Source organism: Biomphalaria glabrata, chromosome 2, assembly GCF_947242115.1.
Source record: "Biomphalaria glabrata chromosome 2, xgBioGlab47.1, whole genome shotgun sequence".
NCBI classification, from domain to species: domain Eukaryota; kingdom Metazoa; phylum Mollusca; class Gastropoda; family Planorbidae; genus Biomphalaria; species Biomphalaria glabrata.
The window spans coordinates 60144150-60263355 of NC_074712.1; the positions used below are offsets into that span (position 1 = coordinate 60144150).

The window sequence follows — 119206 nt, forward strand, 5'->3', positions numbered from 1 at the left end:
TAAAAATCCACTTTTTAAAACTTATCAATATATATTGTATATATCAGCCTCCATCAGTCGTAGAACGACTATGGTTCATCTCGAACACTTTTTCAGATGGCTGTGAAGCCCTATTTTGGATATGATAAATATACTGATATCTAATTAGACAAAGACTTCTTTATTGATCCTTATGGAAATTTGATTTGTTGTGATTACATAAGGACGCTTTTTTCACATAAAGACAACACAACAGAAACATACACACACATATAGAGAGCAATATTTTAGAAGAAAGAAATACAACTATTTAATATGCAATTTTTGTGAAAGAAAATGTATTTTTTGTTTTTTGTTAGTTTAAGTAGAGTAAGACCATGAATGAATTTTAAAATCTCTTATGTGGCGACCTCACGGCTGTAACCTCGCTTTAAATTCAGACCTGGTTACCATAGATGAAATATCATTGATAGGGAAAATATTTCTACAAAAAGTTATGCAAAATGTAAATAAAATTGAGAAATATTTAATATTTTTTGTAACTCATCAGTACCACAGAAATTGACATTTTGAAAATATTTGCACTGCTTTGACAGAATCAGAGAAAAAAAATGTTCTAACTGGACACAACAGAATGCACCACAATATGTTCCAGACTCTGAACAATTGGATCTAGCAAAGCATGCACACATGGATGTCTCCAGAGAATGCCGACCAAGTCTTTCAAAGCTGCTTTCTTTATCATGAGCCCTGAACAAGATATGGCTCCAAAACAACTCTTTGAAAAAATCTATATGGAGAGCTTCAAAAAAAACTGGAAAAGTCCAGCTGAGATGTAGGATTGCAGTACTCCAGCTTGATGTCAGCACAAAGGAAGAAGTTCTGAATTCCTAATATTTATGTTTTTTAAAGGTTTCTACATTTCAATCACTAAAATTGTAAAAGGTAATTTAGTTTACCAACAAGCTTGTTGTATTTAATGTTGTCATTAGTTTTGGTTTGTGATCCTGTCAGTTTATTTCTCAAAATGGGCATTTATGAAAAATCTGACATAACTTTTATTATACCTTGTACTATAGGCCTATAATAAAACTATATAATAAAATGCTCAAAGCACACAAAGTTTAAGACACTTTTCTTATTCCATATGCTAGGACAAATTAATATATGTGCTCCATCTTCCCAAATGCTATTAGAGCTTGGGAAATGGGTTGCCTGAATCAGCCAGGAAAACCAACAACTTAGCAGATTTGGACTCACTAACATGTATGACTAGATTGACACATGGATATGTACTTATCTTTTGAACTAATGTCTGTAATTAATAAGATCAGTTATAGTAGTCCTGAAGACTATATATATAAATAAAAAAGTTTCCCTTTCGATCAGACCTTGTATATATAGAGCAGATGATGTAAAGATCATCTGTTTCCCAGTCTTCACCAGGATTCCAACCAAAGACCCCAGAAACCAAGCGCTTTACCACTCAGCCACAGTGCCTCCAAATATATATATAAAAGTAATACAAATTTCAATACATGATAAAACATTTGTATGTAAAAATAAGTATGAACTGTAAAATAAATTGCTCATATTTATGACAAGACAAAATATTAGTCACTACATTGGGTACACAACACTAAACATAAGATTAGATACAACACTCATAGGGTCTTTGAAATTATAGTTTGTTTATTAATTCACTCCATTGTTTGTCGATGAGTTATACAAATGACTTGCATAGATTTAATTTCTTGTAAAGTATTTAAAGTCAATATTCAGTACAAGGAAATAAATAAACATTATCACTGAGTTTAATATACAGCAACATTTGTATTTTGTGACACCAGTATCTTATAACAACAGAGTCTAATAATACCAGCATCTTACAACCCCAGTATTTTGCATTAATAGTGTTTGTTTGTAAAATGTTTTACATGTTTTGGATGTTCCTTCAGAGTTGAAGATAATTACTTCCTAGTCCAAACCTCCCGCAGGATGACGGGGGATGGGAGCGGGCAGGGTTTGAACCCGGGACCATTGATAAATCTAAACGACAGTCCAGCGCGCAAACCGCATGACCAGGCAGCCATCCTAGTGTCTTGCATAACATGTAGGAGGAAAAAAGTAGAAATGTAGACACTTATCCTTATAATACATCTTAAGTCTTATCTTCTTATCTTATAAAATACAGACATGGCTTCAAAAAAGAAGATGATTATGTCTTATGCATCATGCATCTAGTCATGCGTGTCAACAAATGATGTAAATTCTGCCAAGTCATTGGTTTTCCTGGCTGGCTCAAGTTTGTCTAAAGTCTGTCTAAAGTCTGTCAGAGTTTGGTGAATAATGCAAGTATGTGACTATGTTTGGTGTATTATAATTACATTTTATGCTTTTTTTATCGAGAACCTACAGATATAATTTCATGAACATTAATATTCAGTGATAAACAAATGAAAAACTAACAGGAGTAGGTTCATAAATATTTTGTTTTAAATCTTTTATACTGGTACATATAAAGCGAAACTGACTCTAGAGTATAATAATAAACACCTTTTTTGCTACTTTTACCTTCAAAGGAACTAAACAAAGTTTGTGTGTGTTTTTTACTCAATTTCTATTTTAAAATCTGATGGCGATTTTTCATTCTATTTATTTCTTGCAATGCTTCATGATATCGAGGAATCTTTCCAACGAGCCTCATACAATTATTAATACAAAATTGAGATCTAGTCTAATATTTCACATTTGTATATTTCAAAACATTCAAAACATCAGTAATCAAATAAACTAATATCAAATAGATACTGGTACAAAACTTGGAATCTACATAATTGCTCATGTACATCTAGTTCTTTCAACTCCTTGTTGAATACAAAGAAACATTTGAGTCAACAGCGGTAATTCTTGCTGAAGCTCTTAATATGAAAGGTGTAAAAAAAAAAAAAAAAAAAAACTTTTCATTGATAAAATTTAATTTAAAAATATAAGTTTATTCTTGGCCCAATTTATTTACTTTTGACCACTGCTTGGTTTCTTTAACAATTATCTCCCCCTTTCAAAAAAACAAAAAAGGTCCAAACAATCAAAACATAAACTATAGAACTTATCCAGCCCATGATGCCATGCTATCATCCCATGATGCCATGCTATCCAGCCCATGATGCCATGCTATCCAGCCCATTATGCCATGCTATCCAGCCCATGATGCCATGCTTTCATCCCATGATGCTGTGCTATCAAGTCGAAGATGCTATGCTATCCAGCCCTTGAAATGTCTGCCAAATGAGCATGAGAAAGCAGAGGGCCTATTCCATAGCACTTGATATTTTTGCAGAGATGAAGCCTGCCACAAGTGGTTGGGAAATATAAATGTCATCACTGCATAGACAATGTCACTACAATATTACAATGTTTGGATATAGTAATAGTGTAACTTCCTTGATTCATTGGGGAAGATATATATAAGAATATGACAGTATAAAAAAAAGATTGTTTATGTTAATCAGCTCACTTAATATTTTAAGTAATGATTTAGTCATCTTAATCATCAATTTACATTTTCTAAAATAATTAGTACAATTTGTAAAAAAAAATTATCCACTGGTAAAAATTTAGTAAAAAAAACTTATTCCAAAAGCTTTTTTTTAACACATGCTGTGTGATCTCAGAAGATTTTATGTAACATATATTTAAGAACTGCTGTTCTATCTCAGAAGTTCTATTCATCATGTTTTTAAGAACCGACGTCTGATCTCAGAATAGTTTAATGTAACGTGTTTAAAAATCACTCTGTCAGTTCTTAGATAAGTTTCTGTAAATTATCTTTGAGAACTTTTGCTTTCTGATATTTATTCCCTATCAGAAATATATTTTTGTAATTTTATCAGTACAGACCAGCTGTATGTAATGGACAGGAAGCTTCTAGATGTCTGTATAATCCACATGACCTCTACCTGATGTAGAGTAGTTGATATTTTGATAGCCAGTGTCATAAGATAAAAAGTTTTCTGAGAATTTTGTAATGCCTTCTGGTGCCTCGGGTATTTTGGGTCTATTGTGACTGTGACTAGCTGGCCTGAGTCGATCACTCCTTCCTGATTGACCTAACCTGGAGTCAGGCTCGTCATTATCCTCAAAACCTTTATTTTGATAAGCTTCAAGAACCTCGTCCAGATGAGGGTTGTGGTTGAGGTCCTTCTTGTGGCCAGGACTAGCTGCAGGAGACTCACTGATCTGTAGGACAACTTCCTGCTCTTCTGGTTCATTTGGTGCTTCTGGTATTTGTGTATTAGAGTCCACAACATTATCATCCAAAGAACTGTTGCTGTGTAATAAAAAGATATGGAATAAATTAATTAGAAGATTTTATCCATTTTAAAAAAAAAAAATTGTATGAAAAATATAATGTAAAAAAATTAAAGATCAGGGATATTTTATTTCTTTGTTGAACACACAAGTTGATCCAGTTCTGTTCTACTCAGTTATATGATTGGTTATCTTAACTATACAGTATTGATTTTAAAAAAGAAATAAAATGGGAATGGTCCTATCAGAAGAAAACAGATCTTTGCAGCTCCTTGATAGTTACAAATTAATGTAAGAGAACTTTAAAATAATTCTACAATTATTAGAATAGTTGAAAGTGTTTGTTTTTTTCTAGTGCTCCATTAACACATGCTATTTAGACAGTTTTTCACATACATTATTGGCTTTTTGAATATTTCATAGGCTTAACATGTCTGACAAGTTTATGCTACATAAAATTTAGATTGGCAAATCATTTAAATATATAGATACCGGTAACAAAAATATTATTTATAAGAAATAGCTAATGTCAAATTTCATATTTTACGAAACCACCTTATTTTTTAACTTATGGTGTGATGGTGTGTAAATTTAAGAATTTACTTAAGAGTAAGAATACCACTAAATCTTTCTTAAATTTGTAAGTGAAAAAAGAGATACATTACATTTTCCCATACTTGCAATTTATTGTTTAAAAAAAATATTCACAATGCACTATTCGAACCATAGATCACTAATACATAAATATATGACATTTGGTTTATCAAAATGTATTCATATTTTAGATAGTTTAGTCAAAAGAGGTTTCACACAATTGAGTAAAAAAAAAAAATTATTTAAAAAAAATCTTGGAAAACTGTGTTTACAGTAGCCATCCATAATCATTAATATTAGAACTAAAAAATATATTCTGTAGTACCTGACTTTGTCATCTTCCAATAGTGCTGGCTTGATTTCTTTCCCAAACAGAGGGTTCTCACTACAATTAGATATGATAAGCTTAACGTCAATTATCTTTTAATTACATACTATAAATGATGTTAATATTTGCTTTATCACTAATCACAATGACTTACGCAGAATAATATTTGTTGGTCCCTGGGGGTTCAAATAATTCTTGCTCTTTTGGTGTTGAAGCTGGAATTGTATTTTACAAATAAAAACACTTTGGTATTAAATTAAGAAGAATAACTGCTACTTGATGAGAAATTTGGATGTTATATGGATTTAATCCCCTTCTTACCTTTAGACACTTTTTTCACCCAACTTTTTGCATAATAATTCATAGTCGATAACAATATGGGAATTAATCCAGGATTAACCACTTAGCTAATCAATTAATACTAATTACTAATTAGTTAATTTTGTCTTACATAGCAGAAAAGGAACTAAACCCTAATATTTTAAGATAAATGGCAGTAATTTGCAGTTCTTTTCCTTAAATAAGCTTTTATTATTAAAGGGTAATCTTTTTTCTTTTGCTTGTTTAAATTTCATGTCATGAAAATTTTGTTTTTGGACTTGAATTAATGTTTTTTATATCAATAAAATATTAAAATGGCAGCCTGGTCATAGGACAGCTACATTGTTTTGAACTGATGATTGTTTAGTAGTTATGATCTTAAATTCTAAAGGAATTTCTAAAACAAATGAAACAAGCAAAACAAGCAAAAGAAGTGAAACAAGTATTTGAGTCAACTTACAATAAACCATTGTTGTTGCAGCTCTTAGTCGATGGCGATACCTGTAGATGATACCAGAAACATCAATATTGATGTCTATTGTACGAGATCCAATCTTTAAGATAAATCAATTCTTTAGAATCTAGTTGCATTCATTTAGAGATGAACCTAATTTAAACTTTGACAAGTGACTTACATTCTAACCAAATGAATAAGAACCAGAAGTAATGAGACCATTGCAATAGCCAACACTGCAGCCACAATAGCAAAAGTCCTCTTTAAATCTTCATTGGATGTATCCGTGGAATCAGTTGTTAGGGCCTGTAACAAACAAAAATAGAAGTTAGTATTAAACTATTTTACACTGAAATTGACTGGATACAGACCACATGATATGCATCTGATTGTCAAAATGACTTTTAAGTTATAACATTAGCCATCGTCATCTATGCTGAACCACAAGACACTTAGCGTTGGACATAATAATATTTAGTGCTAAAAGTGCATTAAAAAAATTTACACAGTTAAATAAAAACTACTAAAAGTTATAATTATTTTTATGATAGTCTACCCTCGCTTCCCCTACTCCATACTTGTACAGCACAGTTCTGGCATTCTGATCATAGTCAAATCGTCTGAAGAAGAAAAAAAAGCATGCATAACTTTTTACAAATTTAATTAATAAAAATTCTTAAAATAATTATAATATTATAAATAATGAGCTTGCACTAGACTTAACCATTGGCCAAAGAAACAGATGACCTTAACATTGTCTGCCCTAAATATCGCAAGGTGTGAAAGGAGAACTTTACCTTATATTACTAGACACTACAAATGTTGATAGAATGGAGAAAGATAGATAGTGCCCCAAAGGCTTAACAGGCTAAGGGATAAATGAATATGATAGAAATTAAACGTAGGACCAGTTCTCATTCTAAAATGTTTGTTTGTAAAATGTTTTACATGTTTCGGATGTTCCTTCAGAGTTGAAGATAGTTTACTTCCTAGTCCAAACCTCCAGCAGGATGACGGGGGATGGGAGCGAGCAGGATTTGAACCCTCGACCATCGATAAATCTGAACGACAGTCCAGCGCGCAAACCTCACGACCAGGCAGCCATCCATTCTGTTAGTTTTCATTATACATACCTACTTAACTCTGAAGCAGAGACAACATTCAAAGTACTGAGCTCTCGGCCATGTATAAAGGCGTCAGTTCTAGAAAATTGGTAAAAAGAGGAGAGAGTGAAAAGTAACTAAAATATAAAGTCTTTAAAAGATATATAACATCTGCCATGAGCATTGGAAACAAGTTTCATTGTTTATTTTTAGCACTCTCAATTGACACATTGGGCAATGGAAGACTGCTACCAAAGGAAGCTTATTGTACACTTCATTGCTGCTGGTGCCTTACCCAAGCTGGCTGTTTCTCTATGTGGCCTTTTGGATCTTCCCCATTGTTAACTTCAATTATAAAAGTCTACTTTTGTCTTTACATAATTGCTGAATATTGGTTTGCCATTCTAGCCCTTTGACTATAGAGAATTCATATTTGTCTTGTCTTAGGAATTTTGGCTTTGGACTCTGTGTTAGATCAGGGTGTAGGCCCAGGTGAAGAATTAATTAATTGCTAATCATTAGACATAATCTCATTTAATATTGTTTTCATTATGATTGTTGTTCAGTGCTGTACATTACTTTATTTGAATTATCCGACTTACAAGTCTTAACAAGCAAAATATACAAATCTTATCTAAGAGAAATAACTTTGCGATTACAATTACACCTCTCAATGGTATAGAAGTTATTTCCTTTATTCAATATCAAACAAAAATTACCAATAATTAATTGACAAATTGGTTAATTTTGTAATTGATTCATGTTTTGTTAGGTAAAATAAATAATTGTTTAAAGTTTCAATTTGATCTGAGAATGGGTGAGGGAGAAATAACGTGTTCAATTATCTGGGGGATAAAACCTACATATTTAGCCATATTTGTGAATACTGAAGGATTATTTTTTTACATTGTTGGTATCAAACAAAATAATTAATTACCAGTACTTAATCGACTAATTGATTAATTATTTTATTGAGTCATGTCTTGTCTATGCCAATGAATAATTGTGCAAAGTTTCAACTTGATCTGAGAATGGGTTTGTGGAGTGAGTTGATATAAGCTTTGCAAAAAAAAAAAAACCCAACAGCATCTTTGCAAACAGCTAAAACCAATGTACTACAGATATATACAATTGCAATGAAGCTCACTTAGTTGGGTCTTGAACTCCATCAATTGATGTATGTGTCACTACTTTGTCCATCACCAAATCAAGTTTTAAAACATCAGAAAGCTCTCTAAAGTTTAAAAAAACATTTTTGAACATTTTAAAAATGTATCACAACCTACCTTAACTGTGAAATATTTTAGATATTTATAATAGTAACTATTAGAATATTGTAATAATTAAAATAATAATACAATTAAATTAAATAGTTAAAACAATGAATTTACTTGATAAACATATTCTTTGTTTCTTCCACCTGGTTTGGGAGTCTATTAAAAACAAGCCGCACTCTTTGGAGATTGGAAATTACAAATATCTGTCATTGAAAATGTTCAATTATATTTTATCAAAAAAATTAATTTTGAAATGTTTTATCATTAGCAGTTATGTTTTAGAAAACAATTTTTAACAATTATGCCAGCAATATTTAATGAAATTTTATTAACATTATAAGTTCCCCTTTCAGACCTTGCTATCTATAGGGCAGATGATGATCAAATCATCTGTTTCTGTGGCTAACAGTTAACAAGCAGGGTGTCATAAAGTCAGATTCCCACTAGAGTTGGGTGGACTTAGGGTCACCCTAAAATATTTAAAATTCAAAATCCAGTTTTTACCTAGAATCGAACCCTGAACCCACTCAGCCACCATGTCTCCAATATATAATAATATTATAGTCTGCTTTTTTTAATATACTACTATAATTCTAATAGTCGGATTTTAAGATCCAATCACATGATAAGTTGTCAATTTATTACTAGTACATTTATCACTAAGAAATTGAAATTACTAGACAAGCCATTTCAGTAATAACTGACTACAACAAAGTAAAATATGTCTGTGCCTTTGTAAGACTTTTTATGTGCTTTTTATATTTGTAGAACTCTTAAAACACAAAGTTTACATGAAGTGAAGCACTTGCCCTTATTTCCGCAACATCTTTTTGATTTCTTTCATCATAAGCTTCAACAAACAATGAGAAATAGCCAACTATGTCCGAACGATATCTGATGTTTGTTACAATGGAGCCATTCACAGTAACTACAAAGGCCTGCTTGTTTGTGTCCAGCACAGTGTCGTCATTCTTGAGTGTTATGTTCAAAAGTTGAAACTTATTGTGGCTATTCTCTGGTGTATCAGCATCTGTAACACTGCCCTATATTGAATAGAATATGATAATTTTAACTTTTTGCATTCCATATGGACTCCAGCACAAGACATCACTTTTGCACCTCAGCACCACATATAATCATAAATGAGGTGAATGTACCTCTAAACCTATAGATAATTTCTAGATAAGTTCTATGACCCATTATTAAGTAAAATGTTAAATGGCTATAACAATAATACTCTCTAGCAAATGTCACATATCTAAGTTGAAATCCAGAATAAAAAAAACAAGATTACACCTGAATATGAACTTCTAACCCAGGGGTTCTCAACCTGTGGGTCGCGACCCCCTTGGGGGTCGATTAACAATTTGCCAGGTGTCGCCTAAGACCTTCGAAAATTATTAATTGTTAAAATTGTTATTATCAATTCCTCTAGTGCTGTATGTGTGTGTGTGTGTGGGGGGGGGGCGGGTCACTGAAGAGTGGGGGATTGTAAAAAGGGGTCGCCAAGCATAAAAGATTGAGAACCGCTGTTATAACCCTTGTTTTGATAGCTAAGTGATATACCCCTTAGATGTCATTGACTATATGAAAGCAGTTAATACTTGGTCCTGAGGTATGAGCAGCACAATTATCCCAAGTTTAAAACCAGCCCATAGCTATCCTCTGCCATCTTGTAGCGAGTCTGATCCAGGACGTAATGAATCTTCATTTCTGAAGTCAGAAACTTGGAAGCGAAATAAATGCTTAACATCTGCATGTGGGAAAGGGGAATGAACAGAAAAAAAGATAAAGACAGAAAACTGAAATCCAAAAGATTAAAATTGCCCACCTGGTAACATAAAATGACAACATTTTTGTTTCCAATGCATTAACTTTTTATTGTAAATGAGTAAAACATACAAATTTACGTGTCAGTGTGTAGATTAAATACAAAGGATACTCACTGCCAATGTCATTACTTCTGTGCCAAGGTCAATGTCATTTATGACAGCCGTTGACAACAACGTTGAAACAAATTTTGGAGGGTTGTCATTGATGTCAATCACCTTAACCCTGACGTACAGTAGAGAAGAGTCAGAGGAGTTGTAATTAAATGATGGATACATGGAGTCAACGGATGTCATAGACGATTCGTTGCAGTTTTCAGAAGCTTGAATCACTATATCCATAAACTGTATTTTTTCTCTATCCACTTTGTGTATCAAAGTTAGATTACCAGTGGTTTTGTTAAGGGTAAAACTTGTTAAATTATCTCCTCCTGATAATAAATAATAGAAAATAAATGAAATGTATTAGAATAATGGTTCTTTCCTATTGTAAGACATTACTCAGTGTCAAAAGGCAGCCTTCAAGGTACGGTGAAGGGAACAAGGCCCCGAGTTCCAACCATTCTGCAACAGGTTTGTGCAAGAACAAAATAATCGTTTAAAAAAAAAGCTTATGAATTTTTACTATATTTTATGAAAATTAGAAAATATATAAAAGAAAAGAAAAATATATTATAAACAAAAATAACTCACAGTGTTGTCTAAAGAAAAAAACAACAACAATATTTTAAAAAGCATACACTAAAGTGACAGCCAATACACAACACACAGTTTTTAAAAAAATGAAAACAAAGAAAATACAATATACTGTATATTACAAATACTCTATATTAAAAAATATAATCAGATAACAATATGATGATAGAGTTAGAAAGCTGAAATAAAATCCCAGCATATACAAGAAAACAAGGACAGTTAAGACAAAAGGACGGAGAAAAGGGCAAAATAAAACTCATGAAAATTTACATAAAATTACAAACATTGACTTGTTAATAAATAAATCTACTATGAATTATCTGTATAAAAGATTCATCTATTGAAGTAATTGTTACTGTTCATGTCTTTTTTTTATATATGCCAATAAAACAAACTATTAAAAAAAAAAACAGCAAAAGAGCGCAAGATGATGAATGAAAAAAAAAAAGCTTTAAAAACAATAATGAGATTAGTAACTCACAAAACAAAACATAGCAAGGTATTAATGAAGCAGATGATTTGTATTATCTTACAAGGAAGAAATGAACTAAGGTTAAAGTAAAAATATAGTGAGAAAAACTAACCCCCACCCCGTCCCATGGTCTTAACCCCAGCATTGAGGAAGGAGAGGTGCTGGAACAAATGAGCTAATCTTTTCCGTCCTGCTGTATGTTAATGTAACTTTAAAGATAGGAGCCTAGCTCCTAATGAAGGTGAAGAGTTACCGGACCATCAAGCTTTCCGAGGTGTAAAACAATGATCTGATTCTGATGTGTTTTTACAAGAAGTAGGAGGCTGGATGTTAGTGTCTGGCTTCCAAATTGGGGGTCCCATGTTCGAATCCTGATGAAGACTGGGATTTTTAATTTCGGGATCTTTAGGGCACCTCTGAGTCCCTAATGGGTACCTGAAACTAGTTGGGGAAAAGTAAATGCGGTTAGTCATTATGCTGGCCACATGACACCCACGTTAACCGTAGGACACAGAGTACAGATGACCTTTACATCACTTGCCTTATAGATCACAAGGTCTAAAAGGATAACTTTACTTTTTTATTAGTGAAGTAGGCTCAGTTAAAAAGTTGATGTATCTATTTCATCTCATTTGAAATGAAATTCTTATACACCAATGTGTACATGTATTGTGTAGCCATCATAATCCTTCAACTTTATTCAGTTGATGCAGAGAAACCATTTCAAACAGGGCTTCTATCTGTGGACACAATCTGGTAACAATGACTCAATAAATAGTCATTTATTCTCAAGGGAAAAAATGGACATGCCGATACTAAATTTATTTTTTAAAGTAACTATATATGAAAAGAAAAAGATGGTCATGTGGTATCCACTTCAGACTTGTTATGATGGTACTCATTTCATTACCACTTCCATCCTGCAAAATGTTGGGACTAGAACTAAATCTTTTTTTTTTTCTTTGAACGTCCAAAACTTTAAAACAAAAAACAAGCAAAAGAAACAAAACAATGCCAGCACTCACCATAGAGATAATAACAATTGATATTGTTTGGATAATGGTCTATATCTGTAGCTGGAGTTATATTTCCCATGCTGACTGGGGACATCTCCTCTGTGACCAACATTGTCTGAGGCATGGTGACCTTGTCGTAGGTAGGAGAGTTATCATCAATATCCAGCAGACGCACTCGAATGGGAAGGGATGTTGATAGGGATGCTGGCTGGCCATTGTCTTCAGCTTTAACTCGAATCTAGACAATGAGAAGATATTGTTCTTTGACACAAGTTCCAATTGGATCAATGTAACTTTATAAAATTAAGGTAAGTTCTATTGATAGTTAGTTGCTCATATGAACATCACAATAAGATTTATATTTTTTAATAAAATTTTCTAGACTTAATTTTTAAATAAGAACTTCAATATTTATCATAGAAATATAAATACTATGACTGTATTAATTGCAATCCTTGAAATTATTTTCAAAAAAAGGGATCACTAACCAAGAAATAAATAAATATATAAACAAAATGTGCAATGAATTTTTCTTTAAAAAATAACACATTTTAGCTATGTTAATAAATCTTATTATTGAATAGAGCTTTGATTGTATTGAAAATAAAAGTTTTAAAATCAGTAACTATGATGACAAGAAACAAAATAAATAAATTATTGGAAATATTGAAATCTACTGGATGGTATCTTATTTACAAAGAAAACTTAATGGAGTTTATTTTGTAATGCAATTAGCCCAACTACATATTTCTCTTTAGCAACAATATTTCAGATAAATTACAGATACATTTAGTTTTTAAATGAGTATTCACCCTTACTTTAGAATTTAATTAATGTCTCTGTTTCAATGTTATGCAAAGTGTATTTACAATATATCAATCAAAATTCTTTCGTTTTTTTTTTAGGCAATAATTCATATCTTGTTGACTGACTCTAAAGAGACAAAGTTTTAATAACCTCATAAATTTCCTGGTATTCCCTGTCCAATCTTTTAACAGATGTCATGTTCCCTGAGACTCTGTCCACTCTAAAATATTCACTGTCTTCTCCTAATGTAAAGTCCAAGTAATAAAAGACCAATCCATTCAAGCCTTGATCAGCATCTGTTGCACTCAATTGATAAAGGAAAGATCCTGGAGGTATTTCCTGGGAAATAAATCAATACTTATAATTACATTACTATACTAATAAACTGAATACATTGTAATTAAATAATAATTAAACTTCGAAATACTTTATAAAGTTGTTTGAACATCTCATAAAGTGAGCAAATAAAAATAAAACAACATAAAAAAAAAATATTTTTTAAATCAGTTTCTCTTTTATAATGCAGAAGGTGGTCTCAAAGTTCTCATTCTATTTATTTCTTTGTAATTCTTCATTATTGTAAGGGGTCTTTCTTGTGAGATTTGCAGAATCAACAGTCCAGCTAATGACTTCCTCATAAGATGGTATGTAAAAAGTTCATATAATTGATTCATTTATTCATTCAACTTTTTAATGAATAGAAAGAAATGACTCAAGTGCAGTAATTCCCCCATAAACAAAATTTAATTTGAAGTTGATAATGTTTTCAACAATTATAATGGGGTTTAACCAGAATTTTCATTGTATGGTTTAGCTAGTGATTTTTTTTTCCCAAAGATATACAAAATCTCACATTTCTGATTTCTGGAAACTTTTTTAGAGCCATTTTCAAAATACCCATCAAGCATTAACCTAACCATGAAGAATTAATAAGATGATCGGAGGAATTGTTATAAAAGTGACATTTCTAATTGTAAACAAATTATTTCAGCAATTAAATAAGCAAGTGGAATTGAATTGAAAAAAAAAAACAACTAACTTCATAAATAACTATTTCAGGAATTTTTCCAGTACTTTCATTAAATGCACTTTGATTAGGTTGAACAAAAACTGGTTTGTTCTGGTTTTCATCAACTACTAAAATTGATATGGTAACATTAGAGCTCAGAGGTGGACTGCCCCTGTCCATTGCTACTACAATCACAGTTCGAAGTCCAACATTGTTCACCAATGAATTCTTGACTGAGATAAAAGCCTTGCCATTGTCTCCCAAAACATTAAATAAAGTAGAACCATTGGTATTGGGAGCTATAGAGAAAACTATCTGTGGAGAAGAGTGAAACAGGGAGATTAAAGTTATGCCTACAAAAACAAAGAGATTAAAGTTATGTCTACAAAACAGAAAGATTAAATTTATGTCTACAAAACAGAGAGATTAAAGTTATGTCCACAAAACAGAAAGATTAAAGTTATGTCTACAAAAACAAAGAGATTAAAGTTATGTCCACAAAACAGAAAGATTAAAGTTATGTCTACAAAAACAAAGAGATTAAAGTTATGTCCACAAAACAGAAAGATTAAAGTTATGTCCACAAAAAAGAAAGATTAAAGTTATGTCTACAAAAACAAAGAGATTAAAGTTATGTCTACAAAAACAAAGAGATTAAAGTTATGTCTAAAAAACAGAAAGATTAAAGTTATGTCCACAAAACAGAAAAATTAAAGTTATGTCTACAAAAACAAAGAGATTAAAGTTATGTCCACAAAACAGAAAGATTAAAGTTATGTCTACAAAAACAAAAAGATTAAAGTTATGTCTACAAAAACAAAAAAATTAAAGTTATGTCTACAAAAACAGAGAGATTAAAGTAATGTCTACAAATACAATAAATCTGGTTAATAGAACCACATCAGGATGCAAGTGCTTTGGTTCTAATAACTGGTGGGTCTGATTTAACAGATTTGACTATAATATGATTTGTTTCATTACTTTAGATTTTGGTCCAAATGTGTGGCTGGTTTAATTGATCAGGGGTTGGATTAACCAGATTCAACTGTTTTTCATTTAAAAACTTTAGGTCATGGGTAAGAGCATTACAGTGACATTAAAAATAGTGACAGAAACTAAAGAAATATATCAAAATAAACATTCTTATTGCTTAATTAGCTTAAAATAGTTTAGTTTTCATTTCGTTATTAACTTTGTTAATACATTTTTTTAGTACATAAAAATGCATAGAACTTCTTTATAAATGATGATAAAGTGACTACAATCAATTTTGTTTCTCTTTTACAAAACTGGACCCTGGCAATGCCAGAGAATGAATTCTCATTCGTTTCTAACATAATAATAATCTTTGTTATCCATGACGAAATTTGTTTTACAATTGTGCATAACTAAAAATATTTGTACAATAGCAAACAAGAGTGACAATCTGAAGCCTTGAGCTTCAACATTAAGCTCCTAAAGAAACCATAGTGCATGATGGGAAGAGTGTTTAGATTACTGTTTGACAAAAAAATTAAATTTAAAATGTATGATCTTAGCAGGTTACTGCACCTGTCCATTGAGTCCTTCATCTCTGTCAGTTGCCAGTAGCTGTGTGATATTAGTACCAACTGGGGTACTTTCCAACACAGTCACATATGGCACAGACTGGGTCCACTCTGGTGCATTATCATTAACATCTGTCACATTTATGTTGATTTGTAGTCTTGATCTTCTCCGCTCTGCCTCCGGATGGAGAGGACTGTCAGTGGCTAAGATGGCCAGATTGTACACTGCTCTTGTTTCTCTGTCCAGTAAAGAATTCACTAAAAGCTTCCCCTGAAACGAAATGAAAATATATTTTTTGTCTAAAAGAGTTTTTACACATTAAAGGGTAGCAGTAATAGGATGCTACAAGGAAAATGCTAATAAGGATGTCCTCATAAAAACTGGCATCATGATCTGTGACTTGGCAATGAGCTATTGTTTTAAACTGCCCACAGGTTGCGAAATCCTAGGTCAGTGTTCATGCCTACAATAACGATTGATCTCGAGCGAACATCAGCAGGGAAGAGACTGTATGTATTGCAGGAGACTAAATTCTATAGAGATAACTAGCCACCCAATGAACATGGGAGGATCTAAATATAAAGCTAAGTATGTCAAATTAAGTTTTTCTAATTAAAACTGAATTTTCAAACAAGAATTGTATCCTTTAAATTATATTAAATGTTAACCCCTTTTAATTTATATTGTTAACAGTTGTTAAAAGATAGATATGTGAGGATGCAATGACCAACAGACATTACTCAGTCCAACAAATGATAGGCATATAATAGAGCTTTATTAACCAAGGAAATAAATAAAGTTTAGGGGATTCTCCACTAGGACATAAGAAGCTTTGGTTGCCAGCTAACATGAATAGTGTTTACCTTATGTCTCTTTCTGATTAAATAATTAAAAAAATATAAGCTAACATTTTAACTAAAGAGTGTCACTAGTATATGCAAGCCATTTTCAATTTAAAATAAAATAATAATCACAGGCAAGATGGATGTTATATAACTAGTAATCATAATGTCACAAGATGAAAGTGGTAGATAATGGATTGTGAGGGGTTAAATAAATAGGTCACTGCTTGGTCTGTACTCTCCTTTATACTTTGGACTCAAAAGACAAGCAGTATTATGATTGTTACAATAATGTGGTTGATTTTTAAATAATTTCAACAATAATATCCACCTCTGACCCTTGCCCATTTTTCTGATTCACCATTACTTTTCTTGTGCATTGGCATAAAATTCATTTCCATAATGAACAAACCACCTAAGAAACAACTTCATTAACAAGGTTACAAAGACAGTTTATGTGGAAACACAAACTCAAAATCGGCCCCCGAAGTGATCCAGGTTTTAATATTTTCAGAAAGAACATCAGAATGAAATTCTATCAAAGGAAAATGACAGAGAAGAATGGAGAAAGAAGGTTGACAGATCTTGTGTGGTGCCCCAGCGGTCCAGAAGACCAAAGGATAGGTGAAAGTGAATGTGAATTTAAATGTGAACCTGGCCTAATGTCTTAATAATAATAATAATCTTTATTGTCCTTATGAAAATTTGACTTACAATTTGTGCATTACACCAAACAAAAAACATTATAACTATAAGAAACCAAAGTGTACATTCACACCAGACTCACTCATAATTTACATGTGACAAAGTACAAAATATAATGAGTATCTAATTGATCTAATTGTTTTGAAAAAGGGTCAATCTTTTTCCTTTAGTTAAGTGTTCTATGGATGCGGTACCTCACTGCAGTTCATGCGATAATATGAAAAACTACTTATTAATTGTTATTTTAAATTATGTCAAACTTATATGCATACTAAATAGAATTTTTCTCTTTAAAAAAATAGTAAACATTTTTTGTGTGTAAATGTAGTAATTAGTGTGACAGAACTTACATAACTTAGTAATACATTTGTAAAAACAAATTGTTTTGACACAAAGTCTGAAACCATTTGCATAAATGAGTTAAAAATATGGTAAATTGTCATCTCCCCTACTAAAGAGCCTCTAGTGTTTGTTACAATTAATAGTGAATAGTTGTAAAAGTGTATATTTATGCATAAGTGATTTAAAAAATTCGATTTTTCACTTTTAGAATAGAAAAAAGTAGCCGTTGCATCAGAACTATAAATGGACTAAAATATTATAAAGTCGGATTTTCACTATCTTTTCTAGTTTACAAGATCTAAACGGGACGGACAGACTGACATTTCACACATAACAAATAGCGTCTTTTCCCCTTTCGGGGGCTGCTAAAAACATGGTATCAAATTCACTACACTTACTGTTTGGTTATTTATTGAGAATGCAGTTTCCGAATCCTCCAGACTGAATGTTATTGTTCCATAATCTCCAGAATCTAAATCACTGGCATTGACTTGAGTCACAAAGGTGCCAACTGTAGCATTTTCTGGCACATTGAAATGTGTAGCTTGACTTGGAAAATAAGGACTATTGTCATTAACATCAGTAATCTGTAGTGACACAGTCACTGACGTTAAGTTAGTGATAAATCCTGTCCCATTTAGTGCCTCAGCTACAAGCTGTTTTAGCAATAAACATAATTAGGCATTGGCTCTTTAAAATTTGTGCAGTAGCATTCTTATCATCAATAAAAAAAATGAAAATTAACATTATTTTTATATCAATATAATTATTTTATTAACAGAAGCGAAAAACTTTAAAATATGTCATTTTAAAAAAAAATTGCAAATAAAACCTTAAAATGATAAGCCTAAAGATGAAAACTAAAGCTAAAACAATAATTAGAGGAAAAATAGACTAAAGTTGAAATAGAATTTTTGTTTAAAAAGTAAATAGCAAAAATAATCGATAAAAATTAAGTTTCCATCAACTATAACTTTAATTTTTTTTTTTTAAATTTCACTACACTAATATAGCTAGGCTACTATTATTGCAAATGAAATTATTATATATTAAATAACATAACTAAAATTTCTATAACCATGAATTCCAAAACGACTGAATATTAGGAAATCCAATTTACCTGAAATGTGATATTCTTTCTAACTTCATAGTCCAACACTGAAGAGTTAACTACTATTATAGTGATGCTTGATCTCCCAATGATTGTTTGGTTTTCATTTGGTAGAGTGGTAAAGTCAGTGTAGGCAGCGCCATCTTTTTTTATCACCACTCTAAACATGTTGTTTCCAGTCTAATAAAAAAAAATAGAAAACAATTTTAAGAATGTAAACTTTTTAGTTTTCTATTTAGTTTGAAAAGTTAAATGCCATTGCTTATGGATTTACTCAGGTATTTTATCTTGAAATGCTTTATTTCATAATTATTTTTAATAGACCTGATAAATGCCTTTTAATTAACAAATTTCAGTACATATTTACAAAATTATACTATAGTAATTTACATTATACGTAAGACGGCAATACCTGTGGGTAGTAACCTTATGACCTAGTGACATTAGGGGTAAATAGCGCACTGCCAACAGTGTGTTACATGTTTCGGATGTTAAAGATAATTTACTTCCTAGTCCAAACTTCCCGCACGACAATGGGGGATGGCAGTGGGCAGGGTATGAACCCAGGACCATTAAGAAGTCCAACCGACAGTCCAGCACACATACTGCATGACCAGGCAATGTAACATTCTTCAAAGGGGTCCCAAGCAAAAAAAAGATATTACATCTAGCCCATGCCAAAATATTTTAAAAAGAGATTCTAAAGCTGTCAGCATGACAGCGAAATTCACCTAAAGCACTTTTCATTTATTCTAATCCCTGACCTGATCAATATCCTCTACTTCAATTGTAGTGCTCATTAGCAGTGGAGCTCCTTTGGGCGTATTCTCTTGTACTGTGGCACTATATGTCCCTTGTTTGAACTCTGGCAGATTATCATTGACATCCAATACAGTTATAGACACCTGCGTACTGCTGACTGATACACTTGGGTCAAATTGACCTGTACCATTCACTTCTGTTGCCTAAAAAATAATAATTCTTTACTATAGCTTCTAAAGAGGACAAAAAAAATAGTAAGGCTTAGATATTTTTCTAAAATATTCTACTTTCTATATACTCTACAATTTTTACTTTTTAACAGAGGTAGGTTCAGAGTAAACAAATGTGATGATGTCAGATATTTATAATATAAATTATTTTGCCCTCTCACTGATTAATTCTAAACTTTAAGATATGAAAATTTAACCTGCTATAACTTTCCAAGTACATAGAACAACTATGCCATTTAATGATAAAAATAGCACTGAATTAATTTATAGAAAATAATTTTATATTCACAATGGCAACCCAAAATGTTATTTAAAACTGACATTTCAATGACTAAAATTATAAAGTTATCCTTTTTTACTTAACAGGCTGGATATATATCTATATATCTATATCTATATATCTATATCTATCTATCTATATTATAAATATGTATAACTCTTAATGTATAGACTATCTATCTATATTATAAATATATATAACTCTTAATGTTTAAAAAATGTTTTAAAGTTGCTTACAGTAACAGTAAAAAGATACAGTCCTCCACGACTTCTTACTAGTGGATTATCAGCGTCCAGAATTTTACTGACTTCAATGGTACCATCCATTAAGCCAATAGAAAATGGAAAATCAGTATCTGTATTTCCTGTCATGTGCAAACAATCATATAGCATTAAAGTTTTTTAGTTAAGATATTTAAAAAAAAGATATTTAAAAAACAAAACAAAAAAATCTTAATTACTCAGTTGTCATAAATTCAGAATGTATTACAGGAATTACTCTTATTCCAAATTATGGTGATTTTGTTATATTGGTTATGTTATGATTATAGCATTATGATTATGCAACTAAATTATGGTGCTATGAATTGCCCTCATGCTGCCCTTAGAGAAATGATCAGTACAAATTAAAAACTCCCCTTTCAGAACTTGTGATCTATAATAGGGCAGATGGTGTAAAAGTAATCTGTTTCTGTGATTAATGATGGTGTATTCTCAATTATGGTGCTATGAATTGCCCTCATGCTGCCCTTAGAGAAATGACCAGTACAAATTAAAAATTCCCCTTTCAGAACTTGTGATCTATAATAGGGCAGATGGTGTAAAAGTAATCTGTTTCTGTGATTAATGATGGTGTGACCAGAACAACCATCCACCTGTAAACTTTAAAAAACATTTTACAACTCACAGTGAAATTTAAAAATATCTAATTACTTTTTTTTACCTCAAGATGCCTTAATTGTTTCACTTACCACCTGTGATGTTATACTGAACTTTGTTAGGAACAGCTACTCCTCTATCTCCATCTGTAGCCTTCAGTTTTATCACAGATGTGCCCTTAAAAAAAAAAGAAATCTCAAAATAAAAATATCATTTTAGACATTTTAGTATTAAAGTTCTACTTGGAACCAATACTGAAAGGAAATGTTCATGTATTCATAAAACTTAAATGAATTTTTTTTTCTAGTTTAATATAACAATGAGCAAATAATATTTTTAAAAGTTTTTTTTTTTTAAATCAATTCATACTTTATGAAGCGGATGGAAGACTTGGATCTGATCAGAATGGATCAGCAAATTAGATTGGGTCAGTTTGAATCAGATCTAACCAGATCCAAAGCAGATCTGAATAGGATCTGATCAGTTCAGATTGATTAATTGAATCAGATCAGATTGTAACTGAGAAAATATTGGACAATATGGGGACCACAGCCACAACATTTATGTTTTAGCCCAACACTCTAGCAACATCACTGCCAGTTTCATAAAGAAAATGTAAGCTAAAGCAGGAAGTGAAAAAATCAAGTAAAAAAAACAACTTCAGAAGGATATGGGTATTTTTTTGTACAGACTTCTAAGTATAAGAAGAGAGATGAACACTTACAAGGAGCTGGTTTTCATATATGGTTTTGATATAAGGCAGCCCATCAAATACAGGTGGTGTATCTTCCACATCAATGATGGTGATAAATAAATCAACTGGATCCCCTCTACAAACATCTGGTGAAGCAGTGCATATACAGGCAACACTTGGACACATTGGATTGCCATTGTCCTGAATAGTATTCATATGTGTTGAAATAGATTTTAAAAATACTTTGTAAACAATCTTGTAAAAATACAGATGTTCCTTCGAAAAAGAAGATAATTAGGCATATATATTTGTTAATTTAGTCATGCATGTATATAAAAGATTTTTCTACTAGATCAATGATTTTCCTGGCTGAATCAGGATGGCTGCCTGGTCATGTGATATGCAGTCTGGATATTTGTCATGATGATCCTAGAATTCAAACACTACCCCAAATCCCCAAGCATCATATGAGAGGTTTGGGTTAGGATGTAATGATAATAATTCAGAAAGAAAGGTCTGAAACATTTAAAACAAACCCGCTCTATGGGAAAAAAAGAGCACTCATTAGAGGTATGACTAGAAATGTGCCTTTTACGTCTTTTTGAGTAATGTTTGTATAATGTTTTAAATAAAACTATAGCTTAAAAAATATAATTAATAAGGTAACGTCTATTTAAGAAATTTTCAAGTATCCAATGGAAAAAAAATGCCTTTGAAAAGGGAAACAACTAAAGCAAAGCTAAAAAAAATCTATGGCATACATTTAACTTATATATTGTAAATAGCCATAAGAATTCTCAAAATAAACCATTTATTTGTAAGTAAACTTTAAAGTACACTTAGCAATTAAAAGTTGATACATACCCTGGAATACACTTTGAAATGGTAAAAGGACTTGGTTTCATAATCAAGTTTTCTTTTCAGATGAATGATACCAGTGTTAGAGGTTAGGGAAAACGTCTCATTGTAGTCAGCATCGTCTTGCTGTTGTCAAATAAATGTCAGGATATAATTAACAATTAATATCAGTCAATGATTCAGTATTTGAAAATAATACAGCAAAATCCTGTAGAATCTTTGGCTGTTTGGTATAAACCTGTTGGCTACTTGTTCAAATTTCAGACTAACATTTCTGTAAAGACTTGAGTTGTTTTTCTTAAGAGTCTCAAGGTAAAGAGGAAAAATTCTCCACAATACACCCACCTCACCATTTCCACAAAATAGATTGGACCAGATTCCACTGATACTACTATAGGAACATGGAAGACTGACTATACAAAAGCAATATTTATAAAAATAATTAAATCCTTATTTAATTTCTATAAAATAGAAATTTTCATTTCTATAATGAAAAATACTTAAACTCTATTATAATAGTAGAATCAAGACTTATTAATTATGTACTATAATAAAATAAGATACTAGAATTTAGACAATAGAATGAGGCAGGCTTTTATAGATAGATAAAAACAAGTTAAAATATGTCAATTAATTATAGTCCTAACATTGTTGTGATTGCTGACATTGCAAGTGTTAAAAGTTTTCAAAAGATGTTGGACATTGTTTTTGAATTTTTGTTTCTAATGTAATGTTGAGTAATTTACTTCTGTGTTTGAAATTGTTTAATAATTTAATTGTTATTTGAATGACTTTTTAATGTGTTAGGTTTTTTTTATCCATACAGTCAGTAAAGAATCCTAATAAGGTACTTTTTCTATTTCTTTTTACATAGATATTTATAACCAATGATTCAATACAATGTACAATTAATTCATATAGAGAGTCATCAGTTATTTCTTTTCAACATTTCAAAGACTAAAATCACTGAAATATAAATCTGTAATAATTTCCGAATTTATATCATTTCCTGGGAATTGTCAAAATTTAATATTTAAGTCACCAGCTAATTGATGTAAAATATAATGAAAGTTATCATATAGGCCAGTGTTTCCCAAACTTTTTCCTAAATGGAATACTTTGCACATTCTGAGTATTTAGCGGAACAGTTTGCTTATTCTTTTAGAAATATTAATTACCATGGTGGCCTACTAATTAATTATTCCAGTAGTTTGTGGAACACCTAATCAAACCTGGCACAGCACTTGGGTTTAGCAGAGCACAGTTTGGGACACACTGATATAGACAAACTGAGGCTATTATCCAACCAATAGTTTACATTAGGCTAACAAACACAAAATTGAACTTACAGAGCTGCTGGCCTGACAAGAAAAACAAGAAAGAGATGTTTGAAACAAAAAATTTTGTTTTCATTCAAATATTGAATGGTAATAACATTGTTTAATGCATCTAGGAATAAAATCATCATTTTTGTACTTCTAGATCTGCAAATTTCACATTACTTCCCTTGCTTTAAAAATAAAATAGTTGTCTGCAACTTAATGCTTTAAAATACAGCCAATTCAGGTTGAGTTACCACAGAATCATTTTAATCCTTAAACTGGCTTATTTGATTATATGAAAATTTTCTGTGTTACAAGAAATTTTTTCCGTAGTTCAGGTTGTATTCTGAATAAGTTGTAGGTCTAATAAAACAGTTTGATTAATCAGCTTTGACCGTAATACCTTCATCATTCTTTCTGAACACCAAATACTCTACCCTTAGTGATGTCACATATATGCGTAGTCCAATGTCATTAAGACAAAAAGTAAAGAGAAAGGCTTAAGATTAATATATTGCTCAACTAACTCAAACCTTGTCTACTATCTTATTTTCAGTGTAACCTTCTCTGGCTACTGGGTATTTATTTACAGGTCAAACACCTAAAACACATTGGACTCAGCCAGGGGCGGACTGGCAATATGGGCATTTGGGCAAATGCCCAGTGGGCCGGTACCCAAATGGGCCGGTAGGACTACTGAAATAGCCGCATCGATGCCACTATGGCACACACCAAATTGGTTAAGGTTTTATAATATTCTCTTATAAAAAAGCCATCTGAGCATCGTGTTTAAATACAAATCTTTTACAGACTCTACAGTGTAATACTATTTTAAGTTAACATATTTCCAGTAATAATGTAATAGCCTTCATTCGTATACAGTGCTACTAGTAGGCTTCATCCTTTTAGGGTCTACATACTTAGCGATTAAAAACAACATAAGGCCTATATTTCATATAAACATATAGAGTTCACTGTATGCATTCATATCATTACAATATCAAACGTAACATAATGATTTTGAAGACAGGTAGACCTAGAAATGGATGTCCATCATATGATATAGAATTTGTGGGCCGCATTATTTAGAAAAGCCCGGGCTGATTTTGACATTCAGTCCGCCCCTGGACTCTGCCATAAAAAATAACAATAAATCTGTCTTGTTTGTTTTTATCTTTGTCAGATTTAGGATTTACAGAGAAAGTTTTTTTTAAGTTATCTTCTAATTTGCAGACAAGCTTAAGTATGTATTTCTATTTTTTTACTGACTTAGTTAACTGTTCTTATCTGTTCATTTACTAAATTACAAATGATACTGAAAATAAAATCCCTGCAAGCTTCAAGCTACCATAATCACATCTCCAGAAAATCTACGACAGTTTTAACAATTATGAAAAATGTGATAACTACAATATATAAAATGATATTAATATTACAAATTTTCACTTACATTCATGGAGTAAAAGATTTGACCCCCAGACCCTGTGTCTGGATCTGTAGCTGATACAGTAAACACTGGTGTAAGTAGAGCAGTATCCTGGGAAGCATTGTTTAAAAAAGCTTTATAAAAAACAAAATTACAAATTAAAGACAAAAAAAGGTTTATTTTTATTTTTAAATGAATATTTGATAACAAACAAATTTAAGCAACAATTTCAATCCTCAAAAATAAATTGGTCACGAAATCAGGGCATAATGGAAAAGAGGTTGTTTCATATAAAATATTTAATATAGTTAAGTCAAATTAGTCAAACCAAGTATATCTATAAACCTTAAATGTTAAAAAAATATTCATTAAATCAATACAAAGGTGATAGTATGATTATATCACACTATTATTTATTTATTTTCACGTAGGCTACCTCCAAAAGAGAAAATCTGTAAGGCAGTCCAGTGAAAGTTGGTGGGTTGTCATTGACATCATTAATGATCATGAAAATTTTATAAGTGATCTGAAAGCAAATGTAGAAAATAAAAATTTTAATATAGGTACTTTTCATTCAATATATATAAATATATATATATATATATATATATATATATATATATACAAAGCTCCACTGATACTAATATAAATATATACATACATACACGTATATACACATATGTTATGCTATGGATGGCAAAAAGGAAGAACTCCTCAATACTGTGAAAAGACAATAGCTGACCTGGTTTTGTCATATTGTAATACATGACTCACTATCAAAAGTCCTTATTCAAGGTACAGTAGAGGGATCGCAAAGAAAGGGTCGTTAAAGATATACTGGATGGAAAACATAAAAGAATGATATCCTGCTAAGAACAGCTGCTGACTGGGAAAAGTGGAGGGATTTGGTGACATGAACTGTCACAGCAGCACTAGGACAAAAGTTAAGGGACAGATGAGATGAGATATGTATATTTATTGAAAGAGAGAAAGAGAGAAAAAGAAAACACCTATACTCCTGACAATCTAAACATAACAAATTCTCAAAAATATGGCCTGGTCATGTAATATACATGCTATTTTTAAAACATCTGACTACCCACCCAGTTTCCACCTAAGAAAAGTTAGGAAGCTAACAGCGCCTCATAAATGTATATAGCTGTCAAATCCTAGCATACACAGCTGCTTTGTATAAACCTATATATATTAGTTTAACCCAAACCTTTACAACTAAGTATTCCTAAAACTTTCCAACTTAAGCTCTTTATTAAGTGTGTTTTAGACAAGTTCTGAAACTTAAAAAGAAAAAGTGAACAAATGTTCAAAGAAATGCATATTTTAAACTAAAGAATTTGTTGCAAATATTATTGATAAAAGTTATCCATTAGCTAATTATATACTTTGGTATAATCAAAACTCCACAAATCCTACCTCAAATAACAAATCCTTTATCTTAACATGTAGCTGCCTTACACTAGGGCTCTGAGAAATACAGTTAAAGAATCATTGCAAAGTAAAGTATTATCAGCATTAGCTAAATGATTATTTTATTAAATTCAATCCTTTGTAAAGTTTATTAATCTAAATTTGAAGTAATATAAATTTATGTCTAGGCTAACCCTACACTTTACTTAATGCAAATTATGTCAACATACTAACATTATCTCTGTCAAGCTGAGTTTTGAGAACTAAGCCACAAGTGTAGATGTTACCACTGGATGAAAGTTGTGTTACATTGACAAGTGAGTCTGTCTCAGAACATATAAATTTATGTCTAGGCTTACCCTACACTTTACTTAATGCCAACTATGTCAACATACTAACATTATCTCTGTCAAGCTGAGTTTTGAGAACTAAGCCACAAGTGTAGATGTTACCACTGGATGAAAGTTGTGTTACATTGACAAGTGAATCTGTGTCAGAACATATAAATGTATGTCTAGGCTTACCCTACACTTTACTTAATACCAACTATGTCAACATACTAACATTATCTCTGTCAAGCTGAGTTTTGAGAACTAAGCCACAAGTGTAGATGTTACCACTGGATGAAAGTTGTGTAACATTGACAAGTGAGTCTGTCTCAGAACATATAAATGTATGTCTAGGCTTACCCTACGCTTTACTTAATGCCAACTATGTCAACATACTAACATTATCTCTGTCAAGCTGAGTTTTGAGAACTAAGCCATAAGTGTAGATGTTACCACTGGATGAAAGTTGTGTTACATTGACAAGTGAGTCTGTGTCAGAACATATAAATGTATGTCTAGGCTTACCCTACACTTTACTTAATGCCAACTATGTCAACATACTAACATTATCTCTGTCAAGCTGAGTTTTGAGAACTAAGCCACAAGTGTAAATGTTACCACTGGATGAAAGTTGTGTTACATTGACAAGTGAGTCTGTGTCAGAACATATAAATGTATGTCTAGGCTTACCCTACACTTTACTTAATGCCATGAAAGTTGTGTTACATTGACAAGTGAGTCTGTGTCAGAACATATAAATGTATGTCTAGGCTTACCCTACACTTTACTTAATGCCAACTATGTCAACATACTAACATTATCTCTGTCAAGCTGAGTTTTGAGAAATAAGCCACAAGTGTAGATGTTACCACTGGATGAAAGTTGTGTTACATTGACAAGTGAATCTGTGTCAGAACTTCCAAAGCTGTAATAAAACAAAAATGACAATTTTACAAAAACCATAAAAAATGTAACTCATCCAAATTTAATGAAAGCTACTAGTAAAATAATTCAAAAGGTATGATTATATAAAAGAAGAAAGACATTTTTCCTAAAGCAGCCAATAACCGCTTAGCTTGAGATCTATAACTGTTCTTTTTTTCCTAACATTTAAACCTTTTGATTTATGAAGCCTAACTGAAAAAGGACAACGGTTAGGCATAGGCTTAGCTATTCTGTTGCAAAAACAACAGAAACACCAAACAGCCAAATAATCAACACATTTCACGGATCTAGGAGAAGATGGACCTGGAGATGGAAGGTTAAGGGCGTATTGTGAAAGCCAGAGTTATCTGGAAGCTTACAGATATAAACCTTTCATCTCCATCAGAACATTCACCACCATAAGTAAATGGAATATCCGGACCACATACGAGACAGGGAAGACAGCGCAAATGACAGAGGAGATGATTAAGTTCAACCTCACCATCTTAGAAATCACCAAGTCAAGATAGATTGGCTTAGGGCAGAAGCGATTGACTTCCGTCTAACAACACACCCATTACAGTTCAAGGTAAGGTGCTGGAAGAGGCGAAAAGCTTCACCTATCTTGGCAGTATCCTAGACAACTATTGTTATGGCACGATTCACGATTAGGAATTAGTTATTTGTTTTGGAAATATGGGAAGTTTTGACTTAGTGACAATGACGTGACTAGTAAAAACAATATTAGGTTTTAGCAGAATCAGCCGATGTAAACAGACTACTTTCATGCTTATTGCATGCTCAGAGCGATAAGGTCCAATCTCATTTGTGGACCAGTTGGGGGGTATCTGGGAGGTTTTCCGTGCTGCCTTTAGGCGCTCAGCAGTAAACACAACTCTGCTCGAGTCGGGTGTCGTTCATAGGTAGCCAAACTTAGTTCAAGCGTACCGGTACTTAGCCTCTCAACCACGCTTCCCACGACTACTACTACTTGATGAAAAAAACAAACAAGCATCGTGAAGATGCTTAGAGCAAAGCAGCAACCTATTGAAGGAGATATCCTTTAGAAACATTCGCAAGCCTGCATCCAACATCACAAGACAAGCCCTCACCTGGAACCTCCAACGAAAGAAGAAGAGGATACATCGCAGAAGCAGAAATAGGTCTACATGGCGCCTAAATTTGGTAGCCCAGCAGATGTGCAAGACGTGTGAACAGTTGGTGAGACTGAATGGTGTCGTATGCCCCAGACGAGCTCATAGTGAGAGATGAAATGATGGTAAATGTACCAATGATGGCTTTAAATAGGAAGTTTGGGTTTATTAATTTAAGGTACAATTACGAGTCTGACTAATTAGCCTTAAGTTCAGTAGTCACATTGAAAATTTTTTGTTTTTCATATTCGGAGAAGAAACGGATTAAAAAAAAAACACATTTAGAGTCTAGACCTTTAATAGTATGCCTATGTTTTATATTCCTTAAAAAAATAATGACCTCTTTCTTAGCATTATGATTCCCGAGAAGTCTCATAAAATTTAATACACTACAAAAGAAAGTAAAAATTATTTAAGGGATTTTTTTTTCTCCTCACCTGAAAGTCAGCACATCATTATCAGGGTCAGTAGCATTGAACTGATAAATTAGGGAACCTGTACATGAAATGAGTTACATTTATGTTGTATTAGAAATAATAGAAACGGTTATATGTTTCTAAAGCTAGTTAGTAATAAGTTAGGTATCTAGCATAAATATAACAACACAGTGATTAGAATTGTTACATCGTGAGTAACCCTTGGGCTAGTTATTGTCTGATAGCAAATTGGAATTGGCAAATTAATTTTCTCAATCATTGCTCTTTTTTTTTTATTCTAATCTCTCCCACCACTCTTAGCTTGCTAAGCTACAACTGCCTACAACTATATCATATTAGCAAGCACTGCAATATATTATAATATATATATAGAAGAAAAAAATTAATCAATAATTATCTAGATCTTGTTTTATAAAACAAAAATATTGTCCATAGAAGTGGAATTTATGTGATACAAGTTTCTCAATTCTTGCAACACGACAGTCTGTTCTTTTGTACAGAATTGTCTGTAATGAATGTCAAACAATAAGTTCAATAAGATCAAGATCTAGATTCCACTTCTTTTTCTCTTTAGTGGAGATTTCCACAATAAACTAAGCAATGTCAAGGACGCTAAGTAGAGCTCAAAAGCTGCCAACTAAATAAAAGTTATAAACTTAAAAGAGCTTTATAATTAGATTCTGTTCTGCTACAAAGTACACATGTTTTTATTTGGGTTTTTAAACACGTATCATCAAGTCCTTTAGTTTGCACACCGGATACGCCAAAAAGCTTGCTATTTATAGGCATTCTGCCATGTTTGAAAATCTACGATAAAACAATACACTGATAAGCTCTTCACTTTTTCCTTGGTTTTGTTTTGTCTTACATGTTTGGGATCTAGATGTAAATAAGCAATACCGATGGGTAGCTCTATTTGATATTAATGATTTTAGAACTTACCTGTGGATGCATTCTCAAATACAGTAAAGTAATTATTTAAGCTGTTCACAGTTGGTGGCCTGTTGGATTGTGACTCCACTGATGACGATAGAAAATAGAAATACATTTAAACATTAGTTTAGATTTCAGTCATTGGTACATATCAACATCTTTAGCAAATGTCAGAAGTGAAGGAACGACTAGCGTCAGGCAACACAGCTTTCTATAACACACAACACATAGTTAAAAGGAAACTTAGACCAAAAGAGACAAAAACATTTCCAAAACCATCATCAGGCCTGTAGTCACATATGCAAGTGAAATCTGGACGCTGACAAAAAAAAAAACCCACAGAAAATCTATTAAAAACTTGGAAAAGAGATATCCTCAGAAAAATGTATGGTGCCATAAACCGGATGGAGGAATCGCATCAACCAAGAAATATACCAGCTCTATGAAGACCCTTCCGTAGGGACTGAAATAAAACGGAACAGGTGACGTTGGGCAGGTCACCTCGAAAGAATGCCGAGAACAGAGGAGCAAAGATTGCTCACCGGCAAAAACCAAAAGGCAGGCGCCCCAGAGACAGACCACGAGTACACTGACTTGATGACGTAGACGCAGCTAAAAGTCCGGGCACAGGATAGATGAGAATGGAGAAATGTGCTAAAGGAGACCAGGGCCTTCCATGGGCTGTAGCGCCACTGGGATGGATGGTCTCAGTCATTGTAAATCAGTTGAGCAGATTTCAAATTCAAATGTAATTGACGATATAATTAAGTAATCCTACAAAACTCTTTTGTTTATGAAAAGAAAGTATTTTTACAACTGGACAACAAAAATAATATTGTAATAACTTAAGTGAGGCAACTCAACGAGACATAGACGTTTATTTACACGACATCACAGTTACACAAAACAACATCTATCTTAGACACAATCTCTCCATATTGGCTCACTACTTGGGCGGAAATCGTTCTCTTTCTGATGTTGACATCCTTTTAGGTCTATCACAGTGCGCACCTTCTAGCACTAGTCTGGATGGCGGTGCGCATTGCAGAGTTATAACAGTATTTATAATTTAACCTTGTTAAGACGAATATTAGAATATGGAAATCGGGATCCCTCAACTCAGAAGAACATTAAGAAGTACAGAGGACAAACAAAGCCGTGAGCTTTTCAACAGATGAGCACTCATTTCACTTGAGTAACACCATTATTAAAATCAGTAAATTTAGATACTCCAAGACAGATAACTTAAAAAGGAGGGTAGCAATACCACAAAAAACACCGAACCATAAATGTAACTCAGCTGTTGGGTTTTATGACTGTGTAGTTTCTCAACATTATATTGTATTCATGGACGTGGTCTCTCTTCTCATTGTAGGCCTACTTGTTCACTTCTGCTAGCGCGAAGAACTTACTACTTGCACATTAGACATGACTCACTAAATACACTGAATCAAGACAGATGGTAGCAGACGACAAATGTATTGAGTAGAAATAACTTGGCTAATCTAGCCACAAAGGCAAGGGTACAACATACAATCGAATAATATCACAACCATAGTTACGATTTCATGTTCAGGATAAGCTTGACAATCTACATACTCCCACTAAAAAATATATCCATGTCCACAGTGGCGTAGCAAGGTACCCGTGGGCCCAGGTTCAAGAACATCTTGGTGGGCCCCCTCCAGCCAATAAGACAAATTTAGTGTGTGACAAAAATGAGTAATCTAAATGTAAAGACATTCCAATGTAAAGATCGTACCTTTTTTAAAAGAAATAAGTAATTCGAACGGATGGTTTTAAGGTCATACGATATGAATGGGTGGGTATTGTATCGTATTTGTTTCAAAATCAACCACCGCTAGAAAAGAAAACCAACAAACAAACTTCGAATGGATGGTTTTAAGGTCATGCGATGTGAATGTGTGGGCATTGGCACCGTATTGGTTTCAAAATCAACCACCGCTTGAATCCGCTGTCAGAATAATTTAAATCGGCACTCGCTGAACCTCCAAGAAAACATTAACATTTATATTTCATTTGTCCTTGACAAAAATTGTTTAGTATGGGGACTTGCGTGTCAACAACCAGTCATTCTAATATGTGCAGCATTTTGTTTTTGAAATAAATGATTCCGTCTTTTACACTACCTAGATCTGCATGTGTCTAACGTGTTGGTTCTATAATCTATGTTAGTTCTTTTCTGTTCTGAAACATATTGTTAAATCTGAGTTAGTGCTTTTGGAGATTTTGGAGAGTATGGCCTCATGACCAATCTCCCCGCTGTCTCGCGCCCCCAGCCCCACCTCCGAGGTGCTGTCGGTGATAACGTTTAGAAGCTTAACGTGTAGGACAAAAGGTTGGTTGCCACCTAAAGCTAACGAGCTCCTCCAGCCCGAGGGAGAAGGTAAACTCAGGATTCAAATCTCTGCTGCCTCCAGATAAATATGAGTTTTAGATCAAGGCATATTTGATATGAGATACAGTTTCTTTTTTTTTTTTTGTCGGCGCTATTTTAAAGACATCATTTTGTCAGCGCTACTTTGTTGTACGAAATTTTGGCATGTAACCAAATTTCAGTTATGTGTGCATCTTAAAACAAGATTAATTCTAGGCAGTGATATTTATCATTCAAGTCTTATCTTTGTTCGTCCATCCTCGGTATGAGCGTGAAAAGAAACACATAATGTTGTTGTCTCTTTGTTTAAAGCCTAAAACTATAAAATCATATATATAGGTCATGTTCACGTCGGATCTATCCAGACAAGAGTTAGCAGGCAGGATCTTTTGCTTTGATTGTAAGCTATCGCAGCAGTGCCGGATTTAAGGGAGGGCAGAATAGAGACTCTTTGAGTAGAAGACTTGAAGACCATTTTCCCTGTAAATAAACGTTTTAACGGTTTACTAAAGCGACATCCAAATCTTTCAAGGGCGTCTCAAAAGCTGTGCAGACTCGCATGTGTGTTATAACTCTTGATTGGAGCATAACAATTTATCAAATGTGAAAGCAGCCTGGGTGAAAGCATAAACAGCAGAGACTGAATTAGACATCGCTTAAGGAACTATAAAGACAGGCTTGAGCTAAATGGGGGATGGCATAAACACGGCTTGGTGTTGGACCAAATTGATGTTGGAAATCAAGTGCCAGTGCTTCTTGTGAATGAATTAGAGACAGTATTATAAGCGCACATTCTTAAAAGCATGGGATAAAACGATATTGTTAATTAATATCTATTCGTTTTAAGACACATTAGGAAGTAATATGTAAGCATGTAGTTTAAATATTGAATTATTAGTGTTAAGTTAAATTTTAATTTAGGTGATGGCCAGAGACGGTAGATCTATACGACGTAACCACTGCCTGCTACACAAGTAAATATCACACCATTACTGTGAGGACTATAGGACGTAACCACTGCCTGCTACACAAGTAAATATCACACCATTACTGTGAGGACTATAGGACGTAACCACTGCCTGCTACACAAGTAAATATCACACCATTATTGTGAGGACTATAGGACGTAACCACTGCCTGCTACACAAGTAAATATCACACCATTACTGTGAGGACTATAGGACGTAACCACTGCCTGCTACACAAGTAAATATCACACCATTACTGTGAGGACTATAGGACGTAACCACTGCCTGCTACACAAGTAAATATCACACCATTACTGTGAGGACTATAGGACGTAACCACTGCCTGCTACACAAGTAAATATCACACCATTACTGTGAGGACTATAGGACGTAACCACTGCCTGCTACACAAGTAAATATCACACCATTATTGTGAGGACTATAGGACGTAACCACTGCCTGCTACACAAGTAAATATCACACCATTACTGTGAGGACTATAGGACGTAACCACTGCCTGCTACACAAGTAAATATCACACCATTACTGTGAGGACTATAGGACGTAACCACTGCCTGCTACACAAGTAAATATCACACCATTATTGTGAGGACTATAGGACGTAACCACTGCCTGCTACACAAGTAAATATCACACCATTACTGTGAGGACTATAGGACGTAACCACTGCCTGCTACACAAGTAAATATCACACCATTACTGTGAGGACTATAGGACGTAACCACTGCCTGCTACACAAGTAAATATCACACTAGTACTCCGGGTTCAAGAACATCTTGATGGGCTCCTCTCCAGCCACTATGACAAATTTAGTATGTGCCAAAAAATGAGTAATCTAAATGTAAAGACATTCCAATGTAAAGATCGTACCTTTTTCTTAAAAAGTAATTACGCCATAACGTTTGATTCAGTTAGGACTGCATATAGGTAATAGCGTCTTAAAAGTCAATATTTTTTAAAACTTCTTAACAGAGTTAAACGACTTAAAAGTGTTTCAAATGAAATGTTCTTCCTAAGTTCTAATGTGGGCCCCAACTGGCCTTGAACCATGGGCCCAAGCGTAATGAGCTCCTTCGCGCCATGGTTGCTACGCCACAGCTGTGGGCCCCTATACTTGTGGGCCCGGGTTCATTGAACCCCTTCGCGCCATGGTTGCTACGCCACAGCTGTGGGCCCCTATACTTGTGGGCCCGGGTTCATTGAACCCCTTCGCGCCATGGATGCTACGCCACTGCATGTCCATACTCTACAAGGTCCGAGTAACAACTGAGGTTTTCACTTCATCAGTCTCAGACCGTTAGCTTTTTACTGTGCAAAAGGCGCGAGATGATCATGTGACTACAAAATCACTTCATGTCACAGTGAGTCTCAAACGAGGCTGTGGCAATAAATTGCAAATTACAATAATATAATTTACTAATTTTTTTTTATCAATATCTTTTTAAACCAATTTAGCCATATCTGTTAATACTGAAGGATTATTTTCCATTATTGGTATCTGACGTTGAATGCAGAGCTAGAGAGGAGGATCCTAGCAATGGAATTGAGATGCTACAGAAGGATCCTAGGCACCACATTCAAAGACCGCATCACAGACCAAGAAATCAGAGACAGGGTTACTGCAGCGATCGGAGCCAATGATGACCTGCTAACTATTGTAAAAAGACGAAAGCTTAAAACCTATGGCCACATTACAAGATCTACGGGGCTCGCAAAGACCTTCCTTCAGGGAACAGTGCCAGGGAAAAAGAAGAAGAGGCAGACAGAAAAAGCGATGGGAGGACAACATTAAAAAATGAACGGGCCTGCCATTGAGAGAGGTTCTAAACAAGGCAAAAAAGGGAGGAATGGAGAAAGACGGTCGAAAAGTCTTGCATGGTGCTCCAACGGTCCAACAGACTAAGGGATAGGTAAAGGTAAAAAAAAAAAAGGTATCTGACAAAATAATTAAATACCAGTAATTAATTGACTAATCGGTTCCTTTTCTGTTTCATTGATTCATGACTTGTCTGTGCCAATGAATAATTGTGCGAAGTTTCAATTTGTGGGAAAAATAAAGCGTACACACTTTTTACCAGACAGACAGATAGACAGACAGACAGGAAGACAGAGTGGGTTGATATAAGCTTTGTAAAAATACTTAGAAAGACACAAAGATAAAGCACAATTCTATGCTAGGACAAAGTAGAAATAACAATTCTTTCTTCCCTACTGTCATTAGAATATGGAATGGTTTGCCGGAATAAGACAGAAGAGCTAATGATTTATAATATAAACCTTATCTTATCGTATAAAATACAGACGTGTTGCTAGATAAATCTTGTTATGCATGTTAACCAATGACTTAAACTCTGCCATTTCATTGGCTTTCCTGGCTGGCTCAGGCAACCCATTCCACGCTCCAATAGGGCAAGGAAAGAAAATAGCATTTGTACAAATTTGTCCTAGCATATGGAACGAGGAATGAGCCTTTATCTTTGTGTCTTTTATAAGATTTCGTTATTATATTTGAAAAAAAAAGTCTATAATTAATATGTACCTAACAAGATAAATTAAAGATTGCACTTACCGCTGATGAAGAGACAGTAGCTAATCAGGAGATGTTTAGTTATGATGGCCATCGTTTCTACGAAAATTGTCTAAATAATCCAACCAAATTCGTAAAAACGCTTCGACAAGGAAGTTTTCTAACTAGGTTTAACTTGGTACAAATTTGTTATCTTTCTGTTATCCAATCAACAGCTGGCCTGATAACAATTAGATCTTAACGGTCTCATGTCCTCATTATCACATGTCGAAAGAAGTCCACAGCCTCTTCTTGAAAAACTTGGTCTGAAACAAACAGAAAAAGTGTAATACGCTGTTTACTACATTTAACGTTATAATCTGTCCGTCCGTCCGTCTGTCTGTCTGTCTGGTACAAATCTTGTACACGTTATTTCTCCAACTTCCCATTCTCGAATCAAATTGAAACTTTTCACAATTATTTATTGCACCAAGCAAAACATGATTCAATAAAAAAACATTAACGAGTTATCTAATTAAATAGTGATAATTAATTAAATTTTGTTTGATATCAAAACGGGAAATATATCTTACATTATTAAGATATATGGCTGTAAATGTGGAGCTCTTTTTTTTTAAAGTATTTTGATATTTTCATTGTTTTAAACTTTTCTATTGCGTGTTCTTCATGCCATACCATGCTCAGGGCGTAGTTGGGGTCTGGGAGAAGGTTTCCGTACTTTTATTAGTCACTCAGAAAAACCGACTCAGCTCTAGTAAGGAATCGAACTCTGGCTGAGCTGTCTTAGCAAATCGTTTGACCTGTTGTCAGCCTGTTATCTGACTGTCATACCACGGATGCTTGGATTACAGAGTATTATTTGCTTTACAATTAGGTCAGAATAATTAAATATGTATGTATTCACTCTATAAGCTATTATAATTTACACATACCTAATGTACATTTGACCTTAGTTATAACTCCAATACAGGACAATAGAAGTATAAAATATATAGTTAAAAAAAAAAAAAAAAAAAGCTTATTCTAGGTTGCATCAATTAGTTTGGATCAGTCATGTCATTAAGTTTATAATAGATCTAGACCAACAGCAATAAATCTGTGCAATTAGAAATATTTTTACAAATTGTTTTTGTTTAGCGCGATTTCATGCTTTTAGCTTTCTCGTTGCGCTATGATGCTATCGCGTATCTCTAGATCCCAACCAAACGTACAGAGTGAGTTAATAAGGTAATATAAAGTAGAAAAAAAAAAGCAAAGTTCCCTTTCAGATCTTACGATCTAAAGGGCAGATGATGTAAAGGTTATCTGTTTCTATGGCCCACTTTAACGAAGGTGTCATGAGGCCAGCACAACGACCAACAGTAATTTCGTTTCCCCAACGCCAGGTACCCATTAGAGCTGGGCGACTCAGAGGCGCCCTAAAGTTCCCGAAATTAAAAATCATTTTCCGCCAGGATTCGAACCCGGGACTCCAGGTTCGGAAGCCTAGAGATTTCGTTTTGATATAAGCTTTGTTAAATAAAAAAAAGGACACATTGACCTACATTCAGGTTTTTGTTACAGTGTACAACCGTTTCATGACGTCAGTTCGTCATCTGATTAAGCTTCTACTCAGGACAAGCTAATTCGTGAACATTATATAGAGGTCAGTGAACAATTTTTTTAAAGAAGTAGCACAAACAATTAAAGCAAAAACAAAATGAAGTCGTTTTTTTTTTTAAACAGCAAACACTATACCCCTAGAACATTCGTTTGAAAAGAATAAATGAAAAGCAGCTAATGCATTTTCGCGACATGTACATATTACATATGTACGCCGTACCGGTGCGTACCGTCACAAAAAAGCACTGTTGTATTGTTATTGTTACAGCGTTAGAGACTGATTAGGCCCGTTAGCTTGATGTGGTAAGGTATATATAATCTACTCTTACGGCTAAGGGCCCCTCACATGACGCTCGCCCAGGGCCGCCCCTGATTACTGCTAACCACGTGACATGTTTCTGTTATTTGCTTCCAGTTAGCTTGTCTTTCCAAGATTCCGAGCGGCAGATGGCAGTCACCTGCTTGTAATCAGAGTCTTTGTCTTGACCAGCCAGCAATGATTAGCATGTGAGCTGTTTGATCACTGGAGCTGGTCATCTTGTGTTGTCAACTCTGCACCAGGGGAACATCAAAAGAAAACAATTCGTTTTGGTGTCGAGCCTTGATCTGCATTATTCTGTGGCAAGGGGAGGACACTGGGGAATGGTATGCTGAGTAAGAATTCACTGCATTACCGTTACTGCTTTCCTTTTCAACAGCCGTTGTCAATTACAACAAAGAATACTTTTTCAAAAATATCAAAGAGTAATAACTTCACATTTACAGCTATATATCTCAGTACTGTAAGATTTATTTACTCTGAACCATAATCTTCAAATACAAAAACAAAATTTAATAAAATACTGAGAAAGACACAATGATAAAGGCACATGCCTCGTCCCATATGCTAGGACAAATTTGTACAAAAGCTCCTTCTTCCCTAGCGTTATTAGAGCATGGAATGGGTTGGCCTGAGCTAGCCAGGAAAACCAGTGACTTGGCGGAGTTTAGGTCATTGGTTAATAGGCATGACTAAATGCATAAATCTTAGGACGTAATCATCTTCTTTTTTTGAAGTAATAAATGTACCATATAAGATAAGAAGAAGCCAAATGTAATTAATTAACTAATTTTATACGTTTGTATTGGTTCATGCTTTCTTGAATACTTGTGCAAAGCTTGACTTTGATCCGAGAATGGGAATAGGGAGAAAACACATGTTCAAAGTTTGTACCAAAGTGACAGACTTGATATAAGCTTGGTCAAATAAAATTTGGAGAAATGTGCAAAGATTTGATTATTTTTTTAAACAGCTTTTTTTTTCATAACCTAAAACGCAACTCTTATTTATGTACAGTAAAAATAAATTATATATTTACATATTATTATTATGTTTGATCGCTAATGAATCTAACTTCCATTAGTGTCAGAAAATTGTTAAGAGTCTCGCACTAAAAACCAACCCGGGAAAAAAAAGTCTTATCTTCAGCGCCCTGAAAATATTGCACTTTGCTGATTGACGATCCCTGACGTTGTTATTGATAACATACTAAATGTGGGTTATGGTACATTAGTCACATACCTGGGCCTGACTATCTCAATATGTAAAAACAATAGACCTATGACCCGGCACGTTTGACAACAGAGATAATTCTAAGAACTTTATCTTTACAAACCAAGATGTGCAAGTAATGGTTAAAGTAGCAACACTAAAGCTGACAAGAGACTAACGCTAATACAGAGGCAGCAACGAGGTCACCAGAAGATGGAGATTTTATTAGATTCATATTGATGAAACTATCAATAAATCAAACAATGCATTAGAATTTATTTATTTTTAATTCTATAAAGAACATTAAAATAAAATGTTATTTAACCTTTTGACCCCCTTTGGGGGTCGATTGACGATTTGCCAGGGGTCACCTAAGACCCTCGAAAATATGGATTGTTTTTGTCTTTTCTTCTACTGCTGTGTGTGTTTGAGGGTGGGGGTCGCGGCAAAGTGAGGGATTGTAAAAAGGGGTCGCTGAGCTTAAAAGGTTGAGAACCGCTGGATTAGGTGAACACAGCACCTCTTTGACGGAAGTCAAGTGACGATGATAAAGGTGATGATGATACTATTGCAGGGTGATACTATTTAAGGAGGTCAAATAACAAGGAGCGTCGGGGTATTGAAGAACGGAATTCGTTTTTGAGAAAGAGGATTACAATTTGAAAACAACATTGTGCCAAGAATGAGCTACAATGACTTATTAGGGATGCTTCCTTCCAACTGATGTTGAGAAGTAAGTTATGTTTCCCTTTCAGACCTTGCGATCTATAGGGCAGATGATGACCTTCTAACTAATGATCCATGACGAAAAAAAAAAAAAAAAAAAAGGTTTTAACAGAAAGTGTACTTAAAAGTTTGTTTTGGGTCTCATCGTATAATATACTATAAATTCTTAACTCGTATCTAGATCTAGATTCTATTGACTTTGTATAGACTAGGAGAAAGGTAAATGGATTGAAACAAGGTGTGTGGAAGTAGGTTGAAGTCTTGATCTTAAAATATATAAGAGGGAAGTTATTTATCGGAAACCTTCAAACGTCATCAACATTGTTCCTCTACAAGAGACCAGCAGGCCTAGGGTCCTGTTGGTAATTATAGATATGTAAGATAAATTTACAGAATGCGTGTGTATGTGTTTCGTCAACTACCTTACATAGTTTAAGAAAATGTAGGCCTACCTAAGAAATCCATAGAGAACTGTTTACTGAGTACTTAGTCACCACCAAAGATAAAACTTTTGAATGCACTGTTGTTCTAACAAGTCAATGACTTCATTTTCTGAGTCTGAAAAGTAGAAGACGTGGAATCCCAAACGGAATTCACCAAAGACGCAGAATCAGAATCGATCGAACATATAAAATTAATTATGATCGAGCATCGATTTCTCAAGGCACAATTGTAGCTGGTGAAGTTACTACATGAATTGAGGGCGAAAGGATTGTTTACTGATGAGGAACATTCGTTGGGCTCCATTTTAAAGTATTGATATTAGCTTTGATTTAAGTTAGATTTGAAGTAGCGATAGCAAATTTTGATTTGAGTTAGATTTGGATTTATATAGGTGGGTGCTTTGACTGCATTGGAAGTGGACAAATATGAAGGCCGCTACTGGGTTTGTGTAGTCACGTGAGACTGAAACACTGCACTCATCCTTAAACTTCTGAATCGAAGGCGTTGGCATTATTAATATATAGGATTTCATTTGAATTGGATTTTGAAGTAATGATATAGAATTTGATTTGAGTTCGATTTTGAATCAAATGTACTTGTTCTACTGCCCCGAATATCTGTCAGATTAGTATCACCCACTAACATTCACCCATTCTTAAATATTAACTGGATTAGACCTGCACTCTCTTCTAGTGAGTTGTAGACATCAAGCCAATGATATGTTTTTTTTTACAAAGCTAATGTCAACTCACTGTCTGTCTGGTACAAAGTTTGAACATGTTTTTTTCCCATTTCCCATTCTCAGATCAAGTTAAAACTTTGCACAGTTACTCATTGAACCTGACAAGATATGAATCAATAAAAAAATCATACAATTAGCAAATTAATTGTTGGTGATTAATTATTTTGTTTGATATCGAAATAAGGGAATAAATACTACTTAATAAGAGATGTGGATGTATATATGGATTTAATCCCATTATTACGTTATGGCACTTTTTTTCTCCCACTTCCCAGTCTCGGACCAAGTTGAAATTTTTATAATTATTTATAGTAGATGACATACAGGAATCAATCCAAAAATCAACCAATAAGTTAATCATTTAGTACTAGTTAATTATTTTTGTCTAAGATTACAGAAAGGCAGCTAAACCCTGTCATTTTCAGATAAATGGCAGTAATTAGCGGTTCTTTCGCTTAGAATAGCTTTGATTTTCAAATGTATTCTTTTTTTCTATTGCTTGTTTTAAAGCTCAAAATTGCAGGAAAATACTTAGTGATCTCTGCAAAGGGAGCTAACAGCTTTCCCCAAAGTGGCCTAAACCCTCAGGTCGGACAAGAGTAGTAGGACCTATTATTAGTAACAATTTATTACTATATTATTATTACAATACTACTAGTAGCCTGTTTGTTACTAAACTGTTGTATAGAGCGAAACTCTGATTCAGTCTCAAAATATATCAATGACAAAAATGTTTGAGTCAAACCGAGGACTCGCCTTTAGGCATCAAACAATAAAAAATTGTTTCGTTAAAGTCGATGGTGTTTACATTTTTAATAAAGGCAGGATGTCGTTAGGGGCTAGCAAAAGATAACCCCACGAGATTGCGTGCAAGGAAAGAAAGAAGGGGAGATAAAGAGTGAGGCGGAGGAGAGTGAGTGAACTTAGTAGGATTGATTTTATTGACTTAAGGCTAGCTGTTACATGCTATTCACACACAAATACACACACACACACACACCATAATATATTTAAACAATGGAGGGAGTTGATATCATGTTTTCCCACAGAACCTAATCTCCAGACACAGTATATTGACGTTATTCAAACATGCACACAATATATCGGCAGTGTAGAAACAAGGCTAACATATGTAGAGTCATGAAAGCAAGTGTGTCTAATAGTAGGGGAAGGTGGGGTGAAATGTCACAAGGGTAAGTTGTCACAAACACTATATCGATATAATGTGATGCGCTATCAAAAATGTGAAACTACAGCTGAGATGTTTACGGAAACATTTACAAATAGTTATAAAATGAAGTCGATACCTTTTCGCATTTTAAAATTATCACGATTCATTGTTTTTGACTGTTCGGAAAGTGGAATTTTATTTTTGTGTAATTTTGTTGAAAAACACTTATAATTTTGAGATGATTGTCTAACATTACACTGTTTCATATCTCTGTGTATTAGTTACACATTGAAATTAGTTTTTTTCAAAAAGCTCGACCCAATAAAATGTTATTAAAATAAATGTTCTGAAAATTGTTGTGGGGCAAGTTGTCACACAGGTTGGGGTAATTTGTCACAGTTGTGACAACTTGCCCCAATGAAGATTAAGCATTTTAAAAACAAATTTTAATATTAATATTTCTTTATTAATAATTATTTGTTTTATTGATTCCTTTTTATGGTGATACCTAATAGATACCTAAATAGTATTAAGCGACTTTCTCTTTAAATAATGCTATTTACAAAGGTTATGCCAGCATCAACATACAGAAAAGATGTTCTCCTAGCGCAACATTTATTTTAGGAAAGAAGTTACCTAGTCCTACTATTTAGATAGGTTGGAAGTGGGTGCATTGCTGGAAGAAGTGAACAGATATTTTACAAATATTATATAGAAAAAAATAAACATTATTTTGAAGAAAAACCTACAGCTTTTCTTGTTAGGTCCAAAACTTTTTAGAACCTTCACATATATATCATTATTTCACGACGGCCAGTCAAGGAAACTACTACAAGAACAAAGTCTTGACTTAATATGCTATTTCTTTTAGACATAGCAAGATATGGTGATTTTTTAAATGTGTGACATTTAACCCCATGCCTGTGTCAACTTACCCCGGTGTGGGGCAAATTGTCACAACCTCAACCCAGCCACTTTTTTGTTGTATAACTTTGATAAATAAAGAGATAAAGTTTATTTCTTTTACTCTAATTGTTGTCTGAATGTTTAAGTTACAGCATGTTAAGTTTGGTGAGAATCAATGAATTCTAAATATGTTTAAAACATCAAAATCTGAAAACTGTGACAACTAGCCCCACCTTCCCCTAAATAAAGGAATGTCTTTATCCATAGATTAAAGTAAAGTTCAGTATTTCACGTACTGTCGTACATACGCTGACCCATATAGTTTGCCACACCTAACGCAGATAGTTGGTCGATTTGTTTTTTTATTTAGCTACTATAATTTATAAAATGTAGACAATTATATTATGACAAGCAGTGTTAGGGGTCGGCAAGTGGGTAACTGCCCAAGGCCCCGCCCCAAAGCGAACCCGCAAAAGCAGAAATTATCTTGTTTGTTGATTTTTACAAGCGAATTGTTTCTGAATTCTTTAGTTAGTTGATTGCAGGCCAGTAAATAAATATTAGAGGAATCGGTACAAAATCATTCAAGCAAAATCCTATTTGCAGAACAAGTACATAGTCAAACGGCCAATAGTAAAGTAGCAACGAAAGGTATTATATTTTGTAGCAGTAATGGCTACAGCAAGTACATAGTCAAACGGCCAATAGTAAAGTAGCAACGAAAAAGTATCATGTTTTGTAGCAGTAATGGCTACAGCAAGTACATAGTCAAACGGCCATTAGTAAAGTACCAACGAAAGGTATCATGTTTTGTAGCAGTAATGGCTACAGCAAGTACATAGTCAAACGGCCATTAGTAAAGTACCAACGAAAGGTATCATGTTTTGTAGCAGTAATGGCTACAGCAAGTACATAGTCAAACGGCCAATAGTAAAGTAGCAACGAAAAAGTATTATGTTTTGTAGCAGTAATGGCTACATCAGTGGAGGCGGGCGTTAACGTTTACGGCTCATAGGGCCGCGTATGACCGTGAAGGTCATAGAAGGCCTGAACACTGACCTGCAACGTCGCAACCTGTGGGCAGCAGAGACCAATAGGTTTAGAGTTGGCTGGACTCAAAAATTAAAATGTAAATCTTCACCCAGGTTTGGAAGCCAAACGCTTAACCACTCAGATATCGGCTTACCAATACATTCAATTGGAAGTTGTTACTCTACATTCCCATGTCAAATGTCAAAGTTCGGCTTACCAATAAATTCAATTGGAAGTTGTTACTCTACATTCCCATGTCAAAGGTCAAAGTTCGGCTTACAAATAAATTCAATTGGAAGTTGTTACTCTACATTCCCGTGTCAAGGGTCAAAGTTCGGCTTACAAATAAATTCAATTGGAAGTTGTTACTCTACATTCCCATGTCAAAGGTCAAAGTCTTCGAGTCCATTGGTTAAGCGTCACGACGCTGTGTACATCCCAACAGTGACTTATACATTTCGCAAACAAAAGAGAGGAATTGTAGCTGGTGTTTAATGGTTCAATTCTATACTTGCCTCTAAATTTCTAGTTTTCCTATAATTATAAAGAATAGGGAGTATAATGAAGTAGGATGCGCGGTGGCTGAGTGGTTAAGCGCTTGGCTTCCGAACCGGGAGTCCAGGGCTCGAATCCTGGCGAAGACTGGGATTGTTACTTTCGGTATCTTTAGGGTGTCTCTGAGTCCACCCAACTCTAATGGATACCTGACTTTGGTTGTGGAAAATAAAGTCGTTGTGCTGGTCACATGACACCCTAGTTAACCGTGGGCCACAGAAACAGATGACCTATACATCATCTGCCCCATAGATCACAAGGTCTGAAAGAGGAACTTTAGTTTTAAGAAAATTCTAAACAATGTTCCTTGATTGTATCATCTGAATGTTCCAAATACTTCTACTTCTCGTCTTATTCTTTTTTTAAACTTAAAACCATGAAGAGGGAGTAATCGTTTGAATCAATTTCAGTAATATATGGCAGATACCTGAATATAGTTAATTACTTTAAATAATTTATAATGTACATTAACTAATGAACATCTAATGTGGACAGATAAAATTGTCGGAATCTTTTTTTTTCTAAAGAGATCCAGTTTAGCCTAGGCTTCATGTAGTATTGTATCCTGTAAATGTATTAGGTCCGTTGTAGATAAAAGACAAATATGTAGACCTGTGTTCTAACAGTGAAAGATACATAAAGTAAAAGTATTCACCAGATACTCAGCATACATCAATAGATACTCAGAATACATCAGCAGTTATTCGTTATTCACCACCAGTGTCTCAGCATTCACCACCAGATACTCAGTATTCACAAACAGATACTCAGCTACACCAGCAGACATTCAGTATTCACCACCAGATTCTCAGCACCACCAGGTATTCAGTTATTCAGTATTCACCTAATGATACTCAGTATTCACCACTCGATTCTCAGTATTCACCACCAAAGTCTTAGCATTAACATTAACCACCATATACTCAGTATTCACCACCATTTACTCAGTATTCACCACCAGATATCCAACATGCACCTCCGCATACTCTGGAAACAAGAAAAGCAAAAGTTGGATTGAAAGCAAAACTTACCCAAAGACCAAATAAAAAGGCCTCAACGTAAACTTGTAGACTAGATCTAGAAGAAAACTAAGAGAAAAAGAAAACAAAAGTTGACACACTAAAAGGTCAGCATAAGTCCGATATGGAATAGGAAGAAAACAAAATATTTGAAGAGTTTCTTATTTGAATTCAAGTCCAGGTGCGCGGAGACACACAGTCGAGTACACACATACGCCGCAGTTCATTAGCGGCCCGGGTCACTAAACGGATCTGATAGCAGACGGGAGAAATTTCGGATTGAAGAATCGAATGCTGGCCTTTGTTTCAGATAATTTGATACTCGATTCCGACGATGTTGTCCCAGCAAATGGCTGCCGATTCAGCGAATTTCTGTACAAAAAAAAAAAGTCACTTTTTTAAGTTGTTGGAATTTAAATAATTACAATTATTAAATAGTACTATCTGAAAAACAGAAGAAACTATTCGTAGATACATTCAATACATTAATAATGTGTTAATGGGCATAGATAGTCTTTTAAAACTCATCACGTTTTGCATAGTGCATCTGAAGTAGATTTAAATACGTGGAATGTTTGGCTATGTTGCAAAAACCACTTGGCTGGATCGAAATAATGTCAAAAAATTAAAGTCCTAACATATCATTTCCTTTTAAATAATTGTTATAACATTTAAATTTACTATACCTATCGTCCTACGGGTTTTCCAATTTAGGGTTGACTCGCGCACATGAAAGCATAATTTTCTTGTTAGTAATTTATTGTAGTTGGCAACTCTTTTAATTTCTGTCAATTTCCTAGCGTCAGCTAAACACAATTATGCAGTCAGTAATGACCGTTAACCAGTAGATCCAAAAAAAAAAAAAACGTTGGATGACCTCAAATAGTCTTAATATTTCATTGAAGTGCTGAATTTTATTGTAGGTTGAATGATTTAAAACTCATATTTGTTTGTTGGTAATCAATATCATATCATAGAGGTACACGTATCGCTTATCTAGTAGGACCTATTATTGCACTAGACTACGATCTATCTGGAGCATTTGTTGTTGCTAATTGAAAAAAGTAAGCTTAGTTCGACTGAAGTCAAACATTAAATGAACTAACACTAGCGAGGTTAATGAACTAGTCAAGACAAATATTTTCACAACGTTACGCCTTGTTCCCAGGGATGGTTCTACCTATAGGCAACATGGGCTATAGCCCAGGACCCCCACTTGTTTTGGGGGGGGGGGGGCACAAATATTGCTTTGAAGAAAAAGCTAATAAACAAGGGATTGAAAAGTTTAGAGCCTTATCATGTCTAAATCCGGTCCTACTTTTTCCCTAATCCATCGTTTTAAAGGACATAAAGTTCCTTCCAATTTCACTGTTTCCAAAACATCCTCCCTCCCTCCCTCCCCCCCCCCTTTCCCTAACGTTGTCGTCTGGTCTGTTATACGTAACAAGGGCTTTTCCAAAAGTCCAAAAATAGAGGAGAAGGGTGTGCCCAGGCCAAGCCTTTCCTCTTCTGCATATGTATAAAGGAGCGTATTAAATGTTTTATTAATTTTGCTTTCTGTTTATTTCACTTGACCGTGCGAACGCAGTTTCGACCTACATATTTTGCTTCGCCTCATGCAGACAAAGCCGTTGTCCGGAGGAGGGTTATTTTCTTTTCGTCGTCTATGCCCGTCTTTGGCAAGCTTTTTCTTTTTGGTTTTAAATGTATGTCCCGCAGGCATGCGACGTATTGGCGCAGCCGTTTTGGTGCGTGACGTTTTGGCGTTGGATGTTATGACCCCTGAGGTCCTGATGATAATAAAAAAAAAAATATGCAGAGCATTTTTCACTCCACTTCACAATGGTGTATATATATGATAGGCCTATATTCACCCCCCGCACACAAAAATAATAAATTAATAAATTGTAATAAAGGTTTTGACCATTTCATGACTAAATGTCGCAAACTATGATAGGTCCACGATGTGACCACCATATTTACATATTTTCCTACTGAAAATTATAGACAAGGTGTGCGAAATATACATTAATAGAATGTCTCTTTCTTCATTTTAATTTTTAGCTGGAGATGTCATGGATGTATTAAACTTTGACTTATATATATATATATATATATATATATATATATATATATATATATATATATATATATATATATATATATATATATATATATATATATAATATATAAGTCTATGGTATTAAACTATTTTTGGGTTAACAAATAATTGTTTCAAGCTTTATTTTCTATCTATTTTCCCTTTGTTTTTGGACAATCTTAGAACCCAGACAAGATTATGATGTTAATGACATAATAATTAGGCCTACACAAAAAAAAAATTCATGTAGGGGCCAAACATTCTTCATTAAGACATTATTTTTAAAAACATATATAATAAAATTATAGCTTTTATATAGACCTACTTTCATGCTTATAGCATGCTCAGAGCGCTATGGTCCAATCTCGTTTGTGGACTACTGGTGGGAGGGTTCATACCCTGCCCGCTATATTCCAAGTTGTTTTGTTTTTTTTTTTGTTTAGCCCATGGTATTTTCTTCATTTGTACTTTATTTAAACTACAGTTTATGGCGTTGAAATACTTCAAGTATATTTCTTTTTTTTTTAAAGCAATTAAAATGTATGGAAGAAAACAAAGAAACGAAACGAAATGTCAAACCATTTGTCTGATACATCAGCTATAGATCTTGATCTATGCCTCTGACGAGAACAATGAGCGATGAATCGAGCAATCCATAACAACATATCAATCAAAGTGACAGACGAACTCACTGTTAGGGTTAGGTCCATTATCTATCCATCTTTAAACTTATAATGTTTGAATTCTATTCGCTCAGTGTTGGGCCTCTGTTTAGTTTTACCCTTTGGGCTATTTCATCAGAAATAGGCCTATCATTTTAGACTGTAGGTAAGATTAAGAGTTAAAGAGGATGTGACGAAGATTTCTATTATTGTCTATTCTATGACTGTTTGTAAGTTGTATGCAAAGGATTATATTATGAACCAAGGGCAATTCTGTAGCCCATGCCCAAAAAAGAATTAACAAATAATTAGTTACGACAATTTGCATAAAGAATATAAGATATAAAGGAATAAAAGTAGATCTACGAGATTTCCATCACAACATTTAAAAAGGCGAAACGTTTTCGGGGAGTTTGAACTCGGGACCAGCATATCGACAGTCTGAAGCGGATGCTACACAGCCAGGACGACTGCCTGGTCGTGCGGTTTGCGCGCTGGTTTGTCGTTCAAACCCTGCCCGCTCCCATCCCCCGTCGATACCAAATCGATACAAAAAAAAGCTCCTTATGCAGTGGCGTCTCTAGGGTCGGTGTCACCCGGTGCGTACCGCACCCCGCACCCCCTAGTGACGCCACTGTCCTTATGCATCTACAAATGAGGATAATATGAAAATATTGTGTGTTTTTTTATAAAAACGCTAAAGTAATGTCAAGTTTCTATATTTTAGGAAGCGATCCTTTGTACCCTGTTCCAAAAAAAAAAGAAAGTTACTTTAGTTAGAGAAGAATTTTAAAAAGGTAATTGGAAACGTCCCATTTACGAAGGCAGCGTAGTAGTAATTAAATAAACTAGATCCATAATGAACCATTGCAAGTTAGAGGTTGATTTAAATGTAGTGGGAAGACGTCTTTCTTTCTCAACGAGACAGTCAACAGTGTAGCCCATAAACCGTGTCGCCAATCGACGTGTTTAGCTGAAAATATCAAAAACGATAATGAACTAACTGTACAAAAAAAACAAGTTATAGCTTGAGATAAAACGGTGTGATGCATTATGCTTGAGAAAAGACCCATAGGATCTCGCTTCTAATTAGTGATTCTTCTTAGTATCAGATGACTAGTGCTACATCTGAGATTAACTTCGCAGTAATTTCCAAATCATACAGTTCTCCAAAGGGCTGTTGTTTTGATGCCAGTGTCTTGTTCGGACCTCTTTAAAAAAAAAATGCAGTTTTGAAAGATTTGGTTGGCATTCGCTGGTGACACTCAAAAAAGACTTTTTTTTTTTTGCAAATTTCACTAGTCAGTGTAATGGGCAATTAAAAGCGATGGAAGAACACTTAAAATAAAAACTAGACCCTATCCTACTAATAATAACAGGTGTGTGTAAATATGGAAGACCAGCAGCAATGTATGCAAGTAAGACCTAGACACTGACAAAGACAACCGAAAATCTAATAAATACTTGGGAAAGAAAAATTCTTAGGAAAATCTATGGTGAAACAGGGTGGAGGACACGCACTAACCTTGAGATATATCAATTGTATGAAGACCCACAGAAGTGACAAATAAAAAAAACAGACTACATTGGACAGGTCAGCTTGAAAGAATGTCAGAGAACAGAGGAGCGAAAATTGTATACAGGCAAAAACCAAAAGGCAGACACCGAATGCGATGGATTGATGATGTGGAGGCAGATCTACAACAGCTTGGGATTCGGGCGTGGAGACGAAAGACTCAGGAGAGATCTGAATGGAGGGGTGTGTTGGAGCAGGCCAGAGCCCTCCATGGGCTGCAGCGCCACTGAGATGGATGGTATGCAAATATGGAACAAAAGAAAAACGCCAATAATGAGACATTTTATTATTAACTGTTAAAAAAAACAAAGAAATGATAATTGATAAAATTGATAAAAGAAAATGATATTGTTTCTTTAGCTGGAGAGACTATTGAAATAGTTCGAAATTTTAAATACCTTGGTACTATCCTAGACAATAAACTAAATTTTACTGCAAATACTGATTATATCTGCAAAAAAGGGCAGCAAAGATTACGATTACTGAGAAAACTGTCCTCGTTTAATGTTAGTGAAAAGGCCTTGGCTATCTTTTATCACGCTCACATCTGCAATATTTTAAGTTTTAATATGACTGCCTGGTGTGGCAATCTGAGCATTAAAAATAAAAATAAACTTAATAGAATCCTCAATGCCGCTGGTAAAGTCATTGGAAAAAAAAACAAATCCCATTTTGGCATCTGTTGGATACAAACATCTATAAAAAAGCTAACAAGATTCTAGAAATAAAAAATCACCCGTTGGGTCAGGATTGTGTAATTTTACCATCACAAGAGAGATACAAGACACCGATGGCAAACACAAACAGGCACAAACGCTCTTCTGTTGCCCTGGCAATGAAGTCATTAAATAAGAACAATTAGATATAAACTTTGGGTATGTAAATTATGAGTGAGTCTGGTGTGAATGTACATTTTGTTTTTTTTTTCTAGTTACAATGTTTTGTTTGGTGTAATGCACAAATTGTAAGACAAATTTCCTTACGGACAATAAAGATTATTATTATTATTATTATCATAAGGCCTTTAGTTATTCACATTGTCTCGCTTTAAAAGATTTTAATAACCTGCTTGAAATAAGTTTGGAACAGACAACTCGTTTCTGAATAAAATATTACAACCGTTCCTGCAATTATCTCCCGCTACGTAACCACCAGAGGACATCATCCATACGGAAACTGCCTCCGATTTCCGACATACATCGATAGTGCATTAAATGATCGATAGATTGATACGATTCGATCGGAAAATCTCACAACAAGCCGAGGTTGACCATGTGGCATGAGAAGTCTCCAGAGAAGTACACTAGTTGGGTGGCGTTAGGGAGGGAGGTGGGGAGGGAATTCAATCAACGTAATCATCAAACTTACCCCCCCCCCCCCTAAGAGGCGTGTACCCTTGACGTCACAATAGGCTATCTCGACATCACTAATTCTGGGGTAATCTATTTTTCAAGAAAGATGTATCTTTCTGTTGTCTTCATTTTAAAGATCAATATACCGGTATTCATTTGTACTCTCCCCTCTTGAAAATGGTTGGCTCATATCATTAGAATATCTCATCTATTGCAGACCTTACTTCAAGAAGGAAGATAATTACGTCCTACGCATTTCATGTGTCAATCTAGTCATACAGTCAATGACTGAAACTCTGCTAAGTCGTTAGTTACCTGGCAACCCATTTCATTCTCTAATGGCGCTAAAGAAGAAGGAGCACTTGTACGAATTTGTTCCAGCGTATGGAATAAGAAATGTGCCTCTATCCTTGTGTCTGAGTGTTTCATGAAGTTTTGTTTTTCTATTTGTAAGTTTTGGTTTAGTGATTCATGTGTTATAGCTACTTTACTTTTTAGTATTCTGTCCTAAAGTGTCTCTAAATTTAGTGATTTTACAAAAGGTGTTACTCTAAACTCTAATCAAATTGTTATAAACCTCACTGCTCTATTTTGTATTTGTTTTAGATTCTTCATGTCATGAGTTGAGGGGTCAAAAAAAAAAAGAGGATGCATATTCTAATATTGGCCTAACGAAAGTTAAATAGCACTTTAGTTTTATTTTCTTGTTATATTATAAAGTGCTGTAGATTTATACATTCGCTTAATCAAGACAAGATTTTTTCTCGGGGGAGATGGGTTTTAAAAATTTTCCCTATTTTTAAAATGTAACATTCATTAGTTATTAAAATCAAAATAATAGCTCTATAAGTTGCCTAAAGGAGGAGTTGTCGTTCATTAGTAGTTATTGTTTATATATTTCCGCAAGCTTGTCATTACCTATAAAAATGCTTCCTAATGGCATGCCTCTCAAATAGCCTCTGACAACCACTTCAATCCCTGGCCTTCATGTGTGGCTCAGATATTGAGTCCGGCGGAACTGTTTCACTAACAGGAGAAGGGGCGAAGGCGAGAAAATGGCGCATAAACCAGTAAGCTTCGGGCAGGTAAGCTCGTTAGCCATGGCTGGCCACCCCCACCTAGTAGAAGGAAAGCTCTGAATTCAAACCTCTGCCTCCTTGCAGGAGTTACAGCTATGCCCAAACATGGGAAAGGCTTCGGGAGTCAACCCTGAGGAAAAAACAGCTTGGGCAGCATCGTTTCGACCTCAGCTAATGCCCAGGCATTCATCCCATTTCAACGAGATGATCCATTGCCTCTTTGTGACTGAAGGAGGCCGTATACATATATATTTATAATTTTCATGTTCATAATTTATTTCGTTTATTTCGTCTCACCTCGGATGGGTAAAAGATTTAAACTAATTTTTAAAAAGTAAAATCAGGTTTTAAAGAAAAGAAAAAAAAAAAAAAAAAAAAGAGTCAACACCCAAAATAGATTTGATGATAATGTATCTACAAACAATATATAAAGAACAGAATTGAGTACAAACTTAAATAGCTTGCATACAAAAAATTAAACCATTGAAAAAAAAAAAAGAAATCACAAATTGAACAAGAAAATGTCTCTTGTATAAAAATTCACAAGTTCACTGAATCTGGACAAACTCTTTTTTTATTTTTGTCAACTAAAAATTAACAGCAGTGAAACCTATTTTCTGTCATGTTATTTTGGATTATTTTTTTATAATCAATACAGAATAAATTCTCCATTTCCCTTGCGGTCAAAAAATTAACAAGATTAGATTAAAAAGAACACACACAAAAAAATCCTTTACATTTTTTTTTCTTAATTATTTCTTTCAAAATAAATCTGGCTATTTAGCTTTTTTCAATCCTTTAAGCTTTGGTATTAATTCAATGTATGCTTGATAAAACTACTAATTACTTACTAATTACTTAGATGTAGGTCTAATAGCTTAGCAAGTTTGTATTTTATTAATGACAAGTACAACAGCTGAATGTAGAAAAAATGTCTCAGACAATAAAATGGAGATAAAAAAAATATCCCAAGAAGAAAACCTTCAAGTTTGTACATTCAAATACAATTTTTGTTTTCAGTTTAAGATATAGAAGACTGAAAATCTCATCTTTTAGATTACATTCTGTAAAAATTAATTTGAGGTCACAATATGGTTTGAGCACTCTTTGAAACTATTACATGATCTAAGATGAACACAGCTTAAAGCTATTACGTGATCTAAGATGGACACTGTTTAAAGCTATTACATGATCTAAGATGGACACAGTTTAAAGCTTTACATGATCTAAGATGGACACTGTTTTTCTATGCACACAGAGATTGATATGGCGTACAATCCAGTAAAACTCTTTGCCTTTGTTTTTGCATCTCTGTGATTATACTTGACTTCAAAACCAGACTTGCTAACAACTACAAATCTATACCAACAGGATCAATCTTGAACTGATTTTTTTTTTGCCATTTAGAAGTTTGTGTTCCACATTCTGTGAGAGAATCTTGAAACCTTTTGTGTTAGTAATCTAGTCAGTGCCCTACATTGAACAGCTATTCAACTTTGACCTTTGCAGAATCTGTGTCTATGTGTTCTTGCCAGTAAACCTGCTGTTCTTGACAATTAACCTCTGGAGTGTAATTTCCTATTGCCATTTAAACTTTGTCCTGCCCTACATATTTCCTTGTTTGGAAATTTGTACTTAGGATAGAACACTTTACATTATACAAATATAGCTTTGAGTTACATCAGTGCAAACTGTATCACAAAGTCTAATATCATTATTATCATCCCATAAAAACATGGGCCAGTTGGCTTAATGGTAAAGCACTTGGCTGCAACTCAATGGTGCTGAGTTTGAATTCCAGATGAAGATTTCTGTTCACAATTTGAGGTCATCCTTTATGTAAAATCCATCATTAGCAAACTGTTTGAGTGAGGGATTCAGAGCTTCCAATCCTCTATTGCAAAGCACAAGATAAAAAACATGTGGTTTCACATATTGCATGTCAATAATCTACAATGCATACCTGACATTTATTGCAGAGCAAGTACTTTCTATAATAAATAAATTAACTTATCAAAGCTTAAAATTATATTTTAAAATTTTATATCTAGGAACAAGAATTACAGAAAGCTTAAATCAAAAGCAATGAATTCCATTGCACACAAATCAACCATCCATTTTTACATACAAGAAAAATTAATTTAAAAAATGATCACATGATTTTGTGAACCAATCAAGATCATGATTTTTTTTAAATAATGAAATAGGCTTTCAACACTTATATTACAAAGGAATTGCAATGACAAATTGGAAAGTCGCTGAAAGTTTACCCAACATGCAAGTTTATTTAATCTAGAATTGCAATTTCAAGTCCAAATTCTTTCTACCGTCTCTCCAGTGCCTTAAATTTATTTTCTGCAAAAAAAACAACAAAAAAACAAAACTGAATTTAGGCTGTGATTTATACTAGAAATTATGAAAAAATTTAATACGAAATCAAAGAAATCAAAATATTTCAACAGAAAAAAAAAATTTAGGAAAAAGTTGGTTTTATAAACACAATATAATAAAAAGAATTTGATAAGTCAATAGGCAAACATTCACTTTTCTTGACTGGTTAAACAATTTTTCCACAAGACCAAAGAAACAAAACATAAATAAAAGAAATAAATACCGGTTACATAAATATAAATTTTCTTATCCATGGGAAAAAAGGATGTACTGGTATTAAATGCATAAATATAAATAACGATGGGATTGAGTAGATGATAGGATGCGATGGCATAGATTGTGATGGAAATCCTAATGTGTCGTCTTAGTTTTAAATTAACTTTCATTGTTTAAAAATATTTATTGTGCTTTTTTTTCAATGTTTTCATTGTTAAAAAAAGAATTACTGTGTTTTCTTTTGGCACACTCCTGAACTATTGAACTTAGGGTCAGATGCACCTGACATCCATGAATTACTAGTCTTCCAAAGAAATGACACTTAACTGAATAACTTACTTTAGTTACTTAAATTTCAGCAACAGACTCAAACAAAATTATATATCAAGCATTAGACTAACAAAAAAAAACATATCATCTGAGAAAATTTTTTTTTTTATAAAATATACTAAAATCATATCATTTAAGAAAAAAAATATTTTTATAACATATACTAAATTGATATTGTATAGTCTTTAAGCAATTTAGTTTTTTTTTCTTACATTAATTTATGTTTATATTGCATTTGCACTGTGCATTTGAAAACTGGTGGTTCAAAAGGTCTCTAATATGATGTGATGAAATAAACTGCTAATTTTAAAATAGCATTGGTGAGATTATAACTGTTAAATGTTGTTTGAATTTCCATAAAAGATCTTCCCAAAGATGACCTTCAAATAGTTTTTACTGAAAAGGGAAACTTATTGTAACACCAAAGACAAAAAACAAACAAAAAAAGGGCACAAAAAGAAACACATATGTATCCCATGAAAAACATAGTGGAGTTAGGTTTCTATTTTACATTGCACAAATTGACAGAAAAATAAAGTATAAAGAGTTCTAAAGATTAAAAATATCTAGAGATTTTATTTAAATAATTTTCCTCTTACCTAGTTTTTTGGAATACTGATCTAAGTTATAAGCTACTTGCTCTAATGCAGCTACGCTCTCTTCTATCTGGTCAATTTGTTCTAAATATGGCTGCAGCTGATTGTCTAGGGAAGAGAAGTAAAACAGAAGGAAATGAAATGGAAAAAAAGAATTTGATAACTAATTGTTATATGTTAAACTTAATTTAACTAATTAATTTTTAAAAAAATGGACTCAGCAGTACAACTTAGTTTTATTGCACTAAGCTGCATCCTACTATTCCTGTTCTTGTATGGTACTTCTGGTTTCTACCATAATTTATAAAGGCGTATTTATACAAAGTTTAGTAATGGCTGGCATCAGTAGGCTAAATAAACGAGACATGTCATAGAAGCATCAGGCCCCTAGATATTAATCTATTAAGTCAAATAAAAAAAGGGACATTGTTTTTTCTTATCTGGTCATCTGAAAGTGGAAATTAAGAGCCCAAGTCGACTGACCAGAGTGTAACCTATAATTGCACAAAAAGCCAAACAAAAATCAATAACATAGGTCTCTGTCTATGAAAAAGGTTTTCAGAGCAAAATTTAACATTTTCTAAATTTGTTTTGTTGTGTGAATGTTATCAAGAAAAGAATGACTTTAACTATAACAGCTTCATCAAAGTCAATATAAAGTCACAATAAAAAAAGCAGGTCATAAGAGAAATCAATACCATTTCCCGAAACTTAGTACAAGATTTCCTTATATTGCATTGCTGATCACTAACCATTTTAAATTCTCCCTTCAGTAACTTTTTAATTAAAAACTCCAGAGCACCACCGAAAAATAAATAAATAAACTAATACGAAAACAAATGTGTACTATTATTCACTGTAAGTAAAGTAAGTAAAGTTCCCCTTTCAGACCTTGTGGTCTATAGGGCAGATGATGTATAGGTCATCTGTTTCTGTGGCCCACGGCCAGCACAACAACCAACTGCCTTTACTTTTTCCTAACTAATGTCAGGTACCCATTAGAGCAGGGTGGACTCAGAGGTGCCCGAAGATTCTGAAATTAAAAACCCCAGTCCTCACCAGGATTCGAACCCCGGTCTCCGGTTCAGGAGCCAAGCGCTTTACTGCTCAACCACCGCGCCTCCTTATTCACTGTACTGAACCAAATTTCCATAAAATCAAACCAAACAAGCTGAGTGAGAATACAAACACAAGTGTGGAATATCAACAGACAGGAAATTATGAAAATGTTACAATTGTTGCTGAAATTGCAAAAGATAAAAATGTCTGCATCAAATCACAGTAAAAAAAAAAGTGACAAATTTAATCAATAATTGTAAATGATGATGTGTAATACAAGAAACTTGAGCTCACTGTTGTATGCCGGAGAGAAGATAAGTCTCATTGCTGAGTTATATGTATTTGGTAAATATAGTTTTGCACATTGTCATATAAATGTCTTTCCCATGCTATATATCAAGAAGACATTTTTCGTTAAATTAGTCGGTAGAAATAGTTTTAATGAATTGATAATTAACAGTATTTCTCATGTCTGCATAAAATTCAGAGTGAGATTTCAATTTAGCATTCGACATACAGCAACTTCCTTCATGTAACAGGGCATTTTTTGTGTAAATTTATAGTTACTAAAACTGCAATGATAGTGCCCTGATGTAGCAGAATTAACTGAAATCAACTGACAAAAATACTTATAGATAAATAACCTATTAATATACTTACATTTATTATTTAACTCATTCAGAGCTCCACTGACACTAAGAGCAATCTGCTTCATCTCAGCATATTTATTCATTGTAATCTTATTCATACTCTCCAGAAGTTTGTAATCTTCAATCGTGCCTATTAAAATAATAATATAATAAAATAAAGAGAGACAAAATTTCAAATACAAGGCATTGTCTTCAAGGCCAGAAATTAAGGATGAGTGAAGTGAATAAAACAATGTTAAAAGTTTGTTTTTTTTTAATTTAAAATTAGAATGTTAGTTTAAGTTGAAAGGTTACTAATATAGTTTACCATCTAATTCTCCTTGAAGATATTCTGCAGTTTTCTGGAATGTTTCTCTGCAAAGTTCTACAACATCTGAAGGTGGAGTAGCAGTTTCTTGGCTGACAGGTTCACTCCCATCACCTAGATTATAGAATATGATATAAATAAATATATAAAAGCATATGTTTCACTAAATTATGGAACAATTAGCTTTTATTTTGAGATAAAACTAAGTCTAAAATATCAACATGTCTTTTCTTAAAAAGTCATACATGACCGATTCTATTAGTACATACTGTTCTGAAATGTTTTACTACCATTATGTTTAAAACATTATCAGTACATTTAAGTAGAAAAAAAAAAGAGGAACATGGTGACAGAATAGAGGGGTCTCAAAGCCTCTGTAAAGGCTGGGCTTATGATGCCTTGTTTATGACACTCATTGGTCACAGAAACAGGTGATCTTCAAATCACTTGCTCAATAAGATGGCTAGGTTACCTTATTATGCTAACAAGAAAAACATAAAAAAATACTTTAAAAAAAAAAACACAGCTTATATCAAGCATACTTGTTTCAATTAGTTTGAATCAGTCATGTAATTAAATTTGTAATAGACTTAGACTTACAATAAAAAAGGATTTAATAGAAATAAAAAAAGGGGGAATGATCTGAATTAAAACTCATGGCTCAAGCCTTCTCAGGCTTCTCAAGCTAACATGGTAACCGCTCTGGTAGTGGAGAGCCTATGAACATGGAAGATTGTATAGTTATCTATTGTTTCTATAGCCTCGTTCTATTTTTCATGTTCACTAAGACTCAGACTGCGATATATAAAGGGGACTAATTCAACTTATACCACCAATTTAGTCAAGTACTAATTCGTTCCCTAGTTTGAGATACCAAACTAAATAATTGATTTCCAATAATTAATTAACTAATTGGTTAATTTTTTTTCATTGATTCTTGTGTTGTCAGGTAAAAGAAATAATTGTACAAAATTTCATCTTGATCCGAGATTGGGTGTGGGAGAAATAACGTGTACAAAATTTTGACCAGACAGACAGAGTGAGTTAATATAAGCTTTGTAAAAAAACACAATCATAACCATAGTGGGTATGTGGATATTTTTTATTTACGTCAACAGTTTATGATACAAAATATTCTTTCTTTCTTTCTTTTTTTTTAGGATTTCAAGTATTTTAAGTGCAAGCTGTTACAAGTGCTTGTCATAATACTGAGGTAGCTAAGTTTTTAATGTTATACCAGCATTTAAATACTTAAAAATAGATGTGTAACAAATAGTGTGAAAAAAAAATTATGCTATTATGATGCCATCTTAAGTATGTAAAAAAAAAAATCTTTTTCCAATGACTTATTTAAAGTACTTAATGAACAAGACTCTGGCCCCAAAACCCTCCTATAAAACAAAAGCTATACAGAGAACTGCCTTATCTGGAAACCAAACTCATCTCAAACATAGGATTACTGATCTGAACCCACCAACATTTAAAATGAGAACAAAGAAGAAATGATACACAGAATATAAGCGCTTGTTGAAGTGCAGGAATAGCTGAGGGAAATGTGATGTGATCATTTTGCTAGGGTACAAGGACATTTCATTAATGTTTGGAGACATTATAATTGGCTCTGACACTCTTACACTCAAACATTATTTTTAGGTCAGGAAGAGACAGTTCTTAGATTTTGACATAGGTAAATTACTAAATCTAAATCTAGTATCATCTAGTAAAGATTTAGATTTAGATGTATTAATGTATCATTGTTCTTCATAATCATTCATAGATCTAAATTTATATATTATTATTACTGTCATCTAGATCTACATGAAATATACACCATCATGATCATCTAGATGTACTGAAATTGTAGATCTAGTATCTAGAACATTTAAATCTGGATCTTTTTTTTATCTACTATCTAGATCAAGATCTAGTAGTAAGTAGTCTAGTAACTAGATCTACATCTCTAGTATCTAAGACTAATCATCTTCTTTTTTGAAGTAATGTCTGTATTATATAAGATAATCTACTTGTCAATATTGTCATTATCATCTAGGCTACATCATTGACATCAAGATATTAATATATTATTTATATGAGGTGGCTGAGAGGTAAAGCATTTGGCTTTGGAACCAGGGGTCCCCAGTTTGAAATCTGGTGAAGACTGGAATTTTTAATTTTTGGATCTTTTGGCGCCTCTGAGTCCACCCAGCTCTAATCATGGTGTGGATATCTAGAATAATGGATATATCTGAAATTAGTAATTAGTCTGATAAGTTAGGGAAATTGAGTCTAAACTCAGGGTTTCTGCACCAAAGTCAATATGAAATTCAAGGAGTTTTCCAGGACTTTTCCAGGAGAAATTTAAAAATTCCAGGACATAAAATTCGCGCAAAAATATTACATAACAATTGTCAAAGTTGATTATTATTATTGCTCATTAATCTTTGGAGTCAAAGAGAAGCCTTATTATGTATGTATATATATATATATATATATATATATATATATATATATATATATATATATATATACATATATATTACATATATATATATATATATACATATATATATTACATATATATATATATATATGTAAGTTATCTTTTAATCTAGTAACAACTTGACTGTCATCCCAAAACCTCAAACAAACATTTTTCTTTTCAAAGATTTATAAAAGAAGATTACAAACGTTTGCTATTCCATTTTTTTTAAATAAGAAACATTCTTAGAGTTGCCTTCTCTGTGGTGGAAATGTAGGCTACATTTTTAGTTCCTATGTGTATGTAGGCCTAATATTTTATTGTTTTAATAACTGTGCTTAAATCCTCCTCATAAACAGAGCCTGTAACATACAGGTCTATTTTTATGTTTAGTTGGCATTAGCTTACTAGATAATGGCTTTTGGATTTTTTTTTTTTGGGGGGGGGGGGGGGGAGAGGAGGAGGTATTAAACCCATGAGCGTTTTTTTTTTCCAAGCACAATTTCATTTTCAACTATGTAGTTTCCCTGTCTTTTACCGACCGAAATAACTTTTACGGACTTTCACAGCTGTGTGAGAGATATTTTGCTTAAATCTACAGTAGATCTAGACTCTAGATCTAAGTCACAAAATTCACTTTTCACGCCTGTGAGTGAATTATCTTCACTAGATTCTATGATTTAGTGTAAAATTTAGAGTCTAGATCTAAATTTAAGACACTAAAATTCGCGACTTTTCACGGCTGTGTGAGAATTATCTTCACCTATCTACTGTAAATTTAGACTCTAGATCTAAGTCACTAAATCCGCGGATTTTTCGCGGCTGTGTGACAATTATCTTCCCTTAATCTACCGTAAATCTATACTCTAGGTCTAAGTCACTTAATTTCGCGGACTTTTAACAGCTATGTGAGAGCTATCTTCTAATTTAAGTCACTAAAATTTGCGGACTTTTCAATGCTAATCTTCACTATATTCTAGTGATTTAGCTTAAATCAAGAATCTAGCGTATTTCTAGAATAATCTAGACATTAGATGTATCGAGATCATTCAACGGACTAAAATTCACGATATTTTCAAGTTAGGTCCGTGAAGTATCTTCACTAGATCTAAATCTAGATACTAGTTCTAGCTAGAGTCGAGATGATTTACTCAAAACACTCTGTTACAACAAGATTTTATGTGAGGGAGAGCCCTTCAGAAAAATAATCATTATAATGCCAGGTGAAATGCTCTTGCTTTGAGCCAAGGCCATCTTCAATCACAAGAACACGCTTCACAAGTGGGTGAAAGGCGGTGTAGACGCGTCACTGGTCAGCTTATTGACACAGCCAGCCCGTAAAAAGTTATGGAACGTAGTTTGGATGAAAATCAACGTGCTCAGTGAAAAAGCGATCTGATAACGATACTAATCTATAAATAGATTAGATCTATCTATTGTCAAGGAGCAGTATACACATTCTGCGCAAACTCGGAAATGCTCATTTCGAATCTATTTCCGCCGCGACAGCCCAGCCGCAGCAATGGTGCCGAATTTTTTAAATACCTTTTTTTTTTTTTTCGATCGGCGAAATTCCAGGACATTCAAGGAGATATTTTAAAATTCCAGGAGATTTCCAGGACTTTTTTATTTTTTCTGAAATTCCAGGAGATTCAAGGACATCCTTGAATTTCAGGAGGCCGCGGACACCCTGTAAACTAAAGTCTATAGACCATCAATTGCCATCATGATCATACATCATACTCATAGTAGTCATAGTATTCATAGACTAGACATGTCATAATGATAAACTAATGACATACCACAACAATGAACAAACATTGAACTCATTATCATTCATTATCATTATGGTTAATAATAATATGATGAATGATTATGAAATATCATAAATATGATTGAATTGATTAAACAACTTTAAAGGGAAACTCCGATAGTTTTTCAAATTTTAGTTATTGACTTATTTAAATTCTGCGTAAAAAGTTGTAATAGTAAACATTATATCATTTTTTATTTAAAGGCTCAGAAAATTTTATATTTAATAAATTAGACAGAAAATTCTTCACGCCCCCCAAAAAACGGGGTTCTGCGAGATTTTGTTTTAAGTTATTTCATGCGTCACTTCCCTAAACAATACTGAAAGAGAAACTTGATTTAACCAATCGTATCGCTTCATTCTTACAGTAGCTGTTAGGCTGTTAGGCTTAGTGACGGCCTAGTCCAGACTAGTCCAGAGCTATAATACAGTTATATATATAAACATGTATAGATAGATCGAAAAGCATTAGGATAACCAACTCGAGAAAAAAAAGTAACATTTTCATCTAAGCCTCTCCCTATCCCAAGAAGTAAATAGATCGTGTGTCTGAATGATTCGAACAAGTTGGTCAGTGTAAGGCTAGTCGAGACTACGTGTAGTCGGTCATGACAAGACAACCAAGTGATAGCGTTTGTTGTGTGTTGAGTGGTCTGGCGAGAAAATACACACTGCCGTGATTAGTCAAGCATGTAAATCTACTTTTAATACGCATTTTTTCTTTGCTTACAAGATCCTAGATCTAACTGCATAGACAAAGATATATTTCTTTTACGAGAATGTAAACTTTGCTGTATGGTCTCCTGTTATACAATAAGTCAGTAGATTAAATCACCTTTGTGACATCACATAGAAACCTGGTGAAAGTCTGACTGTTTTGGATGTGCAGGAAAATTTCGTCGGAAAAACATCAATTACTAAGTTATTATTGCAAATAAAAAAAAAAGAAGAATATATTTATTATCTGTAAATCAAAACACATATTATATCAAAAATTGTCAAAACCATCGGAGTTTCCCTTTTACTTTAACAAGTCACAAAGTCTGAACTGTGATTACTGTGAACTCAACTTGTGAAGTGCTGAAGCGGGACTCTTTTTTTTTCGTTACTTTTTATTAAATCTAGAATCTAGATCCATTAGCTTTACTGATAAACAATAATTTTTTAATACTTTTATTTTTGTCCGGCGTTCGATCTGTTTCTTGACTCGATCTAGATTTCAAACTTTTGTCTTGTGACTCTGGCCCTGGAACTGCCTCAGCCATTTCTATTGATCAATATACACAAAGGCCGACCACTCTTAGCTATCACTTGCCTATGCAGTTATAACAGTTTTTCATGTCCTATTTATATTTGATAATAATATTACACAGAGATTCCATTGCTGAGTATTTCTGCGTATATCTGGGTATTTCAAATCCTCGGAAAAACTTCGAGTAAAATGTATTTTATTTATCTATTGCATGTAGACCCGAGTTCACAAACTATATAGGCTAATAGTAATCCGTGATACTCGAATAGATTTTCCAAAAAAAAATAAATTTGGATAATTAAATGAGTAAAGTGAGAATAATTTCTAAGTAAAGGCAGATCAAAAATTACTGGTTCTACATTTTTGTTACCTTAGGCCTATATATAGTGTGATCGAATTTTAAGTTAACTTTTTTTTGCTCATCAATCTTACGTTATTACGTCTTCCAGCATATCCATCCCCTCTTATAAGGTTGTCACTTCTGAGAAGTTAATTAACGTCCTACGTGTATATCCGTGTGTAAACCAAGTCGTGCGTATTATTTTTAGTTTAGAAGGAATTATTCTTTAAAGTGGTGCTGCTTTGTTATTTGCATAAATCCTGAGTCAGGTGTTGGTGAATGCCTGGATTTTTTTCATGGTGGTGTCGGTGGTTCAGAAGTGGTTCTCTATAGAGAACAATTATCTTTTGTAGTAGAGACTTATCTTGGCAGTGGTGCTTACTTTTCTGAATCCCTGTGTGCTCTTCAGTTGATAGAAGGCTATTCGTGCTTTACCAATGCGGATTCTGATATCCGCATCTGTTTCTCCATAGTTGTCCAGGTTACTACCAACAGGGCCAGTCATAGACATAGGCAAACTAAGCAGCCGCTGTTTTATTGGTTATTGGTGGGGGCCTTGCACAGGACTCAAAGAAAGGCAAATATTTCTTATAAAAATATAAAGTTCACGTTGGTGCGAATATATTCGAATGAATCTATTAAGGGGCCAATCCCAATACCCCAAGTCTTATAGATAGAATGTCCAGTCACATACGGATGGTTACATTGGTATAGTTTAGTTATTGGATGATTTTGTCCCGTATAAAACATTGGCCCCAAATCACCCCAATAGAAAGGAAACTATATGGAGAGCTCCCTGATTTGGAAACCACTGCGCAGTTCATCTCATGTATTGGTCTACTCATCGTCTACTCATCTGAACACTCCAACATAACAATGAGAACGAAGAAGAAGAAGAAGAATGATTTTGTAATCTTCACAATTATTATCTTGAGGAGAACGTGCTGATAATGCTATAGTTGCTGTTATAGATACAGAGTTTTAAAGATGTACAATTTATTGACAGGGATGTGTCTTGTATTTATGCTTTTTTATACGAAAAGAGTTTGCGAACGTAGTCACTGCATATTAAAGATGTGTAAAGAATTGGCTGAAAGGCATCATGACAAAAGGCAGAAAACTTCATGGTGATGGCTGTTGGTACAGACGTTCTACGAGTAATCCATTTGGACACAGCTACTAAAAACTACATTTGCAATATAATTATTATTTCTTGACGCATTTCAAATCTTTCAACTAGCATAGAGAAAGCTAGCATGCCTCTAAATAAATCCCTTTTGTAGTCTGGGGACGGTACCAATTCTCTTGTAAGCATTTGATGTTTATACATATTTTTAAAAACGAAGAAAAAGGGCGCCAAATGATTCTATGATTATGAATAAAAAGAGAAGACTCTCAATTGACCTGGAGTCATTGTTCTCGAATAATCGATCTTGTCTTTTTAGAAATATGGAGCTTTATTGTATAGTTTTGCGACCTATGATATATATTTATATACAGGTTTAACTAATTAATCGATAGCTTAGTTATAAAGCTTATATCAAGTAACTCCATATGTCTGTCTGGGTGGAATCTCTCACGCGTTATTTCTCCCACTTCCCATTCTCGAATTAAGTTGAAACTTTGCGTACAATTATTCAACAACAAATAAGCAAAAGAAAAAAATATTACTGCCATTTATCTAAAATATATATATATATATAACAAAATTAAATAATTAGTACTAATTGATTAACGAATTGGTTAATTTTTTTTTAGTGATTCGTGTATTATCATCGAATATGAAAAATTATGCATATTTTCAACTTTATCCGAGAATGGAAAATGTGAGGAAAAAAGTTTCAAAAACGTAATAAGGGGAATAAATCCATATATATATATATATCTACATACCTCATCAAATAGCAGTTATTCCTCTTATTTCGATATCAAACAAAATAATCAATGACCAAAAATTAATTAACTAATTGGTTAATTTTTTTTATTGATTAATAATGTCTTGTCAGGTACAATGAATAATTGTGCAAAGTTTCAATTTGATCCGAGAATAGGAAATGGGAGAAAAAAAAGTTCAAACTTTTTACTAGACAGAGCGAGTTGATATAAGCTTTGTAAAAAGTAATTCATTTTGTTTTATAAAGCAAATGTACTAAGCATAGACATTTTATGTGTATAGTACTAAGCTAAAGGAGACTCAGATCGTTCGCTAAAAAAATGAAACTAACAATAGATACATATAAAACAATCTATTTTTATAAGTCCTAAATCTAATGGGTAAAATACTAAAAATAATTATCATTATTCATATAATAGGTTACGCTTGAAAACAAACGCACGCATCTTCTTATCTTATATAATACAGACGTTACTTCAAAAAAGAAGATGATTACGTCCTACGCGTCATGCATTTAGTCATGCATATTAACCAATGACTTAAATTCTGCCAAGTCACTGGTTTTCCTGGCTAGCTCAGGCAACCCATTCCATGCTCTAATAGCACTAGGGAAGAAGGAGTATTTGTACAAATTTGTCCTAGCATATGGGACGAGGAATGTGCCTTTATCTTTGTGTCTTTCAGAGTATTTTATTAAATTTTGTTTTTGTATTTGAAGATTATGGTTCAGTGTTTTATGTATTATTGCTACTTTACTTTTGAGTCTTCTGTCCTGAAGACTTTCTAAATTTAGTGATTTTACTAAAGGTGTTACTCTAGTCAAATGTGAATATTCGTTTGTTATGAATCGCACTGCTCTATTTTGTGTCTGTTCTAGTTTCTTAATGTTTTCTTGAGTTGAGGGGTCCCAAACAGAGGATGCATATTCTATTATTGGCCTAACCAAGGTTAAATAACATTTTAGTTTTATGTTCTTATTTGATTTATAGAAATTTCTTTTAATAAATCCTAATGCTTTGTTTGATTTTTTTGTAGTTTCATCAATATGTGGATTCCATGACAGTTTTTCATTTATTATAACACCTAGGTATTTTGCGTTTTTAGTCTGTGTTACTGGTTTGCCATGAATAAGATAAGTGGAATTAATTTGTTTTAGTTTTTTTGTTACTCTTAACAACTGACATTTTTCTGGGTGGAAAGACATGCTCCAATTTGATTCCCATTTCTGTAATTCATCTAATTCTCTTTGTAAAATGTCTGTGTCTTGTGTTGTTTTTATTGTTTATTGCATACACAAACAGAGATGTGGATCATTCTTTTTAAAGACATAACAAAATTAAAACATATATATGTCTAAAGCATCTAACACCAAGAGGTCCACTGCGCCAAAACGTCCTGCTTCGCTCCTACATCGCGCCAATAGTTTTCACCAACAGGAGAATTAGGCTAAAACGTAATCTTCTTTATTTCTGAAGTGACATTTCCACGACTTGTCACTGGAGTGAAATCTGGGTATTTTCGGTCATGGTATAACTAGATCTACCTTCTTTGTATTACTGAGAGGAAGAACACATCACGCGAATTGTAGCGCCAAAATTTCAACATAGATACTGGAATAGACATATCACATAGACCATCTAGTCTTGTAAATTTTTTAATCATTTGGATTTATTTAGTTTTAATTATACTTTCAACAATCAACATTTAGATCTAGAATGTCTTCCCAATTCAACCCGCATGTACATTTAAAAAATACTTCTTCTGGCCAAATTCAGGTAATCTAAATTTCTAAATTACTAAATCTCTTAGTTTTTACTCTTAACGACTTAACTTAGTCAGAGTTAGTCTTAGATCCAGTGATTCTAGTGACATTCTAGTCTTAGATCTAGTGATTCTAGTCTTAGATCTAGTCTAGATCTAATCTAGATTCTAGAAGATGTAGTCTAATAAAATTAATAAGTACAGACTACAGTGACTGAGTCTGAGTGAGTACAGTTAAGAAAAGTTATTACACTTGACTTACGTCAAGTTACGTTACACTACTATTACTATCACTACTTTAAGTACTTATCATGACTTATGACGTAAGTTACAGTACTGAAGACTGTAAGTGTACTATTACTATTATTTAGTCTCATATAAGTCATATAGATCTAATTAAATCTAATATGATATAATTTATAATATAGTAAAATAATTATATCTATAGTATAGTACTGTATAGTCAGTATAGAATATAATAGATCTAGAATCTACTAGATTATCATCTACTCATGACTCATTATTTTTTATAATCATTATTATACTATTTATACTGTCAATACTGAGTAGATCTATTAAATCTATACTATTCTAGATCTATAATCTATACACTAACAGTATACACAGGACACAGGTGACAGGGCTCTGACAGTGTATCAATAGATCTAGATTCTAGATCTATATAATAAAAATATATTATTATATTCTTAAATATATATTATTTTTATAGATCTATATATACTATTATATAGATTCTACTAGATCTATATTAATCTATAATTATTATAATACTATTGAGTGAGTATTAGACTATTACCGACCGTCCTATAGTCCCTATTAGGTACTATATAAAATAGAGAAGTATTAGTTAAAATTAGTATCTCTATTTCTATTAATTCTATATATCACAGTATTCATACTCAATACTCATACTTAGTCATACATAGACTAGAAAGACTAATTTTTTTTTACTAACAAGTTAATATAGAAGATAATTTAATTATTTTAATTATATTGATAATAGTAATAATACTAAACTAATAATAGACTATAGAGTAGATCTAGATTAGAATCTTTATAAATCTAGAGAAAGAGTATTCTAGAGTTGACTCCAGACAAATTTCAAATTGAAATGTTTCTAACCTTTTTTTTTTTTTTTTCCAGATTATTTTTGGACCAATGTTCTCTGGAAAAACGTATGTTTCTTTTCAATGATATTAATATACTCAGTTAAATACTTAATAGATCTAGATCAAGAATCTAAAGAATAAGAGTCTAAATTAATATATACATAAAATATTGATAATCAATAAATTGAATATTTTAATGTTACTGATACATCTAGATACTAGACTATTAGATCAGATGGACTTGTTACTTGTTAAATACGAGAGTCTCGGAGAGTAGCTACTTCATTTTAATTTTTATTATTTTATGTTTGAGATTTTTATTTTCTTTTCATATGGTTTGGACTTTACTTTTAAGACTTAATGATGGATGGCATTGATGCCATTGTTACTCTTTTTTGTCAGTTTACAACTTAGACAGAATTTAGAAAGTATCAATAGATTTAATCGAATAAATATAGTATTAGTGATTACAACACTACCTGCAGGCTGCATATTGATCATCATATTGTCTGGTGTATGACAGAGGGCTGATTCTTGAGATAGTGAAGCTGGGGGTGTTAATTATCCTTTGTCCTTCCCTGGGCTTACTAATCAGGCTAACTACTTGATGTCATGATTGACATTTTACACCATTCACAATTTGATGATTGAAATCAAGACTGTTGATGGATTCTTGAGCATCACCAATCTGTTGAATTGTTGGAGGGGGTGAGATTTAAAGCACACAGAAATTTTCATTCCATAATTCCCATAATTTATTTGAATTATAATCAGGAAATGATTTGGGACCCCTCATCTTAAGAAAACATTGAGAAACTGGAACAGACACAAAATAAAGCAGTGAGATTCATAACAAGCAAATATTCACATTTGACTAGAGTAACACCTTTAGTAAAATCACTAAGTTTAGAAAGCCTTCAGGAATAGAAGACTTAAAAGTAAGATAGCAATTATACATAAAACACTGAACCATAATCTTCAAATATAAATCCCTAAGTGAAGCCAGTACTAACACATAAAAAAGTTTATTAATACATCAGCTATTCAGTTTTATATTTTACAAAAAAAAAAAAAAGATAGATTTACTCTTATTTTATTACTCTTTCATTTAATCAGTCTCCCTTAGCATGAAAAAAATATTCATACATTATTGTTATATTTGTGTTTTTTATAAAATCAACAGGACAGAGTTGATGAGGAGAATGAAACGGTATCAGATAGCAAACTACCGTTGTCTTATTATCAAATATGCTAAAGATATCCGTTATGATCTTAATGGAATTGCAACTCATGATAGGTAATTGAATTGAAAAAAAACAACGTATCAATAATATTTCAATACATCAATAGTTATGTTAAATGCAACTCATTTATTGTAAATTTTAAAATTATTACTAGTCTCCACATTTCATTTGTTGATGTTGGCATTTCAGTTTAACTTTCTAGTTTGAAATAGAATTTTTAAAATTGTGAAATACCTTTTAAATAAATTTTCATTTTTCTCTATATAGGCAAACATTAGCGGCAATTTCAGCTGAAATATTGTCAGATCTTCAGTCTGAAGCCTTGAAACATGATGTAATTGGCATTGATGAAGGACAATTTGTATGTTTCTTTTAAGTCATTTAATTCTACTAGTTATTGAAATAGCATTTTTTTTTTAAATAAGTTAAATATTTGTTTCTCTATTTGCTGTTATAGTTTCCAGATATTGTTCAGTTTTGTGATAAACTGGCCAATCAAGGTAAAATTGTGATAGTTGCTGCACTGGATGGGACATTTCAAAAAAAGGTATACTGGTGTGTGTGATTTAATGTTTTTTCATAATCAAACTACCGGTACTGTTAAAAAAGTTTTATGTTTTTTTTTTTTCTTTCACTCAGGGTTTCGGAGATATTCTAAATTTAGTCCCACTGGCTGAACATGTATTGAAGCTAACTGCTGTCTGTATGAACTGTTACAATGAGGCTTCGTTTACAAAACGAAAAGGATCAGAAACTGAGGTGGGTTCTCAATCAATTTAAAATACAGGACTAGTGTTGTATGAACTCTTTATGTTGTCTGTTGTATTTATGTGTATTTTTCTGTTGTGTTGTCTTTATATGAGAAAAGAGTCCTTGTAATCACAACAAATTTCCGTAAAGATCAATAAAGCAGTCTTAGTCTTATTTTTTTTTATTATAACTTTGTACATGTCTTTTAAAAACATTTTTGAAGTTAAGCCTTTATTGTTGAGCTAAAGTGAAATCTCCATACTGGATCATATCACTTAGGTATCATATATACATGTGGAGAGTGATTTTGTGATTTTACCATCACAAAAGAGATACAAGACACCGATAGCAAAGACAAACAGACACAAACACTCTTTTGTTCCCCTGGCAATCAAATCATTAAATAAGAACAATCTGGTACAAACTTTGTCACATGTAAATTATGAGTGAGTCTGGTGTGAACGTACACTTTGGTTTCTTATAGTTATAATGTTTTTTGTTTGGTAATGCACAAATTGTAAGACAAATTTCCTTACGGATAATAAAGATTATTATTATATCACTTTTCAAATTCCAATTTTATATTATTTCATTTTGGATGTTAGTGTTTTGACATGGCTGAACAATTTTTTTATTTAATGCAGGTGGAGGTAATTGGAGGTTCAGAGAAGTATTTAGCAGTTTGCAGACAATGTTTTACCTCTCCCAACAAAAAGAGGACACCACTGAAGCCAGTAAATGTAAATAAGGAAACTTTGTCTGCTACCACCAAGAAATTGTTTACCAACGATGAGACAATGGAGGTAGAGAATGCACCACTACTGTAACTCACTCTTGTTGTTGTTTCAAGAGTTCCGCTGCTCAAAGGGAATTTGAAGACATAGAATGGATAAATCTGTGTGCATGACTAATATTTGTTATGGTTTTATTATTAAAGAAAACTTTTAACAAAAATTTTAATATCAAGCTCAAGTGAGAGAAAAAAAGGCTTTGGCATACCTGTAGTTTAGTTTTTATTCATAAACTGAGGCTCTGTCCGTAATACCTTATGTTAAGGCAGGTCAGAGTCAAAGCTTTCCTGTATTACACCTGATATTGTTAACTTACTACTCAGTTAGTCAATGTTTTTTTAGGCAAGTTATTCATTATTAGTTTGTATGCACAATTTTAATTTACTGTTTACACATATTTTCACCTCATGCATAGAATTCTCTTTGATTTTACAATAATTAAACCTTTTAGTCCCAGTGCTTGATTTTATTTATATATATTTATTAATATTTTCTAAATGTTTTGTGAAGTTTCATCGTGCAAAAACATCTCTTTTCATAACCACAATTTTTAATGTAAATATTTCTTATTTCTTTTAGTTTGTATGTAATTGTAAATATTACCTACCTTTGTTGTCAGCCTAGTTTCCTGTTTCACTTATGTGTACTGAACACTGCCTTGTGAAATCATTGTTTTTGACTTTTTTTTCAAAGTTATAGACATGTTTGTGCCATTTCATTATCTATTATTTTATTTATACCTGTATGAGCTTTATAAGTAAATATATATATAAAATTATGTATACCTTATTTGTATATAGCTGTGAAACAGTATGTGTTGGTAGGCTGCCACATGGCCTTTGCATGGAATCTATTTGATACCCTTTAAGCAGAAGTGAGTAGGTTTTAGGAAAACCTTCTCTTAAAGGTCAAGAATGAGTCTTTTTCGCCAATAACTCTTACATGTTGTTATGACTTGGGGCTTGGCGCGGCTGGGGGTCAATTACCTTAGGGAAACTTTGGGTGCTTTACCTATACTGGTAATGGAAGTAATGTCATGAGAAACAGTTTTATCGAGGAATAGCATTATCTTACATCTGTTCCTTGACCCTTGCCAAGCCATTTTACTTTCCTGGTGTTGCTTCAGCATTCCAGGCTCTGTAACCTCTTAGTTCAGTTCATGTTCAGATTGAGTCTCAAGTTTGCCCACTCCTCTCAATGATGACAACATTGTTGTTTTTTTTCAACTTGTGCCAGAAGTATGTAGGAAACATTTCACTACAGGATACTTTGGGCTTTAGCTAGTTTTTAAGCAATTTATTACAATAAATAAAAACAAAAAATTCTCACATTGGTTTAGACATTTTGTATTACCATGACTAGTACTTGAGTTAGTTTGAGACTTGCAATAGAGAAAAAAAAAGTTACAAATGTATAATGTGAAAAATTGAAATCCATTAGAAAATGTTTATTAATATTTAAATGTAACTATACTTTACTTATTATTGCCCACCACTATTAAAAATGGTAAGAAAATGAGATTTATTTTAAGAGTGTAGGAAGGTTTTTATTTTGTTTTTTTAAAGAAAATTAGGTCAACGTTTCTCATTTCTTACATTGCTGATTATTAAAATGTTTCTTTACCTATCTACCAAGGATGTTTCGGATGTTCCTTCAGAATTGCAAATTATTACATCCTAAGAGTTTACATTTAATATGCATTACATGAATGGAAATATTAAATGCACCACAGCTGTCTCTAATTTACATGTATGGTACCAGTACCTTGACACAACCAGCTGTCTCTAATTAACATGTATGGTACCAGTACCTTGACACACTGTCGGTTCGTGTGTTTGTTCTTTGGTCTGTCAACGTGATGGCCCCCAAGTTCTAAGCATACTCCTCTTCCATATTCTGTCTTCTAGGAGGTTCTGAAGGAACATCTGATATTTTTAAATTTTAGCTAGTTATAGAATAGAATATAAACAAACAATCTCGGTGTTTTTTTGTTATTTAGAACGATACAGAATGCATTTACCTTTGATCTGATTAGCCAATTTGATCTAGATCTACTTATTTACATTGCAAATTTAGAGGTTAGACCTACTATTATTTGATAAGCAGGATATGGTACATATCTTCCTCTCTTTACACAGCTAGGAATGAGAATACTTAACAAGATGCAGTTGTATCAAAGGGTGGACATCAGGCATATCAAATAGAGCTTTAAATAATAATGTACCCAGTATACAACAATTCACAATGTGTTTGTAATAGTAGGGGTCAGTTGTTATCACTGTTACATAAACTAATGCTTTAATTTCATTAACAGTAGTGACACTAAGACTATTATTATATAATTTTATTAGCTTAGGAATATCTCTAGCATTTTACTTCTAGAGAGAAAAATCTTTCCCCTTGGCTACTTATGTGACTTAAGAGGCCCATCCTTGATACACAGCTAGGATCACAGGTTGAGCATCCAGTTACAAGGCGCTGTTGCACTTTTACCCTTCTTTTTGCTTCTGGTGTGTATGCCATCTACAATCCAGAACCCTATCTTTATGCTTGCTCTCCATGTGGATATATTCAGCGCTTTTTTTCCCCCATTTGTTAGTGTCTTTTTTGAAGACCTTAATGCCACATTTACATGTAAGTATACCTTTAAAGTGGGCGACCAGCAGCTCTGCTGCCTTCTATTGGATCACCATAGATAATGTCTACCTTGTGGCATTCTTGACCAAACCAGTCAAGGTGTCTGCTGATGACAACAGGGGAGATGTCGTGGCACCCTGCTCTTCACAACTATTCCTCATTGTTTTGGTTTATCTTGCCACCTTATTTTAAAAATCCACATGAAGTGTCTGGGGGAGCAGTGGCTGAGTGGTAAATTGCTTGGCTTTTGAACTGGGGTCTGGGGATCGAATCTTGGTGAAGACTAAGATTTTTAATTTCAGGATTTTTGGTCCCCTCTGAGTCCACCCAGCTCTAATGGGTACCTGGCATTGGTTTGGGAAAAGTATAGGCAGTTGGTCGTTGTGCTGGCCACATGACACCCTCGTTAACCGAAGGCTACAGAAACAGATGACCTTTACATCATCTGCCCTATAGACCAAAAGGTCTGAAAAGGGATCTTTACTTGTTACATGAAGTGTCTAGTGTGGTAGCTTATCTTGTTGCCACCGCTGGCTAATATCTGTGAAAGGAGAGCAATTTGTAAGTCTCCCTTGCCAGTACACAGCCTCTTCACATCAAGCAGTACCTTCTCGTGGTGATAGACAGAATCTGAGGCTGTGTAGGAATCTCGTCACATAATTTAAATGTAATTTTGAGAAGGTGTTTTTATTTGTAATTTGTACTAAACTTAATGCCAGACAGGCTTTCAATGGAAGAGACACTCATTTTTTTTTTACAAAGATTTTAATGTTGTTTGAAATCAGTTTTGCAGATATAAAACAAACTACTAATTTGAACTCTGATGCTTGTTTGCTTAAATAGAACAAACACCATAAAAAAACTATTTAGTATTGTTTATACAATCATTGTTCAAGTAGGTAAACATATGTTTTAATGACATACAGATAAAGTTCACACTTTAAAATATCATCTTTATATAACTGTTGGGTTTATTTTCAAAATCAGATAACTCTTACCAGACACTCCACACATGTATAGCACACACCATTCTATCACAAGGGAGTTAACACACTTTTTTGTTTTCAATGCCATCAATCAAATGTAAATCAAGAAGACACTAATATCTTAAAAAGAACCCCAACTATGAAGGGCCCAGTAGCTAAACACTTGACTTCCAAACTAGAGAGCCAGGATCTCAGTGAAGGCTGGGAACATTCATGAGTCAATCACAATTATTGGGAATATGCCTGTAACTTATACTATAAAGTCAAGGAGGTTGGTCGTTGTGGTGGCCACTTGACATCTTGCTAACAGTAGGTCAAAACAAAATTGTCAACTCTACATCATCTATCCCATACAATACTAGACCTCAGAGGAAAACATTTTTTTCCCCACTACTTCACTACTATTTTCAGGATTGAATAATTAAAATGCTTATTCAATCATCATGGCCATTTCATTGTAGAGTAAAGAGATTTAATAAAAGAATAGGGGACATTATAACCCCCTACCTACTCGGTTATAGGCTACTTAAAAAAAGATCAAATGTATTTCATTTTATGGTATTAAAATATTATCAACAAATTTAGTTTTTAAATACTTCCCAAACAAGATGAATCAATGTAACTAGATGGATGAACAGAAACAAACTATTTAGCTCAAAACAAAAGCATAGATGAAATGATTCATCACCGTGACGACAGAATAAAATCAACGTCATCAGTCTGAATTATGAACAAACAAATCAAATAAATCACTCAGGATTATAAATATAACAATTTAAAAAAATATCAAATTAAATTTTTAAAAACTGTAAAATCTTTTTATGTTCCATTCTTTTTTTCTTCTTATTGCGACTGTTTCGTTAGCTAGTTTAAATAATGTGAAAAATGTTATTAAAATATTGTGACTTTTTACTTGGAGCATATTTCTTTGTACCCTTTTTGCAGAATTCTCCCAAAAAAAGTATTCTGAGCAGGAATAAAAATTATGTTTCTAAAAATAAATTGCACAAGTAAAAAAAAAAACAGACTGAAAACGTAAATCCTATTTCTTAAATTAACCTTGAACTTGAATGGCGGGAGGAAAAGTATTTTTTGGATATTCTAGATCTAGACTTTGAAGGTAAAATTAATGCTTTGTAAGAGTTTTTGATGTTGCAGAAATACATGACCTCATGAACTCATTGTATCCATAAAATGGGGTTGGCCATTATTGTCCAAGCGGCGGGTGAGGACCTCACAGCCTATCTCTGTGACCAGCAGTGTATGCTCAAACTGTGCAGACAATTTACCATCCTGAGTGACCGCAGTCCAGTTGTCTGGCCACAGTTCATCTCTCCATGTACCTTAAATTATGTTAAATAAAAAAATAGATTAAAACACAGTAACACAAGAGACAGGTACTTCACTTAAACCTGGTTCCTCATAGCATACATACTCACCTATTACAGAAAAAAAAAAAAGTGTATGCCCTCTTTAAAAAGACATTACAACAAAAAGTCAATAATATTATCATTTTTAAACAAAAGGGTTACTTTCTCCATTCTAATTTCACTTAGTTATTATGCTGAAATTTTCAATTTAAAGTGGGCTTGTGATGTTACTTTCTCTATTCTAATTTCACTTAGTTATTATGCTGAAATTTTCAATTTAAAGTGGGCTTGTGATGTTACTTTCTCTATTCTAATTTCACTTAGTTATTATGCTGAAATTTTCAATTTAAAGTGGGCTTGTGATGTTACTTTCTCTATTCTAATTTCACTTAGTTATTATGCTGAAATTTTAAGTGAGCTTGTGATGTTAAATTGAATTTAGGAAGTTTGATAAGTTTTTTAAAATAAACTACTGTCAGAAATAAAAGAACAACTAGTGGCAAGCAACAGAGCTTTGTATAAATCCCAGCAAAAAGAAAACTATTTGCAAAACCATCATAAAACCAGTAGCCATGTATGCAATTGAAACCTGGAAACTTACAAAACTAAAGAAAATCTATGGGAAAGGAAAATCTTCAGAAAAATGTTTGGTGCCATACAAGATGAAACTGGATGGAGGACAAGTGCTAACAGAGAGATATACCAGTTATATGAAGAATCCTTCATTAATATGGAAAAAAAAAGGACAGATTTTGTTGGGCAGGTCAGCATGAAAGAATGTCAGGGAACCCAAGCCAAAATAGAATACCTGCGAAAACAAAAAATAGGCGCTCCAAAGGCAGACTATGAATATGATGGATTGATAATGTAGATGCAGATCTATAACAGCTAAGAGTTCAGGCATGGAGATAAAAAGCCCAGGATAGATCAGAATGGAAAGATGTGTTGAAGCAGGCCAGGGCCCTCCATGTCACTGGGGTGGAAGGATACCACTAATATTTGTAATTTTAAGTGGGCTTGAGATGCTAAGCTGAATTTCAACAATAGGTCAGAATCAAAATAAGCATTGAATTAATTAAACAAGCGTTAGTGACATTATAGTAATGAAGAGACATGCAGGTTTAACTCACCTTCATTAATCATGGGCTCAATGGTAAATACCTGACCAGGCTTCATTATTCCTATTGCTTTATTTTCTAACACAAAATATAAAAAGACATTACTAATATGAAATTACTAAATCACAGTGGATAACACTAAACATTATTGAATGGCGGCTTTGGGCCAAGCCTCAGATATAATTTTCTCTTTGAAATTTTGATAATTTTTATTACCTCATGCCTATTTTTTTCTTATTATTATCTTATAAAACAGACGTTACTCAAAAATATGATTACATCCTACACATGTCCCTAGAGTTGTAGACTGAAATTTATCTACTAATATAACTTTTTATTATGTCATTATACTAGACAGAGGGGACTTAATTCTAAATTTATGAAAGAGACTGTTCTAAAAATGTCCCTCGTAAAAAAACAAAAAAAGTAAAGTTCCCCCTTTTAGACCTTGTGTTCTATAGGGCAGATGATGTAAGGTCATTTGTTTATGTGATATACAAAAATTAACACAAAATTCATCAATTGTTCAATATTAAAAATGTTCAATGTACAAAAAAATTTTTTTTAATTCTGTTGCTTAACTGTTGTTTTTTTTGTGCCATTTAATCTTTCATATTTTTGAAGAAGGAAAAAACTTATAAATAACTAATTCCATGTGACATTCCAAAACCTGTGTGACAGGCCAAAACCTGCGTGACATGCCCCAAAAAAATGTGAACATGTTGCTACATCTTTACTCTCACAAGTGATGTGTCTGACTTTGACAATTGCTCAGGGGGTGTTTGAGTGTCTTGTGCTGGCATATTTCAACGAATGCAAGTTCAGTAAGCAAAGAACTAAGTTCAGGCTGCCAACAATTTATAGTGTGAAGCTAAGCTAAATACCAATAGTACACGAGCTACCAGTGGTATCTATTAAAAATGTTTAGATCATATATAATTAACTTACTTCCATAGTGAGGTACACTTGGAGCAGTGTGAAACAATCTGTCATGGACAAAACAAGATATCAAGAGTTAAATTCACATACAAAGTACATTTTTGTGATAAAAACCTTTTCTATTTGTCATAAGTTACAAATCTTCAACACTCTAGGAATATGGAAAAATTCGTTTGTGAAACAGCCAAGTCTTACAAAATTAGTTTCTAAACAGTTACAAATAAAAATATGTATTATTCATCAAATCAAAAACCCAGAAAAAGCAAACCTACTCATTGATGCCATGTCCACAGTAACTTCTCACCACAGAGAAACCATTGGCCTGGGCATGCTTCTGTATTATATTTCCAATCTCTCTGTAGCGTACACCAGGTTTCACTAGAAGGAAAAGAAAATTTAATTCAAATTTGCGTTAGGATTTTTTTTTTAACAGCTTTATATGCAAATCTCTTAAATCCGTACATCAAGGCTTCAGATCTAGTAGCCTCATTAAAAATTCACCAATGCAGAAAAGGGTTGACCTTCTGTTAAATGGACATAATGGCCTTTTGTCTTTAAATTATAACTAAGTTGGCAGGCATCTTGATATTTTTTTATGCACACTTATGTCAGTGTGCTGGCCACATCAACAGTAAGCTACATAAATAGTTAAACTATTCCCCTTTGGTAAAAAATGCTAAATATAAATATTTATTTATTATATCCAAGTTTTATCAAAAATTAAAAAGAAAAGCAACACTCAAGTACATATAGGCTATGTTTACCCACTATCAAGTTGTTTAAACTTTCTATTAAACTACTATCAAAAAACAAACATACTGGTGTGAAAATCGTACACTGTTTTATTTCATTAAGAAACTAATGTATCACAATGAGGTCTACAGCATTATCCCCTTTACAATATGGTGTACACAACTATAGAATCCACACCTACCTTCATCAATCGCCAACTTAAGACACTCATATGTGGTTTTGACAAGCTTCTTAGCATTTTCACTGACATTACCCACAAAAAAGGTTTCATTAGCGTCACCATGGTAACCTCTGTGATAAGCTGAGATGTCAACTAGGAAAACAAAAATCAGACTACATGAGAGTAATGTTAATATTGTAATGTGTGATGCCTTGCCATAAAAAATATAATAGAACAGCAGACAACTTTTTGCAACTTAACAAATCTTTTTCAAGGATACGAGTAAGTAAAACCAGAATTCAATACAAAAGTAATTCACTATTGAAATATGATTATGCAGTACAATACAAATCAATTATATATAGTGGGAAGCGTGGTCGAGAGGCTACGTATGCTTGAGCTTGGCTTGGCTATTTGTGAAGGGGGTTTGAGGTTTGACACCCGACTCGAGAAGAGTTGTGTTTACTGAACGCTTAAAGGCAGCATGGAAAACCTTCTCCCATATATCCTCCCTCCCCTGTCCACAAATTATATAGGACCATAGCGCTTTGAGCATGCTATAAGCATGAAAGTAGCGCTATATAAAAGCTATAATTATTATTATTATCAATTATGCTAGTGAATTTAACAGCTGTGAGAACATACATCATATAAATGTCATCTATACAGAGAATAAGACTAAAATCATTTGACATCTTTTAGATTAGCCCCAAAAGCCTGCAAATGTTGGGTTGGCCTTTAAATAAAGGAGAAGAAAATATCTACACAGTTACCAACAACTCATTTTAGTTACTGGTATTTAATGTTATGAGGCATGTTTGGTCAAAGAACTGTGACATAGAGCAAAGTATTCGACAAAAGATTTTTTTTTTTTGAACTGACAACTAGAACCAAAACTTGTTGTCTCCATCTTCCTGTATGGGTGAGAAGCTTGGACTCTTATAGAGATCTATCGGTGTTCTAATAACAAAATGTTTCTGTAAACTTCTTAGAATTGCATATGTAAAACATACAAAAAACATGGTAAACAAATCATGAATATAATTGAAACTTGTGACTTTTGTGAAAGGTATCCCACAAGGGCCAGTGACAAGTAAAAAGAGAGAGAAGAATTCACATTAAAAAAAAACACACACACACAAAATGATCTTTTCTAAACTTCAGCAACATAAGTTGGAGACAAATGGCTTGAAGCTGTAAAAGAATTAACACAGGTGCCCTAAAGGCATCTACACAATGTTACAGAATTGAAGAAGTAATTTGAATTTACCATTCATAATGTCTCCATCTTGTAGTGGTCTCATGTCTGGTATACCATGACAGATGACTTCATTAATAGACCTAATAAAATAGAGTAACACAATTAGTAATTCAACCTAACATTAGAATCATTATCAAAGGTCTTTTATAAAAAAATAAAAAAAAAAGTAAAGTTCCCCTTTCAGACCTTATGGTCTATAGGGCAGATGATATAAAGGTAATCTGATTCTGGGGTCTATGGTTAACGAGGGTGTCATGTGGCCAGCACAACAACCAACCACCTTTACTTTTCCCCCAACTAATGTCAGGTACCTATTAGAGCTGGGTGGAATCAGAGGCGCCCGAAGATCCCGAAATTAAAAATTCCAGTCTTCAACAGAATTCGAATCCCGGACGACAGTTCAGAAGCCAATCACTTTACCCCTCAGCCACCGCGCCTCCGTCTTTTATATATTATAACAATTTGTGACAAATATCTTTTCTGAACAGAATGATATACTTTTTTATAGCATAAAGAGTGGCTTGTCAAAGTACTCAGGTATAAATGAAATAAAAATATAGAAAATAAAAATAAATAAAAAAAACGTACGTGCAACAAGACTTTGGAAACTCAAAATAATTCAGTGGAGAAGGATAACAATCTCTGTCAATAGTTGCCTGAGAATTTAGTAGGTGTCAGATTAATATGTCAGCCTAGTCATTTCTCAAATACATTTACCTAATTATTGTGATGTTAAATGCATCATACTATAGTTCTTGTAGTTTACTGATTTTTGTTATAAAATAATTAATTTAACAATTTAAATGTTTATTTAAAAAACAAAACAACTATTGCTTTGTTATTGCTTTAATCTATACATTTTCAAGAAGTAATTTTATTTTACTGTGTCGAAATGCAAATTTGTTGTTAATTGTATAACATTATTTATATGGCAACAATAAAAGAATTATTCACAGACCTCGTGGACTAATCTATCTATCTCATCTGTGGTCACACCTACAGCAGTGGCCTGTGCAGCCACATCTAAAATTTCTCTGGTGAGCTGAAAAATTAGGAGTACAAGTAAATTGTTATTTACCAGTGGGAATAAAAAAAACAAAAAACAATTTTTATCATGATCTCGAAACGAACAAATATATTTTTTTTTTAAATACAGATGAACAAAATGAACTCAGATACTAGAGAATTATCTTTTTCTCTATCATTTAGACATTTATTTTTATCAACTTCTTAATCAATTAGGAAATTCAGTTTTATCAACTTTTAAAGTCAAGTAAATAAGGGACGAAAGTAAAGGTAACGTTATGAAGCATACAACAGTAAAGGTTGCGTTACCCTACAGACTGTTCTCATCCCTTCCTGTTCCTCGTCTGTTAAGATTCTAATATTGGTAGTACCTCTCATTTGTTTTTCACTTTCTGATATACCTAATAAGAAAATATTTCAATCGACTATATGAAATATTTTTGACACACTTGACCAAATGCATGTATTAAAAAAACTAAGGAAAAAAATCTTCAGCAAATATTTGTATCTATCTTAAACTTTGTCTATAATTTTTTTATATTTCTTGTTAGTTTGTAGAGGTTCTGTATGATAGTTGATTCTCTTACCATTGGGATGGTTTGCGTAATCAGGTCTTGTTATGTTATCAGGCACTGTCCTTGTGGCACTCTAGTAGCAATCATTAAAATTATTTGTTATATTGAACAAAATCTCATCCATACAACTATCATATATTTGTTAAATAAAATTGTGTACATGACCTATGTCCTTACCAGAGGTGCAGGACGTAAGCTGCCTGTAAAACGAAAACCTGGCCAAGGATTATAATTGTCATTGTCAGATTTTTCTCCATTTTCTTGAGCTTCTGTTAGAATAATACACAGTTACAGTTGGATAAGACAATAATATAGTTACATATATTATAAAATTTCAGATCTACATAGGCGCAAAGAAGCTACAGAAGTACCAGAATTTAGATAAATGCAAATTTCATGATGAAATAATTAAATGCCAACATTTTCAAACTGAAGATTACATTTATTAGAGAAGATAAATAGTAAACCAAAGTTTTAATGTAGATACCATTACAGTTTTAGTAGCACAGAGCATAGTATCAATTTAATAGTTGTATAATACTTTTTTTTACTAACTCTAGACTATACACTATGAATTCATGAACAATGTAAGGGGCAATGTGCAAGAAAGACTTGCATTTGACTGACATAGAATGTTAACATTACTGACAGGTGTGTCTCGGAAAAATGTGAAAGACACCCAAAACAATCTACAGAATTAAAAAAAAAACAGCCAATAAACTAAAGGCCAAACAACACTCAATCTAAAGCCATTTTTTATTTCAGGAGGAAATGTAGGAAAGTCTGGAGTGTTAGCTTTACAGGGGGGTAAGTAAAATTTCACAAGAAAAAAAACAAAAAACAACAAACTATCTGAGAAAAAAAAAACCTGTTTAAGAAAAATTACTAATCATTATTATTATTAATTATTTATACTAAAAGTCTACAATAAATGATTTGCTTACTGGCCAATTTGTGTAGTTTCTTATGTTCACCCCATGCTCCTTTAAAGCATTCCTGATCAATTGAAAAAAAAAGAAAAAAAGAAAAGTAAAATTATAACAAAGAAACTTAGAAATCAAAACTTGATTTAAATCTATCCTAACTAAAACAAAGAACAAGATAAACACACACAAAGATGCACAGAAAACTATTGTAATCTTTCTTTTAAAAGGTATATATATATATATTATGTAAAAACTCATCAAAAGCATTTAAACATCAAACAAATAACTCTTGAATCCATAAATAGTAATCTATTTCATTTAATAATTTATAGTACATGAGATTAACATCACATGAATGCTACCCAACTAAAAATATTTATTGGCTTACAGAGTAGTCAGTAGATCTTATCAAATCTAGAACTAGTTAACTGAATTTTCTAACTAAACATACTTACATTATACATCATACGTCAATGATTGATACAGTAATTTCGGGTAATTAGGTTAAACTTCTAAAATCATTTTAAAATGTAGAAATAGATCTAGATTTCTAGACTAAATCTAGCCTCTAGTTCTGGTTTCAATTTTTTTTTGAAGAAAATAAAGTTCTTATGCCAGCAGATCAAGCTTTTTAGACTACTTACTAACTTAGGCCTAGGCCTTAAGGATTGGTTTCCAACCTTAGTTTACATTTTTGATATAAAGTGAAATTACAGAAATTAGCGCATGTGCTGTAACTTCCAGTTCTACAAGGCGCTTTTGGAAATATTTTTTCAAGCTCCTTTTAACAATTCAGTTTGAAATTTTTAGCAAACTACTATCTATCTTATAAAATAAAAATTTAAAAATACAGACAATACTTCAAAAAAGATGATTACAATATTGAATATGGGAGAATATATAAGTACTACTTCTGTCTTTATCACGATCTATTGAGGAAATTATGAAGTAAGGCTAAAATTAGTCAAAATCTAGAGATCTATCTTTAACTCAATAAAAATTATTTTTTTATAGACATAGATCTATGTCAATCTATGTTTAGTATAATTTATACTATAAATCTTATCTTATTAAATATAATACACTCATACAGACATTACTATAAAAAAGATGATTACATCCTACAGATGCATCATGCATTCAGTCATACATATTAACCAATGACCTAAATTCTAGAAGAGAAATACAATTAAAAAATGCATACACTAGATCTAGAATCTAGAAGTTTCGGAAGTTCAGTTAGAAATGGAGATGTGTGAGCTCGACTGAGGAAGATCTAGAATAATCTAGATTAGTCTGAGACAGTGTGAGCATTGATAATAATGATAAGAAGATAAGTCAGTCCTAAGTGGCATAGATGATAGAGTGATAGCAGCATTATTGGCATTATTATTATTAGCCCTATGATACTAACTATGACTATGACCGTAAATGAGGGCATTATCATGACTATGACTATGACTGTATGATAATGATAGAATGATGTATCAGTGTGAGTGTATGTCTCACTGTACGAGCATACCGATCAGATAGAATACTAATAATAATATAGTAATAATAGTAATATAATAATACTGATGTGATGAATAGCCTTCAATAGCCTGAATTAGTGAATTACTGAATATGAAATGAATAGTCGATACCGCATGACCAGCCACTGAGTGTGACTGAGCCCAGGCAGTTTCACAATTAATTATTTATTTAATTTGTACACTATAATATATTAGTGTATTACCTGAGAACAAAAATAGGAACCGGGTATTCCGATTTTAATACAAGTCGGACACTGTAACTTAGCTGCTTCTCCACATCCAGGACTGTCACAAATTCTGGAAGAAACAGCTAGGGACATTTTTTTTTATCAGCTAAAAATAACTGCTTACGTCCCTTGCCAACGAGGGAGAACTTAGTATATATTTCCAAAAATTTAGACATTGATCTAATTCTAATTAAAACGTTTAATTAGATATGCACTAACTATAATTATTTATATTTTAAATATTTACTTTAAATATATTTTAAAGTGTTGTAATAAGATCTAGAGCTGCATAAACTGTTTTAAAAAGTCATTTTTCTTTTACAGAACACACCGGCATAGTAAATTATAGATCCAGATCACAGACCTATATAATATCTAAATAATTAAGAAACAACTAACATGGCCGCCACCATGAAAGTTGAAGTTAAACCAGATGTAAAGCCAAAATCTGAGATTAAATATAAACGTTCGGCCGAAGATGATGATGGAGCAGATATTGGTATTGTCTAGTCTTTAAATCAGCAAAAGCTTATTTATTTATAACTCTAGTTTCTGTGTGACAATCATGGACACAATGATCATTATGATGAATTGAAATTTAATTATTTTTTGAATGAACAAAAAATTGTATTCTTTAAATTTTAAAGTATTATTGAGAACTTTTGCTTTGTAGGGTAAATGACATTTAGATCTAGACAATAATTTTAGTATTTTAAAAATAAGTACGTTGGCAAAAAGGCATGTTTAAATTCTATGCAAACTCTAACATAGTCAACTAAAAAATCTCAACATTTTATTTTGGTCAACTGTAGGAAATTTTGTTTTATACAATAATTTATATTAAAGTCTATCACTCTATGCTGTTATGGAGCCGCTGTGGCTGAGCGGTAAAGCACTTGGCTACTGAACCGGGATCCAGGGTTCAAATCCTGGTGAAGACTGGGATTTTTAACTTCAGGATCTTCGGGTGCCTCAGAGTCCACCCAGCTCTAATGGGTACCTAACGTTAGTTGGGGAAAAGTAAAGGCGATTGGTCATTGTGCTGGCCACTTGACACCCTCATTAACCGTAGGCCACAGAAACAGATGACCTTTACATCATATGTCCCATAGATCACAAGGTCTGAAAGGGGAACTTTACTTTTTTTTTTTTACTACTCTATGCTGTTAGTTTTTTTTTTCCTAATGTCTGAATGTTTACCATCTATTTAATTTTTTATTTTTTTGCTATACAGTTCCTGTGAAAGATACGAAAATTGATAGGAGCAGGTCATGCCCTTATTTGGATACAATTAATAGGTAAGAAAACCAAAACAAAACCTGCAAGTGTGTCATCAGGTCTCAGAAAATTTTTTTTATATTTGTAATTTAAGTTCATCATTGTTGGTTTTAATTGTTGCTCACAAAAAGTTTTCTTTTTTTTAATATATTTGTTTTATATGGTAACAAGTAGTCATTTTTTATATATATATTTTTATCAGTTTTATCTTATTTAAAATATTGGAGACAGTTTAATGAGTTTTTTTCAAAATTTGGGGGGAATAAGCTAAGCATATGATCGTTTGCTAATCCCAGGACAATTGTATTAATAAATCAGTCACAGAAACAGATGTTGCTTTGTTTTGAAGTTATTTGCTAATCCCAGGACAATTGTATCAGTCACAGAAACAGATGTTGCTTTGTTTTGAAGTTATTTGCTAATCCCAGGACAATTGTATTAATAAATCAGTCACAGAAACAGATGTTGCTTTGTTTTGAAGTTATTTGCTAATCCCAGGACAATTGTATTAATAAATCAGTCACAGAAACAGATGTTGCTTTGTTTTGAAGTTATTTGCTAATCCCAGGACAATTGTATTAATAAATCAGTCACAGAAACAGATGTTGCTTTGTTTTGAAGTTATTTGCTAATCCCAGGACAATTGTATTAATAAATCAGTCACAGAAACAGATGTTGCTTTGTTTTGAAGTTATCATTGTAACCTTGTGCTCTACTTGAACTGTTCCTTAAAGCAAGGTAACAACACCAGTGACACCGTGGCATGCAATGACCAGCTGGAAGACAAAGAAGGATCTTTGTTGGTGGAAGGAGAACAGGCCTATAACATAACCCTCTTAAGCCATGAGTTCCCTGAGGGCAGTGATCATCCACTAGGATGTTAAGTGCTACAGAAGGGGGGGGGGGCTGGCAAACTCTGTAATGATCTTTTATTGTTGACATGAGCCAACCAACAATTAATTTTGTTCAATGTTTAAATGTGATGATTTTATAATATCCCGAAGGAAGTGGCTATAAAATGCAATATTTCAAGGTCCTTTTCTGCAGAATTAGTTACAACCTATCACAGAATACATCAAGAGGTTTAACCTAGTATTGGAAATCAAAATTTACGTAATATGACATTATTACATTAATGACATTATTGGCTTTGAGAAATTGATTCCTTGCTCTTTTTATCTTTATTGTGAATGCTATTTTAAGATTATTCTATCCAAAGTTACAAGGTCATTTTTTTTTTACAAAAACAAAAATGAATACATTTGACTATGTTTTTAATATTTTAGTTGGTAAAGTTGTTTTTACTCTTAGTGCTTAGTAACCCTGCTTGATAAATGTGTAGTGCTATAAATGAAATAAAGAAAATAATGAATATATATACTAAATGTGTGCTTTATTCTGTTTTCAGATCAGTACTTGACTTTGACTTTGAGAAACTGTGTTCTATTTCATTATCACACATCAATGTCTATGCATGTATGGTTTGTGGGAAATATTTCCAAGGTAAAGACATTGAGTTTCCTATTTTTATTAGACGAAAAAAATGCTTTCCATTGAAACTTAACTGTCCGTGTGGCACATGTTAAATAAGTTTTCTTCTTATTGTGTGCAATGGTTAACAATTGTGTCATGTGCCCAGCATATCTTATGTAGGAATACTACAAGTATTGGTTTCTTCAACTAGTATATCTTTGCTAAATTTTTTTGGGTAAAAATATATGTTTTAATAATTGTTAGAAAACAAATTAAATTTGATCTGTTGGTAAGAAGTGTTTCTAAGCACATGATCCTTTGAAAAATTCCCTTAAACTGTGATTGATCTTATATTTGTATGTTTTAAAGGTCGAGGCAACAACACACATGCATACACCCACAGTGTATTTGAAGGTCACCATGTGTTCCTCAACCTCTTGACCCAGAAGTTCTACTGTCTTCCAGATAACTATCAGATCATTGATTCTTCTCTAGACGATATCATTGTGAGTATATTGTGTGGTCATCAGTGTTACAGATTGTATTGAGCAGGTCATGAGTGAAGTGAATGTTAGCTGTATGGGGCAGTCAGTTGTCACTTTCGTACATGCTAATTTTGTATGTGTTGTGTTAGTCAATCATCCTATTTGTGTTTCATCTTCTTTTTTTATTGATTTGTTATTGGTTTTCTTGCTGTTTGTTGTATATTATGAAAAGTCTTCAAAGATATCAATGGTCATGGATTCAAATGCCTCAGTCATTGCTCCTGCAGTTAAATGATAACTCTTCTGATATCCTATTTTATCCAAACTAAAACTATCAGTGTCCACACCTATAAAATAAGTTCTCAAATTCTGTATCCCTTTTACTTAGGACATATTCTGTTGTAGACAATTCCTGGTATTTATGTAAACTCACACTTAACTGCGCTAAAAAATTAAATATAGATATTAAGATCATAAGAATCTTTATCTATACAAAAATGCATAAATAATCATAAATACGTTGATAGCTTTACTTAGCTTGAAAAACATGGCTGCTCTAAAATAGACATAGAAGCTTGTAGGTGTTTTCTTTTCTGATATCTTAAAGAAATCATTTTTATTCACATTATCAGCAAGGCTGCAAGTAGTTGCTTCAGCAGTATTGAATTCAGTAGACAATATTCAATATTCAAGTGTTTTACATTATGTGTTATGTCTGTTTTCAGTATGTACTTAATCCCACATTTAGTGATGCTATGATAAGAAAACTGGATAAAAATCCCAAATTGTCCAGAGCCTATGACGGCACGACCTACTTGCCAGGTAAGTGATGATAGCACCTTCAATGGGTACACATAATTAATGCTAGTGTTTGGCTTTTCTTAGACTGGTACAACTTTGGCCTTTCATGCAGGATCTGGACTGAGCTTAAGTAGACAGTCTTCAGTAGCAGGTAGCGGCAAACATGCAGTGCAGAAATGATGTAAATTTTTGCCTGTAACAACCTATCAATTTAAGTTGTCCAATTTGATGACCCTGAGCTTCTCTTCAGTTACTTTCATTAAGACCCAGTCTTTTTTTTTTTTTTGTAATTGAACATTTAGTTAAAAAAAAAAAAAGTAAAAGTTCCCCTTTCAGACCTTATGTTCTATAGGGCAGATGATGTAAAGGTCATCTGTTTCTGTGGCCTACCCTTAATGACTGAGTCATGTGGCCAGAACAATGACCAACCGCCTTTACTTTTGCCCAACTAAGGTACCCATTAGAGCTGGGTGGACTCAGAGGCACCCTTAAGATCTAGAGGCACCCTTAAGATCTCAAAAGTAAAAATCCCAGTCTTCACCAGGATTCAAACCCATTACCCCAGTTCAGAAGCAAAGCGCTTTACCATTCAGCCTCTAATTTAACATTTAGCTGTAGCAGAATTAACCAAAAAAAGCTACAAAAATAACCTTATCCATGTAATTAATTTGCTCAACATAATTTTAATTGATCAAAATGTACATATAAGAATCAGCAATAGATTTGAAAAGAAATTGAGTCAGATCTTTCTAGTAGACAAGCCATATTTGTATTTTAAATTTAAATTCTGCTGCAAGTAATAATGATTTTTCATATTGTAAAGTTCCTTACTGTGAACTAATTATTTTAAGTACCTTTTTTTATGTTTTGTTTGACTGTCTGTAGGTATTGTTGGTCTGAATAACATTAAAGCCAATGACTACTGTAATGTTGTACTTCAGGTAAGAAAAACTAAGAACTCATTCTAGAATAGAAACAAGTGTTCATTGAATGGCTTCATTGCAATTTAGTCCTTACACAGGCTAAATCTTTTGGTATTCCCATTGTACTCTTTATTGGTATTTGCTTCTTATTACATAGTCAGATTATGTTATATTCAGGTAGCATTTGAATGGAACACATAGTATATTGAAGTAGTTATAGCTAAGTTTTTATGAATGTTTTATGAATGTTTGTTACACATTATAGAAGAGTTTAAACAATTTTTAAAAATTAACAATTCAAAAATCTAATTAAAAACAAGAAAGAACATTGAAAAATTACTGTAATGAATGAATGACTTTATACTGTTTTGAAGGCTCCTGCTACAATCTTGCTTTGTCATGCTAACAAAGGGACTTGTTTGTATGAAGCCCTTACAGTAATCATTTTGCCATATATTTATTATAAGGATATTACAAAGGCATCAATTAAAAACCACCTTCACCTGTCCCTTACGCTGTTGAACTTTTGGGGCACCACCTTCTCTCACAATTCCTCTCTGACTGTACTGTAATGAACTGGTCAAATATACCTATATATTGATTTACACTCTAGGGTTGCAAGCCATGTGTTGACCAATCTTATTTAAATAGCTAAATTTCTTTAATAACTTTTCCTTTCTTATCATTTCTAGTCACTTTCGCATGTTGGTCCGCTGAGAAACTACTTCTTAAAGGAGGATAACTACAAACATATTAAACGACCACCAGGCGACATCAGCTTCTTGCTGGTACAAAGATTTGGGGAGCTGATTCGGAAACTATGGAATCCGTGTAACTTCAAGGCTCACGTGAGCCCTCATGAGATGTTACAGGCTGTGGTTTTGTGTTCCAAGAAAAAATTTCAAATCACAGTACAAGGTAACTTTCATGAAATATTATATCTTGTCAACAATAGCTCATATAACGCACATTGTAAAAACTGGTTGATCAGTTTGATTGAGATCAATCGCTATAGAAGGCCTGAACACTGACCTGCAATGTCACAGTTCTGTACGACTTGGCAACAAGCTATTGGTTTAAACTACCCACAGGTTGTGATGTCGCTGGTCAGCGTTGAGGCCTTCTATAACTATTGGTTTGATTGATCTTACAGAGTTTTTTCATGTTTACTTGTTTATCTTATAGTTTTCATTGCACATCTTCTTCACCAGGTGATCCAATTGATTTTCTGTCTTGGTTTCTCAATGCCATGCACTCGGCATTAAATGGTACTAAGAAACTGTCCAGCAGTATCATAAATAAAACTTTCAGAGGCAAGATGTTGGTCTACTCTCGTAAATTTCCTAATGCTGAATTGGTAAGTAATTAGAAAATATTTTCTTTCATTATTGAAAATCATATGAAACTAGCATAAAATCATTAAAATAATGAATTTTTAACCTCTTAACAAAAGCCAGTAACCCATAATAATGCCAATGTTTGATACACTTGATGTAGGCAGCATTCGCATATATATCAAACTAGGGTTCTTCTTGGTTTTTTATACATACAATTGTGTAATAGGTAACAAATGGGTTTAGCCTTTTCTTGTTCTCTCTCTTGTATGGAACCTAATTATCTTCTATGTTACGTTCAACAAGCTAAACTATATATTGTATTTATTTCCATTTAGAGTGATGCAGAGAAAGCTAAGCTATCACTAGAAGAAGAGTATCAAGGTTTGTATAAATTGTAATTAATGTTTGTACCAATAGCAGAGAAATTTTGACTCAATTTTTATTTGCTGATTTAAAAGTTTTGTAACATTAAACATTCTTTATGACTAATTTGCCTTCAGTAGAATATATTCAAAAATATCAAAGAGATGCATCACGCTGTCTTTATCATCATGGTTAAGTGAAAACTACAGATACCCCAAATTCAAACAAGAAATGAATTCAAATTAGTCAACTTTTTTTTTTCCACTAATTTTTTAAAATGTTTCTGAATGGGCTTCATTTTAGAATTTTAAAGTTGATTTTTTTATTTTATTTTATGGAACATGCAGGTTTTTAAAAATATTTTATTTAGTATATTATGCAGTGTGTTTTTTTCCATTTTAAGGAGAATGGTAGGCAGGTATTTTATATTATTATTTGGAATGTTAGACAGATATTTTGTATTATTATTATTGTCTAGAATTATGTTACATATCTGAGTGAAATAGTTGTAACAAAAAGTTGTACTTAGCTTATTTCTATTTGCAACTACTTCACCAGAACAAGTTGCTGACATGCCTTGGTTGTATTTGACCTGTGACCTCCCACCACCCCCACTGTATCCTGATGAGTCCAGAGAGAACATCATTCCACAGGTAAAGGGTTAAAACGATTTGTTGAGAGGAAAGAACATGTATCAAAAGCATGACAATTTATCTACTTGTGTTAGGACTTAATTAAAGTATTTTACTCAATGATGAAGATATTTGAAACCTTCGTCGAGCGTGATAAACAAATTGCTTAATGTGCTTACTATCTATTAAGTTGTGCATCACTCTAAATAAAAAAAATAATTACTTTCAGGTTCCGTTTGCTACGCTGTTAAGTAAATTTAATGGTGTGACGGAGAAAGAATACAAGACACACAAAGACAGCACTATGAAACGTTTCCAGCTGACCAGACTGCCTTCTTTTATCATCATTTATTTCAAGGTTAGTCTTTCAAAGTTGTTCGCATGATCATTATTTATACATTTCCATCCCAGTGGCGCTACAGCCCATGGAGGGCTCTGGCCTGCTTCAACACATCCTTCCATTCAGATCTCTCCTGGGTCTTTCCTCTCCACGCCCTAACCCCAAGCTGTTGCAGATCTGCTTCCAGAATCCACATCATCAATCCATCGCATTTGGGGTCTGCCTTTGGGTCGCCTGCCTTTTGGTTTTTGCCTGTATACAATTTTTGCTCCTTTGTTATCTGCCATTCTTTGAAGGTGACCTGCCCACCATAGTCTGTTCTTTTTTATTTCTGTCACTATTGGTGGGTCTTCATACAATTGATATATCTCATGGTTAGTGCGTGTCCTCCACCCTGTTTCATCCTGTATGGCACCATAGATTTTCCTAAGAATTTTTCGTTCCCAAGTATTAAGTAAATTTTCAGATATCTTTGTCTGTGTCCAGGTCTCACTTGCATACATTGCTTCTGGTCTTATTATGGTTTTGTATATTATTTTCTTGGTTTTCCTTGAAATTGTTTTGCTCTTAAGTGAATGATGGGTGCTTCTATAAAATGCCCTGTTGCCTCCTGCTATTCTTTCCTTTATTTCTGTTAGTAGGTCATTTTTTAAATCAGTTGTACTTCCTAGATATTTGGACGTTTTAAAATTCGTGGTATTTGATTTTGATATATTGTCCCTCTGTTTGATTGTCTCTTGTCATTGCGATGTACTTAGTTTTACTGTCATTGACCTCAAGTCCTGTTGGCTGAGATGCTTCTTCTAGTTGTGTGTAGGCTCTAGCCATGTCAGAGGTTTCTTTACCCAATAAGGAAATGTCATCGGCATAAGCAAGGTTTTTCTACATTTACTCTGCCAATAATCTTTGTCTCTTTTAAACAGAAATGAAAGCTGTATAGCTTATTTGTCTTTTTGTTATTTTCAGAGATTCAACAAAAATTACTTTGTCTTTGAGAAAAATCCTACAATTGTTAATTTCCCCATTAAGTAAGTTTTTTTAGCATGCTTTTGTTGCTATCATTTTTTTTTAAATTTATACCTGTAATTTTAACGATTTATTTTGGACAAATGATTTAATGGCATAGAAACATTTTTCTGAAAGCCCTAGTGTGGGTGAAACATATCATGTTATCTCATAAGAGTTAATAGGAATATATATATATTTTTTTTTTTGCTCTTTATATGTGCTTTAAACTGAAAATTCAATAATAAATTATTATAATAATAAATAAATAATAAATTATTAAATAAGACTTTTTATATGACAGAAATATAGACTTTGGAGATCTGTTGTCACCAGAGACCAGAGCCGAACACAAGCACACTACTTATGACCTTGTAGCCAATATAATTCACGATGGTGACCCTGGCAAAGGCAAGGGAAGTTACAGGTGTCATGTCTTACACAAGGTGATGTCAAATTTTTAGATACAATTTAAATTATCCTATAATGTTAGTGCGAAAAAAAAAGTGTATGCCACATTCTTTAGGCGAAAAAAAAAATTTGCCATTTGAATATTTTTTTATAAACCATATTATTTGTATAATAAGTATGAACAATTTTTAAAACAAGTTTTAAAAGTCATTTGTGTTATCCAATAGTATTATGGGAGAAACTGTAGCTTGATCTGTTTATATGATTTCTGTGTGAGTTGGTGTGGAAGGTAATAGCCAAATGACATTTTAATTGAAAGCTAATGTCTATAAAAAAACAAACTGTATTAACAGGGTCAAGGCAAATGGTATGAGATGCAAGATCTGCATGTTGCTGATATTTTACCTCAGATGATTACATTATCTGAAAGTTATATACAGGTAAAGAAATTTATCATTGACTTTTTTTTTTTTCTCACTTAATCTACTTAAACCATTGCCAGGCATAGTAAAAATATATTAATACGTTTTAAATTGTGTGCAATACGTTACCTGTAGTTTCAATTGGAAACCAATCGTTTTTTGCATTGTATATTGGTCCATTTCACAATAAGGGCTATCTGTAATGTTATGGTGTTTGTCTCTAAAGTAATGAGAGCTTTAAGTGAGATGGATAGTCTTATTCTTTTTTTTTATGTATATCTTCTAATTTTAAAACATTTTGTTGTTTGTTTTTATACATAATCCTGTCTCTCACAACTCACAGATTCATTCATCAGAAGAAAAGTTGTGACAATTAAACTAGAGAATTTCTTTTTTTTCTTCAGGTTTTTGAAGTGAGAAAGGATATTCCTAACCCATTTTATAAACCTAAGGATGGTGTAGACTTAGATGGCAATAGTCAGACAGAGATAAGCTCTGACCAAATGGAGATCAGTGCCGACTTGAATGCAGGTGAACAAAGAAACCCAAACCATGTGCAGCCTCCGTCTGGTCAAGACGATAAACAAAATTTCACTGATGACGTTGTCATTATGGATGGGGATGACCAGACACTGACCACATTACTGTAGCCTGGATGGTGTTTATGCAGCATGTTTTATTATTGGTTCTTTAATTTTATTGTATATTTTATGTCACTTTGAAAGCTAATAATTATTCTGTTTGTTATATACATTTGATATGTAAGGCAACTAATTAAAAATAAAGAAAAAAAAAATCTGAACATTATGCAACTTTTGACTTTTAATCTATAATACTTGGGGGGCCATATTTTCTGTAAGTATAAAGAAAATTTCCCCTTTCAGACCTTGCGATCTGTTGGGCAGATGATGTTTAGGTCATCTGTTTCTATGGCCAACTGTTAACGAGCAGGGTGTCATGGCCAGCACAAACACCAACCGCCTTTACTTTCCCCAACTAAAGTTAGGTTGACTCAGGGGGCTCCTTAAAAATCCCAAAATTAAAGGGCTAGTCTTCATCAACATTTGAACCCCAAGACCCCAGGTTCTGAAGCCAAACACTTAACCACTCAAACCCCCCCCCCCTCCTATTTTCTGTTATATTTTCTAATTGATTTATGAATGGGCACAGGAGATGGCATGAAATTCTTTACAAATATCTTATTGGATTTCCTGGGTTTTTCAGTCAACACTAAGAAATAAGGAATTGGGTCTAAAGAACAATTGCAGTCAACTCTAACGGGCTGCACTTAAAATTGTTCAATGTAACAATTTTTTTAAATTCTATTACGCATTTAGTCATAATCAGAGATGTAGAATCTATTTTTCTATGCTTAGATGGCAGTAGAATCTTGAAAAAAAAAATCTTTATTGACTGAGATTAGCATCAACCATAAGGTGCACATTGTTTTTTTGGACTCTGTTGACAAAAACATCATTTAAGGTTTTAGAATTCAGTTCAGCATCTTTGATTAACAGTTAGTAAATTTAAGTTTTCTGAGAACTTAGTTTTATATTAACTAAAAACTGTTTCAGAAACTCCAGCACAAGATCTCCCTGACCATGCAATTTTCTTTAGCTTATGGGTTAAAGTCATAAGTTTTTTCAGTATTTTACTGTCACATATTTAATTGTTTAGAGACAGTAAATACTTTTAATCCTAGAATCTCAATTAGTTCTTAAAAAAAAAAACACGTCTCTCTATGACTGACAACAAAGTTGGATGGATAGTGTTTAGTGGTTTTTTTTTGTTGTTGTTGGGAGACCCATCACCAAATTATTTCTAAATTTATTTTTATTGTTTGTTTTTTTTGTGAGAATTCAATTTACTATCTAAATATTCTTGCTAATCAAGGACCTTTAATTGAACTTTAACATAACATGAGATAGCCTTCAAATCTATTGTCTTGATTTCAATATATAGAAGAACCAATATAATTGGTAAATGTTTCAATATTTAATGACAAAACAAAATTTGCTTCAATTTTCTTTCTTGCAAATAATCATTTCACTTAACAAGCAAACAATTGTTATGGGACTCTGGACTCAAGTCAACACTCAGTCCCAAGATACCATCAAGTAACATCAACAGTGGCAAATTATACTAATAAGTCTATTACATTTTTACTGTAACATATATTATTTACAAAGATGTACAGATAAAATATTCTGTGTGATAAATGTCATTCCATTTTTTAAAATTAATTTATTATTATTATGTCATGCACTCTAAGCACTTTCGTACAGGACACTTCAAACTAACACTTTCATGCAGGTCACTCTAAACTTTTTTATTCTTCACACTATCATACAGTCAGTGATATTCTCAAAAATCAACTATTGCCTCCCTTTCCCTCTTTCTTCTTTTTCATCTCCCCTAAAATTTTGTGCAACCTTTTCTTGGACTCTTTCAACTTTTCCTGCCGCACAGCTTCCTCGGCCTCTTTCTTTTTCTGATGCTCCTTGGCCCTCTGCCTCATCTCACGATGATGTGACACGGCTTTGAAGTTGTAGAGTGCCTTGACACGCTTCAAGAAGTTGGCAACCTGACCAATACATTAGCAACACAATATTAGAGTTGACTCAAGCAATAGGAGCATTTGTATAAAATCTTAACAATGTGCAGAAACAATGGATACACTTATGTAGCAAATACAAGACTAGACACATGTAAATAATAATAATCTAAACACAAAAATTACTATAAATATTATTAGAACTACTCTGCATTGGCATTTGTGCTGCACATGCTCTATTCAACCCTGGCACTGTTTAGATGGAGAGAAGCAGCCCAAGCAACACAAAGGAAATAACATCTAGTTTTCTAGAACTAAAGAAAGAGATGCGCCTAATAAGTGGCATGTAAATCTGGAGCAACCCTGGGACAGTATAGGCATACGAAGGGCCCCCACGCGGCTCGGCCTCCGGCCTCGTACGAGAGAGGGAACTTGTGCTTGGCTCAAGGGGACCGGGCGCAGCGACATACCGGGTGCGAATACATTATCTCTTCAGATAAGGTGGGACTTCGGACAGAGGGATTGGTGAAAGAGCCGATTTCTCATCCTGGCCATGGATAAAAGCCTTTCCTTGGTCAAGAGGTCCATAGAAGGGAACCGGAAGTTCTCGGACCTTAAGGACATCTGATTCAGGAGCAACCCTGGGAAATGTGTTGTTGGTCAGAAAAGAGGATAGGGCAATAGGATGGGTGAACCTGAGAACAACACTCCTTGCATGAACACAAGGCTCAATTGCCACTTTGTGTTATTGTAATAAACATCAATCATCTTTTCCTGTTTACCCTCATTGCCTCTTTTAAAGTGATTGCAATATGTTTTGAAATGTTTAACTTTGTAACATAAGCTCCTTCGCAAAATGAACCATGGGTAAAACTTAACCCTTAAAGTGCTGAGCAAAATGGAATTACAATTCTGATATTAAGAGTCTATACTGCCACACGCGTTTTAAGGGTTAAGAAAACAATTTGTCAAATCTGCTTTACAATTTTGGTGTCCTGCAATATTTCAACTGAGATTTATTCATGCCAGAATCAACTAATCATATTACGCTATTTGGAAATATTTATTCTACCATTATTATGCCTTATCTGCATGACCTCCTAACTGTAAGTTGCTGATAAATTGTACATAAACACTTTTTTTTTCTTTATTGAGATTTCCTTGTTAGATAAGAGTAAACTCTTACTAATAATTTGGTCCACATCAACCACACGTGGCATCATCAGACCATTACATTCAAACTATTGTCAGCAACAGCTGTGCCCCAAATATTATTATAGTTGAATATTTACAAATCTTATACAATTGAGAGTTTTAACCAGCTATGTTCTAAATAATAAATAAATTCATGTCACCTTGGCCTCTGCTGGCTCCATGACGACTGCAACTCTCTTCTGCTGTTGAGGTTCTCTCAAGTCTTTGGGTAAATCTTTAAAAGGTAAAACTCTTTTTAAATGCCTTGGGATAACTAATGGTTTTCTCTCTCTCTCAGGGCGAACGATCGGCTGATAAAAGAAAAAAATCATTATTTTAAATGAACCCAAAATTCATGTTTAAAATTAAAAAAAAAATGATAAGGTCTAACTTAAACATTTCCATTTTAATAAGTGTTAAGACAAAATAAACACTTTATTTTGGAGGTGCTAGACTTTAAAAATGGAGATTATTAAATATTAAAAAGGTGATCACTAAATACATTATCTAGTATTTTGTGTGCTGCAGATGTCCAAAATATCATAAAATATTTTTTATTTGTTACTATAACATGTAAAAATGAAGTTACAGTAATACAATAATTCATAATTTTGTTCATAAGGCAGCTACCAAAAACAAAAACCAACCTTATAAGCAGAGTCAGCTTTCTGGGGTACTGCAAGTCCTCTTTCATGCCTTAACTGGCCAATCGTTCTCATTCCCAACCAAGCCTGCTTGGCTTCTGGTGTCAATAAAAGGGAAGTAACTGGCATGATAAACTTGGGGATATCTAGCTTCACCCAAGCTTTTAGAAAAACAATATCTGTAGAGAAGCAGACACAATTATCAATAACAGGTTGAAGAAAATCTTTTGTTTTGAAAATTAAAAATATTGAATAGGAAGGTGATTTAAAGGGTGACTTAATTTTAAAGCTTTGTCATTGGCTCTAAGTTAGGAAAGACTGCTGACTTTAACGAGGCTATGACAACTAGAACTGTTTAAAATAAGCTATACTTTCATTGTAACTTAATTATGAAGACCTGACAAAGCATGCATACATTTACAGAGAAATGCAGATACAAATTTTACTATGACATATGAATAGGAGTAGGAGAAAAAAAATGTAAAAGAATTCCGCCAGACAGACGGAGTGAGTTGATCTTAAGCTTTGTCAAAATTAATAGGCTTTAGAATGGAATCTTTTTTGAGTCCAATGAAATGTCTATTTTATTTGATTGTAAATAGGTCTGACAGCAAGCCAAGACTTTTATATGTGGCATACAAGTGTTGAAGGGTAGATGTCATGAAACAATAATGTTGGTAACTACACATGATTAAGTTTTACTAAAAAGGTTCAATGCTGAATGTAACAAATGAACATTGCAATTAATTGTTACCAAATATATATATACAGAAACAAAAGTAAGGAAGAAGGAATTGTATTCAATGTTACAAAATAAGTTCACATTTTAGACCCGCATTTAGTTATCATATGAATTCAGATGATTGAATAAATGTAATACAAATTGGACACATATTTATTTTTAATTAAGAACTGTGTAACCTAAATAGAATCAAATAATAAGAGCTATAAAAAGAAACATTTAGAAATTGAATTCAACTACCAAGAAGCGCAAGCTTGATGTAATGTACATTTTTTTCTTTCACTTTAACACTGAAACTGTTCCCCTTAAAGAGGCGACTAATGGTAATACAATTTCCCTACCACTCATTCTAATCTTGTCTTCAAATGTCGCCCTGAATGCACCAGGAGGAGTATGCAGAGATTTTTTGACCTGACCTCTCAGCCCACTTACAGTCTGCAGCCGAGCACCTTGAAACTTGGCCACTTCAAGGCTACTGGTAAACATATCCTACAAAAACACAAATGTAAGATGTATATTCCCCGAAATTGTATATATGCACATTTGTGTATGGAGGTGAATTGTTTAAAATTATGTCCATATGTTGGTGTTAAAGAGATTGAACATTGCATTTGAAAGCATAAGGTTTTAATTTGTCCCCTAAGTAAATGATGGGAAAGATAAAGGTAGAAAGACAAAGTTATTTAGCCTAAAGTGGAGAAAAAGATCCAGATATACCTCATCTTAAACTATATAATGATGCCCAGTTAGTTTGCACCTATTTAGAAGTCAATTCTTGATCAACATTTTAACATGTGCACAAAGATATTGAAAACAATTACACTTGACAGTGGTATTAAAACAAACCCAACACAACTCTTCCTATATTCTCTCTCTGATAAGTAAACCACTGAGCTGACTCAGGTTGAAGACAATAAACAAAAGAAACACACTAGGAAGTGAAACTAAAAAACACTTCTAGAAATTGGAAGCCACTGACCTGTATGAATGCAGACTTTTTGAATACTTTCAGGGGAGTTCCCACCAGTTTCAGCTTCTTCTCCACCTCAACTGACTGATCCAGTTCTAAGACAACTCCAGTAGCAGCAATACGAAAATTAGCCTACATTTGAAATTAGAATCAATTAAATGTATATGTGAAGAAATAAGCTAAAAAAAAATGATGCAAAGGTATTGATGCATTCTTCCAGGCTTAACTCTTTCTCTCCTAATCGCGATACCATCGATGATTTGATCTCATTTAATTAAATTAATGTTTAATTTTATAAACTTGACTGTGTTATATAAAAAGAGCATGCATTTTTCTTTAATTATATACCAAATACAACATTTTCTGATAACAAACGACAAAGCTATTGAAGCTTAATCATAACAGGGTAGTGAAAAAGTAAAGAGCAAAATGAAGAATTCCTACGAAATGTTGAAAAATAATAACGGAGAGAAAGAGTTAATGTATGCCATGTTTGTCATGACTTTTGAACTTTTATTTTTGGTTGAATACTGCCTAATGTCATATCATAGTCCCACATAAAAAGGTCAAGCAATCAGAAAATTAATTAAAAGCCTTTCTAAAAGGAATGTTTAAAAGGAAAAGTGACACAGTAAAAAAACTTTGGCCATATCTTATCGATTACAGATGATACTTCAAATGAAAAGATAATTACGTCCAATGCATTTCATGTGTCAATCTAGTCATGCATGTTAATCAGTGACTTAAATTCTGCTAAATTGTTGGTTTTCCAAGCTTATTCAGGCCAACCATTCCATTCTCTAATGGCTATTGAAGGATCAAAAGTAGAGACTGATCAGGGGCTGTTATGATAATAAAATGCTGAAAACATCAAAACAAATTCATTGCAAATGTATTGAGACAGCAACTAAACAAAAAAAAGTTTACTTACTGTCTTTTCACTGACAGACTCTACAGCTAGAAAGCCTGTACCTTGTGGAGTTATGGGACCTAGAAATAGATAAATACAAATGACACGGTTGATTAAATCATAAAAGAAAAGTTCCCAAGTAGTACATGATGTAAAGCCCATCTGTTTCTATGGCTGAAGGTTAACAAGGGCCATATGTAGCCAGCATAATGACCATGAATCTTAACTTTCCCAAACAAATGTCAGGTCCCCATTAGAGTCTGGTGGACTCAGAGATGACTATTTATTATATAGTCTGGATATTTCTGAGGCAACCATGAGTAAAACTATGGCAGGTGATTTGCATTGACTGAAAAGATTTATTAAGCTGAAGTAAAGGGATACAAGCATGAGAAAGTTTCAAGTGAATTGTATTTCGTTTAAAACTATGTTGATACATTGTTAATGGGTTGCAAATCTAGAGCCAATCTAAACCCTTGTAGGCATAATCATTTTCTAGTGCTTATATAAAACTTTACTTTCTTTTTTAAACAAAAAAATGAATGTAACGTTATTTAACTTCAATGTAGATGTATGTTGAAACACTAATGAAATAGCAATACCTTGAATAATTTAAACAACTATGATAGATGTCCTTACAAATAGCAATACCTTGAATAATTTAAACAACTAGGATAGACTTCCTTACAGTGGTAATAATTTTACTGATGGTCACATCAAAAATGCAAACAATGTTCATAACACTCATATCCCATTCCCTAACGATTTGCACTCATGACCCTGAGTGCATTACTACTTGGCCATTATGCCCCATCTGTTCCAGCCCTATTTAAACACGATTCCTCTCTAACGACTGAAAACACTCACCCCAGAAAGTAGCATGACAATGGATGTGTTCTGGCGTGTACTTGAGCATACGACGTCTCAAGTTGTCTTCCAGCTTGTAATAGAAGGGAATAGTTTGGAAGCGGCGCCATCCAAGAGACAGAATGAGAGGGTTCCTGGTCTTCAGTATTTTCTTGTACCACCTGTGTTTCTTTATCCTCACCTAGTTCAGAAACATTATACATTGTTTATTTCTTTTTCATTGCTTTAACATTATGCATCTTTCATGCTTGTAACTTGCTCGGAGCACTACGGCCTAATTTCTTTTGTGGACCAGTGGGAGGAGGAGGGAATGTTTCAGCGCTGCCTTTAGGCGCTCAGCAAACACAACTTTGCTCAACAAGGGGTTCAAACTCAAGCCCCCTTGTTAGGTGGCCAAGGCATAGCCAAGCAGTTTTGGCCTCTCAGCTGCAAATATTATTCTATTATTATTAATTATTCTAACTTAAATAGACCCTAGCAGACATAGACTTTGTCTGTATTAGATGTTACAAAATGTGCAGGTCACAGCTGGATTTGCATAGTCATGTGAAACACTGAGGATTGATGATGTGGAAGCAGATCTGCAACAGCTTGGGGTTAGAGCGTGGAGACGAAAGGCCCAGGAGAGATCTTAATGGAAGGATGCGTTGAAGCAGGCCAGAGCCCTCCATGGGCTGTAGCCCCACTGGGATGGATGGATGTGAAACACTGCACTCATCCGTAATTTTCGGAATCAAAGACATTGTCATTCAAAGCAAGCTAACAATAAAATTTGTAGTCTATTACAAAAAAAATAAACACTTTAAAACTAAATTTACAATTTTATAAGATTTTGCTTTTTTTTTTAAAAAAAAGAAATGTTGAAAGTGAGACAAATCACATTTTTTAAAAAGGAATTAAAATCAAATTTTCTTACATTGACATAACCTAGTTTTTCTTCCACGTTGGTCATACCACCAATAATGATGGGATATGTGGGGTCAAAGTTCTCAATGAGCTCACAGGGCATCTGGTCAAATTCAATGCGGACATACATCCCCGGTCTGAAGCCTTCAAACTGAACTCGCTGCTCCTCTGGCAATTCTTCAAACTCCGCCCTGTTCAACTGGCAGATTAATTCAATACAATTAAAAACAAAGAAAAGATGTATAAAGCATTTACAGTAAATACAAAGAAAAAATTTTAGCACATAAAGTATGGGAACGAAGCCTACTGAAATAACCATCTTGCATATATATACAGTAAGATACTTAATTTAATACTGTAAACGCCTGTCATGTACAGGCAGATCAGGTCTATGCTAGTTTTGTGTCTAAGACTTGCTTGCTAGAGTAGCATTTCTATTATAAGTTTTAATGGTCTTTTGAAACAAATATGTTTCTGTTTTATAACATTGTATGGGTTTCTTATGTCTACAGTAGCTGTGAACAAAATACATTTTGATGGATTCATTAGTAACTACAAATTTAGAAAGAAAAAAATGTTTACTTTGGACTGTTCATCCATCTCGCTTTTCCAGGAATCATAAAACTCGGAGTCTCCTTTATTGTCATACTCTTTGTCAAAAAGGTCTTTAATCTTCTTCTTCTTGGCCATCCTTCTCTCTTGTGCTGTCATTTCTGCTTTTGTTTTGGGTCGCTCCTGATCAGATCCTTCTGAGGAATAGAGTTTACCAAATGGGCTTTTCAGCATATCATGTGGTTCACACTTAACAGAATTGATATCCTCCTCAAATGCTGCCAATATAAGACATTTTTTTTTAGAGCAGCCCTTTTGAGGAAATATTTGTTTTTGCCTGACAAATAACTAAGACCATCACTATAAGTGAACACTGAACTAATATTAAGGCTTTTTCACAGAATATTCTCAAATAAAGAAGAAAAAAGCTAAATACTTTCTTTAAAAGTATATTTAAGTCCATAAAACAAAACCAGAAGATATTTTGATATAATTGTGAAAATTGCAGCCGTAATCCCTTGTCTGTGTAAAACCAAAAATTCCTACCCTCATCATTTTCCTCTTTTTCTTCACCCTCTTGTTCATTATCATCTTCTTTAGTCTCATTGTCATCCTCACTGTCAAGAGCTGAGGACGGTTTAGTGCCGTGAAATTTTTCGCCAGTTTCCAAGTCTTCAAAATCTCCAAATAATTCATCTGAAGTAGGAAAAAAAAAAAAAAAATAAATATAAACATATATATTGCTGTAACTGTAGTGGCAGAGCGATAGGGTTAATGTGTGTGCAACCTACTGACAAACATGACTCAGGCAAATCACACAGGTGAATGGCTGTCAATGGACAGTACTGCTAGTACATGCAAATATGACCCATGTAATGGTCATGTGATCAAAAGCCTTTGTGGACCAGAGGCTGTGTAAAACAGTGCAGTTCAGTCCAGGACAGCAAGGCAGTAAAGACAGTAAGTACAATGTGAGTAGTCCAGGACAGCAAGGCAGTAAATACAGTGTGGTGCAATGTGTGTCCTCAAGAATGTAGCTATACTAGTCCAGGAGTAGAAAGAGAGCTTGTAGAGTTTAGTAAGGCAATTCTGTTTTGTACAAAAAAGCATTTGTAGTTAGTGTAGCCAATTGTGTAGTATTGGTTGTTGATGTATTTAGTTACAAAAACTACACTATTTTTGAAACTCTTGTTGTCAAGTTCTTGAATTAGATGTGTTGTGTTGTTAAGCAGTGTTAATAGAAGGCCTGGTAGAGAAAATCTTAACAATATTAACAATGCTATGTCCAAAAACAAAATAAAATCAAAAAAACGAGAGCAAATATAAAACAAACAACATACAGGAAATACGAAAAACTAATCAGTACTAAGGTTAAATCTACAAAACTTAGATCTAAAATGTTTCTACCATCTTCATCTAGCCTGGCTTTAGCATCTTCACTTGCATCCCATTTGCCAGTAACAAATGAATCAGCAATGTCCTCCTTGAGCTGAAACAGAAAAAAAAAATCATAACAAGCAGAATTATACAATTATACAAAGATTAATCAACCCTTTAAATGCAACTTTTTCATAATTATTATTATAGCTTTTATATAGCGCTATTTTCATGCTTATAGCATGCTCAGAGCACTTTGGTCCAATCTCATTTGTAGACCAGTGGGGGGGAGGGGGTATCTAGGAGTTGGTTTTCCGTGCTGCCTTTAGGTGCTCAGTAAACAACTCTGCCCAAGTCGGGTGTCGAACCTCGAGCCCCCTTCTAGGTAGCCAAGCCAAGCCAAGTTCAAGCGTACTTAGCCTCTCGACCACGCTTCCTACAATCATTAAAGTCCTTGCCTGCTAAAAAGCTAATGCAAGTCTTTTCCAATATCTAAGTCTAAATCTGACAGAAATATTTCCAAGGGCCAAGAAGACCTGTGCAGTGGTCATATACAGTTTTCTAACACATTAGTTACACACACTAAACAACTTTAAAAAGCCGTGTAAACTGTATGTACAAACCTCGTCAAGATCCAAACTCTCACCATTCTCAGCTCTGTTGCAATCTAGCTTATTGATTTCATGTCTGTCCACTTGAGAGTTGTCTTTAGTGTGTTTCTTAAGGACTTTGAACAAACCAGCCAAATCCTCATCTTCTTCATCATCTTTATCTTCGTCCTTCTTGTCATCAGCATCTGAGTACATAAAGACTGCATAGTTTTAAATAATGTTATAATTACACAACGTTTGTACCTGATACAAATACATTCTAATAAAAGTAAATTTCTTTGTGCATACTAGAATTTAAGAAAAAACATGTACAATCTAGACTTTATGAAATATATTAAATGATTAATTGAACAGAAAACTTATTTCATATAACCAACATATTGACATTTTTCTAAACTCACCTTCTCCATAAACCATTTTGAAATAGTTTTTTCTATTTTTATGTTTCAAGGCTGCCCTTTCAAACATATTTTTCTTCCACTTTAGCATGCCTGGTCAGAAAAACAAAGTTAAAATAACAAAATCAATTCTGAAAAGGTTGTGATCAGTTTTAAATTGTTAAAAAAAACTTAGCACTAATATTAACATTGCAATTCAAATACTAAGTTTTAAATTTACTGTACAAAAAATTCAAAGCATGAGTAACTTGCAGTAAGATATGCAACTTTTATTAACAGGTTCTCAAAGTCTTTGTACAAGGACTCACAAGAGCATTACATTACAAAGTTGTTAGTCACTGGTTAGAAAAAACAAACCCCATTTGGGCAGTTGTTTGAGACAAACATCTATAAAAAAGCTAACAAGATCCTCGAAATAAAGAATCACCCTTTGTGTCAGGACTAAGTGATTTTACCATCACAAAAGAGATACAAGACACCGATAGCAAAGACAAACAGACACAAACACTCTTTTGTTCCCCTGGCAATCAAATCATTAAATAAGAACAATCTGGTATAAACTTTGTCACATGTAAATTATGAGTGAGTCTGGTGTGAATGTACACTTTGGTTTCTTATAGTTATAATGTTTTTTGTTTGGTGTAATGCACAAATTGTAAGACAAATTTCCTTACGGATAATAAAGATTATTATTATTATTATTATTATTATTTCAAAATACAATTACCAAATTTTTTTTTTCTAATAAGCCTTACCACTTTCACTATCACTATCTTCTTGTTCATCCTGTTCCATTTCATCAACACTTTCATCATCCACATCTGAACTATCATCCTCCATTCCTTCTGCATCCCCGTCTTCTTCTTCATAGCCTATTTCATCTATATCTTTCTCATCATAAGGATCAGTTTTCTTCCTCTTCCTAGGTGGACTCTTGACCTGGAAATAAATATATACCTTTGTTTCTCATCTCAGATACAAAGTTATTCATTCTTCTTAGCATTCAAGTGCAAAAATAAAGGGAATGGAACTATAAAACTATATTTCTTTTTTTTTTTAATATTAGAGTTTCATTAAAGGAGATATATATATTTAGTTGGTGTATATGTTTATGAATTAAAGAAAAGATTTTATAACATTCCCAAATTGATATGACAGAAAAGATTAATCCACAGAATGTGAACAAGTGCTTCAAATTGAGGATAAATAAATTAAGTTTAGGCAGCACACAATACTATTCACAGACAACAGATAAACAAAAGATTATACAGCATATTATATTATCTAAACACATTTAGAACATAAAAAGAAAACTGAACTTTTATTTGTAAGTACTTACTTCATCATCTTCATCTTCAGCACTGTCATTATCTTCTGTACTATCTGTGTCCATACCAGAATCTTCCTCATCATCTTCATCTTCCTCATCATCACTAGTTTTATCCACATGCCTTTGAGAAGATGATAACATACATGAGGCATTTATAGAGAGAATTTTAACAAAAATGAATTATGATATTCTGTTAACAGGACACGGCTGAATGGGGCACACACTCTCTTGGATATGAAAACTGGAACCAAGCAACAGATGCAACTGTAGAGTGATACCAATGTATGTCAATTAAAGTCTTGAAACCTGCATGCCATATAAAAAAGTCTGGTAAGGTCATTGGCCCCAAAAATACCCCTGCATAGGATAAATTCTAAGGAAGACTGGCTGAACCCACTGCACAGGTCATATCAGACACAGGATGAATGATTTAACTATTTGATCCAAAGAAAGAAGGAAAGGAAATTGAAAGCTGACCAGCATAGATGGTAACAGAACATTTCCTTTTCAGCGGCATCTACTAAGTACTTTATCAAGAAGCCTGAACTAGACTCTGGCTCCAAAACCTTTCTATAGAAGAAAAATTAAACGGAGAACTGCCTGATCTGGAAACCACAGTGTGCTTCATCTCAGATATAGGATTTCCGATCTGAACCCTCCGACATAAAAAATGGGAACAAAGAAGAAGAATGAAAAAGGTAACCTATCTAAAGAGTGTGCCTATCAGTCTCAAAAAGTTTCCTCTAGACTACAAGATAATAAACTAGAGCATGATTAGCCTCTAGTGACACCACAGTACTGTGCATGTCAGCCAGCCCTTTAGCAACATACTCAGCTTAAAAAAATAACAACAATATAAATATAGTTTAAATTTATTATGTTATGTATCATCAAAATATGAGAGTAGAAATATTTTTCAGTTTTGCGTAGGGGCTAAGGAAGTAAAGGCTCAACAAGTAAATGACCCGGCAAAATTAATATGTTTCTTGGGGCTGCGATGTAATGTTATGAAGTCAGCTCTTATTTTCCATTACCTTTTCCTAGAAAAGTCCGACCCAGAAAGAGAGGGGCCTCCTTTAAATATAGAAATCTGACTTTCTTTGACTTTCTCGTCTACAGGCTTTAAACTTTCCATCAAGGCAGCTACTAGACCAGTTGGCTTCTCCTATAGCAGAACACAAAAAGTAAAACAAATAATATTTTTTTAATTGCTTTGACATCTAACTGTGAAGTCTACAATTACCATGGGACTGGAGCATAATTTACTTCCAGTATTCTATTGTGTTAAAAAGTCAATCTATAAACTGGACTAGCATTAGACTGACCTCCTCTTGAGTTGGCTTGGCAATATCTATATACACAGCATCCTTGTCATACACAATGCCTCCAACTCCAGACATGGGGGCATAGATGAGACGTTCCCGTTTATTAAGACTCCTACGCTTCTCCATCTGTGGGGTGGGACACGGGTCGGGGAGGTAGGTCATGGTTTTGATGACATAATCCCCACAGCCTAAATTTAATAAAACAAAATGTATGAGCCAGACAAGCTAAAACAACATCTTCAAAAGTAATCATTTTCTCAACCAGTAAGATACAAAAAATGAACCAGACGATGAACATTATATTTAAATTTTTGAAATGGGCACGAAAAACTTGAAAATTTGGTTACCTGCAATGTGTACTACAGACTTTGATTTCATGTTGGTACCACGCATATATCCATAGAGACTGACCACCCTGTCACACTTAGGGTTCTGTCTGATGTTTTCTGGGTTGGTAATATCTTCCATTCTGACAATCATTTGGAAATCAAACGAAAAAATGATCCCCTACATAAATTCTAAAAATTTTTTTATTTATGAAAAAAAAATTTAAAAAAAACTTTTTTTAAAGCTAAAAAAAAATAATTTTGAATATTATTTCTAGCTGCTATAAGTTTCCACAACATGTACATAATTAATTACCTGTCTGCCAAGACGTACGGATGTGATGCACGCCACACAAGCGGAGTCATTTTCATAACAGAAATAAACCTACACAGATTGTGTACTTCATTTTGGAGATATTCCCCGTTGACTAGCATGGACAGATAAAACAATCTTGCACCCTGACAAGAATAAAGTATAACACTGTGTGAGTCTTCATGGAATGATGCAGGGTCTAGAAAGTTACGCCTAAGTTAACGGGGAGCTGGCTTGAAAAGGAAATATTTCTTTTTCTTGCAATGCTAAAATGTAATGGTACACCCAAGTGGCTATACATGCACCAATATACATTTCCAATAGAAAACGATGAATGTTTTAGAAGTGTTTCCCAAACTATTTCCTTAATGGAACGCTTTGATTATTTTTTAAAGAGATTAATTCGCGTGGTGACCTACTCTAGTAATTATTCCTGCAGTACATGGAACACATATTCAGGTCTTGCGGAACACAAGGGTTCTGCGGAACACAGTTTGGGAAACACTGTTTTAGAAAAATGAATGACATACAGGAGTTGGTGATTTAACAAAATTAAATACTTCATGATTGTTGTACTATTTTAGCACAAATCTATTAGATATTCAAGCATATCTTTGTTAGAAGAGGGGCATATACTGTTGGCATGCCTTTTAAAAACTAAAAAAATTCCATGCTAATTTTAACTCAAGCTGATTTGTGTCTGCAGCGAAGAAACCTCTTCTATATAAATGCTTACAAAACATCTTGGATCAGAGTGTACAGAAAATGTGATAGCTAGGAGACAATTTGATGGTGTTTTGAGATTTCTAAAATGATTTTATAATTTTGGGAATAGGTATATAACTATTTGTACAAATTTCCAAACCTACTTTATAAAGTTCTATTTCAAATCTGTTCTTAAGCTGTTTCTTTCTTTTGCGTACAGTTTTGCTGTCTTTATATTGGTCCAGGTGGTTAAGTACACCCATACAACGTGGGAAACCAGTCGCCTGACAGATGTTAAAGAACTCAAAAATTTCCATTTCAAAACCTTGCTTGGCATCAACCATCAACAGAGCCTAGCAGAAATAAAATATATAGCAAAATTACATCTGATACAGCTTTAAACTGTCTTTACAAAAATTATAGATAAGAAAAAACAGCAACACTTACTAAATCTGCCACTTTGCCAACATCAATCATACAATTAATATCATTATTGCACTCTATCAATGTTAAACGTCTGTTTTTACCTGAAATAGGAACAGTGTTTATGTATCAATTCAGTCATAGCAGAAATAGCTAATACCATATATTCTGAAGTAAGCTGAAACTTATTAAGTTTTTAGGGCTGAGCAAATACAATACATGATGAAAAGCTTTAATCTATTATTGAACACCACCTCTCCCCACCAATTTTGCTATGCCACTATTAAGTTGTATGATAAAAAAAAAAATTATATATATATATATATATATATATAAACTAGCCCTATATTACCCACGGCCAGTGGGTCTCAATATGCGTGTCACTGATATAGTGCATTAGAATACTTTGTGGGAAGCTGTGTTGAGAGGCTAAGTATGCTTGAACTTGGCTTGGCTGCCTATGAAGGGGGCTTGAGGCTCTAAACATTCTTGCTCTATCAGTTGAAGATTGAATTTAAGGTTCAATAAGCTTATTAATTATTTTATGTTAGTATATTTAATATCACCCATATAGAGCCTCATTTGCATGTCCTATCACAGTGTGTTTTCACTGCGCATCTAAGGTGTGCGCGACACATGAATTGAACTATTAAAATATATGTCAACACTGCTTCACAGTTATAGCAAATGTATGTATGTAAAAATGCTTTAGAAAAACAAATTTGGAAGTTAATTTTATTATGTTCATGTGTTAAAGTATAAAACTATCTTTGCGAATAGAAGTTCTATCATCTTAGAGTGGAATAGAGTTGATTAGAGAGATGTGTAACATTTCAGTCTTGTCTAATGAAAGAACGCATGTCAGGACTTCTAGCTTCGCATATATATAAGGAACGAATTTATGTAAAAATGCTTTTGAAAGACTAATTTGAAGCTTAATTTGATTAAATAATGAAATCAATAGACTATACTTTGTAATTTTCATGTGTCAAAGTAAAAAACTATCTGTGCAAAGTGTAGTTCTTAAAATTAAATCTAGATCTTTTCAATCTTGTCTCATGTAAACATGGGAAACATGGCCTACATCCATGAAATAGTAACACTTTCATAGAGTTGGGCAACTTTTTTTTTTTTTGAGGGTCTTAAGTTTGTTTTAGGGCTACTATACATAAGTCATGGTTCCAGTTAGTACCAAAGGAATGTTTATGCCAAATTTTATCAAGATTGGTCAAACAGTACTTGTGATTTCTATGCGGGACATACACCCATACATACGCCTTACTTTCTGCTTCATAGTAAAAGAAACTGAAACTACATTGAAATCGAGGAAGATCTTACCAGCTACAACAGTGACTGGGCCGTTAATATTTGTCAATTTTTGTTTAGTAAAGTTCTTGACCAGGCATTTTAGCAATGTAGACTTTCCAACTTTTGGTGGTCCAACAATCGCTACAACAATAGGGGGTGGTTCAGTGGGTGATCTGTCAACTTTAGGTATGTGTTGCTTTTTAGTCTTTATATCTGCTGTTCTGCAATGAAAAGAAAATAATTAAGAACTTGCAAATGTGAAGCTCAAACCATGCCTGTGATGCTGTGTTTTTCAGCACCTCCACCTCAAAACTCCAACCCACAGTACCTAATAAAGTTGCAGAAGCCCAGTTCCATTGGTCTGGACTCGACAATGAGATTTATATGAGGGTGGTCTGCAATGTATAGTTTTTTTTTTATTTTCAAATATTTAAGGTAAAGAAATGAAATACATATAACTATTTGATATCATTTGTGCCAATAGCACTAGCAGTGAAGTACCAGTGTCTGGCACCATCTTTTTGCCATCTCTTCCTCCAACAAGTATTGAATTATATTGAGTATTGCACATAATTACCATTAAATTCATTAAATAATTATTATTTAAAATTAATTAGATTTACAATATTAGATAATTAGTCATTACATAGATTAGTCTATACTCTAATACTCTATTCTTAATTCTATATCCAATTACATATGATGATTATATCAATAAGTAAGTAAATGAATTATTAACCTTCTAAAAGCTTTAGCTGCTTTGTTTACTGATTGTATGGCAAACGCCCGTGGGTTTCTTTGCTTAGCAGTCAGGTCTTGTTCATGTTTGTTTTTCGCTTTTTTCTTATCTGCTTTTCGGCCTGCCTGTCTGGGTCTATGACCCTTCTTGATATCTGGTTCATCCATCGAGCAAGTTTTGTGCTAACCTAACAAGAATATGTGAATAGTCTGTTAGGCATAGATCTGTGTCAATAAAAAATTACAGATCAAGACCTCGATATATAAGATAAGATATAGATCTAGAGTGAAACCAGAACACGTGAAATTGTTTACGCCACCATCTTGGAAATACGGAAGTAGATAGTTTTTATTTTTCCAATGATTGCTCTCACTAGCCTAAACAAATTACCAGATCTATAATAAAAGTCAAAAATAGTCTAAATCAGTGATGCCCAACCAAGTTCGACCTGTAGGGCAATTTAATTTCCGACACTTGTGTCGAGGGCCACATGACCGAAAAGGTACAAAACGAAATGAAATTGACATGAAGCATTTTTTTTTAAACTTGAGTATCTAGTAACTTACATTAATTAATTTTAAAAAATTTAAAATATTTCGGCATTAATGGTCCACTGCATCAGTGGATTAAAGATTTTCTGATAGGGAGAGAACAAACTGTAATAATAAATGGCTCTAAATCAACACCGATAACAGTAAACTCAGGTGTACCTCAAGGAACAGTCTTGGGTCCACTACTATTTTTAATTTACATAAATGATTTACCAAATTGCATTACTTCAGGAACAAAAGTCAGATTATTTGCAGACGATTGCATAATATATAGAACAATAAAAACAACACAAGACACAGATATTTTACAAAGAGAATTAGATGAATTACAGAAATGGGAATCAAATTGGAGCATGTCTTTCCACCCAGAAAAATGTCAGTTGTTAAGAGTAACAAAAAAAAACTAAAACAAATTAATTCCACTTATCTTATTCATGGCAAACCAGTAACACAGACTAAAAACGCAAAATACCTAGGTGTTATAATAAATGAAAAACTATCATGGAATCCACATATTGATGAAACTACAAAAAAAATCAAACAAAGCATAAGGATTTATTAAAAGAAATTTCTATAAATCAAATAAGAACATAAAACTAAAATGTTATTTAACCTTGGTTAAGCCAATAATAGAATATGCATCCTCCGTTTGGGACCCCTCAACTCAAGAAAACATGAGGAATTAGAACAGACACAAAATAGAGCCGTGAGATTCATAACAAACGAATATTCACATTTGACTAGAGTAACACCTTTAGTAAAATCACTAAATTTAGAAAGCCTTCAGGACAGAAGGCTCAAAAGTAAAGTAGCAATCATACATAAAACACTGAACCATAATCTTCAAATACAAAAACAAAATTTAATAAAATACTCTGAAAGACACAAAGATAAAGGCACATTCCTCGTCCCATATGCTAGGACAAATTTGTATAAATACTCCTTCTTCCCTAGTGCTATTAGAGCATGGAATGGGTTGCCTGAGCTAGCCAGGAAAACCAGTGACCTGGCAAAATTTAAGTCATTGGTTAATATGCATGACTAAATGCATGACGCTTAGGACGTAATCATCTTCTTTTTTGAAGTAACGTCTGTATTATATAAGATAAGATAAGTTATTTTTTTAGCCGTCAAAAATGGTTTCATTTCTGTAGTTAAAATGAGCAACTCTATGCGTAGTTTAATAATCTTTTATTCTCGGCTCAAACCAAGAATGCAGCCCTATTTATTTCATTATGCCAAAAGAAAATCCGCTGCCGAGGACTAATGCAGATGGCGAAAAGAAAATCTAACCCGACCACCTGCGGACAAAAGGTTATGCTTGCCCTGCAGGTGGCAAAATATGTAGGTCACAGCTGGGGCTGCGCAGCCACGGGAAATACTGCATTCCTCACTAATCTTAGGACTCGAAGACAAGCATTATTATTATACCGTTTATGTGTTGTTGTTTAAACAGCCACACTTTCTTTATTACAAAAATATGTTGGCTGATTAATATGTTCCACAAAAAAAGTTCTGTTCACTTTTCCTGGTAAATTCTAAATTCAGAGTCCACCTGTAGTTTCTTCTGATCTCCCATTTCATGTGCGTTCCAATGTTAAAGTTGATGGGACAAATACATCAGAGAAAAAGCGAGGGCCCTAACGATGGTAAGATACATTTTTCAACCTTTTTTTTTTTTTTGGAAGGAATTTTCTACACTATCGGTGGGCCGGATGTAACCATGCCAAGGCCGTATTTGGCCCGCGGGCCGTATTTTGTGCATCACTGGTCTAGATCTAAGTAGTGGCTATATTTGTTTTTCAAAATCAAACAAAAGGCATGCACTACCCTAGGCCTACTATTCGGCTATTTTCGGCCTCTATTGTTTTGTTCGGTTGAAGATTTTTAGTCTACATCCAATCCCAAACCTTCCGCAGGATGACGGAGGATGGGTTCGAACCCGATACCTTAGAGTCAACAGGGCAGAATGCATAACATCCTACCAGACAGCCATCCAATTTAAATGGCTATACGATACTAGCCGTATTTCCCCGTGTATCCTAAAAAAAAATTGATTATGGTTAAATAACAAAAAACAAATCTCAAGGAAGCAAAACTTAATGTGACATACAATTAGCACATATATCAACAAGGTCTACTTAAGCCAACATTTAATGCGCAAAGTATGTATATACTTATAAATGATTTGTCAACCTATAGGATGACAACAGTTCATGTATTGTTCAGCATGACGAATACTACCAAAACGACTCCACCCCACTTGACCTGCCGAACTATTGGAACAAGTGACATTGTGTTTCAACTAAATTACGTAACCCAACCCTACATTCTCACAATGAGTAAATTTGTAAATATAATTTAACAGTTTTGTTGTTTATAAAAATTATCCTTACACTTTACCGCACTGTACTATGCAAGTGTACAGATTGTGAAAACGTACAGAGTCATCATTGAAGGAGTCCTCCACATTTTGAAAAAGGTTAACAAAATTTGCATATCAAATTTAACGAAAAAAAAAAAGGGAAATTACATTAAATGGGAGTGTGATATAAGGCAAAGGGTGCCTTTTGTTGACGGTCGTTGACTTTTAGCACCTAAATGCTGGTAGACAAGTAAACTGCTGTATGCTTATTATATTTTAACTTAAAAGACTGGAAAAAACTTGAATAACGTCTTTTGTAAACAAAAATAAATATAACTTTTATTACAATAGAGACAAAATCAAGTTGATATGAGATAGAATCAATGTACTAGACTTAAGAAATAATATTTTTTTTAACACTACAGTAACACAACCTTTCAGTCTCACGTTCTGGAGTCATCTGTCCACACTAAGACCAATGAAGACAATGCCACATATCTTGCATCTTCCCAGCATCACCATAGAAACACACAATCACAAACACACACACTTCATAACAGTGGCCCCCGTCAGATTTGACGAGTCAGAGCTTGAAGAGTTAGACAATAAATGCAGGGAGCGTTTTCCAAAAGCTGCGGCCTATTGGATCAAACCAAGCGATTCGACTTAAGACAAAACTCCACCTACTTATCACCCCAACATCAGCGTGTTCTCGCGAGACTTGAATGTCGCCTGGCAACATCGAGAAAATGGCTCACAGTAAAAAATGGCGAAGATGGATTTTAGGAGTCAGTTAGAGAAATTGGGTCTCAGACAAAGAAATCCTATGCCGAACTGGGACTCGATCACACGAGGTTGTGGCCGATCGTCGCGTGAGGTTGGCGGGATACATCCTCCGATTGAATGAATTACGCATACCAAGAGTTGCGATGACATGGAGGCCAATACGAGGAAAGTGCAAACAGTGACGTCCTCGTATTATTTGGCGTCACACTTTCATGGAGGACCTCTGAGCAGCGTGCACCAGGAAGGAAGAGGCCAGTGACAGATCTTGAATTTATGGAGACACCTTGCCGCCCTATGCACAGAACGGCGCGGAAGGATCTAAGTCTAAGCCTAAATCTAATCCACAAGTGCTTTTTTTTTTTTCTATCGTTTATAAATACGACACACTTTTAAAGATTTATTCATGTTAATGTTATCATTCAGAGCATTTTTCATGAAACTTGAATAGAGTATGGGCCTCCATGAAAATCCCACCCAATAGCATCTGAGTCTTTCCACTTAGGTCTACTAAAGTTCACTATCCGTTTCTGTTTATTAAAGATTTAAAACTTAATTTCTGCCACGATCATTAACATGGTAATTACTTTCTGAACAAACAAGTAACGTAGACAAAAAAAAAAAAGTTATTTTGTTTTTAAAGACAATTCCCCCTTTAGGAAACTGACTTTTAGTTATTACTTTGCACTTAATGAATGAGAGATTTTACAAATGTAGCTTTTTATACTGCGCTACCAGCCCCTCCCCCCTTTTTTTTTTCCTCGAGGAAAAATAAATCATGATTAAAAGCATGTATAAATCTACTCAGTTCTGGTTTGGCGACTCAGACATGGCAACATAAAAAGACACTAGTATAGACTAGAATACTTGATCTAGATATATAAAGATTCTCGTATGGAGATTGCCCTATTGATCCAGACTTAGGGGTCAATGGTGAGGCTCCGCACAGTCTACACCACCTTAATGACTTAAGTGTGTTCAAGATATAGATTGTTTACACCTCCAGACCAAATTTAATACAATAACATTGAATTTTGAAAAAGAGTTTTCCATGTGTGACCAATTAGCTAGAATATATTTTAACCGTCAAATTTCTAAGAAAATCGTTACAGGTATCTTCGAGATCCTATAAAGAGTTTGTAAGCTGATAAGAGGAATCGAAAACAAAAATGTTAGATTAGGCACCCCCGCCCTTTTTTTTTACCCTCAATGGTGAGGCTCCGCACAGTCTACACCACCTTAAATCAGGCCCTGCTAACAAAACACGCTCATTACTCACGTGCTAATTGTTATCAGCGTAGTCACACATCTCAGTAACACCCACGCTGTCGTTTCTGCTCCCCCCCCCCCCCGAAAACACTTAACATCTTCCCACTTTATGAGATGACACGGAAGTGATTACCAGAAAACGTCTAAAAATAATTAGCATATCCTACTATTAGAGAGGTGGGAGGGAAGATGAGAGTTTGTTCTTAAAACTGACCATCCACTTCACATTTTTTAAAAAATGAATAGTAAAGTATACATGTATAGAAATATATATACACAGAGAGAGAGAGAGAGAGAAAGAGAGAGAGAGAGAGATTACGAGAAAGAGATAGTTCTCCTTTCAGACCTTGCTTTTTATAGGGCAGATGATGTAAAGATCATCCGTTGCTGTGGCCCACGGTTAACGAGGGTGTCATGTGGCCAGCACAACGACCAACCGGTTTCCCCTATTTATGTCAGGTACCCATTACCCTGGGTGGACTCAGACCCGAAATAAAAAATCACAGTCTTCACCAGAATTTGAAACCGGGACAACCGGTTCGGAAGCCAAACGTTTTTTTTTACTCAACCACTACAACTCGGAAAGAGAGAGAGAGAGAGAGAATGAGAGAGAGAGAGAGAGAGTTGTATAAAAATAAACATTTACAGGTCAGTGGTTTCACGTCATAATTTAGGCATATAGGCAGAAAGGTGTTTAAAATATGGTGAATTGTAATCTCCCCCACTAAAAGGCCTCCCGTGTTTGTTACTTTTAATAGTGAATAGTTGTAAAAGTGGTGTATTTTTATGAAAAAAAAACTGCTTGAATAAGTGATTTAAAAAATTTCATTTTTCATTTTCAGAAAAGAAAAAAAGTAGCAGTTGCATCAGAACTTTGAGTTGTCTAAAATATTATGATGTCGGATTTTCACTATCTTTTCTATAGTTTACGATATCTAAACGAGACGGACGGACGGACGGACAGACATTCCACTCAAAACTACTAGCCTCTTTTCACCTTTCGGGGGCCGCTAAAAAAGTCGTGAATCACAGACTACAACAGCTACAACAGCTACGTTTTATTATCATTATGCATTGTGGAGTGGTGTTTCGAAGGGTTTGGTAGCACAGGTTGGATATGGCATCACTGATCTATCTATGTTCTCTCACCCACATCCCGTCCTTTTAATTTTTAAAAAATTGTGACAACATTAGGCATGATCATTTATCTATGTACTGAAAGTAGAAAATTTGAAGAAGAAAAAAGGGAAATT

General features: G+C 33.4%; 7 protein-coding genes across 8 annotated transcripts; 2 read left to right on the plus strand and 5 right to left on the minus strand.

The window, feature by feature from the left end:
• Nucleotides 1-295: 295 nt before the first annotated feature.
• On the minus strand, nucleotides 296-23801 carry LOC106062846 (cadherin-23-like). Its single transcript, XM_013221190.2, has 23 exons — nucleotides 23796-23801; nucleotides 22453-22572; nucleotides 21619-21789; nucleotides 20987-21071; nucleotides 20253-20380; nucleotides 19509-19709; nucleotides 18754-18924; nucleotides 18032-18289; nucleotides 15748-16014; nucleotides 14227-14511; nucleotides 13338-13526; nucleotides 12390-12618; nucleotides 10314-10627; nucleotides 9177-9410; nucleotides 8482-8570; nucleotides 8238-8324; nucleotides 7121-7189; nucleotides 6544-6607; nucleotides 6169-6293; nucleotides 5994-6034; nucleotides 5367-5427; nucleotides 5210-5269; nucleotides 296-4309 (listed from the first exon to the last, which is right to left on the minus strand). The coding sequence occupies exons 3-23, from the start codon at nucleotides 21772-21774 to the stop codon at nucleotides 3907-3909; spliced, it is 3516 nt and encodes a 1171-aa protein (XP_013076644.2). The 5' UTR covers nucleotides 21775-21789; nucleotides 22453-22572; nucleotides 23796-23801; the 3' UTR covers nucleotides 296-3906.
• On the minus strand, nucleotides 22435-46316 carry LOC106062749 (cadherin-related family member 1-like). The gene is made up of 11 exons (XM_056021249.1): nucleotides 46051-46316; nucleotides 36353-36615; nucleotides 30406-30483; nucleotides 29464-29521; nucleotides 27765-27873; nucleotides 26626-26676; nucleotides 25631-25720; nucleotides 25219-25305; nucleotides 23796-23807; nucleotides 22797-22859; nucleotides 22435-22572 (listed from the first exon to the last, which is right to left on the minus strand). The coding sequence occupies exons 2-11, from the start codon at nucleotides 36402-36404 to the stop codon at nucleotides 22435-22437; spliced, it is 738 nt and encodes a 245-aa protein (XP_055877224.1). The 5' UTR covers nucleotides 36405-36615; nucleotides 46051-46316.
• Nucleotides 46317-53202: 6886 nt separating this feature from the next.
• Nucleotides 53203-63979, minus strand: LOC106062655 (biogenesis of lysosome-related organelles complex 1 subunit 2-like). The gene is made up of 5 exons (XM_013220989.2): nucleotides 63821-63979; nucleotides 58358-58471; nucleotides 58061-58180; nucleotides 56345-56449; nucleotides 53203-55163 (listed from the first exon to the last, which is right to left on the minus strand). Exons 1-5 carry the CDS (start codon nucleotides 63912-63914, stop codon nucleotides 55132-55134), a joined length of 465 nt encoding a protein of 154 aa, XP_013076443.2. The 5' UTR covers nucleotides 63915-63979; the 3' UTR covers nucleotides 53203-55131.
• A 3712-nt stretch (nucleotides 63980-67691) lies between these two features.
• LOC106062559 (thymidine kinase, cytosolic-like) lies at nucleotides 67692-72597 on the plus strand. Its single transcript, XM_013220886.2, has 7 exons — nucleotides 67692-67910; nucleotides 69061-69092; nucleotides 70210-70323; nucleotides 70538-70631; nucleotides 70728-70817; nucleotides 70910-71029; nucleotides 71665-72597. The coding sequence occupies exons 1-7, from the start codon at nucleotides 67851-67853 to the stop codon at nucleotides 71845-71847; spliced, it is 693 nt and encodes a 230-aa protein (XP_013076340.2). The 5' UTR covers nucleotides 67692-67850; the 3' UTR covers nucleotides 71848-72597.
• Nucleotides 72598-75194: 2597 nt separating this feature from the next.
• LOC106062474 (methionine aminopeptidase 1-like) lies at nucleotides 75195-85445 on the minus strand. Its single transcript, XM_056021744.1, has 13 exons — nucleotides 85298-85445; nucleotides 83581-83632; nucleotides 82814-82905; nucleotides 82649-82709; nucleotides 82371-82462; nucleotides 81994-82077; nucleotides 81624-81691; nucleotides 81045-81115; nucleotides 79796-79927; nucleotides 79134-79239; nucleotides 78871-78908; nucleotides 77935-78000; nucleotides 75195-76777 (listed from the first exon to the last, which is right to left on the minus strand). Exons 1-13 carry the CDS (start codon nucleotides 85412-85414, stop codon nucleotides 76605-76607), a joined length of 1152 nt encoding a protein of 383 aa, XP_055877719.1. The 5' UTR covers nucleotides 85415-85445; the 3' UTR covers nucleotides 75195-76604.
• Nucleotides 85446-85691: 246 nt separating this feature from the next.
• On the plus strand, nucleotides 85692-95593 carry LOC106062375 (U4/U6.U5 tri-snRNP-associated protein 2-like). Its single transcript, XM_056021747.1, has 15 exons — nucleotides 85692-85820; nucleotides 86556-86619; nucleotides 88008-88102; nucleotides 88442-88578; nucleotides 89283-89379; nucleotides 90244-90299; nucleotides 90974-91199; nucleotides 91493-91638; nucleotides 91954-91999; nucleotides 92540-92634; nucleotides 92843-92971; nucleotides 93920-93981; nucleotides 94263-94404; nucleotides 94723-94809; nucleotides 95196-95593. Exons 1-15 carry the CDS (start codon nucleotides 85721-85723, stop codon nucleotides 95439-95441), a joined length of 1728 nt encoding a protein of 575 aa, XP_055877722.1. The 5' UTR covers nucleotides 85692-85720; the 3' UTR covers nucleotides 95442-95593.
• Nucleotides 95594-96771: 1178 nt separating this feature from the next.
• Nucleotides 96772-113323, minus strand: LOC106062271 (ribosome biogenesis protein BMS1 homolog). 2 transcript variants are annotated; one of them, XM_056021745.1, is made up of 23 exons: nucleotides 112986-113323; nucleotides 112277-112467; nucleotides 110963-111042; nucleotides 110680-110868; nucleotides 109814-109956; nucleotides 109519-109640; nucleotides 109172-109359; nucleotides 108881-109011; nucleotides 107856-107967; nucleotides 107272-107455; nucleotides 106520-106609; nucleotides 106131-106303; nucleotides 105538-105619; nucleotides 104677-104826; nucleotides 104161-104324; nucleotides 103589-103777; nucleotides 102673-102853; nucleotides 101827-101885; nucleotides 100905-101027; nucleotides 100267-100414; nucleotides 99187-99362; nucleotides 98701-98850; nucleotides 96772-97375 (listed from the first exon to the last, which is right to left on the minus strand). In XM_056021745.1, the coding sequence occupies exons 1-23, from the start codon at nucleotides 113150-113152 to the stop codon at nucleotides 97163-97165; spliced, it is 3405 nt and encodes a 1134-aa protein (XP_055877720.1). In that variant the 5' UTR covers nucleotides 113153-113323; the 3' UTR covers nucleotides 96772-97162. The 2 variants fall into 2 exon arrangements, with proteins under 2 accessions (XP_055877720.1, XP_013076029.2); XM_013220575.2 differs by having other exon boundaries at nucleotides 104161-104327; nucleotides 112986-113322.
• Nucleotides 113324-119206: the final 5883 nt, after the last annotated feature.

What these genes read in the sequence shown, in the direction of transcription:
- LOC106062375 (XM_056021747.1), top strand. Translation starts at nt 85,721, where the DNA reads ATGGCCGCCACCATGAAAGTTGAAGTTAAACCAGATGTAAAGCCAAAA. An exon ending in TGATGATGGAGCAGATATTG is followed by an intron (nt 85,821 to 86,555) that starts GTATTGTCTAGT and finishes TTTGCTATACAG; the next exon opens with TTCCTGTGAAAGATACGAAA. An exon ending in TATCTGAAAGTTATATACAG is followed by an intron (nt 94,810 to 95,195) that starts GTAAAGAAATTT and finishes TTTTTTCTTCAG; the next exon opens with GTTTTTGAAGTGAGAAAGGA.
- LOC106062559 (XM_013220886.2), top strand. Translation starts at nt 67,851, where the DNA reads ATGTCTTCCCAATTCAACCCGCATGTACATTTAAAAAATACTTCTTCT. An exon ending in CCAATGTTCTCTGGAAAAAC is followed by an intron (nt 69,093 to 70,209) that starts GTATGTTTCTTT and finishes TAAAATCAACAG; the next exon opens with GACAGAGTTGATGAGGAGAA. An exon ending in GAAAAGGATCAGAAACTGAG is followed by an intron (nt 71,030 to 71,664) that starts GTGGGTTCTCAA and finishes TATTTAATGCAG; the next exon opens with GTGGAGGTAATTGGAGGTTC.
- LOC106062655 (XM_013220989.2), bottom strand. Translation starts at nt 63,914, where the DNA reads ATGGCTGAGGCAGTTCCAGGGCCAGAGTCACAAGACAAAAGTTTGAAA. An exon ending in GAATGAGTTAAATAATAAAT is followed by an intron (nt 56,450 to 58,060) that starts GTAAGTATATTA and finishes TCTCTTCCCTAG; the next exon opens with ACAATCAGCTGCAGCCATAT. An exon ending in TCAGTATTCCAAAAAACTAG is followed by an intron (nt 55,164 to 56,344) that starts GTAAGAGGAAAA and finishes TTTTTTTTGCAG; the next exon opens with AAAATAAATTTAAGGCACTG.
- LOC106062474 (XM_056021744.1), bottom strand. Translation starts at nt 85,414, where the DNA reads ATGTCCCTAGCTGTTTCTTCCAGAATTTGTGACAGTCCTGGATGTGGA. An exon ending in GAAACTACACAAATTGGCCA is followed by an intron (nt 82,906 to 83,580) that starts GTAAGCAAATCA and finishes TTATTCTAACAG; the next exon opens with AAGCTCAAGAAAATGGAGAA. An exon ending in TGAGCCCATGATTAATGAAG is followed by an intron (nt 76,778 to 77,934) that starts GTGAGTTAAACC and finishes ACATAATTTAAG; the next exon opens with GTACATGGAGAGATGAACTG.
- LOC106062749 (XM_056021249.1), bottom strand. Translation starts at nt 36,404, where the DNA reads ATGGCCATCATAACTAAACATCTCCTGATTAGCTACTGTCTCTTCATC. An exon ending in AATGATGTGCTGACTTTCAG is followed by an intron (nt 27,874 to 29,463) that starts GTGAGGAGAAAA and finishes GTTTTATTACAG; the next exon opens with CTTTGGAAGTTCTGACACAG. An exon ending in TAAAGGATTTGTTATTTGAG is followed by an intron (nt 25,721 to 26,625) that starts GTAGGATTTGTG and finishes ATTTGCTTTCAG; the next exon opens with ATCACTTATAAAATTTTCAT.
- LOC106062846 (XM_013221190.2), bottom strand. Translation starts at nt 21,774, where the DNA reads ATGTGTCCAAGTGTTGCCTGTATATGCACTGCTTCACCAGATGTTTGT. An exon ending in GGAGTTCAAGACCCAACTAA is followed by an intron (nt 7,190 to 8,237) that starts GTGAGCTTCATT and finishes CCAATTTTCTAG; the next exon opens with AACTGACGCCTTTATACATG. An exon ending in TGCAACAACAATGGTTTATT is followed by an intron (nt 5,428 to 5,993) that starts GTAAGTTGACTC and finishes ATACAATTCCAG; the next exon opens with CTTCAACACCAAAAGAGCAA.
- LOC106062271 (XM_013220575.2), bottom strand. Translation starts at nt 113,152, where the DNA reads ATGGATGAACCAGATATCAAGAAGGGTCATAGACCCAGACAGGCAGGC. An exon ending in GTCTGTAGTACACATTGCAG is followed by an intron (nt 109,360 to 109,518) that starts GTAACCAAATTT and finishes TATTAAATTTAG; the next exon opens with GCTGTGGGGATTATGTCATC. An exon ending in AGCCAGGCTAGATGAAGATG is followed by an intron (nt 104,827 to 105,537) that starts GTAGAAACATTT and finishes TTCCTACTTCAG; the next exon opens with ATGAATTATTTGGAGATTTT.